The sequence below is a fragment of the Gopherus evgoodei genome, chromosome 2 (genome assembly GCF_007399415.2).
Source record: "Gopherus evgoodei ecotype Sinaloan lineage chromosome 2, rGopEvg1_v1.p, whole genome shotgun sequence".
In the NCBI taxonomy this organism is placed as follows: Eukaryota; Metazoa; Chordata; order Testudines; family Testudinidae; genus Gopherus; species Gopherus evgoodei.
The window spans coordinates 9,128,389-9,272,567 of NC_044323.1; the positions used below are offsets into that span (position 1 = coordinate 9,128,389).

General features: G+C 41.5%; 1 protein-coding gene across 2 annotated transcripts; it reads right to left on the minus strand.

The window, feature by feature from the left end:
* Positions 1-5,387: 5,387 nt before the first annotated feature.
* On the minus strand, positions 5,388-93,143 carry MINDY4 (MINDY lysine 48 deubiquitinase 4). 2 transcript variants are annotated; one of them, XM_030549971.1, is made up of 18 exons: positions 92,953-93,143; positions 89,859-89,978; positions 88,814-89,031; positions 83,175-83,421; positions 81,254-81,714; positions 63,285-63,343; positions 62,711-62,820; positions 60,710-60,826; positions 58,610-58,698; positions 48,208-48,309; positions 47,489-47,552; positions 46,104-46,169; positions 45,763-45,830; positions 31,835-31,898; positions 28,873-29,034; positions 19,272-19,452; positions 15,280-15,352; positions 5,388-8,630 (listed from the first exon to the last, which is right to left on the minus strand). In XM_030549971.1, the coding sequence occupies exons 1-18, from the start codon at positions 93,013-93,015 to the stop codon at positions 8,582-8,584; spliced, it is 2,313 nt and encodes a 770-aa protein (XP_030405831.1). In that variant the 5' UTR covers positions 93,016-93,143; the 3' UTR covers positions 5,388-8,581. The 2 variants fall into 2 exon arrangements, 1 of the variants encoding a protein (XP_030405831.1); XR_003998721.1 differs by having other exon boundaries at positions 8,606-8,630; positions 15,280-15,434.
* Positions 93,144-144,179: the final 51,036 nt, after the last annotated feature.

Here is a 144,179-nt window from a genome sequence, read left to right on the forward strand (position 1 = left end):
CCAAGGAAGGTTGATTATGGGAAATTCTAATAATTAACTGTTGATGTTTTTAACTGCTGTTCCCAGGAGATTTACAATAACCTGTGGTGGTTGTTCTGTAGGATGGTCTTTCTGGAACAGTTGTAGATTACATATACCCTCCTCGTGACTGCTTTTGGATGGACTGGACTTGACTTTGTTTTTGTTTTAAAACAAAGAATGGTATTTTTCCTTTAAACAACAGTCATCTGTTTCCTCCCTTCCCATGTAAAACTTTCTTCTTGCATCGGGCACCTGCAGCAAATTTGCTTCTCAGAGTCCATGGAAAAAATATACTTGCTACCTCACTGTAACCCTGAAGATATATGCTTTGCACAACATAATAAACCAGCAACTAAAGGGTTAAAATTAGTCTTGACATTTAGAACACAAGTGATTTAAAACGGAGATTTCTTGTGTCGCTATTGGCTTTTTTAATTATATAACTCAAATGCATATAATATCAATTTAAAAAAAAACAACCACAAAGGAATATAGCCAATTAACAGAATGTATGAATAGAGACATCTAGGATAAAGATGACAGACAGAGAGACAAACAGACAGATAATCCTTTTATTAGCCAGGAAAAACAAAATTGTGTGAGGTCTTAATCTTCTGAGCTATTTATTTTCACATAGTGGAAACAGGCAGGCCTCAATGGAATTATAGTGGGAATGTATTTGCCTCCATCTGTAGAAATCTCCTCATTTAATTTAGTTAATAGGACAAAGAGAGAAGCAAATGCAGGTGAAAGGCCAGTTGTCACCGATTCAAAAAAGGCGAGTGTTTATCATCGAGTCCATGTTTCACAATGTGCTGTATCTCCAGGATGGAACAATTTGTTCTAGTTTCACTGCCTGATATTTAAGGTGGATTTTTTGTTTTTAAGCCAGGCTTCTTAAAACTCCTTTGCCATTGCATCTTTTTGCTCCCACCTACGGTGATATATTTTTTATGGTATAGCATTTGAACACCCTTCCTTGTCAAAACCCAGATGGATCATGTCAATAACACAGTTCAATCCACTGCTCAGTCACTCTAATTTCCTCATTTGGGTTCACAACTTCTATTTGAAAGTACCTTGTGAAAAACCTAGCCACTCTCGGACAGATCATGCCCCGCACATGTGGAGAGCTGGGACCACACTCCTCCCTAACAATAACCTAAAATGTTCCTTGTTCGCTGCACTATGTCATATCAGTGGGACAAAATCCAGTGTCTGAAGAGCTTGGCTGTTAGTCACAACACTTACCAAACCAAATATATCTTAGTGGAAAATCTGTTTGCCGAATATAACTTTTCAACCTTATTCTCTTTGCGTACTGCACAAGGGAAAGATTGGAGTGGAAAATTTTCTGCTGCACATTCTTTGCTAGTATTTCGTTAACTAATAAATATTTGCTAAATACCAATGTGCTGAATTCCTAGCATATTTTTGCTGATGATTTGGACTTTCATGACAAATGGATTCAAGATAATGATTATGAAATAAACAGAACACACACGTAAAAGAGAACTGCATCTTTGCTATATTAGTGGCCTTTGGGATTTTTACTCAGTTTTAGGGTGTTTATACAACAAAATCTACTCCCTCCGCGTCATCCTCCATGAGACATGCCCCAGGACTCCCTCCACATATCAGCCTTGATAAACCTCCAGTTTCCTGATTTGAGGTATCTAACCTCATCACCAATCCAGTCCCATCACATTTGCAAATCTCCGAACTGTCCAAAGCCTCCTGACTTCTTTTCATAATCCCCCTTGACTAGCTCCTGAACTGACTGGGAGGTTTCTTGGGCTAATAAATGGAAGGTGAATCAGGATATGGAACACAGAGGTGGGAATGGCATCCATACCAGGAGGATTCTACCACTCATCAAAATCCCTATTGATTTCACCAGTTATATGTATCTGTCAACAACTGTACCATTCACATAGTTTCCACAGGTGAGAGCAAAGCTACTGCAGCAGGAAGCTGCTTTAGCAGGTTGCTATATATATAATATCCATTGCAGATGAGTTTTTCAGAAACAACTAATGGTCATGGGTGCCTCCATTTTTGGATGCTCAACCTGAGACACCTTAAAGGCCCTTAATTTTCATAGGTGGGTATTCAGCACTTTCTGAAATTCAAATCCCTTTGAGGTGTCTCAAGTGGGCATCTAAAGCATTGAAAATCGTTGGATGCTCTTGAAAATCTTGGCCTACATGTAACTAGGCTCTGCTACATCAATGAACTAGATAACAATGTGGTGTGTTCATGAGTTACAATGCAATGGAACTGCATGCAAGGTGATGTCCACCCCCGGCTAAAACCTATGTAATGCTTAGGACACAGTGATGCTCTAATTTGAGAGCTTAGGTGGTGTACGGACATTCTGCAGGTCTTCGGCACAGTGCTGAATTCCACCTTTAATAACCAATACTCTGCATATCCTTAATACCCAAGTTTCATGAAGCATTAGGGTTAAGCAAAACATATTTGTTATAATGTTGTGTTATAATTAAAGACCATTGTGTCAAGTAAAATGAGGTTGGGAAATGAATTTTGAAATCTTGGAATAAGGATCACTAAAGAACACTACATGCCATCTCTTCCAGTTCTCTTTTTAATACAACTCTTGTTTCTATGTTCATATAATTCATTTGGCAGCTTTTTGTTAACTTAGAACATCATTAAAATAAGTTGTTTTCTACAATGGCTACAATCCCATTCCATGCTGGTTGAAATGACAAAAGAAAATATTTGAAGAGAAACCTTCTTTTCCCACCTCCCAGATATAAATAAGGTTGCTAGAGAGAAAACAACTTTCTCAGTTCAGAGTGCACAGTTGGGTTTATTATCTTCCAGCCAATGAAAACAAATAAATAAAAAGTACCAATATATAGGAAGTTATTTTAATGGGAGCCTGCTGTGACTAGCTTCCACCATTTACATAGCAAAGCGAACCAGACAGTGGGGCTTATTATTCCCTTGCTGTGGATTGACCTCTTTTGTTGTCAGCCTTTACTAACATAAAACAAAAATAACAGACACCAGTTATAATGATGACTTTGATGCCTACGTCCTACTGAAAGTCAAGTGGGATTTAAGCACCTTAATTGCTTAGGCATTTTTGAAAATTATACGTTTTATTAGTTCAGAAACTAAGGCCAAGAATTTCTAAAGGGACTAGGGATTTTGGATTCTCAATTTCGGGGTTCCCAACCTGAGATATTTTACAGGGTCCTCCTTAATGGCTGCATACTTGCCTCCTGAAAATCAGGCTGCCTTAAAGTGTCTCAGTTTGGTCAATCAAAACCTGAAGCACACTACCTGCTTTTGAAAAATTTGGCCTAAGGCTGTATGATTTTACCAAGGCATATAGCTTCCCACTGCGTTCTTCAGCAACCACCTCATGTCAGCTCAATTCCATTCAGCCTAGTATGTCATTTTAAAAAATAATTAATTTGAATGTCATGTTCAGTGAAGATGCTGGTTTGACAATAAGTTGCCATTTTTTGCACAGGATGGGGGCAGCACAAATAGCGTTAGGACAAGCTTCTCCATAGGTCCTGCCAGTGTACCTCAACCTGTTCCTAGATACTCCTGTCACCTTAGGGGTGGATCTACACTGAAAAAATCAACGTGCACATCACAGCAATAGAAAACAATGATGTAGCTGCACTAGTACTAAGCCACTAGCATAGACAGGGCTTAAGTTATTTTACCAGGTTTTCATGACATGAATCTAACACAAAGCCCCAGAGTCCTAGCAACACGAGCACTTACATTGCTACTGGCTCTAATGCAATAGCTGCACCATTGATGGAAGTTGAAGTCATTTTTCTAGTGTAGAAAGACCTGCCTAGGGGTGAGAGAAAAATTTAGTATCCAGGCTGAAACTGGTATCTTTCGTAGTGTGGACACCTTTCTACTGAGAACAAAATAAAGGCCATCAAACTAATTTCACAGAGGACTCCAAAGAGCTATGAGATGGTAACAACTTTCATGGGTCAGCTACTCCCATGAAATGTTCATTTTCAAATCTCTTGGTTTAATTTCCACTAACAAATTCATTACTCAAAAGGGGTGAGGGATCAAAGATATTACTATTGGTTTGAAAGGTATATTTTCCATAAAGGTGACAGATCATATAAATTTACTCAATTTCTGATCAAATCCTCATCTGAATATGCAATATGTCACTTCTGTTGTCTACTAAGAGGTCTGTTTTAAGAAGAAGGTACATTTATAACACTATAGAAGGAATGAGCATGAAATTAAGATATACTGCAATTTATGAATATTACAGATTTTAAATGCAGTTTTGCAAAGAGTTGCTGCTTTGTTAGTTTCAGGAAGTCACATCTGGAGAACAATGAAAACCAAAAGGGGAAACAATGAAAAGGAAAATGTAGTATAAAAAACAGAGTCAATTTGCTGGAACAAGATGCGATTCTGCATAGAATTGTGTTTCTATATTGCCACTGAGCCCCTAGAGAAAACAAAATCTGGGGGGCCCTTTATACTTGTCCTATCCAAAAAGAGATCTATACATTTGCAATCATCAGTGTTCACTAGTATTTTAAATGAAATAGAATCACGCAAGTGGGTTGATCATCAGGCCTGTGGGTAGTATGAACAGTTATAATGTTGATGCTCTGTAATGTCATGCAGAAGAATTAGATCTGAGTAAGGATCCCAGTACCTTAGTCTCAGGACCAAGATAAGCCCTCATCACCTTTGAGAGAAGGATTACCAAACATCTTTCATCAGTGATTCCTCTTACCCGGAGAGCTATCTCTGAGCTCTGAAGATCGAACCCCTCAGTGCCTTTTAGCCAGGATGGTGGCTGTATTGTGAGCCCTGATGGGGGTGGAAGTATATTAGCAATGTGCAGATCCTCAGGGCCCCAGCCAAGTCATGGAGAACTATGCTGTAGGAGTGGAAGTTAATCAATATACACATACAGTGATTTTGTGGAATTGTACTGAGCACATTTATTTCTGGCTTTCTGATATACAGGATTTGACTGTATCTTCCATCTGGATGAAATGGGACTTGGATTTTATTCAGATAAAAAGATTTCAGGTACACAGGGGACTTTTGAAAGCAAATGGCATGTGTGGGAGGTCATAACAATGACAGGTAACAGGTCTTCTTGGATCAGAGGAAGTTGGATCCATAGGATTCTACTGTGATGAAAAACAACGTTCAGTGACAAAGAATCCTGTGGCACCTTATAGACTAACACATGTATCGGAGCATAAGCTTTCGTGGGTGAATACCCACTTTGTCAGACATATGTGGTGGAAATTTTCACCACATGCGTCTGACAAAGTGGGTATTCACCCACGAAAGCTTATGCTCCGATACTTCTGTCTATAAGGTGCCACAGGACTCTTTGTCGCTTTTTATAGATCTAGACTAACATGCCTACCCCTCTGATACTTAATTTTCAGCGAAAATACTTGCCAGTCACAGAAGAGACTCAAGTCTCTACAGTCTGGTTTGGATAAAGACTCAGACGTTCATATGCATATCTACACTCCCCTTTTCCTTACCTCCACTCCTATAACCTCCCAGGCCTAACCAAAACATTCCCTCTTTCCCTGGTTCTATACTTCCTTTGTCTTAAGTTCCAACTTCCTGTCTCTTACATCTTGAAGATTCCCTGTATCTTCCTGACACTAAACAGCTCCCTAAACCCCAACAGACCCTCTACCTTTGTTGATATTCTATTTGGAAGATGTTCTTGGGATTGGCACTCTTTCTACAAGGGTCCAGCTAGGTGTTCTATTGACATCTCACATGCACCTGGGTTTTTGCAGACTCAAGGGCCCACAAAGATATTTTCTCTCATTATATCTGACCCCAGGAATTCATCACCAACTTCCTTTGCTCTCTTATAGTACCTTCCGATCAGGATTCAAAAAGCACCTTACAAACAGTAATTGATCAAGCCTCGCAACACACCTGTGAGGTAGGTGTTATTATCTCCATCTTGCAGATGAGGAAACCTAAGCACAGAGAGGTTAAGGGACTAGGCAAAGGCCATATAACTGTAGCAGAGCCAGGAATAGAAACCAGATCTTCCAGCTCCTGATGATCTTTACTTTAATGGAAGGTTTTGATCTCACAAGGTTTAAGTACAGTATCTGGCCTAGCTAACCTTACCAGACCAGCAGAGACCCAGATATGTGAAAGTAGAAGGCCTGCCGGGAACTGGAAGCAACAGAGGAAGAGGGTACATATCCAAAGACTTTTTATACTAAAAACAATTTCTGTTTGGTGTCCTGGTTCACATTCAGACAGGCTCATCTATCTATAGCTAGTGATAATTTCCTAGGTGTCCATACGTTTCTGTGTAGTTGAGTACTCTGCTGTAACTTGTCTGAATATATGCGAATGTAAAACTAAGTTTTAATCTGAAAAGTCAGTCTGAAAAATTGTACTATTATTGATAGAAAAGTAGAAACTAAATATTAAATGACGACAAAGTGGATAACTGAAAAAAATAGATATTCCTAGGGTACCATTTTGAACATAAAAAACAGACATTTTATGAGAGCTGCTCCCAAAGGCAAAGGAATAAATGATAGATACACTACTTCTCTGTTGCCTTTCCATTAGTAACTAATATTGTTGCTTTGTTTCAAATTTTTTGTTCCATTGTTCTTTTGATTGATCTGGCCAGGTCTGCACATTTTATTTGCAACATAACCCTCACACAGTTCATTCATGAAGCCCTAGCTCTGGGTTTGGTAGTCTCTGGATTAACTGAAAGAATATGTTTTTACACATGCCTTTTATTCAACTGTTAGGAACAGAACCTGTCACAGATATGTGCATCTTAAATGCAGAACATTATGGCGCCTCTGTTTTTTTACAGTTGCGAAGCAGCAAAACATCTTAGACCTTATCTATACACAAAAGTGGTATGGTTTTAACTATGTCAGAATAGTTCATGTGGTACAACACCCCTAATGTGGCAGCAGTTATACCAGTATAAAAGTGCATATAGTGGCATAGCTTATTCCGGTTACGTCTACACTAGAACCATTTACCTGTACAGGATGCCAGTATACTGCACAAGCAAAGTGATCTGAGGCCTGGGCTACAGTGAAAAGTTATATAGACCTCAGTCTGTCAGGGGGTTGAAAAACCACACCCTGATGGACCTAGCTATGCTGACATAATCCCCAGTGTAGACATAGTTAACTTTGCTCAGGGAGGTGGTGTTCCTACATCAATAGAAAAACTTCTTCTGTCAGAATAGGCTGTGTCTGCATTACATGGCTATGGTGGCATAGGTACGCTGACATAGCTATACCAATTTAGGGCAGGTCTACACTAATGCTGACGGTAGATCTAAGATATGCCATTTGAGTGACATTAGTAGCATAACTCAAGGAGACGTAGTTTAGATCTACTTACCGCGGGGCCCACATTATACTATGTCAATGGGAGACACTCTCCTGCCAACATTGTTTCCGCCTTTCGTTGAAGTGGAGCACAGAAATTGATGGGAGAGCGCTCTCCCATCGATTGAGCATGTCTTCACTAGACCCACTAAATAGATGTTGCTGCATCAATTGCAGCAGCGCTGATTTAGCTCCATAGTGAAGACAAACTCATAGTCTCACTAGTGTAGAGATATCTCTAGTATAGGTGCAGCTGTGCTAGCATAGATGCACTTTGTCCTGATATAGTAAAACCACCCCCCATGCATGAAACAAGCTATATCAGTAAAAGCAAAGTGTTGCCAGTATTGCTGTATTTACTCTAAGAGCTTCTCCTGGCACAGCTATGTTGGGCAGAGATCTCCCTCTTCAAATCTCAGACTGACACAGCTATGGCTGCAGATGTTCATAATATAGATATAGTCGCCTGTACAGGAAGAGGAATAAATTCTACTGGTACAGGGACCCTTATATTGGTATAACAGGATTCCACACTAGGGCTTGTACCAGTATAAAGATATCAGTAAATATGATATCCCCACCTAGTTACACTAGTACAAAAACTGTGTGTAGTCCAGGCCATATTGCAAGTGCCTACAGTGTTAATAACCAGTTCATTGGATAGTGTGAACTACAAAAACTAGTGAAAGAAGATAACTTCTTTCTCTAGCAGTGATTCACATTTGTACCTTGGTTTCCTTGGGTGGCGGCTGTGGTGGGGGAGAAGGAAAAACCAATGTCAAAGAAATCTGGGCACAGCTTCTTTTGTCTTATCTTTGAAGAAACTTGCAAGATGCAGAATGAACCCAGCAATGGAACTCAAGCAGAAGTTGACAGCTTTACTGCTTTGTCTGAAAGATTTTTTTGGCAGTGGAGGTTCTGTCTACTTTCACACATTGTGCATAAAAGGAAGTGACAGAGAATTTACGTAAATGATGTTTACACAATGGATGGAATATCTGAAGCGCAAGGTGAAATTCTTCCCGCCTGCCTGCATGCAGCGTGTCACTCAGCTTCACCGTACATTGCAAAAGCGGCCAGGAGTTTTGCCCTGCTTCCTTAATGGTGAGAATAAGAGCGTGCTGTTCTAGCGGTTTCCTTTTATTTCAGTTCAGTCACAAGATGGGTTCTGTGCCATTCCAGTCAATAACGGCTCCTTTCCACCTAAGGATGAAAGAGATTGTTTTATTCTAATAGGTTATGGTGCCAGTTGGAGTGGTTCTCCTCCAAAAAAAATAGCGCAGGGTGTGTTTAATTGGGGTGGACCCATTAAAGTCAACCACTACCTTTATGTATTCAACAGGAATCCACCTGTCTGGAACCACGGCTTCAACTGGAACCCATTTGCATGCTGGCTGGCACTCTCTGCAGAGGGGGCCCCAAAACTGAATTGGCCTGGAGACTAAAAGGTCTCGTATTAGGTTTCTGCCCTTAATATTCAAGGGTGAGACTTTGAAAGGCATCTGAGGGAGTTAGGTACCCAACTCCCATTAGATTTCAATGGGATTTGGAGCAGCTCCCCACTTAGACTCCTTTTCAAATCCCAGTTTACTGCCTAAATTCCAGGCTTCCTAATGTGTTTTCTGGGGATAATATTACTGGTCTTATTTAAACTTTGTTAAGGCCAAGTATCAGATGAGAAACAAAGGGGGGACACATTTGAAAACTCCTTATCTTCCCCTTCCACTGTAATCAGAGGCACATACTTAAAATCAAATAGTTGTTCCTATTATATACTGTCTTCTGCCTCAACTTCACTCCCCAGCAAAGATTTGACACATCTTTCTTGTGGTCTCTTAGTGATCTCTATAAGGGTTATCCCCTAAGCAACTACTACTGCTCTAAACTCTCAAATGCCACTAGGCAATTTGCACATTCCTAAATAGATGGGCCTCTGAATAGGTGATTTGTATTTGTGACCCTAAGCCCAGGAAAGTACATTCTGCTGCTGCTGCACGTGTTTATTTCTTTCAAAAGCTCAATAGACACAAGTCTACTGGAAAATTCTATATCTTCTCTTATCTGCCACTGCCCTGCCCTAGAAATAATGCAAAGATACATATTTAGGAGAGCATTTTCAAATGGGTCTCTTCATCTGTATACATCAACATATTTATTCAGTAATTTGCAGCAGAACCCAAAGTGTGCTAGGCATTGTCAAACTTAGAGAAAGACACTGGGCTTGATCCAAAGCCCATTGAAGTCAATGGGAGTCTTACTAATGACCTCATTGGGTTGAAGATCAGGCCCATGGAGAGTACAATTGGGTATTTAGAAGAAGCATTACTTGAGCTACACACACAAACAGCTACTTGTACATTTAATATTTGCCAGTGCCTGTTTCGAAGCATCTGAAAATGAATCACCTCCAGTCTAATACATTCCAAACACCAGTTACTTTGATCTGGCTTGAAAGTTTTGTGGACATTTGAATTGGAATCACATTGGAATCACTGCAAAAAGTTCAGAAAGAGATTCATAGATTCCAAGGTCAGACGGGACCATTGTGATCACCTAGTCTGAACTGTATAACACAGGCCATAGAACTTCCCCAAAATAATTCCTAGAGGAGAGCTTTTAGAAAAACATCCAATCTTGATTTAAAAATTGTCAGTGATGAAGAATCTACTATGACCCTTGGTAAATTGTTACCAGTTGTTAATAGTTAATTACTGTTAAAAATTTATTCCTTATTTCCAGTTTGAATTTGTCTAGTTAGAGCTTCCAGCCATTGGATAGTGTTATACTTCTCTCTGCTAGATTGAAGAGCCCATTACTAAATAGTTGTTCCCCATGTAGATACTTCTAGACTGTAATCACGTCACCCTTTAACTTTCTCTTTATTAAGCTAAATAGATTGAACTCTTTGAGTCTATCACTGTAAGGCAGGTTTTCTAATTCTTTAATCATTCTTGTGGCTTTTCTCTGAATCCTCTCCAATTTATCAACATCCTTCCTGATGTGACCAAAAAAGCAGTAATATATGGCTAAGAAATATAATCCCCATCCTCTCCTGGCCTCTTTGACAATGCTACAGAGCTCAGATACATCACTATTCCTTGCACACTCGGCCTACCACATCAGCTTCCATCATCAGGAGCTGGTGGGATGATATGATACAACTGTCTGGATTGGCAAATGAAAACCACATGGTAGAAAAAGCACTCTGGTGAATGTGTGATCAACTAAAGTACTGAAATACCATAGTTATGGCAGACACCACTCTTCCTGCTGCACATTGAGACACGTTAGTCATGTTACACTGACAATGTTTTTCTTTCTAATTAAGTATTCAGCAAAAACAAAAGTAGAAAAAATATTCTGTGGCAAAAGTCAGGACAACTCCCATAACAACACTGATTTTCCTTACTGATTTACAAACCACTTCCCTTGAGCTATTGGTAGGCTGCAAGAAAAAAAAAATCCCTTTGTTGTTCACCTCTTATAAAAGCTTGAGTTGAAGATGCTGGAATGTCAGTATTTTTCTTTTCATGAACTCACATGAAGTGCTGAACTGTCAGGTGCGGGGTAAGTTCTTTCCTTATTGGCAGAATAGGCAGGGCATGGAGAGTGGCAGTTGAAGCTTCCCCCCATGCTACCCTACCTCAACTCTACCCTGCAATTTTTGCTTTTGATTCAATTCTACTTTATCAGATTAACAATAACAAGAAACTCTTACTCCTGCCATTCACTTGAGGCCTCATCCAAAGCCCATTGAGGTTAATAGGAGTGTTGCCATTGACTTCAAAGGAGCCTGAATTAAGCCTTTCCAGAGCATTCAGTCTAGAATAAAGTTCATAAAGCTGGTGCTGTGCTAATTATTTGGCTGTTGCATAATGTGTGAGTAACTTAGGGTGAAATGTACTTGCAGTGCTGCCCTGCATATGGTATTTGGTACATCCCTATTGTCCCAGTGGAGTGTGTAACTTCAAAGGACAACAGCTGTATTCTGCTACTGCATAGCCCAGGAACTGCAGAGGAAGGTAGAGGCTATGGGTTAATAAAATGTATTGCTGAATTTAGATGATAAAGTAAGATCAAAGTTTTGTTCCCTCAGGCAGAGCTGACAGATGTTTTTTCCATTGCTGAAGACAGAAAACAACTGAGGACAGGGACTATGATACAAGCGTGTTCTCCTGAAGTCTGCATGGCATCGCCAGAACAACCCAAGGATGCACATTCTAACTGCTTCCCCAGATGTCTGGAGCTGGGAGGCACAATGGAAGTGCATGTGGTTGCTCTGACTTCTTGGTTGGGAGTTTGCAGTTGGAAGCAACATCAGGAGGCAATGTTCAGACTGTGTTGCCTCCTGCTCCAAAGGCAAACTGCACTTCTCCGACCTTGTCTTCTCAGAGCAACATGGACATTAAAATAAAATTAAAGCACCTTCCCCCTCAAAATGCCCCTCAAAAGAACAAACAAAAACCCTGCACTGCACACCCATTTCTCCTCCTAGGAAGCGGATGAGAGAACAAACCACACGTGACAGATGTTAGTTGAAACTACCTCCTGCACTACTGGAAGGTTCTCAGTTACTACGGTGATGGGCATGATGTAAGAACCTGTATAGAACAGAACAGAATAGCGAGAAAGAAAGGGAAAAATTGAGTTCTCTTGAAAATCCCTATCCAGGATTGGAGTCCTCCACAAAACTTCTTGGTTCTGAGAATCTAGACGGGCAAACAACAAATTTCCCCTAAATCTTGCAGCTATTCTTGCCTCCATAGCGAGAGTTTTATGGCAACAGGGATCAAGTAGGGACTAGGGATTGTTTTTGTTTAATACAAGGGGTTTTTTGAAGTATTTCCTCTGCTCTGCCTATACCATATAAAATATTTTTCCTCTCTCTCTCTCTCTCTCTCTTTTTCTCTTTGCATGTATACTCCAATACCTGCTTTATAATAACCTTTGTTTCCAGAACATACTTAGCATATGGATTTTCTGTTACACATAAGAACACACAATCTTTGTGTTTCATTTTTCCTCCGTGCCTTCTGGTGATTCTGAGAAACACAGTAATCAAATGGGGGCTGGGAAAAGGAGTGTAACATGACCACCCTCTGGACTTGCTACTCATTGATTGGCTGCCTGCTGACAGGCTACAGTACAATGATTAGCAGCTTATCAATAAGAGCACTAGACAGACAGATCAATGAGACAGCCTTTCATGCTTAGAACGGACACAAACCAGATAGGCTGATAGTGGAAGGGTTTCAGAAATGGTAGCCGTGTTAGTCTGTATCAGCAAAAAGAACGAGCAGTACTTGTGGCACCATAGAATCTAAGTGGGTTTTAGCCCACGAAAGCTTATGCCCAAATAAATTTGTTAGTCTTTAAGGTGCCACAAATACTCTTGTTCTTTTTGTTGATAGTGGAATTCATTTTTAATTCCATCCTCTAAAAATTAACATAGGGAAAAGTTTAAAAAACCCACTGTATAGAATTGTGTTGCAATATGGCAATCCCCAAAAGTCAGGAAACAAAGTGATTATAACAACAAATTTAACTTTGTCTGCATTGCCCATCCTGTGTATTCTTTGGGTATAGGTTTCACATCTAAACTGTCATTTGTTAGGTTTCAGAGGAGCAGCTGTGTTAGTCTGTATCCACAAAAAGAACAGGAGTATTTGTGGAACCTTAGAGACTAACACATTTATTTGAGCATAAGCTCATGGGCTTTTGAAGTGATAATCGAGATGACCCATAAAAGATGTGAGGATACTTAACATGGGGAAATCTATGGGTAATCTCAATTATCACTTCAAAAGTTTTTGTTTCTCCAGCTGATGATAGCTCATCTCAATTGATTGGCCTCTTACCATTGGTATGGCTACTCCCACCTTTTCATGTTCTCTGTATTCATAAATATCTTCTTGCTCTATGTTCTAGTCTATGCATCCGATGAAGTTGGCTGTAGCCCACAAAAGCTTATGCTCAAATAAATTTGTTAGTCTCTAAGGTGCCACAAGTACTCCTGTTCTTTTTGTGTCATTTGTTAGGCCGTGTGTTTAGCCAGGTCATGAGAATAGAGGCATCCCATACATGCAATGTAGCTGTGCCAATGTATCTGTTGTAATGTTACGATCTGCCTTTTCTAACTTTCTGTAATGTTGACTATGTAATATCAGCTTTGCATTGCAATGGTGTTTGACAGTTAATGTCCCAATTTGTTTTTTAAAAGAAAAATGGGGGAGGGGAGGTGATAACAATAGGAAATTAAAAAAATTGGAGATGTTTGTGCTGCTACAGTCTTCACCAACAATGTGTGTATGTTTCTTGGTTCAGAGATACCCAGTTACGGGATTTTCCAAGCTCTGCCAGTGGAGAGGATACATTTCTTAGTTTAGCTAGTTATGCACATATTCCCCCTCCCCCTCCACTGACACAATTGGGAATCTTCTCATCCACTTCAATGTGTGAACTGGATTAAGCCCTTAAATATCTGCACAACCATGACCACCACACTTATTTTTAAGTACCAAAATCTGTCCTCTGATATGTGCATGAAATTTCCATTGCAGTGAGAGTTGTGCATATTTGAGGGCAGAATTTGGCCTAAAAGCTTACCTAAGAAAACAAAAACAATTTCTATTGTGCATGGTCAGTCCCATTTCTTCAAACAGTCAGAACATTGTGTAAAAACATGGTATTTTGCAATCTTGAGAAATCACGTACTCCTCATAGATGCCTTTTAAAAAGCCAGGACTGCAATGGGGGGGGGGAGAGGTGTAGTTAGCACAATAAAAGAAAGGGTGGTCAAAAAAATTTTTACTACAGAAATATTTGAGATTTTTTTCACCATCACCAAAGATGGAAAGGATTTTACTCGAACCTTCAATAAGAAAAAATAAATCAACCAATAAAAGCACCATCGGGCTGACCCCAAGCAGGGAATATTTTTGTTAAAAGGTTGAATGTTTCAGAAAGTTGTGAGCATGTGAAAATAGAAAATTATGATAGAAACTGTTTGGCAGCCTTACCTATAACGGCCATCACCAGGATGACATCTATACCATCAGCTGTCTGAGATAATGCTATTATAGCAGCATATCCACTGTATTTATGAGTAACCATACAAATACCCTATTCTGCCCACCTGCTCATGTTTTATTTAAAGCATGCATGTTTATCTTACAGTACTGTTTGCTCTGTTAAGCTCAGAGCATTGTCTGCGGTTTCCCCATTCATGGCTAAATCCCATTCATATTACAGTTGCTCCTGCTTCCCTGTGCTTTGAATCTGGACATTTAAAAGGACAGAAAAAAGGGCTTTTCTTCTCCTTTTCACTCCTTTTGCCAGAAGCTGGGAATGGGCAACAGGGGATGGATCACTTGATGATGACCTCTTCTGTTCATTCCTTCTGGGGCACCTGGCAATGGCCACTGTCAAAAGACAGAACCCTGGGCTAGATGGACCTTTGATCTGACCCAGTATGGCTGTTCTTATGTTCATGCATTTTTTGCTCTTGTAACAAATTGCTTTTGGGGGCCCAAATCTGGTCCTATGGAAGTCAAGGAGAATTACTGCAATGCAGCCAGCTCTTAATGATTTACTGACGGTTTCTTTAAGCACTGAATTGAACATCCCAGCCCATTACTGTGGTCATCAGAACATCATACAGGACTAGAACCTTATTTCTGATGTTTTGTTATCCAGCTCTGGTTCATGGAGGTCCTTTCTTTTTGTTAACCAACAACTCTGTATAACTCAGCCGAACATGCTTATTTTATGGCAAGTCAAAACCTCATTTTGAGAAAAAAAATTGAGAACTGAAACTATCAGTGCCACACAATTTTAGATGAGGGTTACTTACTTCGTCCTTATACAGTGCTCAAGTGGAGGAATAAGGTCATTTTCTTTATCTTCAGTGTAAGGCTGAACTGTATCTGCAGAGACATTTCAGATATTTATCATCACCATCATGCCTGGGAGTCAACATCACGGATCAGAGCCCCACTGTGTTAGGCACTGTACAAACACAGAACAAGAAGATAGTCCCTGCCCCAAAGAGCTTATAATCTACATGCTAAATCCTCTTTCCAAATCACTGCACACAGTTAGTATTAGCATGGGATGGCAGATCAAATATTATCATAAATTTGCCGATTCCGTTCAGGATGAGTCTGGTAATGTACTATGAGCAAAGGTGTAGTTTAAAGAAAAGTATGATAGTCTGAAAATCTCATACGTTTTACTTCTATTATTTAAAAATGGTACCCTGCCATTCAGAACCAATTATGTTTCACCAATCCTTTTCCCACAAAGTCTATAGTAGCACACACATGACCTCTCTTCTTAAATGTGGGACAAGACTCTTATTAACGGGAAGTACAGTAATCAATATATATGCAAATACCCAATAGCCTCATTCAATTACTATCCAATTAAGTCAATCAAACTATTTACTGTAACCTATGGCAGCTGCCTTGGAGTTATGGGTGGTGAACGTGCCTCTGCAGAAAAGGCCACCTTCTAATAACTTCAACTACAGTTATATTTTCCCCAGCAATTAGTAAATGACTGTATTCTCCTGAGAACTCCATTTTAAAGAGTTCTAAGTTCAATGGATGTTTGAATGGGGTAAGATACATAGATGGTCATCAACTGTAATCATTATAAAGATCAGCAACATCTCTCCAGAAGCCCAAAAAAAGTTGTTCTTTTTTGAAAGTTCTGTGTAAAATATATAATAAATAACCTTGAACCCACGGAGATTCCCTGAATAACTGACAAAGGCACATGGGTGAAACATGAGAGTCATGTAACGTTCTCATGGAGTGCATCGTTCGCTCCAAATAAATTAGCCTATTTGCCGCCTATATCTGAGTAGGACTGTCTGTGGGGAAGAAGGCCCTTTTTGCCCTGTAAAGGCAGAGTGAAGTTCTGCGACCATGGATTTGCTCTATTTTTTGGAAAGAGATAACAGGTATTCTTTCTAACTTGCAGCAAATGGGTCCATATGAGTGAGCACCATAGATAAAATCTGCCCCTACGCAAAGGGCTAGCATGACACTGTGCATCAGTAAAGTCCTACATCGATTGTGTTCTGGTCCACTCCAAATGAAGTTACTTCTGCTTGCCACTTCTTGACTCTTTCTCTATTTTTGCAAAAGGCTTTACCAGGCCTTGATCCTGCCTTCTTTGTTAGGCATTACAGCCCTGGGCAAAGGGCATTATTTCAAGGAACGCTACTTTTGCACATCTGGTCAAAGAAAGCACAGCACATACGACCTCAGAAGACTCAGTTCCACTTTTTAGGAGATGTTAAAGAACTCCAACATTTCTCGAGACCAAACAAAGTTTGTACTGAGCAGGATGGCTCTCTTCAAAGACATACAACAGGCTCAGAGGAGTCTTGGAGAGATTTTCTAGCTGGAATGGTGAAACTATTTGGAGTTAATGCCATACCGCAAAATTCCAAAGATAAGAAAAGATTTAGTAGTGTAAACCATTTGAGGGTGTGATGCCTTAAACTTAAAACATACTTCTGAATCCAAGCCTAATTCCAGAGGAGAAATAAATTGGAGTCATAAGAGTTGGTTGCATGGTACAAAGAAATAATGCACAAAATAATAATTAGCAATTTCTCATCCACAGATCTCAAAGTGTGAGCAAGTATTATTATTCCTGTTCTACTGATGGATAAACTAAGAACAACAGAAGTGAAGTGACGTGTCCAAGTATACAGACGTTAGTAGCAGAGGTGTAAACAGAACTTAGGTCTCTATGCTGATAAAAGACGTCCTTGCCACAAACTGAAACTCGCTGCCGTTAGAAACAATTAATAAGTAAGGGTTCTCCTTGACCAGGGACAACTTAATAAGACTGGCTTGAACCAAAAGAGTGTGTTGGTGCTTTTCAATAACACAAAAACTGAAATGTTTTTTCTCAAACTTACAAAAACATTTGAAAAAATCACAGAAAAGGTTAGCCTGAGAGGCACATGTTTCAAAAAAATTGGGGGCATATGAAAAAATAAATGTAGTAGCTGTGTGTAAGGGTAGCAGGAACTATTTATAATAAATGTTCTCTCCTAGTGGCCCTTTGGACGATATATGCTAGTAAGTCTTCTTACTTCTGAAATAGACCACATATGGGTACCTGGAAGTTTGTTTATTTATGGAAATAACCCAGTGGTGAGCTGGAGCCCGTTAGCACCGGTTCACGCGAACCGGTTGTTAAATGTAGAAGCCAATTTAGAACCGGTTGTTAAAAGGATGGGCAAACTCCGGCCCGTGGGACTGTCCTGTCTGGCCCGCCTGAGCTCCTGGCCGGGGAGGCTCCCCTGGCCCTTCCCCTGCCTTCCCCCCTCTCACAGAGCCTCAGCGTGCTGCGCTGCCAGTGCCAGCGCTCTGGATCGATCCTGGGCAGCTCTGCAGCTCCTACTGCTTTGAGCGGCATGGTAAGGGGGTGGGGCTGTGAGCTCCAGCAAGTCGCGCGGCATCCATACATGCTGCCTTGAGCGGCATGGTAAGGGGGCGGGGCCGGGAGGAGGGGTTGGATAAGGGGCAGGGAGCAGTTGGAGGGGGCAGAGGTTCTGGGTGGGCGGTCAGGAGACAGGGAACGGGGGGGTTGGGTAGGTGTGGGAGTTCTAGGGTTCTGTCAAGGTGGTAGTGAATGGGGTCGGGGCAGTTAGGGGACAGGGAGCAGGGCCAGTTGGGTAGGGGGTAGGTTCCTAGGGGGCAGTTAAGGGGGGGGTCTCAGGAGGGGGTGCTCAGGGGACAAGGCGTGGAGGGGTTGATGGGTTGAGGGTTCTGAGGGGGCAGTAGGGGCAGGACGTGGGCGTGGGTCAGATGGGGGGGATAGGCTGTTTTGGGAGGCATGTGGGGCTTGTACTCACCAGGCAGTTCCTTACTGGAAGGGGCTTGTACTCACTGGCAGCACTTCAGCGGCGGGGCCTTCACTCACTTCAGGTCTTTGGCGGCATTGAAGGATCCGCCACCACCATGCCACCAAAGACCTGGAACGAGTGAAGGACTCGCCACCGAAGAACCGGTAGGGAACCAGTTCCTAAGATTTTGGCAGCTCATCACTGAGACAACCTACAACCATCATAATCATCCCAGTAGGGTGGAATCTAGGTGTATTTGAGTAAGAAGATACAAACTGTGGTGCTGCTACACTTTCGCTTACCAAAGACCAAATCTTGCTCCTGAGCACCCACAACTCCACACTACAACTCTGAAGGTTGGGCACATCAGCTCTGTTTAATGAGTGGCCAGATTGTCCATTTACAACTAGCCATGACTAAAGGGCAGTGTATAGGTGTGCTGCCTCACAAGCAATCCAAGGAAGGAATTGGACCTTATTAGCAGCAGATTACTATATTCCCTGCACCAACTCAGCTGTCCCCAAGGAGCATTAAGGTTCGAGCTACGACTGTAACCATTCCCCACCCTCTCTGCCATTTCCCACCCATCCTGCAAGGGCAGGGGGAAATACTGAGCCTGCAGTATCTACTTTGTCCCCTGCGTCTGCAGACATGTGGAGCCTATCCAAACACAACTGGTTTATGGCCCTGTGAGTCTCAGTAGACAAGATCACAATCTAGCCCTTAGAAATCAGCTTTCTTTAAGGGTGTAGGAGATTCTGGGAAATAGTGCATTTAAGGCCCCTTAACCTCAAAATCATCATGATGTGAACCACTATTTATTGTAACTAATAATGGAAAGCTAGTCAATGGGCACCAAACCTCTACTAGTCTGATACCATCAACAGCTGGCTAGATTTGGGTTATATTATCAGGACTGTTCTTTCAGGTGTGACGTCACTGTAGAGGAAATGCAAAGGTTGTCCTATACCTACCAACTGTTAATCGTATTTCCTCTTCCTGGTTGGCCAGGCCATCATAGTAATAGAGATCAAATCTCCTTTCCGTTTTCCAGTCACCTAGTAAGTCCTTTCTCAAGCAAAAGAGCACACTGAAATGGCTTTCACTGCACACGACCCAAATTGGGTACCTAGGGGTCTTCAAATAGCAGCCAACCTGGAAGAAAGAGAGAGAGCATGAAAAATAAAACAGTTAATAGTGTACAATAAAAGAAATAACAATAATTTTCATTTATGTATCACTTTCAACAAACCTTAATTAAGGCTCATAGTACACCACTAAATCTGGTACGGGTTATTTCCCCTATTTTTACAATTAGGTAAACTGAGGCACAATTCGGTCCAGTAATTTGCCCAAGATTACACATAGATACAGTATATTTTTCACTGCAACAAAGGTGTGTTCTTAGCTTTGGTTAATTAATAGGGGTTAAATTAGAAGTGAAGACACTGCAACTTGGCCATTAACTTAGCATAGCAGCTTGAGTGAAAAGCCTACAGAGGAACCTGAGGTTAAACTCAAGTTACTAACCTAAGTTAAAATCCAGTTTACTGTATCTTCACTGCTATTTTAAACTGAGTTAGCTAACCACAGTTAAGAACATCTCTTCTTCACAGAGGGTGAAATCCTGGCCTGACTGAAGTCAGTGGCCGAACTCCCATTGGCTTCAATGGGCCCAGGATTCCATCCCTGGAATTCAGAAGCAAGCAGAATCCAGTTACCTGCAGTAGTTAATAAACCACACTGGAAAGAGTAGAGTAATTCGATGATGATGATTTAGTTATTCCTAGGTGCTGTACAGACATTTTGGAAGACAAAATCCCCGCTCTGAAGAGTTTACAATCGAATACAATCCCCTCATAGAGACACATTTTTCATTGGCATCTTAAATTCAGAGGGTTGGGTTTGGTTTGGTTTTTAATGATTAGAATAAAACAATACAATCTTTTGAGGTTGAACAACCATTTCCATTATTACTAAAACGGAAAGATTCTCAGATGGAGTAAAATCAACGCATAAGTATTGGCTGCCTTTGATAAACTTCAGTTCTTTTTTTTAGCCTTCAATTGCAAGGGCCTTATCATGCTCTCAAGTCACATTTGCAACTCCTGCTGACCTCATATGGAAGTTCTATCCACAGACTAAAGGCAAAATATAGCCCTAAGCATTCTTCATGGAAAAAAAATATCAAGTGTAACTTACTTGAATGGCTATTATTTTTAAATCTCCCAATAGTTTGAAATATAAGTAAATACAGTTGTATTGATGGCTCTTGAATGATAACCTAACTTTATCTATCTATCTATCATAGGGTTTTATCCTGCTGCCCACCACTGTAGAATTTGACCACCTTCCATGTAAAATCGATAGCAATAGCAAAGTCCCCACTGGACTTCATACAGTCTCTGACACAACTTCCTTTTTGGGGTAAAAACTCTTCTTGGGGTGCATGTTTTTATATATGTCTATTTTATATATGTCTATATATATATATTTGTGCAATATACATATATTTCCGGTGTTTACAACATACTGTGTTTTCCGGTGTTTACAACATACTATGTAAATTATTTAGGCCATGCTCCTATATCCACTGAAGTCAATAAGAGATTTATTCTAGATTTTCTTTTCCTGCCTTAATCTGTTCCATGCATCCGACGAAGTGGGTATTCACCCACGAAAGCTCATGCTCCAATACATCTGCTAGTCTATAAGGCACCACAGGACTCTTTGCTGCTTTTACAGATCCAGACTAACACGGCTACCCCTCTGATAAAAGACATTTAGTTATTTGCTATATTCCTGTAATTGAAATATGGCATCTGAACACAAAGCCGCTTTGTTTTCCCCATGGAACTGCTGACTGTTTTATCTTCCAGAAATTGTTTAGGGAAACTAAAGAGAAAAATAAAGCTTCTATGTTAACAGGATAGCTTTTATTATGATTATAATTATTTCTATTGAGATGGTGCCTAGAGACCCCAACTCTATTGTGTTGGGTGCTGTACAAACGTTAACTTTAGAACTACTTAACATTAGAGTGGTATGTCTGATTTTCATAGATCCATTACTCTTCTTTCTTTAATATGATTTTTTCCTTTTTTAATATTGTGAATTTTATCTTGATGACTGCTGCACTGATAACCACAGAAATTGAAGCCTTCCATTTAGCTACACTTTTTATGCCACTTCTATTCTCTGCAAAACTGCTGTCATTGGTCCAAGGTATTGGACAATGACTCTACAAAGAGACGTAAGATCAATTGTCATCCCTGCAACACAGAACTACTTGTTCTGAGGGTCAGTAACTTTCAAAAGAAATTTGGACATTTATATGGATAATGAAAATATCCACAGTTACATTAGGGTGAATAAAAATATATAAAAAGGCACTAAATCCTCATCCACTAACTAAAAAGAAACCTTCCCTTTGGGCTGGTGTTCCATAATAATTGTCCAGTATGCAGCTTCTTGCAACTTTCCCTAAAGCTTCTGGTGTTGGCCACTTCTCAGAGAAAGGATTTTGGACTAGGTGGATTGCTGCTCTAGATCTGGTCTGGTAAGTCCTTTATTCCTGAGTTCCTGGGACTGAACAAAAATGTCAGGAGAGGGTTCGAGCAGGTATATTTGCTACTGTGGACATTATGCTATATATTGCAAATATATTGCTGCTTCCAATTCTCAGCCACATTGCCTATAGACAACAAAGTGAGCTAATCAGAAAAAATACAGCATATGCTGTATAGCCCATTCTATTACAAAAATCTAAACAAAATTCTCAGCATTGTGAATGATGCACTTTTGTTAATAAGATATGTATTTTGCATCTGAAATGTTATATAAACACAAAATCAAGCCTATTCCTGAAGCAGAGTTCCTTGGAACGTTAGGTAACAATTCTCTAGCTCAGTAAGTAACTGTTTCCTGATTTATTACTTTGTTAATGTCTACATAACAAATCCTTTTATTCAATAGTTTGGAGAGGGAGGAGTTGTAAATTCTTAGCTCAAAAGTACAAAAGAAATTTTGCAAAGTTAAAAGCTAAAAAAATAGAACATCATAAAAGGGATAACAATAAGAGAATACTTAGATCCCAGATTTCAAAAGATTTCAAATGAGAGGGAAATTGATTAAAAGATTTCACTTTACAAAGATGCTTATATTAGTATTCATGTAAATCAAAGACAAATGTGAATACTCAGTGACTTCCTTGTAACAATGCTGTCATCGCATAAATGGCTGCTAAAATAACGTCCAAAAGGCTTCAAACCATATGTGTTGATGTGAGATTAAGGAAATAGAAAAAGGTTTCCAACCAAGGTTCCACTTTAGTTCTTACTCATTTGAACAGTCCCACTGAAATCAATAGGGCTGCTCATGTGAGTAAGGCTTGCAGAATCATAGAATCATAGACTTTAAGGTCAGAAGGGACCATAATGATCATCTAGTCTGACCTCCTGCACAACACAGGCCACAGAATCTCACTCAGCCACTCCTGTATCAAACCAGTGTCTGAGCCATTGAAGTCCTCAAATCGTGGTTTAAAGACTTCAAGATGCAGAGAATCTTCCAGCAAGCGACCCGTGCCCCACGCTGCAGCCTCAGATATGTATATTGCACAAAGAACTAAAAGCACATACTGCATTAACATAATAAGTGTTCCACTAGTGTTTAAAACACTGCATGCCAAAACCTCAGCTATTGTAAACAACAGAGCTACACCAATTACACCAGAGGAAGAGTTGGCCTTTACTATATCATAAAACAGTGTTGTTAGTTGGACTGATAATCAAGAGTTTCAATGAAACAAATACTATCAGCTCTCCCCAAGATTTGAGACCAGAGACCAATAACACAGTGAGAAGGGGAATATGCTAGACTAATGGAGCAATGTTCACAAGTGCTCATTTGCTGGCCTAACTTGCTTCCATTGAAGTCAATGGTCAAACTTCAAATTTAGGCCAACACTGAGGGCTTTTGAAAATCCCACCCTAGATACTATTTCTGATGTAGTCACCTTCAAGAAGAAAATAGCAGTCAAATACCCCAAGTTTTCTGCAAGAGGAGATGAATTATGTGCCCCTGCCTCTTGCTGGCCAAAGAAGCCAGTTGTTTGCCTCAGCCTCACCCACTAGCAAGAAGAGCTTGCATATTTTCCTGATGTCTCACACTCGGGAGACTCATTCATCTTTGTCTTCTGAAATCATACTGATGCACATGCAGAATTCAGAGTGTATAAATAAAAACCCAAAGATTCCCTTGTCTCCTCTTGGGCTGCTGAAAATCTTTAGGCAAGGCCTATTTACTCAGGCCATGTTTACATTTACCGGTAGATCAGCACTGCTGTGATCGATGCAGCAATGTCAATTTAGTGGGACTGGTGAAGATCTACTAAGTCAATGGCAGAGCACTCTCCTGTCAAATCTGGTACTTCAGCTCCCTGTGAGGAGTAAGAAGTCAGTGGGAGAGCATCCCCCATGACACAGCGCAGTGTAGACACTGCAGTAAGTCAACCTAAGCTGTGGCAACTTCAGTTACGTAACTGAAGTAGCATAACTTAGGTTCACTTACCATGGTAGTGTAAACCAACCCTAAGAGCTTGCAGAGATCTGGCTCTTGGACCTATTAGTATTTAACAATTGTCATTTTTGTTATAGCCAGCCATACGCTATGTACTTTACAGGGGCCAAGTATAAAGAGAATCCTCTTTTAAGGAGCCTATATTCGTATCGCAAATGAATTAAAAACTCTAATGCATCAGTTTCAAAATATTTCATCAATTTTGAGAGATGCTTACTAATCTATTGCTGGCAAAAAGTGTGGGAGGGATATAGGGAGTTAGATATCTTCTTACACTTCATGTTTACAATCCTACAGAGACTTCCTTTCCCCTTTGCCCCTCCCTTACAAATCCCTTAAGTACTCTCGTAAATTTCACTGAGGCAATTTTCATCTTTGGAAAATGTCAACCTTTCAGAAGGGAGCACCTGCAAAGAAAGACTCATTTCCAACTCTATGGGTGGTCTTTTTACACATCTGACTTAATTTCATACTTGCACAATGGCAAATTTTACTTTCCTTCCCAACACTTACTGTGGCAGAATCATTTCCAATGTATCTGCCAGGGTGAAAGTTCCTGATCTGCACATATTTCACCATTCATATCTTATCTTCTTACAACTGCATTCTTGCTAAGTTTTCTTCAGAAGCAATACATATGATGCAGAGGCTTTTTTTTTCTGTTTGTGATGCTTTAGTAAGTCATACAGATTGAGCTGAAACCAATCAATGTTCTCATCATTCCTTGTAATGTTTATAGTTCAGATGGGAAGAGGATGCACATCAGAAAAAATAAGGTGTCTGAATGGCCATGGGTGATGCGTTTTTAGCTCCATCTTATCTAGCACAGGTTTTAATTTTTATGCTTGCTGTGTTTTATGTTATTGAAACTTGAATTGTATTTATTTATAATATCAACCCTGCCATTTCCTGCCTTATTTTTGTTTGCTTGGGTATGACTATTATATTTACAAGCTCCTCTCCTGCAAAATCTCATCTTGCAAAACTGAGTAGAGCTTGGCAAAAATAAAATAAATAAATAAAATCAGTTCACTGGCAATTCTGAAAAATTTTAAAAATTTGTTTTGGGCCAACTAAAAACGTTCTGGTTTTTTTTTCCAAAATTTCCAGTGAATCGAAAAGTCAAAAAAACTCTGTGTAGGGAAAAAAAGTTTTATTTTGACATTTTCAAAATATTCTGATTTTTTTCAGTTCAGCTGAAACTATTCAGTGAACTCAACATAAATTTGCAAATAGTTTTGGGTCAACAAAACTGCATTTTTCAACAAATATATTATCAAAATTTCACCCAGCGCCACTGTTGAAGTCAATAGGATTCTATGTGGGTGCATAAGCTCGGCCACATAGATCACTGTCTGGGATCAAGGCAATAGTTTGCTAACTCATTAAGGCCCTTTTTAAAAGTTCCCCAATCCTACTGAACTTGCAATTATATTTTGTTCCAGTTCCAGGATGGCATGGAGGGCAGATCAGTTGTGGCCATTAAACTGTAGCAGATTTCAAGCAGATTAAAGAAAACAAAATTCAATTCTGAATGTTTGGGAATATTGATTAATAGAAGAATATGTCTGTGAAAATCTCTAAAATCTAAATTAAAATTTAATTCAAGAAATGCTGCAATCTTGTTTTGTCTTTTGTTAAACAAGTTAGAAACAGATCAATGCTAATATCCCAACAGTAATGACAAACGCTATGAAAACAAATTCATGGATGAGATCAAAGACAAAAAGTTTTTTGTAAGGAAACACATTTCATTTCTAAGCTAGAAAGTGATTTGAATAAACAAGGAGTCAAGAACAATTTTTTTAAACCTTAAGATGGAACACACATTGTTCTCCAAAATGGAGCTCACCAGTAATTTATAGAGATATTACAATGCCTTTGCAGAATCCATACATGAAGCAGAATCTCTACTGCTTGCTCATTACCGAACAATAAAAAGCCAAACTGATGGATAATAAAGCTTGCCCACCAGTTCCCATTTTGCATGTTTTCATCAATTATTTCTTAGCTAAGATGGTTAGATATCGTTTTCCCCTGGATGAGTTGCTTCTAATACATCTATGTGTGAGAGGTGCTTTGTGAAACAGATAAATTTCCTACCTGCAAAAGGTTATGGGAAGGGTTTTGCACAGGGCAGATAAACAGACAAAGTACTAAAAGACAGAGAACGTGCAGTAAATTTGTGAGTTAATATAAAGCAGATCTTGTTAGTGCACAGAGTGTGCTGGTTGCGTCAAAGGGGTTGAAGCTAATATTTCCCATCAGTGGCATTTTAACGAATAAGTTGAGTTAACAGATAACTGTCATTCTCCTCGCTTTTCTAAATCAAGAAATGTAGGTAGAAAAATTTAGTAACATGCCCATTTCCACCACAGCGGGAACCATTGGAAGAGCCAAGATTAGTTCTTGGTTCTGAGTCCTCCTCTCAGGTCATCCACCTAACTCGTTAGGAAAGAGTGGGAAAATGAGGAGCTAAGATGATGAAGTAGATATGAGGAAAGGCAGTGAGGGTTAAAGGCATGATAGAGTCTGGATCACTGCAGCAAGGATAACATTGAGTTTTTAATGGTGCGCACTGTATTCAACTAAAGAGTAGCTCTATTGCTTTAGACTTTTCAAGATAGACTTCAAAAAACACTAGAAAATGGACACAATCCTACACCTGGGAGATTGACTGGATATGACCTCAAAGTACTTTTCCATCCCTAAGTTCTCATTCTGTGATTCACTATAAGTCACATATATAAGCCTCTAACTGTTGAAAAAATTACTGTTCTTTTCCATTTCTGGTTCCAGTTACCATTCTCACTGCCACATTGTAATTTCATGCAGAACCTATTTACTGAAATGCTGCTAAGAAGGAAATAGTCAATTCTAAAGATTTAGAGCCCTATTCTGTTCTCAGTTACACCAAAGTAAATACAGTGCAACTTCACTGACTTTCTTGGTGCTACTCTAGATTCACATTGGTGTAACTGAGAGTAGAATTTGGCCCTTAATTCTGAAACCAGGACAATGAGTTCCAGGCCTGGTGACATAAGTCCACTGGAATCCAATTTTTGTTACATTCCCTCCGGCATGTATTGCAGTGTAGTCTAAGAACTCAAATGTACAGCAGTGACAGATGTTCTGAATAAAATGTAATAAAGTTTGCATCAGATGCCTGAAATTGTGTAGACAAGAAAAATGAAATTATGTCTACTAGGGTTTCTGCAACTGAGTAAAAATAATTGACTTGGAAAATATATTGCTGATCATGATTCTAATTCCTAAGCAACTGCATATTAATAGAAGGTGCCACATTTCTTAAGTGTAGTATCTGGAGAATAAGTTGAAGGTGTTTGGTTTTCAGATGTTTTGGGATTTGGTAACGGAGAATTTTTTGGGGGGAGTGGAAGAGTAGGTGAGTTATAATCTATACGAACTTCACTTAATGTTGTGCTACGTACAACATATCTTTCACTCTGGAGCATGGAAAACATCTGTAAGGCTACGTCTTCACTACTCGCCGTATCGGCGGGTAGCAATCGATTGCTCAGGGATCGATATATCGCGTCTCATCTAGACATGATATATCGGTCCCCAAACGTGCTTATATCGATTCCAGAACTCCACCGACCCCAATGGAGTTGCAGGGTCAACATGGGGAGCCGCGGACATCGATCCCGCGCCGTGAGGATGGTAATTCGATCTTAGATACTTCGACTTCAGCTACGTTATTCACGTAGCTGAAGTTGCGTATCTTTTTGTGGTTCAAGCCAAGGAAGTGATGCACTCCTTATAATAATACTAAGGAAGGACTAGAAGCATGAACCAGATGCAGCAAATGTTTTCCTTGCTTTGTTTTGATCAGTATTCATCAAATTTGGACATTAGTTGGGATATTTTCTTGATTATATTGTTTTAGTCCTGAATACGGTAGTACTCTTTTTCCATTACAAATAGGAAACACTAGAATTTATCAGTGTTAAGAAAATCCCACTAACTTCAGCCATATAGGAAACATTTAAAGTCAGGATTTGTTTTTAGACACATTTATTTGCATTTGATCAGTTAAAACAAATTATTAGCTTATTGCTTGATGGGTATCTTGATGGGTATCTAAACTGAAAAGGCCAGAGGGAATATTGTGATCATCAAGTCTGATCCCCTTATAACACAGGCCATAGAATTTCCAACACTATTCCAGAGTCAAGTCCAATAACTTCTGGCTGTGAGAGAACGTCTTTTAAAAATACACACAGTCATGATTTAATGACTTCAGGTGATGGATAATCCACTACAGCTGTACATATATTGTTCCAACAGTTAATTACACTTACTGTTTTTTTTTAAATTTCCATCTAACTGTGCATTTTCATTCTAAATGTAACTAAAATATTATTTTCAAAATTAAATGTTGAAAAGAAACATGTCCCTTTGTGTTACCAGGTATTATCATTGTCTTTTATTAGTTTAACAAAATGAAGACTGAGAAGAGATTTGATTCATCTCTACAAATACATTAGGGAGGTAAACACAAGGGAGGGAAAGAGCTATTTAAGATCAGCAACAGAGTTGGCACAAAAACAAAGGAGCATAGACTGATCATGAATATATTTGGGCTGAAGATTAGAAGACGGTTTCTAACCATTAATGGAGTGGGGGGTTCTGCAACAGCCTGCCAGCAGGAGAAGTGGGGACAAACAACTTAAGCTTGGCAAGTTCATCTATGTGATTATATGATGGGGCTGCTTGTAATAGCAGGGAACTGGACTCACTGAACCAAGAGATCCCTTCCAGTCCTATGTCCTATGTTTCTGTCATTATTAGTGGAAGTAGCAGAATTGTATGGTGGCATCACCTAGAGGATTCATCCAGTATGGCTCCCAAATGTGCAATCACACAGTAAGTGGAATATAATGTTTTATTGCAAGTGTTCAGTCCATGTCAAGTTTCAGATTTGTAAATTGCTTTCTTTTTAAACTAAACTCAAAAGCAAATGGTACATACCTGGCAAACATCATAGTGCTCAAAAAGAGACAGCAAGCCGATATCACTGCGGTTAATGATTCCTTTCAAAATTGTGATATTTCCATTTCCAGAGTCCAGCTCTATTACATCATTGAACACATTGGACACAGCCTTACCAGTCAGCAGCAAGTTCACAAGTTCCTGTTTACAATATAAAAAAAAGTCTTCAACTATACATCTCGCCAGCTCACTAAGAATCAACACAACACATTATGGTAGGTCAGTATAGTTAAGGCTGTACCACAGCTTTTATTTAAGTGAGGAGTTAACCTTATCTGGAATACAGGCATCAGCTAAGCAGTGGACTTTTCAAAGGATGTGCTTCAGGATTCCAACCCCAAAGTGCAATGAAGAAACATCAACTGGATTTAAAAGGTCAGTCAGATTAGGGCAGGGAAGCCAGTTTACATCCAATACAATCTTACATTCAATACTATTCTCAACCTTTCTTGGTTGGCACCCCCTTATTTTAAGTCAATCATTTCAGTAGCCCTGACATGTACGGTAAAAGTAAGAGGAAAAATGAATCAACATTAATGCTAAGCCTATGTAATTGATGTGCACGTTTTTTGAGAGGCTGACATACTTGAGCTCAAAGAGTAAGCGGGTGCAGGGAGTGGAGGAGCATGATTTTCTTTAGATTGTAATAAAATTTTTGCTGGCTTATGATACTCCCACTCCCAACTGACTTTCATTACCCAGCCCCTCGAGGGGCTGCAACCTACTGGTTGAGAAACATTTCAATACCAGAAGACATTATCAATATATGGTTAATTAGGAGTTGATTAAACAAGTATTTTATAGTATTTTCCTGATATTTCTGCATGTGAGTAGGCATATTTTTTCTCTCTAATCTGATTTGCCAAAAGGTTTACTAACATGAGAACCTGGACTCACTCAGAGATGGATTTACCTTCATGAAGGCAGATAGATGCAGTATCTATCTATATGTCTCATATCACTGCTGCCTTTGAAAGCCTGTGTGAACCCCAGGCCTCTCACTGCAATGGTATTACCATTGAAGATCATGTTGGAGAACACTGCAAGGAGGTAGATCCACTCTGGAAGGACAGCCTTAAAATACAGTAAGGGCCTCAGAAAACTGTGACCGAGGCAGGGACCTGAGCCATTTGGCTTGAGCTGTGCTTTGATTGTTTGGGCTTCTTGGAACCTGAATCCCAAAGCACATCTCAAAGGGCGAAATGCCATGTGTATCTAAACCAAAGAACATGCTCCTCCCATGCCCTGTGAATTGAAACAGCCCACATTCATAAAGCCATTGGGTGGCTATCCCTGGAGAAAATTTAATCAATTCACATTGAAATTCAACTTCAGTCGGGGTAGATGCCTAATATCTTTTCATAAAGAAAGGCCAAGAAATGAATGAAGTGAATGAGATAAGAACAAATGTTGCCTGAACAAAACATCCTTCCATGCTTTAACAATGTATTAAATTCACCCAGTACAACTCCAAAACACCCTTCTCTGCCACTTACTTACAATAATCAGTGGTGGGTTCAGCCAGATGCCACCTGTGCCACCCATTATGGCCTACCCATGACATCTGCCAGTCTGCTCATTCTGTTCCTTCTAATACTACTGTTGGCCAGTCCATGGAGTCAGAGTGGGGTGTGTGTATAAAGCCTGTGGAACTGAATGGGGCACCACACACATCTCACTTTGGATAAGGCCTCCACAAAACACAATCAAAAGCCCACTGACTACATCAGGCTTTGGATTAGGTCCCTGTCATAAACAGATAGCTAAGGGTTAATGTCTCTTTCTCCTATAAAGGGTTAACAAACAGTGACCTGCAAACACCTGACCAGAGGACCAATCAGGAGACAAAATACTTTCAAATCTCATGGAGGGAAGCCTTTATTTGTGGGTTTTGGGTTTGGCTTTGTTCTCTCTGGGTCCTGGACGGGACTAGAGGTGCAACCAGGTTTCTGCCAATCTCCTTGCTACAGTCTCTTATCTATTCAGAATTGTAAGTAAGAAAAGGCGGTCATAGTCTTTTAATTTGTTTTTTTTTTCCATTTGCATATGTGTACTTGCTGGAAGTAGCTTAAATTGTGTTTCTGCTGGAGAAAGTTTCTTTCTATTGTTTATAGTTGAAAGACCCTGTAACTTTTTACCATCTAAAGTGCAGAGATAAACCTTTTACTTTTTTCTTTCTTTTTTATTAAAAGTTTTGCTTTTAAGATCTGTTTGTTTTTTTTTCTCCTAGTTAAGGTTCAAGGGAATTGGTGGGGAGAAGGGAAGGATACATTTTCTCTCTGTGTTAGATTCACGCAGCTTGAATCTGTATGGCCTCTGGGTGACGGGGAAGGTAACACTCCTCTCGGTGTGGTGATTCAAGAAGTTGAATCAGGTGATCTCCTAGTGTTCCCAGGGCGGGAAGGAGCTGGGAGGAAGAAGGGAGGGGGAAGGGAATGGTTTATTTCCCTTTGTTGTGAGACTCAAGGAATTTGGGTCTTGGGACCCCAGGGAAGGTTTTTGGGGGAGACCAGAGTCTATCAGGCGCTCTACTCTAAGTCCTGATTGGTGGCAGCCTATCAGACCTAAGCTGGTAATTAAGCTTAGGGGAATTCATGCTAGTTCCCATATTTTGGACGCTAAGGTCCAGAATTGGAAATTATACTTGACAGTCCCAACTGAGCTTGCAAAAATAAAAAATTAGAAAAACAAAGCAAAATTAGAAAAAAAGCAAATAATAAAAAATTGTGTTTCAGGCAGCTAAGGAGAAGATTCAGAAAGCAAGAGACTCTCAGAACAAAGAAGAGAAAACAAAAGTCTTATAAAAGAAAAAAGGAGGGAAAAGGGAAAAACACATGAGGAATGTGAAACCAACAGTGTTGTTTCTTCACGGAGTATAGTTCATATTACGTTGGCTTTCTGCATTTGTTGTCTTTAACACTCACCCACCTCCCCTACTTACTTGTGTGCAGTATCCGTGGGTGCCAATCAGTCGGTTTGTGGACACATCAAAATCATTGCGCACCCTGAAAAAGGTTTGGGAAGGTTTAATCTTAATTTCACAGGATTTTACATTTCTAAGGTTTGGAAAGTTGCAAACATGGCTCAATTTTTTTATTCTTGAGGGGTACATTTCTCTATGAAAAAATATGCTTGTTTACGTAGTTACCTAAAGCCTGCTGAGGACATAGCAAATATAAGTTGTTTTACAAGAAATTAGCAATTAAGTGGTAAACTGCAGCAGTAAAGAGAAAGGAATGATATTTTCAACAATAGTTAAAGCTACAAAACTCACAGCTACTGAGCGTTTTGCTTAAATGAATTTTGACCAGAAAAAGAGTGTTAGAAGAAGATATGCAAGTATTCTTCATATATATTAATTACTTCCAGGATGATTGTTTTAGGAATATACTTGATTTTGTACCTTATGTAATGTTTCAGATATGAAATATAGATATTACTAACAAAGGTGCATCCACCAGGTTAGTCTGTCTTTGATCTCTAGGGAAATTCTCAGTGTTATCAATGGGATCTGTCCATTAACAGCAGACAATTCTGTATATGCACCATACATAGTAGAATCTACCATACACAACATGAAAGAACAATGTGCAAATTTAAAACCCCATTCTGAGATCCTTTATTCTTAGAAACATCAGAATCATCATAATGCTTCATGCCATTAGTCCAGCTACTCTGATACTCTGTCTCAGATACTGGTCAGCATCAGATGATTCAGAAGAAAATTCAAGAAACATCCTTGTAGACAATTATGGAATACCCTCCCCAAAGAGTCTTGTGGCACCTTATAGACTAACAGACATTTTGGAGCATGAGCTTTCGTGGGTGAATACCCACTTCGTCGGATGCATCCGACGAAGTGGGTATTCACCCACGAAAGCTCATGCTCCAAAATGTCTGTTAGTCTATAAGGTGCCACAAGACTCTTTGCTGCTTTTACAGATCCAGACTAACATGGCTACCCCGATACCTCCCCAAAGAGGAAGTTTTTTTCCTAAATCCCATCAGTTAGTGGTTGGTTTATGCCCTGAGACATGAGGGTTTATATCCCTTATATTTTTTATTCTACCTAATGTAATTGTGAATATTCTTATTATACGTATAAATGTATGAGCCTTTTCCGAACCCAGTCAACCAACCGGACCCTATGACAATTTTATGGCAATAAATTCCACTGATTATGTGCTGCCTTAAAAAGTATTTCTTCTTTCAGTTTTAAATATTCTGATTTCAACTAAATTGGTTCCCCTTATTCTTGTATTATTAAAAAAGAAAAGGGATTATCTGACTGACTTTCTCTATATATTTCATTGTTTTATATACCTGTTGCATGTTCCCTCTTATTTGTCTCCTCTCTAAACTGAACAATCCTAATCTTTTCACTCTTTCCTGGTATGTAAGTCTTTCCATGCATCTAGCAATTTTTGTTGCCTGCCTTTGGACCCCTTAAATTTCAGTTTTAAAAATATATATAGTGGTATAATATGTCTGTGATAATGGAATAGGTTTTATGGTTGATTTGGTGTGATTAACCTGACATTTCATCCAAAACTCAAACTTAACACATATTTTCAGTTCAAAAATTTGGTTCCAAGAATAAAAAAGTTGGGGCATCTCTGCAGTTCCTGGTTACGTCCCAAATATTGCAGAGATATGTTTATTGTGGTATTACTTGTAGTGCCAAAAGCAGGATGTACCTGTAAATCTTCTAAGATTTCCAGCCAGCCTTCAGGACTGAACAGGTTCTTGGAATCACTATATCTGAACTGAACCTGTTGAGGTTCACCCGTGCACTACTTCATGTGTATAACTGAGCAGGGTAATCCAAGAGCCAGTTCCAGTGATGTCTAAGAGCCATACTAGTTAATGTTACTAGTACTGAATCAAAAGGGCTAAGAAGAATCCATGAACACTGTGTATGTGGTGTGGAAAAGTCTTGTATAAAGAGATCAAAATCTTTCAAGGCATGGATGGAATGATAATAATCTTTGGACTTTGGCCACTCATTAGTTTTAGAAGCAGTTGCATCTTGAAAATGCCATAGCCTTGTTCGAAATGAGCGGACTATACAATATACGTCAGTTAGGGGCGATGGGACATACAAGCAGGACAATGGAAGGAAGTTCTAATTGCTTCTGTAGGTGCAAACAATATGGGACTTCAGAAGTGTATCTCAGATTTTCAAGAAGAAACACATCTGCATTTCAAATCATTTCTGCTAGGGAGGAAACAACCACCAAACATATAGCTATAAGATTTACAACGATTATTAATCATACTGTCACTACAATTCCCCATTCCCAAGAAGTTAGCATGCGAGCTAGATGTTTGTTTACAGTACAATAAGAGGTGTACTGTTTAACGGGCCTAGCACACTTTAGGCACTGTATAGACAGCAAATAAATATAGGTACTGACATTGCATTGTATATTTTTGTCAGCTTGCAATGCAGTACGTTGAAGACATGTAGCATGTGAAAGGATCATTAATTTTGATGTTCTGGTAATAAACTGTCTAAAGAACCTTAATAAATAAATTATTGTAATTAATGATACCACTTCAATAGCATTTTCCATCTGTAAGTCCTGGTCCACATTGCTGCCTAACTCGATGTAAGTTACGACACTCAGGAGTGTGAAAAAATCACCACCCTGAGCAGGGGCGGTTCCAGGCCCCAGCACACCAAGAGCGTGCTTGGGGCAGCATGTCACAGGGGGCACTTTGCCGGTTGCTGGAAAGGCAGCAGGCGGCTCTGGTGGACCTCCCGCAGGCATGCCTGCGGAGGGCTCACTGGTCCCGCAGCTCCGGTGGACCTCCCTCAGGCACGCCTGCGGGAGGTCCACCAAAGCCACAGGACCAGCGGATCGTGAGACCAGTGGACCCTCCGCAGGCACGCCTGCAGCAGGTCCACCAGAGCAGCCTGCCACCCTCCCGGCGACCAGCAGAGCGCCCCCCACGGCATGCTGCCGTGCTTGGGGCAGCGAAATGTCTAGAGCTTCCCTGACCCTGAGCACCGTAGTTTATCTTGACCTAACGCAGTGTCTACACCGTGCTATGTTGATGGAAGATGCTCTCCCGCCAATTTAGCTTCCACTTCTTGGGGAGGTGGAGTACTGAAATCAATGGAAGAGCGCTTTCCCATAGACTTATCGCCTCTTCACCAGACCTGCTAAATCAATGCCACTGAATCAATCACAGCAGCGCCAATTTAGCAAGCCAGTGTAGACAAGCCCTATGTCTTAAAGCACTCTACAGTGGTGAATATCATTGCCTAAATTAAAGATGGGGAAGCTGAGGGACTAAGAATTTTGTCCAATGGTACATAGTGCATCAGTGGTTCAGCTGAGTATAAAATCCAAGTCTTCTGGCTCTATTCCCTACGTCAGGTCTCAAGTCAATGAAAATATGCTGCTCAAGTACAAGGCCATTAAAAAGGGGGGATTGCTTCCTTTTATTACCCTATAGGGCTCTTGTGCATCTTTACGGTGTGTCATTATCAGTTTTTCCTCTGTTATGATAGTATGGAAGTATTACAGTAGAGTGGGAGAAAATATTTTGATTGGAGGCTGAAAACATAAAATCAAGTTAGATATGGGGTTTGGATCATAAGCAATAGTTTGTAAAGAAAACGGTCCAGTTAGACACCAAGGTTCTGATTCAGGAAAGCGCTTAAGCACGTGCTTAAAGTTAAATTCATTCTTAAGTGCTGCCCTGAATGGGAACCTATTTGCATAAAGCCATAATGATAGCTTTGGGCTTCCAGATTGTTCTCAAAGGTTGTACAGATGAACTATCATTACTAGATGTATTTTCTATTTTCAGCTTGCACTGTATTTACAGAAACATATTTGCTCCATTTGGAACCCAAACGCTGAGGTTAAAACTCCCCTCCCTATGCCCAATTATTTGTAGCCATCTCTATCATCACATATTATTCTTTTTAAATGTTTTTTTGCGATGGTAAGTTCCCAGTGTAATTCTTTTGCTTTGTACCAGTTAGGGAAATCCCTTCACGACAAAAATACCTCAGTGGAGCCCTTCTATAGTTATAAAATATCCAGTGGCCTGTATGCACTTTTCTGATACTTTCCAACACTGTCTCAGAAGGCTGTTGTTAGAGGCAGGACTGGTTAAAATACACATTACAGAATGATATCATCATTACATATAATTAATCTCATTTTGCCTGGGCTCAACTGTATTATTATATATTAACTTTGAGTCCCGTTGGAATTATAAGCATTACTGTGCCATTAATCTCAAAGAGTTACACAAACTCTATAGGTAAGAGCCTCAGCTGATATAAATTCTCATCGCTCCATTGGCAATGCTCCTTTGAAATCAATGGAGCTAATACAATTTATATCAGCTTACCATCTGCCCTAAAACTCTGTATCCATTCATCTGCTCATATCCATCCCTCCTATTAAACACACCAGTACATTACAGCCACTGCTGATAAGAAAATACAAATGAATCACACAAGAGTTTAGGAAAAGTAAAGAAAAAAAACATATTTAACTGAAACTGTAGTGGGAATGGGGATTTCTAGTGAGATGAATCCAGGTTCTATCCGGTTTTTAAGAATGCACATAAAGAAGTTCAAAAAATGTGAAGAAACAAAAATACTTGAATACTGGACACAAGGGTTTGAAATACTTAATTAGGTGGACATCAGATGGGTTACACTCATGTTAAAAAAACAATGCTCCATAACGGTTTGTGTTCTCAATCTGTTGACTGCAAGAATCTGCAAACTCAAAGGAAAATCCATGCCCTGTTGTTAATGGAAAACAGCTGAAAATCGCACACTAAATCCAAAAACCAGGCATACATTTACTACAGGGGAAAATGCTGACATAGCAAAATAGCATAAAACTGTTCATTATTTATTTTAGATTTTCCTTATGTTTGTTAGCTATAAAAAAAGAAGTGTGTGTTTAAGTTAGGGCTGGTTCCTTAATCCTGTGGTAAAGCTGCAGTAGTAAATTGATGACATCACACCCATTTTCATGGCAACACTGTTACATTAACAAACACACAATTAGGAGTCCACTACAGAAATAGAATTTGGGCTAAGAAGGAGAAAAACTCCTCTTTGAATGTAAAGATCTCAAATAATTATAAAGGAGATATGAGGAATGACAGGACGAATGAATGGCTTTTTGTACTAATGTACTCCAATGCATCATCAGGGATCTACAACCCATCCTGGACAATGATCCCACATTTTCACAGGCCTTGGGTGGCAGGCCAGTCCTTGCCCACAGACAACCTGCCAACCTGAAACATATTCTCACCAGTAACTGCACACCACACCATAGGAACTCTAGCTCAGGAACCAATCCATGCAACAAACCTGGATGCCAACTCTGCCCACATATCTACACCAGCGACACCATCACAGGACCTAACCAGATTAGCCACACCATCTCCGGTTCATTCACCTGCATGTCCACCAATGTAATATACACCATCATATGCCAGCAATGCCCTTCTGCTATGTACATCGGCCAAACTGGACAGTCTCTACGGAAAAGGATAAATGGACACAAATCAGATATTAGGAATGGCAATATACAGAAACCTGTAGGAGAACACTTCAACCTCCTTGGCCACACTATAGCAGACCTTAAGGTGGCCATCCTGCAGCAAAAAAACTTCTGGACCAGACTTCAAAGAGAAACTGCTGAGCTTCAGTTCATCTGCAAATTTGACACCATCAGCTCAGGATTAAACAAAGACTGTGAATGGCTTGCAAACTACAAAACCAGTTTCTCCTCCCTTGGTTTTCACACCTCAACTGCTAGAACAGGGCCTCATCCTCCCTGATTGACCTAACCTCATTATCTCTAGCTTGCTTGCACATATATACCTGCCCCTGGAAATTTCCACTACATGCATCTGACGAAGTAGGTATTCACCTACAAAAGCTCATGCTTCAAAACCTCTGTTAGTCTATAAGGTGCCACAGGATTCTTTGCTGCTTTTACAGATCCAGACTAACGTGGCTACCCCTCTGATATCTGGTAAATTTGAGAGTGTTTTCCATTCTGTTCTGTTTCATAAAAGCCCAAGGTTTAATTTTTAATATATTCTGAGTTAGTTGTTGTTGCTTTGTTCTTTTTTTTTTAATGGAACTTTTTGCTTTTGAAATTGAAAAAAATGGGTTTGAATTTTTCGGATTTGACCGGGGCATGGGGGAATTCCATTTACAGTTACAGGGGAGCAGTAACTAGAATTCTACAGGGGTGGCTGCCTTTCAGTGAGGCCATGCATATGCATTTTGCAAATAGTTTCAAGATCCTGAGGGATGAAAGGTGCCATGGAAATGCAAAGCATCTGCTTTCCATAGCCAAAGAGAAAATGCTCTGAGACTGTCATCATCTAGACACAACAGTTAAAGGCAGCCTCAGCACTTGATTTTAAGTTGTGTTTGCTATACATTTTCTCCCAACATTAGCAGAACTAGAGCAGTAGGTGTGTTAGTTCTATCTTTCTGCTGTGTTTTCTCTTTACAGTACCTTTTAAAGGAGAACAATTCTTCATAGAAGCACATGGAAGATGACCTCACAGAACAATGCGTCATTTTGAAGCTGATTTATGCTATGTAAATATGTATTTTTAGACAATCAAATCCCTCTATCTAGCTACAACGCTCATCAGTGTGGGACCCCTCACAGACTTTAGCTCAGGTTCAGACTATTGTGATGGACATGGAGACGAAGCAGCATTGTGAGGTGTGGGTAGGGAACAAACTTTACCTGCACCAGAGTAGGAATAGCCAAAATGTGACCCTCCCTTTATTTTCTCTAGTGGAAAATCATGACCTTCCCAGTTATTTTCTTGAATGGAATATCAAAATATTTTCTCTAGTTGCTACTTCAGACTTGATCTCTGTCCCCGTCACTGAAGCTGAATTTTAGTTTAAACTTTTACTAATGTCTATTGAGTCACAAATCTATGTGGCACCTCTTGATTGCCCCTAGCTCCATGCTTTCTCATTGGTTTAAAACCACAAAATAGAGCTTAGACTGTGGAACGTGGGTATTTCAAATAGGTCCAAGTTGCTTATTTTTGCACTGGAGGTAAATGACAGCTATTTCCCCCTGCTGCTCCCTCTGTTATGGCCGCCGGAAAATGGGCAGTAGATTACATGATGGCACAAGTTTTTATACAACAAAAATCTCAACTATTGTAAAGAACAAAATTAACAGACACATAGGTGAACATAATTTGCTGGAAAATAGTCAACGTGGTTTTTGTAAAGGGAAATCATGCCTCATCAATCTACTAGAATTCTTTGAAGCGGTCAACAAACATGTGGACAAAGGAGATCCAGTGGATATAGTGTATTTAGATTTTCAGAAAGCCTTTGCCAAGGTCCCTCACCAAAGGCTCTTAAGCAAAATCAGCAGTCATAGGATAAGAGGGAAGGTTCTCTCATGGATTGGTAACTGGTTAAAAGATAGGAAAAGAAGGGTAGGAATAAATGGTCAGTTTTCAGAATGGAGAGAGGTAAATAGTGTCCCTCAGGGATCTGTACTGGGCCCAGTCCTATTTAACATACTCATAAACAATCTGGAAAAAGGGCTAAACAGTGAGGTGGCAAAATTTGCAGATGATACAAAACTACTGAAGATAGTTAAGTCCCAGGCAGACTGTGAAGAGCTACAAAGATCTCACAAAACTGGGTGACTGGGCAACAAAATGGAAGACGAAATTTAATGTTGATAAATGCAAAGTAATGCAGATTGAAAAACATAATCCTAACTATACATATACAATGATGGGGTCTAAATTAGCTGTTACCACTCAAGAAAGAGATCTTGGAGTCATTGTTGATAGTTCTCTGAAAACATCCACTTAATGTTCAGCATCAGTCAAAAAAGCGAACAGAATGCTGGGAATCATCAAGAAAGGGATAGATAATAAGACAGAACATATCATATTGCCTCTCTCTATATCCATGGTATGCCCACACCTTGAATACTGTGTGCAGATGTGGTTGCACCATCTCAAAAAAGATATATCGGAACTGGAAAAGGTTCAGAAAAGGGCAACAAAAATGATTAGGGGTATAGAATGGCTTTTGTATGAAGAAAGATTAATAAGTGTGTGACTTTTCAGCTTGGAAAAGAGGCGACTAAGGGGAGATATGATAGAGGTCTATAAAATCATGAGTGATATAAAGAAAGTAAATAAGGAAGTGTTATTTACTCCTTCTCATAATACAAGAATAAGGGAACACCAAATGAAACTAATAGGTAGCAGGTTTAAAACAAAGTATTTTTTCATGCAATGCACTGTCTACCTCTGGAACTCCTTGCCAGAGGGTATTGTGAAGGTCAATACTATAATGGGGTTCAAAAGGGAGTTAGACAGATTCATGGAAGCAGGGCCGCCTAGAGGATTCAGGGGACCAGGGGTCTTCGGCAGTGGGGGCCGAAGCGGAAGGACCCCCCGCCGCCGAATTGCCGCTGAAGACCCGGAGTGGAAGAAGCTCCGGGAGCCCAAGCCCTGCGAGAGTTTTCTGGGGCCCCCAGAGCAAGTGAAGGACCCGCTTCTGGTGGGATGCAGGACTTTAAAGTAGGCCTCTGAATGGATGGATCAGTGCCAGCAAGGTCCTAATAGAGCAAAAGACTGTGCCTAACATTGCATGGATGAGTAAGATGTTTGAGGAGGAAGTTTGAAGAGATGTAACAGCATCTAAGGTAAGACTGCAATTATTTCTGATTTTTTTCACCACTAGCAGTCAAAATGCAGTTACAATCGTTAGCAACTAGCATTGCTTCTCAAACCAGAGGCAACAACAAATCATGAGGAACTCACTCAGGAATTCTCTCTTGCCTCTTTCCATTTGTTATCAGTTCCACAGCTGAGGGTTATGTGAGCATGCGGTATGATAAAATCATAAGCAAAATATAAAGAGCAGCATGAAAGCACAACCCTTCACCTTTCTTACTTGTGTAGATCTATTAAAAAATGCCCATGATCTTACTGAGTTACAATGACTGCTGGACACAGCTGGTCAAAAATGGGAATTTCTGTCCTGTGGGAAATTCCGTAATTTGTTTTCATCCTGAATTGTGGTGAAAAGTCAAAACTTTCAAATTTTTATTTCTGAGTGAATTTATGAACTGAATTCAAACATTTTATTTCATCTGGTTTGACACTCACCTATGTAACTCTGAGCTGAGCAGAGCCTCGTGGGAGTTGTAGTTCAAATGCCTTGTGCCCCCATTCTCTACCATGGGCTGGGCTCCTGCATCGATTCAACCAGAGGAGAGACTGGAGTCCACTTTCAGAGATCAGTAGTCCAGCCAAGGACTGTAGCCTATAGAGAAGTGTGGAACGAGGCACCCAAGCTACAACTTCCATGAGGCATCGTGATCACTCAGACACACTTTAATATCAAACTGACCTGAAATGAAACATTTGATTCAGTTAGAGGAACCAAAATATTTTGATTTGGGCTGACATATTTTGTTTTGATTTTCTCAATGTAAAATTGAAAAATGTTGGCAAAATTGAAATTTTTGCATGGAAAGTTTTAATTTTGTGGCAATTTCATTTTCTGTGGAAAAAAATATTTTAACAGAAAATTCCCGATCAGCTCTACTCTGAACAAGGCCCCCCTTAAGTATAACCAGAGCCATCCCTTGGGTAAGACAAATCAGGGCAACTGCTCCAGGCAACGTGCTTTGGTGGACCCCACACTTCGAAATCACTGTGCCAGATGGGATGAGGACAGCAGCTGTCTGCCTTGAGCAGTGAGCAGAGCAGGCAGAGGCAGCCAGCAAGCAGGAGGCAGCCTGGTTTGTCTGGCCTTGTCTTCCCCCAGACAGCTGGGCTCCCCTGTGGCACCTGCACACAGATCACGCAGCCCCTGCCTCCTCCCTGGGCTCTTGGGCCCCTGCCGGCCTCGGGGAAGTGCTGGAAGGAGGGTGCTGCGTACGCAGCTCCCCAGCCCCATGCACCCACCCTGGTCTGCTAGTATTCGAATGCTGAGGCCAGGGAGTGTGGAGATCCCAGTCAAAGCTGGGCAGGAGGCAGCACTCTCACCCAGTGGAAGGGCACCCCGGGCACCAGTGGATGCGCTTTGCGCCAGGTAAACTTCCTCGACCTACACCCCATGGAGAAGCTGGAGCCCCATTGCCCCCACCAGCGCGCCTGCTGCTCCATCCAGAGCCCCCATGGGAGACCCAGTGCACCCCCTGCCCCAAGGGGAGCCCATATAAGCTGATTTGTCCTGGGCCCCACACCCCCTAGGGACAGCCCTGAGTATAACAGTTCTCCCTAGCCTTTGAGTTCTCACCCAGAACTATGTCAGTTATGTAAATCACAACCACTCACTACATCTGTGCACCAGCCACTAAATGGCACATATTTCTGAAAGATATGAATAGTGAGGTCATATCTCCTATGATTAGGACATCTCCACTCATCTGTAATTGAAATATACATAAGAAGGTGTAATTTGCTATTTAAAGGCTGTGCAGAGGTTTGAGTCCACATTTCACTGTCTTTAACGTTAAATTCCTGTTTCTTATAAACAAAAGATAGAGTTTGGTACTATTTACTTTCACTACCTCACTCAAGGCCAAGAAAGCAGCACTGTTTCTGAAGGTGGCCCAGTGGGATGGTGCTCGATCTGGCATTTAAGAGAGCTGGAGTTTGTACCAGCACTGCAACTGTAGATCAGATTTATAAAGGTATTTCAACACCTGAAAATGCAGATCAGTGCCAAGTGGGATTTTTCAAAAGTGTCTAGGCACCTAACTCCCACTGAAATCAGTTACAGATAAATTGACGTGGCATAATCCTTCTGTTAGGATTTCAAAAATAACAGGAGAAATGACCTCACTGCTTGTATCATTTAGAAATAGGTACTAGTTAATGGCTGGTTCCTGGACTGAAATCAGTGGGAGTTTAGGCAGCTACGTGCTTATGAAAAACCCACTTGGTATCTAAATATCTTTTAAAATCTCATGCCTGTGTGGCCTAAGAAAAGACAACACATCTTTTTGGGCCTCAGTTCCCCAGTCAATAAAATGAAGATAATGCTACTTATGTTATAAAATACAGATATTATTAGTATTAAACCAACTGTTTGGGGGTCAACTCTGCATAATGGCAATGGAACCGTAGTGGAATGTTAACGTGAAGTCAAATAAAAAAAAACAATGAAAAAAAAAACCGGAAATCCTGGCCCATCATCTCAGGCATTGGCACTCTCACTGAAGGACTGTCTGGATATGTGGACTCTCTACTCAGACCCTATGCCACCAGCACTCCCAGCTATCTCCGTGACAACACTGATTTCCTGAGGAAACTACAATGCATTGGTGACTTTCCAGAAAACACCATCCTAGCCACCATGGATGTAGAGGCTCTCTACACAAACATCCCACACACAGATGGAATACAAGCTGTCAGGAACAGTATCCCTGATGATGCCATAGCACAACTGGCTGCTGAGCTCTGTGCCTTTATCCTCACACACAACTATTTCAAATTTGATGACAATATATATCTCCAGATCAGTGGCACCGCTATGGGCACCTGCATGGCCCCACAATATGCCAATATTTTTATGGCCGACCTGGAACAACGCTTCCTCAGCTCTCGTCCACTCACGCCCCTTCTCTACCTACGCTACATTGATGACATCTTCATCATCTGGACCCATGGGAAGGAGACTCTGGAAAAATTCCACCATGATTTCAACAGCTTCCACCTCACGATCAACCTCAGCCTGGACCAATCTACATGGGAGGTCCACTTCCTAGACACCACGGTGCACATAAGTGATGGGTCACATTACCACCACCCTATACCGAAAACCTACCGACTGCTATGCCTATCTTCATGCCTCCAGCTTCCATCCCAGGCACATCACACGATCCATTGTCTACAGCCAAGCACTGAGGTACAACCGCATCTGCTCTAACCCCTCAGACAGAGACCAACACCTACAAAATCTCCACCAAGCATTCTCAAAATTACAATACCCACACGAGGAAATAAGGAAACAGATCAACAGAGCCAGACGTGTACCCAGAAGCCTCCTACTGCAAGATAAACCCAAGAAAGAAACCAACAGGACTCCACTGGCCATCACATACAGTCCCCAGCTAAAACCTCTCCAACGCATTATCAGGGATCTACAACCCATCCTGGACAATGATCCCACACTTTCACAGGCCTTGGGTGGCAGGCCAGTCCTCACCAACAGGCAACCTGCCAACCTGAAACATATCCTCACCAGTAACTACACACTGCACCATAAGAACTCTAGCTCAGGAACCAATCCATGCAACAAACCTTGATGCCAACTCTGCCCACATATCTATACCAGCGACACCATCACAAGACCTAACCAGATCAGCCACACCATCACCGGTTCATTCGACTGCACATCCACCAATGTAGTATACGCCATCATATGCCAGCAATGCCCCTCTGCTATGTACATCGGCCAAACTGGACAGTCGCTACGGAAAAGGATAAACGGACACAAATCAGATATTAGGAATGGCAATATATAAAACCTGTAGGAGAACACTTCAACCTCCCTGGCCACACTATAGCAGACCTTAAGGTGGCCATCCTGCAGCAAAAAAACTTCTGGACCAGACTTCAAAGAGAAACTGCTGAGCTTCAGTTCATCTGCAAATTTGACACTAACAGCTCAGGATTAAACAAAGACTGTGAATGGCTTGCCAATTACAAAACCAGTTTCTCCTCCCTTGGTTTTCACACCTCAACTGCTAGAACAGGGCCTCATCCTCCCTGATTGAACTACCTCATTATCTCTAGCTTGCCTGCATATATATACCTGCTCCTGGAAATTTCCACTACATGCATCTGACGAAGTGGGTATTCAGCCACGAAAGCTCATGCTCCAAAACATCTGTTAGTCTATAAGGTGCCACAGGATTCTTTGCTGCTCTATTAAGTGCAAATCAACATCTCACCTATTGTCCCACATGCTGGTGACCCTCAATGGAATGTAACACAGGCTATCTTAAAGAATGCTTCTAAATTAGACCCCGAATGTATATTACACTAAACAACTGACTCACATAGTGATCACTGCTTCCTGAGTGACATCTGACCATATAAAATGGAATCACCATCCAAAACTGAAATGAAGTAAAACTGCTCAGGCTATCAGAAAATCTGCTAGAATTGGAGAGCCAGGAACAAAAATGGACTGTAGAGCAGTAATGATGAGCCTGTTATTTTGGTTGTACTTGTTATGTGGCAGACACACTAGAATAGACTAACCCAATTGGCACAGTACACTTCACCTGCTGGCTGGATGTACTGCGTACCTCACTGCAGATGTCACACAAACCAGGCTCCATGTGGTCCAAAGGACTAGGCTGAGTAGGGTGACCAAATGTCCCAATTTTATAGGGACAGTCCTGATTTTTGGGTCTTTTTCTTATATAGGTTCCTATTACCCCCCACCATCTGTCCCGATTTTTCACATTTGCTGTCTAGTCACCCTAGGGCTCAGCATCTTTCTACTAGAACACTTTCCACAGAGGACGCCCTTAAAAACTCACCAGTTATAGATTAGGAGCCTGATCTAAAATTAACAGAAAGCCTCTTACTGATTTATTGAGCTTTTGATAAAGCCAAACATAGGAATCAGTCAATATCAGCAATATTCCCTCTACTTGTAAGAGACAACACCTAGAATACTGTAAATGCTGAATTCATATTATTTAGTGGGCCAACAGACTGTCTGTGGAAACTAGAAAGTTTTGAAGGGTTACCACTCCCTGCCTGTGTTACACCTTTCACATGGCTAAGGCAACTCTGAAGTTTATGAAAGGGGAATATAAAAATACTCACAGATCGATAGATCTTGTAAAGATAACCGACAGGGTAAGAAGAATGCACCCAAATGGACCAGTTTCAAACTGGAAAAAAAAAAGTTCCACTGTATTTACATGTGTTTGTTTATTGAATATGATTTTCAGCCCCAGCATAAGGAGATGCACCTCCAACTGAGGTCAATAAGACTCACTTCCATTTACGTTATGGTCTGAATTTGGTCCTTCATCTTTTTCAAACATAGGACACATCAGCGTCATATCCAAAAAGCTGTTTATACAGTTTTCTACAAAACATTAAATACTGAAAAAATAACAGCTGAACAATGACAAGTTTCATTTTCTCTCCTTGTACCATACCTGATGAATATTCTGCTGAAGAAAAATGGTCAGATCTTCACATTTTGTGACACTATGTAGTATTAGCTGGAAAAAAATGTAAAATAATGCAATTAAAACAGATAACAAGAAGCTGGTATAACTCAAGCCAAAATTATTTAAGAAACCCAATTCTGTATGTTTGGCCAGATTCTCAGCTGGTGTAAATTGGATCGGATCCATTGAAGCCCGTGATGTTCACTACTCTCACTTTTTTTAGCAATGTTACTAAAATGAGAGAGACAACATTGGTGAGGTAATATATGGTGAGGTATTATCTGACCTACCTTGTCTCGCTCATATTCGGGGACCAACACGGCTACAACAACACTTAGCAAAATAATATATTTTAAATCCTATTTTAGCTATAAAAGTCATATATTCTGAGAGCTCTTTTAAAATGCTAGTTCCTGATATGTGAAATTTATTGCATGGAAGTTCATTATTAATTTAAGAATGATCTGTGGGAGAAAGGGCAATTCTTGGAACCAGCTTAGAAATACCAAATCATTGGAGATTTTTAAGAGCAGGTTAGACAAACACCTGTCAGGGATGGTCTAGATAATACTTAGTCCTGCCTTGAGTGCAGGGGACTGGACTAGATGACCTCTCAAGGTCCCTTCCAGTCCTACAATTCTATTATTTCAACAGTGTCTGTTCTTTATCATTGATTTACACCCCTAGATTTTGAGGGGAGTAATAATCTTGAGGCCAAAACATGGGACTCAGGGTTGGGAGAGAAGGTTATAATTCTGACATTGCCATGGATTTCCTGTGTGATTGTGGGAAAGCCATTCTTCCCATTGTCTCAGTTTTTGAGGATAAAAATATTTCCCTAATTCACAGAGGTATTATTTGTACGGCTTAATTCATTATTGCTTTACTGGATTATTAAATCAATTTGAGATCTTCAGCTGGAAAAAATGTATAAGTGGAAAGTATCTGGTTTACAATTAATTATTATTATTTAATCAGAAAAACAAAGGGAAAGGAATATTGTAGGAAGGACAAGAAGGGAAAATCAGGGTTTCTATCTCTAACAGTGTTGTGAGGAGCTATGGAAGGATCCATTTCCAGTAACTAGAGGGGAAACTGCTATTAAATGGGGCCTGGGAGAGAAGAGGGAATGAAAGGAAAGGAAAAAGGAGAATGTCAGAAAGCCCAATTCCCTTTAAAGGGTGTGGCAGTTTGGGAGCCAATTATGTCACTTCCTCTTTGATTCTCTTCTGACACTGGAGTAAATTAGAGTAATTACAGTGGTGTCAGTAGAGTTAAATGTTGGTGAGACAGAGGAGAATCAGGCCCATTGCACTTATATAAGGGAAGTTACAAAATATATTACAGGAAGATTACACATAAAACCTTACTGTTTCGAAGATTCCATCCGCTTTGTATTTTCCTGCTGGAGTGAACTGCTGCCTTCCTGAAGACCTAAAGAGGAGAATTAAATAAACAGCAGTTCAGTTTAGAAGAACCAGCAACACAGCAAAGAGAAATCCGTGGGCTGTAATGAATTGGAAGACTAAACCAAAAAAAAGTAGCATTAAATAAAAGACCTTTGGCTTTTAATATTACTTTATCTGAGCTCTGATAGCCTTTAGATTTGTTTGCAATTGATCAGTTCATGTTTCAGTATCTAGAAAGAAGAAAGGTATAGATTGAAGAACTTACTGAATTTTTTCACTGCAACAAAATATAAGAACAATAATATTATCACAAGAGTGGAACAGACATTCAAAGTCTCTTCTGAGATACCCATTGTAGTTTGAAAAAAATTAAAAATATAATTACAATAGTCAGGGAGCTGCTTTGGGAAAGTTCTACTTCCAGATTAACAGGAAGGAATTCTCATCAAAAACTGTCCCATTGAATTCAGTGGGGCCAGGAATTCACCCTGAGATTTCTCTGACTATTAGGGCAGGTAACTGCTGCGAGCATGTGACCATTAGCAATAAACCCTTTCAGACTATACAGATACATACTGTCCTTCATACACAGTGATAGCTACTTAGATGTATAAACAGAAACAATCATTTTATACACACGAGAATCTTACATGATAATTAAAAATGTTCATCCCACTTACAGTGCAACCACAGCTTTTTCATTGCCCCCTGCACGCCATAAAATATCTGCAATAGCCAGGGTGAGGCATTTGGTCCTGTGAGCGTCTGAAGGTTGCAGACACCTGTTGTTTTTGGATATATGAGAAACAAGCAAAAATTGACACTATTAGTGAGGCAGCCATGTAAAGATGAACTTCTTCTCTTTCAGTGTGCACAGATTCACAGCAGGTTTGGTATGTACAAAGGCCCAGATCCTCAAATGTATTTAGGCACCTAAATCCCATCGAAGTCAATGGGAGTTACGCACTTAAATACCTTTGAGAATGTGAGACTAAATGACTAAAATCAATGAGCAGAGATGCCTCATGTAGGATATTCTCTTTGCACTGTTGGTAGAACATGGCTAGGTGTGATAGGCACTAACAGCTTTAATTCTAGGGGGTTGACTTTAAAGGGCGGTGTCTGTTTTTTCACGATTCACTTACAAGGAAAAATTCACAAAATTAGCATGTGGAGCCTGGTGAAGCAATGACTGGGTAGAGGGATCATGATAAAGGGTGTCACAAACAGATGGTTAAGGGTTAATGTCTCTCTTACCTGTAAAGGCTTAAGAAACTCAGTAAACCTGGCTGACACCTGACCAGAGGACCAATGGGGGGACAAAATACTTTCAAATCTTGGAGGAGGGAAGTCTTTGTTTGTGCTCTTTGTTTTTGTTTGTTGTTTGCTCTTGGGGCTAAGAGGGACCAGACGTGCAACCCAGGTTTCTCCAATCTTTCTGAAACAGTCTCTCATGTTCAAAATAGTAAGTACTAGCTAGAAAAGGCGGATTAGTCTTATGTTTGTTTTCTTAACTTGCAAATGTGTATTTTGCTGGAAGGAGTTTTACCTCTGTTTGCTGTAACTTGGAATATCAGGCTGGGGGGAGGGAGTCCCTCTAGGCTATATAAATCTGACTACCCTGTAAACATTTTCCATCCTAATTTTACAGAGATAATTTTTACTTTTTTCTTTCTTTAATTAAAGCTTTCTTTTTTAAGAACCCGATTGATTTTTTTCCCTTGTTTATGACCCAAGGGGATTGGGTCTGAACTCACCAGGGATTGGTGGCAGAAAAGGAGGGAGGAGAAGGTTGATTCCTCTCTGTTTTAAGATCCAAGGAGTTTGGATCAGTGGAGCCTCTCAGGGTAGCCCAGGGAGGGGAAAGTCTGGGAGGGGGAAAGGAGGGAGGATGGTTAATTCCTCTCTGTTTTAAGATCGAAGGAGTTTGGATCAGTGGAGCCTCTCAGGGTAACCCAGGGAGGGGAAAGTCTGGGAGGGGGAAAGGAGGGGGGATGGTTTATTTCTCCTGGTTTTAAGACCCAAGAGGTCTGGGTCTTGGGTTCCCCAGGGAAGGGTTTTGGGGGAACAGAAAGTGTGCCAAACACTATATTTTGGCTGGTGGCGATGCTATCAGATCTAAGCTAGGTATTAAGCTTAGAAGTGTCCATGCAGGTACCCACTATTGGACGCTAAAGTTCAAACTGGGGGAGAAATATCTTGACAAACGGTGTCAAGCAATGAAGAATTATTTAGCATAATATGAAAGGTTATAACTAGGAGTAAAGTGGTAAAAATCAAGAAAGAGCCAATTAGATAGTGAGATCTACAGTAGTAGGCTATGGATTAAACTTCTAGGGGAAACAGTACAAACTCCATCACTAGGCACATTTAAAATTATATCTGTCAAAATACAAGTAACTGTCCCGAGGGGAATAATCTTGCACTGGTAAGGAGTTTGACCAGGTGACTTAATATATCTTTTCCATCTCTACATTCTATGATATGATTGTTTTATATGCTGAATATGCTTTAAGTCAAAAAAGGCCTTCAAATTTCATTTCAGTCCTAAATCTGAATGGTTTAGCTTTTGTTGGCTTGAAGCTCAATCCTGAAAATCCTTATCTACTAATAGACTTTATCTAAAATGTCATGTGCTGTAAATAGAACACATTGTACTTGTGTGGCACCTTTCACCAAAGGATCTCTAAGCTCTTTACAAAATTTATTTGCTAAGTCTCACCATGCCCCATGAGATAGGTAAGAAATATTATTCCAGTTTTACAGATGAATTGGATGATTGGAAAAAGGCAAATATAGTGCCCAACTTTAAAGGAAGAAGGATAATCCAGGGAGCTACAGACCAATCAGCCTCACCTCAGTCCCTGGAAAAATCATGGAGCAGGTCCTCAAAATGCAGCAAAGAATCCCGTGGCACCTTATAGACAAACAGACGTTTTGGAGCATGAGCTTTCGTGGGTGAATACCCACTTCGTCAGATGCATGTCGCTCATGACATGCATCTGACGAAGTGGGTATTCACCCATGAAAGCTCATGCTCCAAAACATCTGTTAGTCTATAAGGTGCCACAGGATTCTTTGCTGCTTTTAAAGATCCAGACTAACATGGCTACCCCTCTGATACTTGACACCATGCAGGTCCTCAAGGATTCCATTTTGAAGCACTTGGAGGAGATGAAGGTGATCAGGAACAGTCAATATGGATTCACCAAGGGCAAGTCATGCCTGACCAATTTGATTGCATTCTATGATGAGATAACTGGCTCTGTGGATATGGGGAAAGTGGTGGACGTGATATATCTTGACTTTAGCAAAGCTTTTGATAGGTCTCCCACAGTATTCTTGCCAGCAAGTTAAAGTATGGATTGGATGAATGGATTATAAGGTGGATAGAAAGCTGGCTAGATTGTTGGGCTCAACAGGTAGTGATCAACAGCTTGATGTCTAGCTGGCAGCCAGTATCAAGCAGAGTGCCCCAGGGGTCTGTTCTGGGGCCGGTTTGGTTCAACATCTTCATTAATGATCTGAATGATGGGATGGATTGCACCCTCAGCAACTTTGCAGATAACACTGGGGGGAGAGGTAAATATGCTGGAGGGTAGGAATAGAGTCCAGAGTGACCTAGACAAATTGGAGGATTGGACTAAAAGAATCTGATGAGGTTTAACAGGGACAAGTGCAGAATTCTGCACTTAGCATAGAAGAATCCCATGCACTGCTACAGGCTGGGGACCAACCGGCTAAGTGGTAGTTCTACTGAAAAGGACCTGAGGATTACAATGGACAAGAAACTGGATATGAGTCAGCAGTGTGCCCTTGTTGCCAAGAAGACTAACAGTATATTGGGCTGCACTAGTAGGACTACTGCCATCAGATCGAGAAAAGCGATAATTCCCCTCTATTCAGCACTGGTGAGGTTACACCTGGAGTATTGCGTCCAGTTTTGGGTCCCCCACTACAGAAAGGATGTGGACAAATTGGAAAGAGTCCATCAGAGGGCAATGTAAATGATTAGGGGGCTGGGGCACATGACTTATGAGTAGAGGCTGAGGGAACTGGGCTTATTTAGTCTGCAGAAAAGTGAGGGGAGATTTGATAGCAGCCTTCAACTACCTGAAGGGGGATTCCAAAGAGGATGGAGCTAGGCTGTTCTTAGTGGTGGCAGATGACAGAACAAGGAACAATGGTCTCAAGTTGCAGTGTGGGAGATTTAGGTTGGATATTAGGAAACACTATTTCACTAGGAGGGGGATGAAGCACTGGAATGGGTTACCTAGGGAGGTGGTAGAATCTTCTTCCCTAGAGGTTTTTTAAGATCAGGCTTGACAAAGCCCTGGCTGGGATGATTTAGTTGGGGCTGGTCCTGCTTTGAGCAGGGAGTTGAACTAGATGACCTCCTGAGGTCTCTTCCAACCCTAATCTTTTATTATTCTAATTAAACTGAGGCACAGAGAGATTAAGCGATTATAGGACCAAAAGTTGTATAGTGAGAAACTGGCAGACCTGAGAATAGAACCTAGGGGTCCTGACTCCTAGCCCCTTGCTCTAACAACTAAATTATACACCCTTCCACATGGGAAGTTTGGAATCATTCTCCACTGGTTTTAAGGGTAACCTATTTGAGTTTTAGACAATATTAGTATTAGAGCACTGCCAGCCTGAGAGATGAGGTGAAAAAACATGTGCAGCACTTGAATTAAAAGATCTAATAATTCAAAACACTAAACATCAACCAACAAAAATTAAATAACAGATTTCTAAGTTGTATGTCTGCCTGGAATATAATGTTTAGTGAGAAAACTCTTCCTTCTCTGATGGACGTGGGGCATTTGAGCTAACAGAGAGAACTCAGGTTAAAAAAAAAAAGTGCCCATAGCCTTTTCACATCTGTTCTTGTATTCTAGCTGAGTTGTTCAGGTATTTGTGGGCAGTGCCAAAATTATATTCTGTGGATGGAGGAGGTAAAGGAGCAATAAGAAAATCCATTATTTTATTCATGTAGCTGGAAGAAATCTGAAGCCCAATGCTTGATGTGAAGCAGTCAACACCTTGAAAAGGCAGGTACAGTAGAAAAAGATGTTAATTTAAACAGTTCAGCCATGAAGACTCCTGTCCTTTTCTGATCAAGAATCAGCTTCCACTCTAGGGAGACACATCTGAAGAAAAATATGCCTCTCTCATGAATAAAACAACCCATCTCGCTATTCAAGTTTTACATGCCTGAAGGCCTTTTTTGTTTCTTCTCATAAAGATAAAGAGTTTGTCTGTTAACCAGAATTCTTTTGGGAATTTCTGCATACTTCAACAGCCCTTCTCACACACAAGATAGTGGGAAATAAAATCCTTTCAAATGAGGATGAGAAACACGAGGAGAGGAGAGCAATTTCTAGATTAACAGGGCTGGGAGAAGTCACATTAGAGCAAAATATCTATCTTAGGTACTTATATGGCTGCCATCACCTTAATATCTGAGCCCTTCACAACCATCCTGTAAGTTAGGGAAGTGCTATTATTCCCATTTTACAAATGGGGAATTGTGAGACACTGAAACAAAGGACCAGATATTCAAAGGTGTGTAGGTGCCTAAAGATGTGGGTAGATACCCAGTAGGATTTTCAAAAGTGCCTAAGGAGCTTTGGCACCTAACTCAGGCATCTAACCTGCTTAGGCACTTTTGAAAATCCCACTAGGCACCTAAAACTATTGAAAATCTGTCCGTGACTTGCCTAAAGAAGTCTGAGAAGCTGGGAATTCAACCCTGGTCTCTTAAGAACAAGGACAGCATCCTGACCACTGAATCTTTCTTCCTCTCCTTTTTGTAAATTACCAAATATCAGACTCCGCTTCTCCATTAAACATGGGAGCCTGAGCCTCTTAAATGTTCTGGGCCACATTTAGCCCCAGAAAAAGAAGTAAGATTTCCCATTGACCTCCACAATGAAATTAGGTTCCTGGTCCTCACAGTCAGAAAATAATCCTTTACTGACTCCAAAGGAGATTCCTAAGCAACAAACTCTAAAACTGAATTTAAGCCTCATGGTGATGTCAGACATCTACAATACGTTTACATTTGTCTTTATGAGTCAACTGTGTGCTATGAGTCAACAGTGTGCCCTTGTTACCAAGAAGGGTAACGGTATTTTGGTCTGTATAGGTATGGGCATTGCCAGCAGATCGAGGGACGTGATCATTCCTCTCTATTTGGCATTGGTGAAGCCTCATCTGGAGTAGTGTGTCCAGTTTTGGGCCCCACACTACAAGAAGGATGTGGAAAAATTGGAAAGAGTCCAGCGAAGGGCAACAAAAATGATTAGGGGGCTGGAGCACATGACTTATGAGGAGAGGCTGCAGGAACTGGGATTGTTTAGTCTGCAGCAGAGAAGAATGAGGGGGGATTTGATAGCTGCTTTCAACTACCTGAAAGGGGGTTCCAAAGAGGATGTATCTAAGCTGTTCTCAGTGGTGGCTGATGGCAGAATGAGGAGTAATGGTCTCAAGTTGCAGTGGGGAGGTCTAGGTTGGATATTAGGAAAACTTTTTCACTAGGAGGGTGGTGAAGCACTGGAATGGGTTACCTAGGGAGGTGACAGAATCTTCTTCCCTAGAGGATTTTTAAGATCAGGCTTGATTGACAAAGCCCTGGCAGGGATGATTTAGTTGGGGATTGGTCCTGCTTTGAGCAGAGGGTTGGACTAAATGACCTCCTGAGGTCCCTTCCAACCTTGATATTCTATGATTCTATGAATATGGACAAAGGTTAGAAATTGTCTTCAAAAATATACTGTCGTATCTGGAAGAGAATACACTGTTACATATTTCTTAATGCTCCTTTAGCCAGTGTTTGAGCCACCCCTGAGTTGATTTCTTAGTTGATTGATATGTCAGATGTCATCGATTTGCAATGTTTTAATAATTTCCCCCTCTACTGTAGGCAATTTCTTTTCTCACTGAATTGATTGAGAAATGATTTCTATCATATTCCCCTCGTATTCTGTAATATGATGAACCAGAGACAGTCCCTTCTAAAATTCAGGAAATTTCCTGTCTCCTTGTCCAAACTGGAGCATGATATCGCAATGTAAAACATGGTAGATCACTGTGTATTTAAAAAAAAGTCTGTTCTGAATGAGAGGCTAGCTGGTGGAGCTACAGATAGATATGCTCTTCTGGAAGAATTGAGAAAAAATAAAGAAACAAAACAACAAAAATTGTGAAACTAACATGATGTCACACCCTGTTTGTTTGGAACTCTCTCCCAGAAGTGGTTTGCCAGAATAATTCACTGGCTGCCTTGGATGATTCAAATCACACACCCTGCAAGAGACTCATCCCTGAGGGTTTTAGGGCCCCCTCCCCTGTTCTGTTGGTTTCTGCATCTCATGTCTTTCCATCCCCATTCTTTCTGTCCATGAGGAATCAGTCCTTTTCACCTGGTGAGGTGGCTTCCTCATGATTATGGAATTGATTCTTGTGCCAGGGATGTCTGCCTTTGAAAGCAGGGTTATTTTATTTTCGATAGGTTGGGAGAGTTGGTTCTTCATCTGATGTAAATGTTTTACATTCATTTTTTCTATGACACTCAGGGGATGTCTAACTGTAATCAGAGGTGTGAGTGCAATTCGTGCAGGCGTACTCACGCTAAGTTTAATCTAGGTCACATGGCTAAAATAGAGCAGTGAAAATGTAGTGACATGCAACTCAGCACGGGCCTACCTGGTACCCTGGGTATTTGTGTTCCTAGTCTGTACTGTGGTTCATGCTATCTCATCACCACTGCTATTTTAAGCTGCACTCAATAAATCAAAGTGAGGTTGGGTATAGTTAGATGTGCTGTAATCCCTCCACCAACTCCAGCATACACATATTCTTAAAGACATATTAATCAGTATCTCATAAATATTAGAAATATTGTCCACCTCTGACAATACATGTATACATAGAAGAATTTGCTACCCCAGCAATAGCTGTCTCTGACTTAGCATCTCTAGTTAGAATTCCCTTTTTCCTAGTGAAAGCTGATTTTGTCTACCAAATAGCCTATTTCGAAACCACATTTGAGTGGCGCACTCTGCTTTATGAAATCATTTAATGAAAGGATGAACCAGGGAAGCTATGCCAAAGAGCTTGACAATATCCCTCAAGAAGATGAGGCTTACATTTCAAAATCTATTCAACTGAGTTTAAAATAGGCTACAGTGTATAGTCTGTGTGTGTGTGTGTGTGTGTGTGTGTGTGTGTGTGTGTGTGTGTGTGTGTGTGTGTGTGTGTGTGTGTGTGTATATATTCACAGTATATGTTTGCCTAAGTAACCTAGATTAGGGCTTTGAGATAGCCGTCTGATAGTGAAGATAAAGAAAAAGATAAATTTATATATAAACAGAATATCCAGACCTTTATCTAAAGACAAATCAAAATAATATTTTCCATTAAGGTATAATATTTTCCAATGACAAAACAATGAAAATGCCTTAACTCAGGGGTTGGCAACCTTTCAGAAGTGGTGTGCCGAGTTTTCATTTATTCACTCTAATTTAAGGTTTCGCGTGCCAGTAATACATTTTAACGTTTTTAGAAGGTATCTTTCTATAAGTCTATAATAGATAACTAAACTATTGTTGTATGTAAAGTAAATAAGATTTTTCAAATGTTTAAGAAGCTTCATTTAAAATTAAATTAAATTGCAGAGCCCCCCAGCCAGGCCAGGACCTGGGCAGCATGAGTGCCACTGAAAATCAGCTTGCATGCCGCCTTTGGCACGCATGCCATAGGTTGCCTACCCCTGCCTTAACTGATATCATATAATTAGAGCACTAATTTCACACTAGTGTCACAAAGAGATTAGTGAGAAAAGTGATGTTAAACAAAGATTGAGGTTAAAAAGAATGTTTTAAAAGTTTAGCACCAGGCCCACCTCTGTTGATTTCTTTCATCCCACCAGTTTTGAATCTGATGCCTAAATATCATAATGCCGTGTCTAGTGCAAATGTCTACAACAGATAGATTAGCAAGTATGGGGCTTCTGAGGCTGGCAATATTCTAAAGGGTGATGACCTCTCAAGTTCAGGAAATTCCTGTTATGTTACTGGCAGCAGAGGTGTGTTGGCTCTATCTACACAAGAATGATGGGTCTGAACCATTATCTGCTAAGTGCTGATTCCGGTGGAGCTCTTTTTGAGCTGATGCTGTGAAGGTGCGTGCAGTAAAAGAATCTAAATATAATCGGATAGGGATCACAAACGTCATTTGACATTGGGGATGTATCAATGTAATTTTTGCATGTTCAAAATTTTTTTGTTTTGTTGAGAAACAGAGAGAGAGAGAGAATTTGAGATCCATCCAACGGATAAGGTTCAGCCTGTTTTCAAGAAGGTATAAAATACAATGGGATAGCTCCGAAATCCCAACTTTTTTTTTCTTCACAGCTGTGGGAGTGAAGGTGAGGAACTAATAATTGATTTGCAGATTTATACCAGAGTGACAATGGACATAATTTGGCCTCTGGTATTTTCATTTTGGGTCTGTGTTGAGAAAAGTTGGCTAGCGGTGCTGATTTATACCAATCTGTGCTCTAATCAGGGCCGGCTCCAGGCCCCAGCGCGCCAAGCACGTGCTTGGGGTGGCATGCCATGGGGGGGTGCTCTGCCGGTTGCCGGGAGGGCGGCAGACGGCTCTGGTGGACCTCCCGCAGGCGTGCCTGCGGAGGGTCTGCTGGTCCCGCGGGCAGGACACCTGCGGGAGGTCCACCGGAGCCGCTGAACCGGCGAGCGGCAGAGCGCCCCCTGCGGTGTGCCGCTGTGCTTGGGGCAGCGAAATGGCTAGAGCCGGCCCTGGCTCTAATGGTGTCTTTAGGAGAGATGACGAATAAAATGAGATCCAAAAATAGATTTGCAATTGTTGATTAACATAACCCAGATCTCCAGCAATTATAGGCATATGCAATCATTGTTTCACTGTGAGGACATACTCCGTGAGACTTATTTAGGAGTGGAGATCCAAAATTGTTCACAGAACAATTTAAGTGCTAATTCTCTCCCATTTTATGTCAAATCATAATTTTCACCCTTGAAAAACTCAGAATTGTATATTACAACATCAGGAATCACTGCAGAAAATCGTAACCGATATCACATAATTTCCATAAGAATCTGCCCATATTGGTGGAGATTCTCCTTCTCATGTAAAAAGTCCTTTGTCTCTTTACATAATTCTCAAGGAAAGGAAATTTTAAAGTGGAAGTAAATTACACTTGCACTCACTTTAAGACCCATTTACATGGCCAGATTGAAGTCCTAATGGGGCCAGAATTTCTGTCCACAAGTAGAGAAAGAGGCTGAGAGACAGACTTTAATGGTATTTAGGCACTAAAGATTCAGACAGGCACTAAAGCTTTTCCAAAAGTGTGTAGGTGCAGAAATCCCATTGAAATTAATGGGAATTAGGTGTCCATGTTTTTGTAAACCCCACTGTGATAAATTCCCACAGTGAATAAGATTTGTCTCTTTAGCACAGACACAAATGCTGTGTGCTCTGAGTTTATTAGAACGTAGCAAGTAATTTTCCCTTGATGCTATGAATATCCTGTAACTTTTCTGTAAAGTAATTAAAAGATATACAGTTTTTAAATCCCATTAGGGACTTTAGCTGTGTAAAATTAGTAAGGAAAAGAGCTGGTATAACTAACTTTTTGCAAGTTCATTGGGATTTTATATTGCCATGAAAGACCTCATGCATAGTATGGTCTTACAATACATGATTGCATTCTCTTTTAAATCATTGCTTCACCATGGGACTCTGCAGGTTCAGTAACTGATGCTGGCCATAATTCAGGGTTTCTTTTTTTAAAAAGGTTCTTGGTTAATCACAAGAAACTAGTATGTTAATGAAAAGCTAGCCTTTAAATCCACTGTTAAAAGGCAACTTCTATTAGCCTCAAGAAGAACAAGTAAGCAGTTGACACTTTCTCTCTTCTGGACACAAATGCAAGGGCAATAGGGCCAAGCTCAGAAAGGCTTTTTTCTGGACACACTAAGATAAAGTTTAATTTAGAATGGAAAAAATTTCTGGTGTCAGCTGTTGACTCACCGCACATCGCTATTTCTGTGACTGTCTCCAAAGAGAAGTTGTTGCAGGACACAGGCTTGAACTGCGGCCAATACTCCACATGGACCGCCCTAAAATGAATAATACACTGGATGAACAAAACAACTAGCACTGTTTGATGCTGGTGAGAACTTTTCACAACCCATGTGTTTTCATTCAAGTTTAAAGCCATCCTTTGATGTATCTGTTTTGCTTGCTGAATTTGCAGCATTATGCTGCTTTTTGAAGCAACTGAAAAGTCAGCATTACTAATTGAGGTTCTGTTTCCTCTGTGTTCTGTTTGCAAGTGCCTAGAACATACCGTACAGACATCTATGAAGTCAAGGACAGGAGTTTTATCTCCTCCACCATCAACCAAAAATATTGCTCCTAATGCCCCTTGAACATGCACCTTGCCTGAAGATGAAAACAAATGAGGAAGGTCTATATTCCTACCTTTTGAAATTAATCCCTAGGCAGAGCCGCCCGCCCCCACAGTCTGTTCATGAATTCAATCCCATACAAACTCTCAAAATAGGATTTCAGTGGTATATATGTTTGGTGTGGGCCCTCTGCACAGGGAAGAATTTTACCCACAGAGAATAACAGGGAGAGACGGAAGTTGTGTGCTAAATGGGCTTGATTCAGACACTGTCACAGGAAGATGAAAAGCTCCTCTCTCTGCATATGTTACTGTTTTCAAGTCCAGGTTCACACTTAAACATATGAGCCAACCCTTTATATTCTTGTGCATTAATGTGATCTGCCATCTTAGAGCATTATGAAAAACAGGTCAGCCACAATATGGTTTAGAGTATGTAAGAGGCTTCAATCCACTCTTCTGTCAAAGGCCTAGAGAGGCATGGCCCATCACAAGCTCACATTTTAAACTGCATCCAGTTATGCAATTTTTATTTAGTGAGGAACTTCATTTTGTTGCTTATTATAGGTATGTGCAATGCCTTGCACAATGAGGTCCAGGGGTGGCTCTAGCTTTTGTGCTGCCCCAAGCACGGCAGTCAGGCAGCCCTTCGGCGGCTTGTCTGAGGGAGGTCCCTGGTTCTGCAGATTTGGCGGCTTGCCTGCGGGAGGTCCGCTGGTCCCGTGGCTTTGGCGTACCCATCGCTGAATTGCCACCGAATCTGTGGGACTGGGGACCTCCCGCAGGCAAGCCGCTGAAGGCTGCCTGACTGCTGCCCTCACAGGGACCGGCAGGGCACCCCCTGTGGCTTGCTGCCCCAGGAATGCGCTTGGAGTGCTGGTGCCTGGAGCCGCCGCTGATCAGGCCCCAGTCCCTGAAGGAGGCCTCTAGGTGCTACCACAGTATAAATAATAGATAATAAATGCATTTCATCCAGAACAAATATTCAGCAGAGAAACTTAATGTTTTCTTTACTCTCTCAATAAATCATTTAAATAACAAATGAGTGAAACTTTGGAAAACTGACCTGTGGAAAATAGCAGGGTTTATTTCAGTCTGTCAAGGAAAGCTCCTGATATTAAAAGTTTACATGAAACACAGCAACTGTTTAATATCACTCAGAAGTACTACGGTTTAACAACTAGAGTGAAACACAGAAACTAACACTGTAAAGCAGCAGTATACAACCAGTTAAGTGAAGTTAAGCTAGGAAGTGAAGAGAAAAATAAAGTATCCATTTGAAATTTACAAATGTAACCAGAATTCCAGGGTTTACTCCCCTTCTCTTGGTCTCCATACGACCTTTAATGCAAGACAGACATCTTTAATTATCTAAGATGTTCTAGACCTCAAGATGATGGCACCTCTTGCAGCAGAATGTTTCCTAAAGCATTGGTTCAAAATTGACTTAAAGGAATAAATGTCACCTACTGATTCCCCATATTTCCTGGAGCACCTTGAGTTTTCTTCTGAAGTTTTCCATCTAGCCCAACTCTCCTTAAAAGATTTAGCTATTTTGCAGATTTCTGAAGTAAAATTCCATTCATTAACCAGTGATGAAAAAGAAAAAGGAATATCTTTTAAAGAAGGATGGTTTCTTTTATTAAGGTAACACACAACTTCTGGAAATTTTAGGTTAAAGGTAAAGATCATTGAGCTTTTAAGGAAGTCATTTACTGTACCTTTTTTTGAACAATGCCGTATTTTAGCTGTGGTATACTGTTAAATGTAAAGTTCTGTATTTTCCATTCTTCACTGAAGCAACAAAGGCTTGAGCCAAACAAAAGATTTTTTATTTCCTAAAAAAAAAGGGGGGGAAAAAAGCTCTCATTTTAAAAACAAACCCAATAGGTATATTTTCTTTTCATAATTTATAATAAGGAGGCATGTGGCAGGATAATTACTAACTCTATATAACCACCCTTTTAATTTCTGTTTTGTAAATACTGTAAATAGCAGGGCAATTCCACTGAAAAGGAGTCATTTTTTCCTTTTCCTGCAATGTTCCTTCAACACATTATGTTCCTTCAGCACATAATGCTATTCGTTGCTCAGCATTGTGAGCTTTTTTCTGTAGATCATTGGATATACGGTGTTTCTTGAAATGTTCACAGAAGACAGCCTCAAACTTAACTACGAGAGGAATAATATGTACTACTGGTTAAAAAAAAAAAGATTTTGCTATGGTCTTCTCTTGAAGAGTTTTCAATTTCCTACACCCCAGTAAAAGATATCATCCAATGGGGTGAAATATAAGCTGTGAAAGAAGTACCTTAGCTGGCACATTATATAGAATAGACAATCTGTCTCACCTACCAAAAGTGGTGGTATGAGACCCATGTTGTTCAAAGTTTTGAATAACACTTGTGTTGGGACATGTAACAAACTATCACATTCAGATATTAACACCAAGCAAATTTGGACTCAAGTATCAGAGGGGTAGCCGTGTTAGTCTGGATCTGTAAAAGCAGCAGAGTCCTGTGGCACCTTATAGACGTCTGTTAGTCTATAAGGTGCCACAGGACTCTTTGCTGCTTTTACAAATTCGGACTGTTGACCCCAATCAGGAGCAGCTTTATTGAAATCAATGGAGTTATGCTAGTGTAAATGGATGTAAGTAAGAATCAGACTCCTTCAGTGTTTAGATACTTATTCAGACTACTTTGGTAAAGAAATCAGGCTGGGAATCATTCTCAAGAGATTTGTAGTGCTTTTTAGCTCTGGTTGAGTGGGAAGTGCTATAAGAATAGCCCTTCACATGGTTTTTAGAGACTTCTGCGTCTGTCCGAAATAAAAGAGATAAAGATGCATGAGAAAATGGAGGGAGCACTAGGGAATAAAAATAATTCAGATTACTCTAAACCTCATGAAAGTTTTAGTTTGGGGATAGGTAAACATGCAAATTTGTTTCAGTTAGAGAGAGAAAGATGAAGGTACAGAATAACTCTTATTTTAGCCAAACCAGTTTGTCCACAACTAGTGATAACCCGTGTGCTAATGAACAAGTCTACACCTTTCCACTCATAAACATACAATACCAACACACCAAGGGCCTGATTCATCTTGAACTGAAGTCAGTCAATTAGGAGTCTTTCCACTGACTTCAATGACATTGGATTAGGCCCCGAGTAAAATGGGGGAAATAAATTCTTATTTTGTACTTGTTTGTGAGGTTTCGCAGCTCCAAACATATTCTGTGAAATAATAACAATACATTGAACCTGTATAGTACACTTCATCCAAGGATCTTGAAGCACTCTACAAAAAATAACTGATGGATGAAGCCTTACAATATAACTATGAGGAAGGTAAATATAATTATTACTATTTTAAAATGCATAAAATGGATGGAGGAGTGTGAGTTGCCCAAGGTCGCCCAGAAGTCAGTGGAATATCAGTAAGAGATCCTAGTAGTTCTCCTTCCTTATTCTAACCCTCCTGTTAAAATACTGCTTTTGAAATAACTGATTAAAAATCAGAAAAGGTCAAAGATGCACAATTGACTGGAACCATTAACAAAGGAATGTAAAAATGTAATTTTAATGATTATTAGGATTTACTGGATTATGAATCTCAGATGCACTAAATATAAAAAACAAAACCTATTGTAGCTTTGTCTTACTCAATAAAAATAACAGGTTTGAATGCATTATTTTGTGTTTATTATCATACATTTGTCTTACTTTTGCTAGGGAAATATCAATTGCCTTTGATACTATTTCAAGCGTATACAGCGTTGGAAGTTCTGGGATCCTACTAACTTCCCCAATCGTTGCTTCATCATCGAAATCAACTGAAAGAGAAGAAACCTTGTAATATGCAGAATGCTGTCTGGTGATCCAAATTCTGCCCTCCAATACCTCCAGGTAACCCACTGCTAGTGGCTTATCATAATGACCAATGCAACTTTAATACCGCTGATCTTTAAAAAGTTACGATACAAATTATATCATGAGAGCCACTGTTTCTTATGCCCCAATAATTTTGTATTAAATTTGTTCAACAGACAATTAAATGAAAATGGTTTATTTGTTTGTTTAAATTTCCTAAGTGCTATTTGCACTTCCTTGGCCTGGCATCTAAAAGTTAAACCGGGATTGAGCACACAATCTTATCTAGGAAATTAACACACAACTGTATGTACCTTGAATCAGCTAAGACGTGATCAAAACCAGACCATTATGCACATTGCTGTTAAGTTTTATTTGCTGTGAAAAAGATGAGAGATAGACCAAAGCGAAGCATGACATGACATACCTACTTCTAGGACATCTTTCATCTGGTCTCTTTTATAGGATATAGATGATGGAGTCTTTCTAAATTAAAATGAATTAAAGAACAAATTACCAAAGGTTCACATTTAATAAAACAGCACTACAGAAGATTAAGTTAAACAATGTATAAGCAATCAAAACTTATTAGGGCAAAATCACATTTTTCACAGAAGTATATAGCATTCTATATGGGATATAGACAATTACTAAAGCCAGAAGAGCAGTCTGCACATTGCAACATAATGCAATCAATTTGTATCACTAAATGTAACTCCACTATGACTCAGATCCTGCAAGCTCATATGCATGGGCAGGACTCTATACCCTCATGGAGTCTCAACTGACGTCTGTGGCGCTCTGCATGAGTTCAATGTTTGGGTGCCCACAACTCAGTTTGCAGGACAGGGACCCATGGCGTGAAATTCACTCCTGCATGAGGCCTATGGACCACTTAAATCCAACTTAAATCCTTAAAATAAAATTTAAGTGGGATATAAACTGTGCTGGCTCATACACTGACCTTATTTGTAAATTGTGTATCAACAAGTTAAACGTTTATAGAAATAAGTAAATGATGATAAAAGCTAATTTTTTTAAAACTTGGCAATGAAGTTAGACACCTAAATATCGGTTGGATTTTCAGATGTAGCACAGGCTTGTTGCTCCCATTGAATTCACACCAAAGTGAATACAGTCCAAGGAAAAGTTTCCTACTGTCATTGTTAAAGAGGATTTTTTTTTTCAAAATAATAACACTGAATCATTTTTCATCCATCTTTTGTTTGGAAAGCTTTGTTGCAAATGACAGTCCTTTCAGAAACTGTATGGAATAATTTCCTCAGAAACACTCTTTGCATGCACGTTGTTATAAAAGCAACATTTGCTGCCATATCACATACTTCTCATTAACTTAATTTCCTTTTTTCACTGTGTAAAAGGAGATGAATGAAAGCAAAACACACGTACACACCACACTCGGGACTTTTCCAGTCTGAAAACTCTTTGGCACCTTTTTCCCTTACAGGCCTTTCTAGAACATAAAAGTAGGAACTACCATGCTGTTTTTCTCCATAAAAGCATTAAGGGATTTATTCAACTAAATCTGGAGGCATGCACCGAGTCACAAAAAACAGACACTCTACAGTGGGAAATGAATCACCCATATTACTAGTAAGTCAAAGTAAAAGAATTAATGTTCATGGGCTCAGTCCTGAGATCTAAATAGGTGGGTTGAGAGCAAATCTGCATAGCAACATACTAAAAGATCCTGAGCAACAGTGGAAAATAGCAGTACCTTTTACTACAGTGTTTTTTAATATACAATTAGTAGTAGTAGTAGTATTTATTACACATTAGGCGTGATAATCATGGAGCAGAACTCCAGTGTGCTGGGTGCTCTATAGAAACAGATCAAAAATACAGACCTTGCCCCAATGAGATTACAATCAAAGAATAAGACAAGACACCCCAGAGGGATACAGAGGGACAGGGAAGTACAAGGAAACAAGGAAACAGTATTGGTCAGAATGATGGGCAATGGTCTCAGCACACCAGCGGATTAACCATTGTCAGGTAAATTACAGTACATTCTAACAGATCTTACTAATATCGGTTTCCATCTCATACTTACTGGCCAGGTGGAGAGTTCCAGTAAAATCGATGTTTGCACACAGAATATGTTTCAGCTAAATACTGAAGTCACTCATCCACGCTTACAACAGTAACATGCTTTTTTATTTTTATTTCTGAGATTGCAAACTATTCCACCTGGCTTCCTAGCAAGAATGTTTTTCCTTTCAAGGTCAACCCCTTTGGGTCTAGTCTTACACATACAGTGACTCTGAAAGCTGAGATCGCAATATACATAGGGTTTGGATATAAAGGAAAGTTACAAAACGTGCCATTTGGTAGAAGTCATTGTTCCTATCTACATCAGCATTGTTTACACTTAAAAGTGTATGTGTGTGTCACCAAAAAAAGCCACTCGCCTCCATTTACATTACATTGCACTTTACCATGGCCCAGGTCGAAGATTTGATCAGTAATTGAGGCACAAAGGTGATAGGATATATTACAGGGATTACAGACTAGGATTGTCGGAGATGATGACGGCCAAATGCTGCCAATGGCAGTCTGAAATGGAAGGACAGGGTTTATCGATCGTGTTCTTTCCCCCTTTACAAGGAGCCTATCATGCAGCCTTGCATCAACATTTACATCTCTGTCTCTCTCTATATATAGTTTTTATGGGATCCACAACCATAGTATCTGTGCTCACAAACATTAATAAATTTATCCTCTTTAAAGTACTCTAAAGGTATGGAAGTATTATTATCCCTATTTTTATAGATGGGAAACTAAAACACAGAAGAGTTAAATGACTTGCCCAAGGCCACACAAGGTGTGTGTGGCAGAACTAGAAACTGAACTGAACCCAGATCTCCATCCATCGTCTTAACATGCCCAATCACCTTAGTATCTGACTGCCTTTTGAAACAGAAAGGACTGGAAACAGGTTAAGTTAATATTCTGACTCTTTCCTCTCAAAAACTCTTCTTCTCCCAAAAAATCCTCAACCTGAAAGCAATTGCAAATGAATATATAGATCTACCACTGAAAGAACTGAAAGAAAGTCTAAATGGATGATCTCAGAGAACTTCCAGGGTGTATATCACTGGGGAAAGCACCAAAAGCAGAGCTCCACGTAGGATGGTTTCCTGCACAGAAGGGTATTTTTGCAGATGGAGATTATTTGTGAGCTCCCTTCTTAAGTTACTTGAAACTTCATCAGAACTTTAACTGTTATTTCCACTTCAACAGATGGCTACCATTCCAGGAACATTTACTGTGCATATAAAATCATACAATTAAAGAACTTTGCAAGGAGGAAGTCATCTGTCGTCAGAAAAATGGGGCAGGAAGAAAATATGTTTTATTATAAATATACCATACTGTACTTTCTCCAAATATTTGAACATTTCTCTTTCAACTCCATGCATAGAAAATGTTGTTTACATAGGACAACCAAACTCAAAGAAAGTTCTTCCCTCTGCACAATAATGCATGTGTCCTCTATGGTTTCCTATTTATATTAACCTACGCTGGAGGTCAAACAAACAAACGTGCTTCTAAAATAAGCAATGGTCACCAGCTATTTCAGAGTAACTAACTGTGTTGGAAAACTATGGTTTCCTTGTCAATTTAATGCATTCTGCAGCTCTTGCATGGTACTTACATCTTGCCTCTGAAATAATGTAGAGATTCAGAAGAATTGCTATAGGCTCTGAAACAATCCGAGAGTTGTATACTGTTCTGTTGCTGTACACACAGTACAATAGAGGTATACAGCCCTTATTCCATTCTTGTAATACTGAAGCCTGGAGCCCATATGGCTAGCTTGCCTTTATTATATTCACTGCCTTGCCTTCATTATATTTAGCTGTTTTCATTATATTCAGCTGTAACACAAGAAACCTATGGTATCCTGTAAGATATTAGATGAAGCATAAGTTATCATAAGTGTGGTTAAATGGGCCATAACCCATGGCATAAATCAACTGTTACCTTTAGATTTTAAGAACTAGGGAGAACTTGCACAATAGTAGGAGGTGGAATGTGCCACTAAGTGCCACCACAAGGAACATAGGAATAATAACCCAACATCTGCTTAAGCAAGGGCTGATGGGTATAATCACGAGCTGACATGGTAGTACAGGGATCGGCAACCTTTGGCACACGGCCTGGCAGGGAAAGCCGTTGGCGGGCCTGGATAGTTTCTTTACCTGCAGTGTCCGCAGGTTCGGCCAGTCGCAGCTCCCTCTGGCCACGGTTCACCACTCCAGGCCAATAGGGACTGTGGGGAGCGGCGCGGGCTGAGGGATGCGCTGGCCGCTGCTTCCCGCAGCTCCCATTGGCCTGGAGCGGCGAACCAAAGCCAGTGGGAGCTGCAATTAGCCGAACCTGCGGACACTGCAATTAAACAAACCATCCCAGCCCGCCAGTGGCTTTCCCAGCCGCGCCATGTGTCAAAGGTTGCCGATCCCTGCGGTGGTACATGTATCAATATACTAACCTATAAAAGAATGACACCATTCTCATCACATTAGTAGGATGAGAAAATACAAATAATTAAAACTGGAAAACCTGTTACTGAATATGCATTAGATATAGTGGTGTCAATGCAACATATCAGACAAGTCGCATCCCAGCATGATGGGGCAGGAGAGAGAGGTGGCCCTTGGAAGGGACCAGAATTATGGCCACTCATGATGAGGTAGAAGGTGATGATGAGGAAGATAATGGCTAACATTTCAGGTCATCCTTCAAGACATGGTCTGAGTATATGGATGTGCAGAGGTACATTCTATAGTCTCTCTATCTACCTTATTGAGTTAGAGTGTTTGTGATTTTGCTAAAAGTATTAATACAATATTTGGAAACATAGAAAAGTTCCTACAGTGTGAGTGTTGCAACTATGCATATTAGGGTTCCTAACTATATAGTAATTTTATAAAACTGGGTTTGCTCTTGGGACAAGAACCTGTCACCCCTCAAAGGGATAACTGGGAATTCTTAAGTAATCAATATAATTATATAATCAATATTATATTATTATATTGGGCTACAAGATGTTCCAGAGGACTGGGAAAAAACTAATGTATTTTGTGCCAGTATTTTTATAAGGTAAATGTGATGACCCACATATATATCGGCTGTTTAGAGTGACAACGATTCTGGGCAAAATCATGGAAAGACTTATACAGGATGCAATTAGTAAAGAGTTAAAGAGTGGCAGCGTAATTAATGCCAATCAATATGGTTTTATGGAAAACAAATCTGGTCAGATAAACTCAATACAGGTTTTTTTATGAAACTGCAAGTTTTGTTGACAACGGTAACTCTGTTAACATAATATACTTCTGCAAGTCATCTGACTGAGTATAGCATGAAATTCTGATTCAAAATTAGCACTATACAAAATCAACATAGCACACGTTACATTGATTAAAACTGGCTGACTGATAGATCTCAAAAAGTAATTGTAAATGGGGAGTCATCATTAATTGGAGCATTTCTAGTGGTATCCCACAGGGATCTGTTCTTGGTCCTATGTAACACAATATCGTTATCAACGATCTAGAAGAAAATTAAATAACTGTTGGCAAAGTTTGTAGATGACACAAAAATTGGAGAAGTGGTAAATAATGATGACAGGTCAGTTCTATTGAGAAATATGGATTGTACGGTACGCTGGGCTTGCTTGAATAACGTGTCTTAATGCAGATAACTACAATTTGTAACACTAATACAATAAATAACTACAATTATCACTGGATATGGACAAGGAGCTAACATGAAGAAGATGCAGTTTAGTTATAGATTCTACTCTTAATTAAGAATTCCAAATTAAAACTTCCATACTAGAAGTACCTTGCATCCCAACACCACATATAGTAAGTAGCCTGAGCTGAAATGCTCACATTGCTACTTTTAGCAAGCTGATTGAGCCCTGCTAACACAAGCCTGTCTACCTAGGCTGGGAAGCTTGCTTCCAGCTGCAGTGCAGATATACCCTAGGACACTCAAACGATGGCGGTAGCAGCCAGTAGAAGAGCTAAGGGAGGTAGACTGATTTACATTAAATAAAGGCACATTCAAGACACTGTCCATTGTACATGTGGCAATGACAACCCTAAATAATGCAAGACCCACATAAAAATTGGGTTCCCAGCATTTAACAGTCACATGAGTCCTCTCAGTGTGGGTGGTTTAAGAGCTCTCTCTTTTGCTTGTCTAATAAAAAGTAGCCATTTCTTCAGTTTTTGACCTTCATTTGTTTTTAAGAATGTGGAAAGTGTCTGGCCTGACATTTCCTGTGAGAAAACTTAGGAGTTTCAACAATCCCAGACAATCTAACTTAACAGTTTCTAGCCAAATGAATTGTCTTCCTGAAAAGTAATGTCAAACCTGAAATAGGAACATGAAGAGAGCTTACACTGAACACTGGAGAAGCTCTCTTATCTCTATTTGTTATGATCAAAACCAGACAAACATGATAGCTGATTGGTGAGAACAGATACTGTAGAGATAGCCTTTACCTCCTGTTAAAGTAATCAGAAGGGGTATAAAGCTTTGGGAGAACACACTCTGAGCTACTGCCATACACGTAATTGTTCTTGTGGGACAGTGATTTCTTGCGCTAATTCTTCTGCTTAATGTGATACACCAGATGTTCCCAAGCAGACATACTGAAAAGGAAACGTGTAAAGCCCTAAGTGCATAAATTAATGTGTACTGCCTTCTTGCTTTACATACAGTATGCTCTAGAGATACTATATGTTTCCAGTGCTCTGATTAAACAAGTTGCCTTGTTGACCGACTGCATTTTAGGCCATGCGGCTGTCCTCTTCCAGTTTGATGTGCTTTCCAAAAATAAAATATAATGAAGAAGCAATTAACCATTTCCAGTAATTGCACACAGCCTCTTCCTATTAAATTTTGGGAAAATATTGAAAGGGCAGATGGCAACATGCACAGATGTTGTGTTGACATATCTGGTGCCATGAATCCACTGGCACCAAGCAAAAGGCCACAACAGATTACTAATCTTTCTTTTAGCTTTTCTTACCCGTCCAGACTTCGCATTATGAAAGGTGCTATGCAATTTGAGATAGCTGAAGGTTTCCTCCCCTCATTTATTTACCTTTTTATATGGGATATTTAAATGCATAACTCCTAAATTGACCTGAACTTGTTTGACAGCAGTTCACTGCACTGCCAGTTAAGAGAGTCAAGTGGAGACCTATTCCCAGGCTCAAGGCTGAGTGTACTGTAGCGGTGATGTGTTTAGTCTTTGCGGGGAGGTGCTGACTGCCCTATTCTTACAGTGCTTCCTGTCTGCAGAGTCACACAGCAGTATTGACGTCAGCTGCGGATCAAGCCACACGCCTACTCTCATGGCAAAGGGTACAGCATGGGGAGACACACACAAGCTAGGTTGGGAATTCAGAGAGGATGGAAAGGAAGCATGTACAGGTAACTACGTTAATTGCATTGCTTTAATGTTGAACGCCGAACCCAGACTAAACTGATCTTTTCTACAAACGCTACCATTGTAAAGCTCATCCTCTCCTGCCTATTATGGGAACAATTAAACATATTTTTGAAACATCAAACAAACCTACCACATACGAGTGTGGACCTAGGGCCTGATCCAATGCTCAGTGAAGCCAATTGGATTTCCGTGGGATCTGCATTGGACCCCACTACACAGACATCCAAATCAGGCCACACCCTCTCAGAGCATAGTTTGAGCCCTATCAGTCATTGCTCAGCAGTTTGTAGGATAATGGCAGTAATGCTTGCCTAATTAACAGGTTTAATTATTTTAGATAAAACAGTCTGAGCTGATAAATTAAGTTACATATTTAACAAGAGAGCGTCACAGCCCATTGGGTAAACAGCGCATTTAAAAATATTTATTATACTTAGAAAAACTACTTATCCACAGAGTTGCCTGACAGAAAGGATTGGAGCCAATCATAACTCTTGGGTAAACGATATGCATTATATAACCTTCCTGGAAAGCTTTCTATTGTTTTTAACAAGGAAATTAAATTAAATTTTAAAAATGTACCATTCAATCCGGAATATTGATCAATGAAATTTAGGAAATTAAAAGTTAAAGATGAAACCTCACTCTTCACTGAAGCCAGTATGATTTCCCGCCTCCCACCCTTAAAGACAACATATGTTAAAGAAGGAGCAGCCATTTTAACTCTGAGGGCCTGATTCACATAGCTTTTATACCAGTTGTACTATGATGCATCTGTGCTGATTTCCATGAAGCTACAAGCATTAAATGGAGTTAACAAAGTGATGAATCAAGCTCTGAATCTACTAGGATTTGTCAATATCACAAATCTTTGTAAAATCATGACTTTCTCAATCCTGGAATATTTTTTGTCTCTTCCTTGCTGTTACTAATTACATATAATTCCAAGAAACATCCTCATGCGGCAACCCAAGTTCTAATGGACCCCTTCACAAAAGGCTCCTCTTGAAGCACAAATTGGAAAATATATGGGCAGAAAAGTTGGGTAGAAAAGTTATTTTAAATAGATAATAAACAGTTGAATCCAGCTGCAGGTCTTTGTGACATTTAACTTGTTTTATAAATATTGTTAGTAGATGTCAGCTTAACAATAACATCATGGATGCAAAACTAAAATAGGAAAACTCCACAAGAGTTCAGTAATATTAGGAATAAAGCAGAGTCTAACACCTTCCTCCCTGCCCTGCTCACCCTTACACTGCCTCAAAAGTAATTAATGATGTCTTAATAACATCACATCAGCACTGATTTTTTCCATCCCCTGGGCCAAATCCTGTAGTCCTCCACCAGACAAAATTCTCATTGAAGTTAATGGGAGTTTTGCCTGGTGAAGGATGACAGGGTCTGGCTCTATGCTGAAAGTGGATGTCTGCAGATGTTTACTTTATTCTATCTGGAGGAACTTCTTTGGCTCAGATGCTCCACTTTACTATTCTGATAAAAGTTTATGAAGACTAAAAACCAAGTTAAAATGCTGATAAGCACTTTTCCTTTGCAGTCAGCCATTACATTTTTCTCAAGCTGCTGAAACGTCATTTCAGTGTGATATGTCAAGTATTGTCTGCAAGCCATCCACATTCGTTACTCCAAGTGGAATAGCTCTGTTCTGGATTTGACAATTCTCTCTCTTACTTAACAAAAATGAGCTGTGAAAAATAAGAAGACATTTATCTGAAAAACCAAGAAGGATTTTCTTTTTGATATTACTGTCACTCAGATTAGGGAGAGTATTACAAAGATTTTGGGTAAATGGCTTGATTCTGATTTCACCTACACCAGTGGAAGAAGATAATGGAGTTACACCATTGTAAACCTGGGAGAAGAGAGGATCAGGCCCAGAGTATATCATATGAATGCATCTTAGAACAAGAATTTCTTACTTCATTTAAGTTCTGAAATAAAGTGCTTTGTGTGTTAGTTATTATTTTCCATTTAGACAAGGAGATAATGCAGTTAAAATTCAAGCGCAATATTGACTGTATCCAGATGTACACGTTCACTGAAATCAATATTTACGATGTTAGATCAACACAATTATTTTGACACCAGCTTTAAACTGGGAGGAATCCCCAGAAATGGAAGGATTCCCTCTTTTCCCAAGAGCAAAAAGGCTTGGCCATTTCCAGCAAAGCTGAAAATAAATGGAAGGAAGTTAGGAACATCAAGATTCTTAATGAGTTAGTCTAGTGGAATGTACAGTACACTTTCATTGGAATGCTCTCCATTGGAGCCCAGCCCTTAACTGCCCACTCAAACCAAGGATACAACTATTCCACCTCCACATAACAGACTTCCTCCAGGTTCATTTCTCATTTAGTGCAAGGGAAAAATTCTGTGTGTGTGTGTGTGTGTGTGTGTGTGTGTGTGTGTGTGTGTGTTCTGTGCTTATATTTTAACGTATGCCAGCACAGATGGCTTGTGGGTGGGAAGCATGCAACGGTTTACTAGGAGAAAAAATTAATCCTGAGCTCTAAGGCAATTCTAAAACTAATTAAGCATAGAGAATTGACAAGCGTAGGTTTGAGTCCTCCTATAGGCAAGTAAGCTGTTTTACTCTAGTTTTAAAACTCAGTCATTTAAAGAAAGAACGCTGATTATTTAAAGGGCCAAGTCACTGCTTTTGTTTATATATATATATTAAAGGGCCAAGTCACTGTTTTTGTTTATATATATATATATATATATATATATATATATATATATATATATATATATATATATATATATATATATATATATATTTGCTGGTTTCAGATAACTGGAGAAATACTAAGAAATAATATTTGTATTTTAAAATTGGTCATCTTGATTTTTCTACTGAGTTTCTTAGGGGGAAAGAGGTATTTGCTTTTAGTGGTCTTCTATCTAGAGCTGGTCAACAATTTTTGGACAATTTTTTTTAAAGCTGATTTGTTGCTATTGAAACAGTGAGCGAAACATTGTCAGAGTCAACAAATCTCCTGACTCAAAAAAATGTTCAGAAAAAATGTTTCACATTTGTCAAAATATTTAATTGCGACATTTTCAAAATGAAAAATTCCAGTTTCCCAATCCAAAGTTTCAAAATGTAAGGTAATTTGACTAAAAAAGGGTAAAAAAATCCCCCATTGAAATTGAAAGAAAACATTTCAGAATTATAGAAATGAAATGTTTTGACTGACCTGAAATGAAGAGGAAAAAAAAAAAAGCTTTTCCGGTTCATGAATAATTCAGAGATTTTGACATTTTGTCTAGATTAAAGATGGGAAAATATTTCAAACTCTGAATATATTTGTGGGACAGCAAAGCCCTTTCCTACCCAGTTCTACTTCTATTCCCCAAAATGTGTCTTCAGGTTGTTGGGGTTTTTCCTATCCTTTTTACTGAAATGTATATGTAGGGAAAATCCTCTCGTAGCCAAGAATTTTTCATCATCTCTAAGTAAGAACTGTCAGTAGCATAATACAAATGTCCACCTTCATTAACCTCAGTTAAAGTAAGAGTGAGAAAGTGGGTGATGAATCAGAAGACAAAACAAAGTGATTCAGACTCACAGCTGACAGTCACATGTAGAAATGCTGTATTGCAAAGCATAGAGAAAGCGCCTGTACACACCAAGGCATAGGAATGCAGAACTACTGCACCACAACAGATTCATCTAAGCCAGTATCCTACATCTAGCACTGGCTCATAAAGAGTGGTTCAGAGGAAGACACTCAGGAAAAGATTATGTTTACATCACTGTCCAGAACTGAAACTAATAAGACATGAGTTGCAATGCAATGTAGTGGCAAGAAACACCGATGTGATTTTTCAACACATACTAAGAAGTATAACATCAACAGAAAGATTTTTAATCTCTATGTAGCACTGGTGAGACACGCCTAGGATACTGTACCATTATGGGAGCCCTGAGTACTAGAAAGAAATAGGAAGGAAATTAAAGAAGAGCAGCAAAAGACAAAAATTCAGAGGTTGGAGGGACAGAATTATGAACAAATATTAAAATCATTATATATAAATTTTAGTCAAATGATGACTAACGGAATAAGATAACTGTCCACAGGTACTTAAAAGGGGTAAACAAAAAGCAGAGAGAGGAATGACCAGGGTGGTAAAAGCAGCTACAACTACAAATAATGGGATAGAATTAAGCAAAAGAAAATTTAGGCTGAATATAAGGGGGGAAATCCTAAAACTAAAATTTATTAGACTTTGGAATAGATCCCCAAGGGAAATGGTAGGGGAGTACTGTGGCTTGAGCCATTTAAAGACTGAACTGGACAAAACCCTGGAAAATGTGCTGCAGCAAATATATATATAGTACTGAATATTATACTGTAGAGCAAAGTGACCTAAAAAGGTCTTTTCCATCTCTAATTTCAATGATTCTATGAAATATGACTAATGTTCCAATGAAGGCATTAGTATCTATGGCAATTCACTACATTTGGCCTGCTTGTGTTTGGATGCACAGCACAGCTCGGAAAGAATTCATGACAAATAATGAGTCTTTGCTGTGATATTTTTGGAACAATTAAAAAGTTCCCATCTGGGGAATTTTGGTTGAAAGGCAATGCACTGCCATGAAAGAAAAGAAATTCTGGCAGTGGACTCATTTGGCACTTACTCCACAGCTAGTGGAGATGGAGCACATCACAGAGATGCTAAGGTTTTGGTTGGAAGAAGATGGCTGATGCCAAGCCACAGGCTCATAAAACAGCCCCTATTCTTCAAATTACCTAGCTACATTGGCAGAGTCTTGAAAGGAAATCACTAGCTCACATTCCATTTCTAGCCAAGACTGCAAGCAGTAAAGAGGACAGTATAGAAGGAGTAATTAGACGTACAGAAGAGGTAGGAATGACTAGTGTTCACAATGGAAGTATGAGTAAAAACTCAATTAAGTGCCTCATTCCTAATCCTGTATTAAAAATCCCTTCCTTTGGACAATGGGATCTTCTGAGATATTATAGGAACACAGGAACAGAAGGGACCTACTGAGTCACCGACTTCAGTCCTCTGTTATCACAGGCAACCCATATCCTTTTGTTTAATTATGGAAGAAGGAAACTATTCTAGTGTAAAACAGTTTTGCCTGTTTTTGTGGCGCTGTCTGCCCTTCCCTTTTTAGCTTGTACAGTACAGGCAAGATATTCTTTAACTGATCTCATTGTCTGGTCTTCTGGTTCTCCATGTAATTCCACAGGTATAGTCATGCTTCCTTTGCTGTTGAGATTTTAGCATCTAGTGTGTTTTCCTGGGGAATTAATTTTTTTTCCGCTCCATATGTCATGGCAGGCTGAACACAGATGTCAAAACTCCCAGAATGTGATACCTTTTGATGAACCAGATCTTCTCACCCAGCTAGGGGTAGACACAGGTCCTGAAAACATCAGAACTGTTGCAGTTACACAGAGGGCCTACCCTCAGAGATTGCACATCACTAACTATGTTTTCAAGTACCATAAATTCAGATGAAAGGATAATGAGGTTAGAAAGGGATAGCTGAAGAATGATGAGCATTACTGGTGATGAACATAGAAAGGGTAAGAAAAAAAAAGCTTGATTTTGAGATTTTACATTGACTGGCATTGGAAGTTTGAAAAATCATTTTTGACTTGTTAAATTGAGCAATGTTGATATGAAGTCATGTGAAGGTGTCATATTTACAGCCTTTTTTTCACAGTGTAAAAGAGTATATACTCTGTGTGTGTGTGTGTGTGTATATATATATAAATATATATATATATAATCTCACAAGGACTATAAAATATACCTATTACTTAGATATAGACCCTCACAAGGACTACGCCAATGCCAGACTCCATCTTGTGTCGCCCATTTCCAGCTTCTGGCAAACAGAGGCAAGGGACACATATCCTATATGGTTTAATACATAGCTAGAAGAGGATGACTTAGGGAATTAGATTTGTTGTCAATTATTTATTACTCAGGATTCATGCAGATTTGCTGCCACCTACCTATGATTTCTCCTCTTTTGTAGAGTTATATTAAAAAGTGAGGGACAGAATTTCGAAGTAAAGGCATGCATTTTGTGCATGAAATTACCACAAGTGAATGCACAAATTGTATAAAGCACTTGAAAGCATGTAACTCTATTTTTGGAACAAATCTGTAGTGGCGTGGAAGAGACCATATGACTGACAAGATCTAACTCTTGAGGAACACAGAGAAAATAACACCTTTGTTCTTCTCATTTGGACTCCTTAATTTTATGTAGAAGCACTAAGACACCACAGTGATAGGCACTATGTAAGTTAGATATTTTTCCATTTCTAACTTCTGTGACTAAAGGGATGTTTTAAAAGTTATTACATGGCAGTAGACACAATACATCTACAAGGGGATGCATGGTAAGTGTATTGAAAAATAGAGAGGCCTCCATTAAGAAATCAACATTTTACCACAATTACCCCTGATAGTGTAGTAAATGTAGTTAAATGTTGACTTTTTAATGGTGGATGTTTGGAATCTTTGTCAGACCTAGAAAATGGAGAACATCTGTTAAGGTAAATAAATCAGATATTAATCCAGAGATCCCTAATGGTGTCCTTTAAATAAACCGATAAATGCCACAAGCTACATCCATATTTTTTGTTTCGAACTGATTTTCGTAAATTCAGTCAGCTATTTTATGAAAAACTACTTAATAAGAAACAACAGCAACTAAGTTTGCTTTTTAAAGTATATTTGGAGAATAATTGTATTACTACAGCTGATCATTTCTGGAAAGATTCCATTCAGTCAGTTCATCATTCCTCTTATATGTATTTCCAAAAAGGCTGAGCATTTCATTTTGTTTGTAAGAGAAATCCAAATGTCTTCTCAGTTTGTCCACCTGGCTAAAATATGCCTATAAAAGATTATAATCCTGCAGTTCTTATTCAGGACAACTCCCAACAAAGCTAATGCAATGTTGGCCTCAGTACAGACCGTTAAATATAGATGACTAGTTTTGAGTTTATCTTTTTAATATTGTAAAATATATATATATTATATATATTAGTCTAAACTAGTCAATAGAGCACTAGACTGAGATTTAGGATATGTGGATTCCATTACCAGCAGTGGCGGATTTAGCCACTGAGCAACTGGGCCTGTGCCTAAGGGCCCTGGCCAATTTGGAGGCCTCTGGAAAAATGGGCACCCCGGTGCCCCAACCTGTTCTGCTCGTTTGGCACTCCTACCAGGGAGCAGGGGAAGTCCCCATGACCTAACCGGCAGGTGGGGTAGGGCAAGCCCCCGTGCCCTGACCCTGCTCCCTGGCAGCAGCGCCAGGTGGGCAGGGGAAGCCCCTGTGCCCTGACCAACCTCCCCAGCAGGAGTGCCGGAAAGTGAGATGGGGTGGGGCAAACTCTCCTGCCCTGACCTCATTTCCCCAGCAGGTGCACCAGGCAGAGATGGGGGGGACTGCACGTGAAAGGGGTGGGGAGGGGCCACCATTTGCTCTAGCCCTGGGCCCCACAAACCCCTAATCCACCTCTGATTCCCAGTTCTGCCACAGGCCTGCTTGGTGACCTTGGGAAAGTCACATCACCTCTTTGTGCATCAGTTTCTCCATCTGAAAGGGGAAAATGATATTTATCTCCTTTGTAACTGCTTTGAAATCTCCTGTTAAAAAGTGTAAGAGATCAGAATTATCAAGATCATTATTAAACTGAAGTTAGTTAACAGATACCCTCCTGTGCCCCCCAATTCTTGCCTTGTCTAAGACTAATCAATGATATAATGACTCACAGCACAGTGTTTGTCTTCCCCTTTTACCTAAGTGTGGGAGCCCAAATATTGACGAATCCATATGTCTCCAGTAGATTTTTATAAACAGTTATTTTTCTCTGCTGTCAGCAGCCGTTATTCATTGATATTCAGATAGTCCTTAAATGCAGTGCTGTGGTTTTGACTTCTTTTTTTTGCCAAGTGCATATATAGACAAAAGGTGCCTGGGGTGGTGAATAATAAGAACCTTTGAAAATGGCAAGCCAGAAAAAGAAAAAGAAAACAGGAATGAAAAATAAGACTGGAATGTCTTCACTTTGCTAAGGGAAAAAAGAGAAAGATTATAAAACCCTGCGGGTGAACCAGTTGCAATCAGTCCTAAACTAAATTTCAAATATTAGTCGAGAAGGGTCAAATTCTGTCCTCCAGTCCACTGAAGTCAATGGAACTGCATGGGAGTTACAGAGAGTGGACTTTGGTTCCAAATAAATAGTGACTGTTCTAGTTTCTCAGACACATCCTGCAAAGTTATTATTTATTATTTGTACTATTCTAGCACCTGGGAGCCCTGCTTCTGCACCAGGACCCAGTCATGCCAGGCATTGAAGAAACACAGAACAAAAAAACAATCCCTACCTAAGAGAGTCTACAGCTGAAGTGCTAAACTCTCTGCCCAAATGCTGCAAAGCACTTAAGCTTGTGGTTAATTTTAAGCACAGGAGCAGTCCCCCTGACTTCAAAGACAATACTCAGGTGCTCAAAGTACTGAAGTACTTTGTGGTTTGGCCAGAGTTCTCAGCACCCGTGCAAGAGCCTGCGAGCCCTATATCAGCAAGGTCTTAAAGATACTAATACCAATGCAATGATTAAACAGACTGTTTATGAAACAGCTCCCTCTACTGTTCTTTCTGAAACCCGCTCATTCCATCAGAGGATCAAAGCTGTTGTAACTCACAGGGACACACATACATTCTGCAGGATTGTGCATGGGGTGTCGGTTCCTTTCAGCACAGCTACTGCTTTTCATCTCTGTCCCACAGGTGCTGATTTAGCATGGTAGATGCCACAAGGCCCAGCAGCAGCTGCACGGAGGTATTACAACTGCTTTGTTGTTTGAACAAAACCTCCTACTCGGTTTTAGCCAGCCCTTTGCTACAGTGCAGGGCAGTGATAAATAATCTATTATATTCCTATTATTTCATCAATATTGGGAACACACTCACTCTTATCACCTTGTATTCCCTAAAGCAATTCTTTCTGCTAGTGTAGAACACTTATTTATTCTTACTCGTGACATAAAGCCTTTTTTTTTTTTGACCATCTACTGTAAATCTCTTGAGATGCTGGGACCTTGAAGACAGTGTTCTGACAGGTTATTCAGCAATCCATATCACTCAGATGAAGTCTGCTAACATGAACAAATATCTGTGTCATGCAGGTGAAGGAAGAGGAAAGGGGAGGAAAGGCAGCAGCCTCTGCAAATGTTTTTTGGCTCCTAGGAAGAGGAAAGTGCCACGCTGGTCTCCATGCAGCTTCAATGAGTCCCTTGCTCATGCTTCCTCCAGTCCATGGAAAAGAAAGTTGGAGGGACCTAACATACTAACATGGATGTCAACAGTGTCCCGTGCTCATTAGGTCGCAGAATTTAAGTCTAGAAACCCAATAAACCAAAAGAAAGAATTTAAGTTTGCAGTTTGGAGTAGCGATCAGGTCATCCTCAGTGTTTTGTTTTTAAATCAATCTACTCTTATAATAACCAGTAGTATTACATTCAGTCTAAGATTTTCAAACCAGGTGCCTAATGCTACTCTTCTATACCCACAATAATACACCTACCCAAGTCTCCTAATTTTAAGAGGTGTTGACCACACAATTTCTATTGACTGAAACACCTTTGCAATTCAGGCCACTTATTTATGCAATTAATTATAGATTGCTATAAGCAATAGGCCAATGAAGCCCATTAGAAATTAGAAACTTTTAGCCAAGTACCGATAACTTCATTCTAACTTCAGGCAAGATAACTCTTAAATACCACCTGTCCTAGCATCACTTGAAAGGGAAGAAAACAACACCGTCTCCAGCATTTTCCTCTTCTTCTGTTCAGATATAGAGCATCCTATGTTCACAAATCAGACTGCTTAAACCTGATGCACTATAGCCCTGCATTATTTCAAGGCCTAATCAAGACCACAGCCCCATTCAGACAATGTGCATTTATTTCACATTAGCGCCCTGAAGCATGGATCAGCATCGAGTTCCAAATGTGCTAGGAGCTGTACAAAGCTCCTATATATAAAATACCTCAGATCCTGCACTGAAGAGTTTACAATCCATGTGAAGATAGTGACATATAAGGGTGGAAGGAGAGGGAAAGCCATCAATATGTTTTAGGGCTCCTAGGGTTAAGGAAGCTCTCTCTCCCTCTTAGAGACTTGAGGATCACCTTCTATATTTCCTCATTTTACATGAGCACCCAGAAGCCATATTCTCATACTTCTCAGATGCAACAGAACTCAGTTCATAAAAACACAAGAACAGCCATACTGAGTCAGACCAATGGTCCATTTAGCCCAGTATCCTGTCTTCTGATGGTGGCCAGTGCCAGATGCTTCAAAGGGAATGAACAGAACAGGGCAATTATCAAGTGATCCGTCCCCTGTTGTCCAGTCCAGCCTCGGGCAAACAGAGGCTAACAGCCATTGATCGAGCTGTCCTCCATGAACATATCTTATTCTTTTTTTAACCCAGTTACTTATGGTCTTCACCACATCCCATGGCAATGAGTTCCACAGGTTGACTGTGCATTATGTGAAGAAATACTTCCTTTTGTTTGTTTTAAACCTGCTGTCTATTAATTTTATTGAGTGAGCCCTGGTTCTTAGGTTATGTGAAGGGATAAATTATACTTCCTTATTCACCTTCTTCATGCAATCCGAAGCTCATCAGCACTAGTTCTTAATGCATAAGAGGGCTCTTTGTTGAGCACCTCCTTTTGTGCCTCTGAGCTAAATGGAAATCATATCTAGGCTTCCTGCACAAATCAATATTAGTTACTTCCCGAATTCTTCAGTACAGTAGTTTTACAGATATTCTTGAAAGATACCCAACAATCTTACCTGCGACCTGATAACCGATTCTCATTGTTTTTGGGAGATCTTTCTCTCTTTTCTCTTCCAGCTTCTGAATGTCTGTGAAGAACACTTAATTTGAGGGTTTTTTCACTGGTGTCTATATCAAAGCTTGCCACTGATTTCCTTTCTTCAACTTTGGTTCTTTCTCTTTCTGATACGAGTTTGGCAAGTGGATCAGCTGTATCTTTGGGCGTATGTCTTAGCTTCTCACTGACTAAAGTTGTGTATGAGTTTGATGAAATCTTTGATGAAAATTCCGTATCTACTTTCAGACCACTGGCATTATGTGATGAAAGGTAATTCATGGACTCTGTGGAAATTCCTTTAATCTCTTGAAAATCACTAGTTGGCACCTCTGAAGAATTTTTCTGATGATCTTCCTCTTTGAATTGCATTGTGCTATTTATGCCAGAGGATCCTTTCAGAAGCCTCCTTTTTACTGAATCCTAGGATAAGTTGTCAATAAAGAACAAACCAGATTAAATGTTCAGCCTTTTAAAACAAACACACAAGAAAGCAAAAGGCCATATTAGTCTAACTACTGGGATATGCAATTTATTCTGTTATTAGGGATGGGGTTTGGATAATAATAGTAAGAACTGACTTGCATCTTCACCCAAAATTTGGACAGTATCAGGCCAGATATATATGGTAAGTCACTGGGTTTGGGCCCATGAATAGGGCTCCTTGGTGCTACAACATAAAAATAAATAAATAAACACATAAATATTATTATTAATAATAATAAAGACCAACTTTTTGGTCTCTTAATTGTTGTGCATTTTCAGGCACTCCTTTTCATCCAGGATCAGAAATGAAATAGCTCATGAAACCTCGTTGTTGAGGTTTAAGCCAGTTCAGATGAAATCAGGAAGTACAGGAAAGTACCCAGTCCTATTTCCAGACCAAAGTGGTTTAGACAAATTCAGATACACACACAAACTTTTATGTGCATCTCATAAATTATTCAAACTGGTCATGAGAGATTTTTCCATTGCTAATGATCATAGGTCCAACTTTGCACTCTTTACTCAGGCAAAACTTCCGTTGACATAAAAAAAAACAGAATAGGGAGAAAAACCAAAAACATGAATCCTGGTGTTGGTTTTCCAGAATACTCACTGAAAGAGTATAGTACAAAACACATGAGAATGTTAGTTGAAGTTTAATTGCTGGAACCCAGAACTGTTGTTGATTTAGGCTGGGATTTCTAAAGAAATTTTTTTGGATTTGTGTGCCTAACTCTCTTAGGTACCTTTGAAAATTTTAGTCTTAAAGAAAGAAAAGGTAATGAGAATGGAAAATAAACAATAACTATACATAGGAGGAGGGAGAAAACTTGTTCTCCTTAGCCTCCAATGATAGAACAAGAAGCAATGGGCTTAAACTGCAGCAAGGGAGATTTAGGTTGGACATTAGGAAAAAGTTCCTAACTGTCAGGGTAGTTAAACGCTGGAATAGATTGCCTAGGGAAGTTGTGGAATCTCCATCGCTGGAGATATTTAAGAGTAGGTTAGATAAATGTCTATCAGGGCTGGTCTAGACAGTATTTGGTCCTGCCATGAGGGCAGGGGACTGGACTCGATGACCTCTCGAGGTCCCTTCCAGTCCTAGAGTCTATGAGTCTATGAGTCTATAGTGCAATCAAAGATCAGAGAGTTGCATAGGTTAGTTATTACACAATGTGATGATCGCTGATGGTTCTAAAATCATAGAAAAGATTTTCTTAAATTACTAACTACAATTTCTTCCTTAAATTATTCCTCTACTACAAACTCTAAATATAGCAATTTAATATACAAAAACAATCTGCATGTTATATTCAGATGTCTTTACTAGCAAATATAATGTAGAAATCTATAACTCTAACCCTTTATTTAATCTCTCTAGAAATACAGGAAAGCACCTCTTGTGAACTTGCAGTGGGTCCAGCCATCATTCCTCTGACAATGAGTCCAGACCTGGACCTTTGCTTCTCTCTCATTGTGGTCTTCATCTCCTCAGAAGTTTCTGTTATTTTCAAATCATCTCTGCTATTTTTTGACTTTTTATCTCCTTCAGAGGATGAGCCACTATTGGGTACTACCACAGTCTTGGATTTCTCACTTTTATGTTGATGTCTGTCTTTATATAGTGGAACATCAATGTCATATCTATCAGGGAAGAAACATATTTAAAATGAAATTATACACAAACACTATCAATAAAAAATTACAATAATAATGTGGTGGAGTTACTTGTGAATTATCTAGCAATTATATATGGCTATGACAGCTCATCACTTAAAATGTCTACATACAGCTCTTCAGTTTTTAATCCTGCATTTTTTCTGGAATGAATTATAAATTAAATAAATCATTATTTTAATCTTATGATCTCTTAATGTGCTACAAACCATCTCCTAATGGAGAAAGTACGTATAAAATCCTAAATAGCTTCAATGAGAACTAATTTATTATCATTTCTTATTTGTAATTAGGGCTGTCAATTAATCAAAGTTAATTTGCACAATTAATTAAAAATTAATCGTGATTTAAAAAATTAATCATGATTAATCACAGTTTTAATCACACTGTTAAACAGTAGAATGCCAGTTGAAATGTATTAAATATTTTTGGATGTTTTTCTACATTTTTAAATATATTGATTTCAATTACAACACAGGATACAAAGTGTACAGTGCTCAGTTTCTATTATTATTTTTATCACAAATATTGCACTTTTAAAATGATAAACAAAAGAAATAGTATTTTTCAATTCGTCTCACATAAGTAATGTAGCGCAATCTCTTTCTCGTGAAAGTGCAACTTACAAATGTAGGTATTTTTTGTTACATAACTGCACTCAAAAACAAAACAATGTAAAACTTTAGAGCCTACAAGTCTACTCAGTCCTACTCCTTGTTCAGATAATCACTAAGACAAGCTTGCCAAAAGTCTCTCATTTGGAATGAGAATCACTGATTTTGGATTAAAGTTAAGGATGTTTTTAAAATATTTCATTCTTATGATTTACGTTTTGTAATGTGTTTCTGTGAGGCTTAGATTTTTGTGTCTTGCTAATGTTACATTGCCAAAAGTTCTCTGGCTCCTTATTTAAATATAGGATGTGCAAGAATACCATATGGCTCCCATCCCGCAATGACTTATGCAGGTGCTTATCTTTATGTATGAGTAGCCACATGGAAGTCAATAGGGATTGAACTCAAATTGTAAAGTCACATAAATTTTTGCAGGATTAGGCCCTAGTCTAGTATCTGGTCGATGGGTGAAATTCTGGCAAAACTCCTTTTGACTTCACTGGGGCCAGGATTTCACCCTCTGACTTTAGCCAGTTCCAGATGATTCACAGGAAGGTATAAAACCCCATAAAACATCTATAGCAGAGGTTCTCAAACTTCATTGCACTGTGACTCCCTTCCAACAACAAAAATTACTGCATGATCCCAGGAGCAGGGACCAAAGCTGAGCCTGCCTGAGCACCACTGCTCCAGGTCAGTGGTCAAAGCCCAAGGGCCTGTAACCTGAGCTCTGCCACCCATGGCCAAAGCCGAAGCCTGAGTCATACCACCCAGGGCTTGAAGCCCTTGGGCTTCAGCTTTAATCCCAAACCCCAGGAAATCTAACCGTAGCCCTGGCAACCCCATTAAGACAGGGTCGTGACCCACTTTGGGGTCCTGACTCACAGTTTGGGAACCTCTGTTCTATTGTATTAGTATATATAGTATCTATAATATAGTACTGGGGTAGGCAACCTGTGGCAGACCTTCTAAAATGTTAAAATATATTACTGGCACACGAAATCTTAAATTAGGGTGAATAAATGAAGACTTGGCACACCACCTCTGAAAGGTTGCCGACCCCTGATATAGTATAGAGTAACTGGTATATCATGGGGGGATTGTACTTCCTGACTATAGGTGGTGAGCAATTTATGCCCTGATGCATGAGTATTAGTACCAATATAATTTGCATCCCAGCTAATGTAACCGCAGAGGCTAAAACATTAAGTGATTAACATGTTCATTCAAATATCTTACCATTTAACCTTTTTTTCTAATTAACTATTTTCATCATTAGGATCCTTCAGCAGCAAGTTCCATGAAGTTAAAAAATGTTGTGTTATAAAATATTCCTTTTAATTAAATAGTTAAACAGCTGCTTTTTAGAAGCAACCAAAATACTGTACAAGAGGGAAGGGCACAGTATACAGAAGGGATACATGGAAGTTCTAGAGATGCCAGGGACTATGACTTGTGACTTAGGGCCATGCAACTCTCGGCTGGCAAAGGACACAGTGGGCCAGATTTTAAAGGTATTTAGGCACCTAATAATGCATATAAGTACCTACTGGGATTCTCAAAAGTGCCAAGGCACCTAAGCCCCATGGGCACATATGTGCTTTTGAAAATCCCATTAGGCATCTATCTGCAACTTTAGGTGCCTAAATAGCTCTAAAAATCTGGCCCAGTGTGTAAATACTGGGGCTGGTTTTAGAGTTGTGAAGCCTCTCTAAAGGATGTGAAGAGGTAAACTTATCTGTAAGAGATGGTTATTAGATCATGGCTCAAAGAATCAGCTCTTGGCACAGAAAATCCAATTCTCATTCTGTGCTGTTTCACTTTTTTTTTAAATGATCAGGAAGACTGAAGAAAGGACTCATCTCAGGCACTGGCTTTTTACACTGTAATTGCCACATTTCTCCTCTGACTGCTTGGGGCTGACTTGGTTATGGGGGTCACTGGAGATAGCATGCTCCAGCAACACGCCTTCCCGCCCTGACATTCTGGAAGGACTTAGCATTGCCAGATGGACAGTTCCGCATGCCATTCCTTATTACGGCAGCTTTGCAGCTACTTTGTGTTGCCAGAGCATGGGCCAAAACGTGTCCCACTGTCCCCCACTGACAGAGATCTGCCGCCCCCTGGATATAAAGATGGAAAGGAGAAATCCCCACCTTTCCTCACATCCTTCCAAGGCCACTCAAAGGTAGGAATGAGATCAACATACAAATGGGCAGAATCTCAGCGGGTGTAAAACAGCACAGCTCCATTCCAGTCAATGGAGCCACACTGATGCATACCAGCTGAGAACAAACCCACAACAGTATGCCTCTATTGCACAGCCACTCAGTTTACTTTTTTGCATCCCTACATGCATCCACGCTCAGCATCGCCAACCCCAAGTATACAAGAATCATGCGTCAGGCCATCCAAAAAACCCACAAGCCTGGCAGAAAAAAGAATCATCATTTTTTGTAAGTGAATACATTTTATGTTATTTTATCTTTGTTTTCTGGTTTCAGAGCTTTCAGAATACACTGACTGGGGTCATGCCATCAAGCTTATCTCTGCACCCACAGCGGATAGACGCGTACTCTTTCTTTAAAGAAAATTAAGTGTCTCAGGTAATCACTTGATTCCTGGAGCTGGGGCTTTAAAAAAAAGCACCTCCTACTGTGAGAGTTGGCAACTCACCTTTCTCAAGCTACCTTTGGAGCAACAGAGCAGGGAGGCGAGACCAGGCATGCCAGTGGGATCACCCCTCCCCTGGCTGCACCCTGAAACCCCAACACGGGGAGACGAAAGATGAACGTGTGTGTGTCTCTTTAAAAACAGCTGGGCACTCCTCCCTGCCCTCCCTCTCCGGCCTCCGCCAGGAAACCACTGCGCAAGCCCGGACACTAGAGCTGTCGGGCTTTGGAGGGTGAGGATCATAGAGTCCCACCGAGGCACAAGAAAGAGAGTAAACCTTCGCGATCGGGGCCGCCCTGCGTCGGGAGCGGAGAGCTCGCTGGTCAATCATTCCCGCCTCCCGCGCGCGGGGGGGGCGGGAGGTGGGGGGAGGGAAAGAACGGGCGCACGCTTCATGGCGCATGCGCGACGGAGGGGTATAAGTAGAGCGGAGGCGGCGAGCGCGGGGAGGGGTCTGGAGCGGGTTGTTGCCGTGATGGCGGGGATAGGCGCTGTGATTCATTGCGGCCTGACTCTCACATGCTGAGGGACTCTTCCCTCTGCTGTTACCAGGGGCTGATACAGGGGACTGGGGCAGCTTGTTGAAGGAGAAGTGTCCTCAGGGCGGGGGCAGGAGAGTTCGTTTAGGCCGGTTTCAAACCGTCTCACTCGCGGTAGGGAGATTTGGTGGAAGTTTATGAAAAGCCTTTTGTTCCCAAAGCTCTTTCTGGCACTGCTGCAAAGGTGTCATGTCTGTAGGGCTCCTCCTTCATTTGGGGTTAGGCTTGATCACTGCCTGAAAGACAAGCTGGGTCTTTTTGGGTTTTTTTAACACACTTAAAAATCCAGTTTGGTCAGCCTGCCTGTTCATTGACCCTGCTAAAGGAAGGAAGAGTAAAGTGCTGGCAGCTACAGATTACTTGAAAGCCATTAACGTGAGGCATTAGGCGTATTTTAAATCTCCTGAGGCTCTGGGATGTCAATTGAGCTAGCCCGGCTGTAGGCAACCTATGGTGCATGTGCCGAAGCTGGCACATGAGCTGATTTTCAGGAGCACTCGCATGGCCTGGGTCCTGGCCACTGGTCCAGAGGGGCTCTGCATTTTAATTTAATTTCAAATGAAACTTCTTAAACATTTGAAAAACCTTATTTACTTTACATACAACAATAGTTTAGTTATAGAAAGAAACCTAAAAATGTTAAAATTATTTCTGGCATGTGAAAAAGAGTGAATAAATGAAGACTTGGCACACCACTTCTGAAAGGTTGCTGACCCCTGATCTAGTCAATAGAAGAACCTGCATCTAAAAGTATTCAGTTGAAGCATAGTATTTAGCATGAACTAAACATAAACATCTTAACAACAAGGGATATTAATATTCAAAAGTAAGTCACAGAAAGGATTTGTACAAGTTCCACCCTGCAGGATATATGCTTTGGTAGAACGGGGTTCAAAATACTTGAGGTTGTTAAGTTTGTAGGGATGAAACAAATACGATCATGCCTTTTTTATGCTTCTGATTCCATGCATTCTATTTCTATTTACATATAAGAGAATTTGTTCCCTAGATATTTATCACTACTTAAAGCAGTGATGGGCAACCTGCTGCCCATCAGGGTAATCTCATTGTGGCTGGGAGTTGCAGGGAGACATTCCTGCAGACAGTCAACATCAGCAAAATGTCTTGTGGCCTGCAATCACATTACCTTGATTGGCTGGCTGCAGTTTTCTTGCCGCTGACTTAAAGGCGTGCATTCATATCTGAACTTTCTGAAACATCTAGTATAATAACTCAGAGCCCCTTGTACAGCACAATGAAGATGTAGGATAGAGAGATTGTCAAACACTGAATATGATAGCAGAGGGTACACTAAGACAAATCTCAAGGAGTACATAATTAAAAGAATTGTCTCAATTTAGAATATATTTACTTACATACATCATAGTACCCTTTTAATAGTGTGCCAAGCTAAAGGCAACTAGGAAAAGATGACAAAACTGAATGTAAAAACTGAAACCTCTTCATACTTGTAATTCTGAATGTAGGGATTAGACTGCATACATACTTATGTAAAGTAAAATGGGACTATACCTGTAAACCTCAGTTTTACTTGCATCAGACACTGTTCTGCCATGCATGTCTTCATCTGAGTAGTCATTAACTGGTGATGTTTCTATATATCTAGACTGTGAGCTCTTAGCTTGTAGAACTGAACCTGCAGGACTTCTGATGCATCTGGTGGTCCCAAAATGTTCAAGAAAATAGTTGGTGATAACTTCAAGAATTGTTTTCAGTGGATTCTCCTTTGCCTAGGGAGGAGGGAATACATTGCTTTACAACTATTGAAAATTTCCAGTTAACTTCAGTTAAAACAGAAGATTGAGAAACATTTTAGTTTTACAGTGCAGCCGTTTAAACTGACTCATGGTCTTTTAGGATGCACTGAGGAGTTTTGCAGATACAAGGTCATGTTAGTTCATAAATGGTATGATTCAGGAAAATGTTAAGGAATGTTGAGTACTCAGAGATCCAGTTTATTTTACACCTTAAAGATTCTTAAGAGTCAGAAGCTTAAAGCAGAATAGGCAGACAGGGAAACAAAACATTCTTTCCCCAGTCCTCCTTTCTTGGCTTCATATTTAAAAATATTTCTTAATACAATATCCAAACAAATGACTAAAGTGATATGTTTATTCCAGTAATAAACTACTGCTTGCGAAACAGACCATAATGGATTGAATGAACTAGAATATTATACATGCAATAATAACTCAAACTTCTGATTTCTGTTCCATTTTTCTTGCAAAAAAATCTTAAGTTCTGCAGCTAGCATTAGCTATCCAATTAGATATAAGTAAATACAATCATGCATGTTGAACTATATTTTTTTCAAATGTTGGTTTAAAAAAAAGTCAGAAATATTGGGTGTCAACCACTTGTGTAAATGTAACAAGGAAAAGATATTGAACAAAACATAAGTCCTTCGAAACCAGTAAAAATTACACTGTTTTAATGCTCAGCTTTGTGCAGTTAAAGCAATGATGATTCTTGTCTGACCAGTTTTTTAAGTTTGCTTTTAACATGTAATAACATACAACTCTTGGTCATTTAAGTACAAAACTGAAAATTTCCTTACCTTGTTTTGTTTGTACAAAGATTGTAGATGCAAAACATTTCGCAGTTCATTTCTATTGTTGATGCTAAGGGCAGTACGAGGAAATTCTCTGTCCATAATGGCACTTGTCTTTTTTAAACCCTCAACAGAAGAAATGTCAATTTTATAAATACTGCAGGAAACACAGTACAACTTTAAAGTTTACAACATCTTTATTCAATAGGTCATACCTAATTTGAAGCTTGCTATAAATGCTACAGCACATACAGCAGTAGTGCTTAGACTTCCTATTATTAGCTTAGATAATTTAACTATTGCTGTATTATCTAAACTTCTTTTATAATTAATCAAGGGAAGCCTGCAAATCCAATGGTTACATTTTCCAAGGTGATGCTTAAAGCATGGCTACAGTGCTTTTACATCAGGAATAAAATCTATACGCTCACAATATATACAAAATCAGTAAAGCTTGGTTATGAAATATGTACACCAGTGGCTTGACTTATTCATAGGTGCTAAACTTAAGAATCTTATTAATATCTGATGGGGCTGCCGATAATACTAGTGAAAAGTAGGCCTGTTGTGAATATAAATTCCCAGAATATTTAGGCAGCAGATGAAAATCTTTAAGAGGATGCTGAGAGTTCATAAAATGTATCTGAAACAGTAGCTTATGTTTTTATAGTTTAAATACTTCCACTGATCAGGTCTCATTATATGTGTAGAAAACAAGCTGTATTGTATGTTCAAAGGTCAATCAGGCATGTATGACATCTGATAACGGCTGTCTAGAAGTCCTCATATTCTTCCTGCATTGCACAAGCTGTTGAGTATTTTCAGAAAGTATTTGACCATTAGTAAATAATACATTACGAAGCAGATTCAAGTTATTACCTTTTGTCAAACAGAAAATGTTGGAATTGATCTGAAGAGACCTTAACAATGTATTTCAAAACATGGGTATCTACTTTAAAGCAGGCTAAAAACCAATCCAAAACTTCAAAATGTATCCTTCCACAGAACTCTTGTGGTTTTCTCCAGTTATGAGAAGCAAAGCACCACTTTTTAGTTACATGAAGTCTCTTTCTGAACTACTTAGTGAACTTATGAATCAGGTTGAGTTGAAAGGTTACACAAAAATGATTAACAGCAGTGCCAAGACAAGATTCAAATATTAGCTCTATACCTGAATCTTATAAAATCTCTACTTAAGAAAGACTCCATACAAAATGGCACTGAAATGTTAGCTTTGGAGAAGAATCCCAGTGTTAGTGTAAACAATGGGAAGGTTGAAGCTAAAATCCGGCAAAAGAAATTATTTTGCTCTTATGAGACATAAGATTTCTACTTGATAGTTATGCTGAGAGACAGCTTCAAGGAGTTAAGGTAGCTGGCTTCAGTCACAAAGATGTGTAGCGAAACTGCTAGTGATTCTCTGCTGCAGACACCATGCTTCTGAGCTATGAAATAGCTCCAAAAAGAGTCACATAAACACACAAAAAGCACTATGGCAGAAGTGAAATAAAAGCAGCCTCTTTTCAATTGTAATATGTCCCTTGCTTAATGGAAGAAGAGATGAATCTTGAAGGGAGATGAATCTGGCACAGGTTCTAGGTTTTAGATGTGAAAGATCTTGAAGCAAGTCTTGTATTTGCCCATTCTGCCACCATCCCGCTGCTCAGTTTAAACTGATAATTTTAATAGTGGCTTGCTAAGTGTTATATGTACACATCTAATCTAAAAAGCAATGCACTATTTTTACCTGAACATCTTGATAAAATGTCATCCTGGCAGATGACTTCTATTGTGCTTTGAAACAAAGAGTTGATAGCATACGGCAAACAGAGAATTAAAACTTGTTTTAAACTAATTCCCATGGATGGGAACAGCATCTGGATCCTGGAATCCTAACTATCTCAACCCATATACCAAAATTATAGCTCTAATAAGCATCAGTGCAGATGGAGAATATTATGAGGTGAGGAGTGGATAGTACAGAGATGTATGAAGGTAGTGCTTTCTATAATCCCTACCAACTAGGCCCTTAACTTAGAAGTCTGAGAGGAGCTATAACAGTTTTCAAGTACTTAAAAGGTTGTTACAAGGAGGAGGGAGAAAAAAAATGTTCTTCTTAACCACTGAGGATAGGACAAGAAGCAATGGGCTTAAATTGCCACAATGGAAGTTTAGGTTGGACATTAGGAAAAATGTCCTAACTGTCAGAGTGGTTAAGCACTGGAATAAATTTCCTAGGGAGGTTGTGGAATCTCCATCATTGGGTATTTTTAAGAGCAGATTGGACAAACACCTGTCAGGGATGGTCTAGATAATAGTTGTGCCATGAATGCAAGGGAGTGGACTAGATGACCTCTCGAGGTCCCTTTCAGTCCTATCATTCTATGATTCTGAAAATAGGATTTTTGATTTCTGATCCTAAGTTTGGTATGAGCACCAAGAACATTATTTACAGTGCTCCATAATGCCTTACACGGAGTAGCATTTTTAAATGGGGCTTCCAGAAAACTAGTTTTTCAATAAATCCTTATCAGGATTTCACTTTTCCCTTTAGCTCCAGAGGGAGCTGCATGAATGTTTGAAAACTAAATGAATTTAGAATGGGATTTTTTACATTCACAAAATCAGTTCTCTATGCGTAAGTCATGATTGTGCTGTTTCTTTATATTCCCCTGCTCCCTACGTGCATTCTGACTGCTTGATCTCTTTTAGGTTTGGGACACCTAATATTTGGACAGCATCAGAATGGACACTTCCCAGTAGCCCCCAGAAATATTCCATATCCTTTTTTAAGTGTTTATGGGGGCATTTTCAACAAAACAGATTTTTATATGCAAAGTCATGTTTTTTAAGCTAGATAAAACCCGGCTTCCGTATTCAGAAGTGTTACTATTAAAGAAATGCCTTATGGGAAATGTAGTCTACTGTTTTTATTCTAGTAGCTTGTTACAGTTTAGATACAACTGCCCCAAAACTGGAAAAATTATTTCCTCTCCCCTAGCACCCCTTAATCTCTTTCAGATGACTTGGGGGCTGTTCATGTGTTGTTTTGCTAGGGTCTCTCACATGCATTGACTGGAGCAAAATGAGACAAAATTACCTTTCTGCTGAGAAATTCTCTAACCAAAGATGCAGCCACTTCTTCCACAAAAGAGCTATCCATTTTATTCCAAAACGTACAGGGGTGTTCTTTACTTGATCAAAATTGGTCATTTAAATTTGCTGACTTCCTAGCTCTTCTGTACAGCCATTAACCACTGCATTCCTGAAGCAGACAGCTCAAATTGCAGCCTGCAGTACCCTCCTCTGTTGCGTTGTCATAGATTTGTTGCCATGGAGACTATGTGTCATCAGAGATGGCCAGAGAACTCCTCCCCTCTGTGAGAAAGTAGATTTTTCATGCAGCTGGAAACAGCTCTTGTGTTAACACTCAGTATGCAACCAGTGAACATAATATTTCAGTTAAAGTTCAATATATTGTAAACATGAGATTCCAAGAAAACCATTCTCAACTTTGGATCATAATACTCAAATCTCAATTTACTCAAGATTTTCTAAATTATTTACTAACATAATTAGTGAAAATGTGCCTATTCATTTTAGTGAGTACTTTTCTAGGTCCACATTAAACTCTGTCAGTGTTGACATTTAAGAGGCAGGCTTACTACATATGACAACATGAAGCTATTAACATTCTTGGAGGCATCTTAAAGGAACAATTTCATAGATACCAAGACCAGGAGGCATAACTTTATAATTTTATATAAAATAGGCCATAGAACTTCCCCAAAATAATTCTTAGAGTATATATTTTAGAAAAAAACCCATTCAGTCTTGATTTAATAATTGTCAGTGATGGGTAATCACCCATGGTCCCTGGTAAATTGTTCCAGTGGTTAATTACCATTACTGGCAAAAATCTATGCCTTACTTGCAGGATGAATGTATCTAGCTTCATTTCCAGCCATTAGAATAACTCTGCTTGACTGAAGAGCCCATTATCAAATATTTGTTCCCCATGTAGATACTAAGACTGTAATCAAATTACTCCCTTAACTTCTCTTTTTAAACTAAATAGATGGATATCTGAGTCTATTATATAGCATATTTTCTAATCTCTTGATCATTCTCACACCTCTTCTCTGAACCCTCTCCAATTTCTCAACATCCTTCTTGAATTGTGGGCATCAGAACTACTCACGGTAGTGTGGCTGTAGTCCCACCAGTGTGAAATAGAGTAAAGAGATTGTTTGTTTGTTTGTTTGTTTGCAATCATATTGTAGCAGCAAATGATTCACTTTTCAAACACCAGAAACTAGTAAGGTAACACGGAAGCTGAATTTTTCTACCTTGGCAGCTTCTGTAGAGGTGGGACCATTCAGCAGTGGAAATTACTCTTGTAAGATCTTAGTAAAACATGAACACTGTATGTAGGCTGTTATGCATTTTCTATTACAAATTCTGAGGTGAGTTGAAGGGAGTCAAATACAACAATTTTTCATAGTTCATTGTAGAGAAAATGCATAATAAAACATGAAATTCATCTTAATGCAGAGTATCACAATGAAATCAAGGTTGGCATGCCACATTTTGCAGTCTTACACAAACCAAAAATTAACTTCCATTTCACTTTTCTGTTGATGTGCCTTCACTTGGTGTGTTGTACGTTATAATTGACTATGTACAGAGGGCCCCTTCCCTAAACAGATTGATACTCTAGATCAGTGGTTCTCCACCAGAGGTACACATACCTCTGGGGGTATGCAGAGGTCTTCAAAGGGGTACATCAACTTTTCTAGATATTAGCCTAGTTTTACAACAAGCTACATAAAAAAAATTAGTGACGTTGGTACAAACTAAAATTTCATACAGACCGACTTTATACTGCTCTAACTACAATATCTGTATACACTAAAAACTATATTAAAAACAACAACGAAGAATTAGAGTCCAAAAACCACAGGGAAGACTTGCCAAAGCAAGAGGGATCCTAAGAACATAAGAATGGCCATACTGGGTCAGACCAAAGGTCCATCTAGCCCAGTTATCCTGTCTTCCGACAGTGGCCAATGCCAGATGCCCCAGAGGGAATGAACAGAACAGATAATCATTAAGTGATACATCCTCTGTCGCCCATTCCCAGCTTCTGGCAAACAGGCTAGGGACACCATTCCTGTCCATCCTGGCTAATAGCCATTGATGGACCAATCCTTCATGAACTTACCTAGTTCTGTTTTGAACCCTGTTATAATCTTGGCCTTCACATCATCCTCTAGGAGTTCCACAGGTTGACTCTGCGTTGTATGAAAAAAATACTGTACTTCCTGTTTTTTTTAAAGCTGATGCCTATTAATTTAATTTGGTGACCCCCTAGATCTTGTGTAATGAGGAGTAAATAACACTTCCTTATTTACTTTTCCCACGCCAGTCATGATTTTATAGACGTCTATCATATTCCCCTTTAGTCGTCTCTTTTCCAAGCTGAAAAGTACCAGTCTTATTAATCGCTCCTCATATGGTAGCCATTCCATTTTTGTAGCCCTTTTCTGAACCTTTTTCAGTTCCAACCTTTTCCAGCAACCATCATGGGCAGTAAGAAGAAACTGAGAGGGTCCATGGCTGGTGGTGCCCCTTATACTAGTGCATGAGGGCGGCTCTAGAGGGCACTATTGCCAGCCCAGCAGATACCACTGAGGGAAAAATCTCTGGCAACGGTGCATGTGGTACGCACACCTAACATGGAGTGAATGAGTAAGCACTCCAAGAAGAATCATTCTTACCTTGTTCTGGTGTATCTTTCTTACTGCCATACGGACCAATGAAAAAGCATGTAACAAAACTCTTCCCCAGTGCAGAAAGAAAGGGTTTGATAGAGATACTGGCACTGCCTGCTCTGGAACAGAAGAGGCAATGCTTCTAGTTGGTCCTCATTGTAAACAAGTCCACAATTGGTGGACCCCAGCTGCAGAAGTTGGTCTGAACCAGCTTGTCCTTTAGGGACCATTTATGCATCTGAGTGCTGTTTCTGCTGAGGTGATCTGCAAGTACATTGTTTTTCTCCTGCCAAATCAAATGTAGGACCACAAGCTAAACATCATGACAGATACAGCAGTCTGAGAGATTAGTGCGTCTGCATACAGGAGAGCATAGTGAGCCACCCGCCTGCTTGCTGATGGAATTGTCTATCACTACCTGACTCCATGCTGCCTTTGAAGTAGGTCTTATTATCCTGAACATGGGCATTTTCAAAGCTGATATGCTGGGGAGGAGGAGCCTGCAGAAACAAGAGGAGAAGATGGGAGTGGACCTTGTCCTCCAGGAATCTGTCTAGTAGCCATTGCCTTCTCCCTTGTCCCCCGTCTTCCCCATCTCCTGATTGAGAGAGTGGTGGACTTCTGCTTTGTTAGCTTTCTTGATGTTTCTTTCCTGGAGCTCAGTGGAAGAAAAAGCTCTATTTCTATTATAACCAGGAGGTTATAGCTCTTTTTGCTTCTCTAAGTGGACCTGATGCAGAACTGAAACACAAATAGCTTGAGGCTGTTTAAAAGAGTTGGTCAATAGCTAGCGCCCTCAGGATTTAGAACCAGCCCTATAATCTGCATGGGGTGAGTGGGGTAGATCCATCGGGCATGATGTTTTGTTACAATTTTTAGCTGCCAACTTCTCAGAGGCAGAACGTCATTACCTCCAAATTTTCTACCCCATCACGAAAAAGCTCCCAAACCGGATCAGTGTTTCTGTGGCTACCTTCCTCCAGAGAGATGCCATATGGTGTTGGGGTCTGAGCCAGAGGAGCTGCCACTAGTTATGAGAGGCTGAGGCAATAGTTCTCAACCTATTTACTAATGAGACCACGTACGCAGCTCTGTGTTATATGGGCCGCATCCACACAATATATATACTACCTGTACATCTGTTTTTTTTAAAATGAGGTTTTATTTAAATCAATATGGCACCTTTCATTTCAACACTGGCAAATGTCTGCCAAGGTCATTTTAAATTAGCAAAATAAGTCAAAACATTAATTGTTAACAGTAATTTACTATAAGGATGGCATAGCATGGTGTATTGCCACTTTGACTTCTGTGTAGCTACTGACAGCGTGGCTGGACTGAGCACTCAGAGCGTGGCTGCGGAGTCTGCCTGCAAAGGTGAGGAGCCCTGCCTGATGTGGGCCCCCCTCACATGCATCCAACGCTCTATCCAGGGAATAGTCCCCATCACTCAACCCTCCTGGGATGGTCCCCCCAGTATCCAGACCTCCGCAACACTGGGCTGGGTGCTCCCCAGGCAGTACAGCTCGGAGCTGTGTCCCTGACGCACTCTTGCCTCTGCCCAAAGTTGCTCAATGGACACTTCCTGAAGTTGAACCCCTGCCTGTGGAGCCTGGCTGCTGTGAGATGCTTCCTGAGGCACTCCCTGCAGTACTGATCCCCCTTGGGCACCTGCCTCTCAGCAGCCCAGTCACACTGTGCTCGCCACTTGGAAACCTGCCTTTGCAGCCAGGTCAGTCTCCCACGTTCCTGAGTGTAGAGTGGAACCACCTCCCTTTGGCTCCCTTTGGTTGCTCTGTCCCAGCCCCATGATTGCTGGGCTCGCAGTCACACTCTCAGAGCTCAGCCCCCACTTCTGCTGGGGCAGTTGACTGCTGCTGGCAAGGTGGACTCGCTCCCGCCAGCTCCATAACCTGAGGCTGTAAAAATGGAGTGACGCCCCCTGGGACACCAGGACTGCAGAGGGTAGGATGGTGGTGGACTGGGTTGGCAGGGGCCATATCTGACTCACACTTCAGCAATTGGCAGTACTTAGTGCCCTGCTTGCCTGTTGCTGTGGTCCTAGCCATGTGAGGAGAGCCTGCCCCAGCCAAAGTCACTGGGTCCGATCCTACAGGGAGGGGTATTATCCCAAAAAAATGGATTGCAGAACCCTTAGAATAACCTCATTGTCCCCTTAATCTATCCCTCCCGAGGTATGGGTTTCCAGGACAGTTAAATAAACACCAAAGGACACAGATATAAACGTCTGATAAAATGATTGCTACAGGCAGTATTCTTTTCCACAACAAAGTATCTTTTTATTAATATAACTAAATAATCTGTACTACACTATAATCTAAAAGTAAATATCAGACACAATTCCTTAATGTAAGTCTGAGCATCTGAACTGCAGTGATGTACAGTTCAAGTGACACTACATGGATACGATCCGCAGTAGGTGGCCAGTCTGTAACGGGTCTCAGACAACAGTTCTTACTTTGTACTTTGCAGTTTTCCTATATGAACCTTAATGAATAAACTTTAATTCACACACACACATTTTTATACATACTATTACTACTTCTAAACTATGCTACACTATATATTGTAATCTAATAGCGAGCTTACTTCCTCTGCTGGTTGTATTGCTGCCGTAGACGTATGGGTGCAGCTGATGTTAAGGCACTGTGGCTGCTAGAGTTGTTGGTGATGGGGTTGCTGTGGTGGATGCTCTCTTCAGCAGTGTTTTCAGGGTTCTAAACTGTCAGTCTCTCCTCAGAACCCCTAAGGGTCATCTCTCACTTCTCGATCCTTCCAGCAGCTATTCTGTCTGCTCTGTCAGCTTTCCAATCTCTCTTCTCATTTGACTACCTGATATACTATTCTATCAGCACTGAGACCTTTACTGAGCATGCTCCAGATCTCACCCTTTAGTCTCACATTTTATCTTTACCCTATTTTTGCTCTGTGTTTGCCCAGCAGTTTGAACAACCCCCAGTAACCTTTAGCTTCTATTCTGTAGCCTTTAGTGACCCATATCTTCGGCTGTGGGACCCTAAGTAACCTTTAGGCCTATAGCTATCTTTAGTTGTTTCCATTTTAACTTTCTACTGGGCATGCTAAGCATAGAGATATTTCGTGGATGTCTTCATCCTACTTGTAGCAATCATCTGCTCCACAACTTCCAATTAGTATACAGCCTGCAATTTTTCAATGATGAAGTGACACTTATTTTAAAAAGGAAGCTAGGGACCTAAGATGGAGTTCATGGAATTTTTCCAGTATTGGGAGGTGGGGAGCATGCTGAGCACTCTGGCTGATGCTGCTGGGTCAAATCCTGCAGGTGGGCTGAACATCCTCTCTTCAACTGATGCTGCCCTCAGTTTTGTGCCCTGTGTGCCTGTCCTGCTCGCCCTCCCCTAGTTACAGCCCTGTCAGGTCTTGTTGCTGGGTGAGAAGATCATGTGGTTTAATGTGAATTGATTAGGTTCCTCGGGGCGTGGAGGAGATGAAACCTCTGGGGATGATGATCTTACCCATTCCATGGTAGATGTTCTGTGCAGGGATTAGCAAGATACAGGGTTCACAAAACCTTGTGTGCTAAATATATATGGTACTGTACATGTATGTCCAGAATGAGCTGGTCCCTTAGTCACGAATGGTATGTTTTGGCAATGTTTTATATGTGAAGCCTCAATGTCCTTGACTTATAGTAGTAGTATAAGGGCCCTGCCATCAAGCAAACCCTAACCCTGCCTGTTGGCCCCTTAAGCCCCACCCCTTGACCCCCTAGTCCCTCCCACCTGTCACTGGAAGTCCTATACCATGGAGATAATACTTCCGGGGTCAAGCGGCAACATGACTGTAAGCAAGGTGTGTCATGTTACCCCTCTAAGAACTCCATCCACCATCCTCTACCAATCAGGATGGGTTTCGTCCTGAAAAGACTGCCCCAAGGGGAGATTTGACCAATCAGGGCGACTTCTGGGGTGGGTGTGACCCATCCGGAAGTGAGTCCTGTGACCCCTCTAAGAACTTTTCCCACTGTCCTCTACCAGTTAGGAAGGGTTTTGTCCTGAAAACGCTGCTCAAAACATAGCTAAAGACGTGGAAGGTCTTGTCTCCCATGCTGTTCTGGAGAAGGTGGGGAATATAGCTTCACAGGAAGGATCGGGGCTGATGTACATTAAAAGGAGGAAGAGAACTATGTCATATTTGTGATGCACAGGTCCCCCAAAACCTTTTAAAAGAAGGGCTTTGACACAGAGCCATCCATAAGTGAAAGTCCAAGAGGAAGCCTGAGTGAAAGAGGAGACATGCTCTGTCTGGTAAGAGACATATTTTAATCAATATGGCTTTTGTTCACTGCGGGTCTGAAGAGTGCACCAAATCCGAACTATGCTTGTTCCCAATAGCCCGTATGCAGACCAGCATTGAGAAAAGCATCTACATTGAGGTGCTGCCTCTATCGACTGTTACGGAGTCTGCCACTATTGACCTTTTTATAGCAGGGAATGGCATAGATTATATGGATGTAACAACACACTGCGGTACCTGTGTTGCAAGATTGTAAAAGGAGATGGAACTGAACTCGCCGTGAACGCTAAAGTGGGTCTGGTAAATTACCCCGTGGCCTCTGTTTTCAGTCAGTTGGATGTTACATTGGGAGACTGCCTCATAAGCCAAAAACAATAACTGTAACCCTTACAGGGCCTTTATAGAATCGGTGCTCAATTACAGCAATGACATCTTCGCCACACAATTTTCCACTGGCTAGTTTACAAAGACACTGTCGGACAGCACGAAGAAACAGAGTTGGATGGAGGGAACCTAAGTTTGTGAGGTTTGCAAAGCTGACAGCCAAGTGCAGAACAATAGAGCTGCTGGGCCATCTACACAGCAACCTGTTTTTTCAAGAAAAACTTTTGTTGAACTGAGTGGATGTGAAAATTAGACTGACTTCCGGTAAAGACGCTTTCTGTTTAATGGGCAGTGCGGTTGAAGGCTTTAAACTGCGCATTATATCAGCGTCCCTTTTGTGAAGAAAATACAGGTAGCCCTGAGTGTCTGTCTCGGGCACGTGGAAGCCCTGCTTACTGCTAATGCTAAATACCCCATGGGCCATGTGGGAATGAAAGTATTTAGCATCCCCTGCGGGCAGCAGGGTCAGTAACCAGGGAACCTGTTCTTGGGACAGTTGCCCAAAATGCTTGTCCTAGGGTTTGTGAATAATGATCCTTTTAGCAGAAGTTACGCTAAAAATCCCTTTCATTTTAAACATTACGATATTAATTTTGTGGCATTGTATGTGGATGGTGAACAGATACTGACCAAGCCTCTGCAACCGGACTTCGAGGCAGGACGCTGCGTGAGAGAATACATGAATTTGGTACAGACGTGAAAGATAGTTCTCTGTTAATTGACTGTGAGGAGTTTGCACAGGGTTACACCTTGTTTGCCTTTGACCTGTCTCCCAACCAGGAATGCGCTGATCACTATTCCCTGATTAAAACCGGGAACCTGAGAGCAGAAATGTTTTGGGAAGGCTTTAATGGTCACTGTCACTATGATTGTGTATGAGGTTTTTGACAATGTCATAGAGATAATCAGAGGAGAAATGTTCTGTTTGACTACATATGAACATGGACACCGTGCAGCTTTCATGTATCTTGTCAACGGACCCTTACACAAAAAAGAATTTCTTAGACGCGTTCCCTTGCGATTGGCTCCTCGGAGGAAAGCTGTCTCAGGGACGCCTAGGTCTGGTGGTGAACATGCATCCACATAACCAACTGGGTGAACACTGGCTCGCTTTGTATCTGGCGGAGCATACCCGTGGAGAGCTTTTTGATTCATATGGGCATACCTCAAACAGTGTGGTGTTTCCTAAAAGCATTATGAAATTTTTAAACAAAAATGCCACAGACATTGTGTTTCACAATAGACAATTACAAGACCCGCACTCTGTCGCCTGCGGCTATCACTGCCTGTTTTTCTTACATCATTGTAGCAAAGGTTTATCTTTTGACTGGATTTTAAAATTATATTCAAATGACTTAGTGAAAAATGACCAGATGGTGATGAATTTTGTAAAAAATACATTTAAATTCTTGGCCATGCCTCACCTTACTCAAAACATGTTTCAGCAAGCCCAGACATGTGTATCTTGCAATGATTTGCATAGCCATGCTACCCAATAAAGCACCCTAGGTGAGGGGTTTAAAGACACTTGATGTTTGGTGTGTTTTTTTGCTTTTTTTTTAAAAACAATGACCAGTTGAGAAAAAGTACACAGATTATTATTTTTTTAAAAAAAGTATAGAAATGTTTTAGGGAAAGCAAAACGTTACCAGTTCTAAACATTTTAGAATGTAAAAAACATTACACACTGAGCCATTCGGCTCTTTTAGCCAATTTTCGTTTTTTAATTGCCCCAAATGGCGGCTGGGAACCAGGTACATTTTTTCTGCATACTCTATAATCGATTAGTTAAAAGCCCCGTTACCAGAGGGATGGCAAAACTTAACAGAGATCCGAAAAACCCCGTAGACTGCTTTATTAGATGCTTCTTTCTTTTAAGTGAAACCCTTTTTTTATAAGTGTGCGTCTCTTTTTCAGCACACGCACTTGATTATGTGTCAAAGGTACGTTTCCTTTTAAGGTACTGAGCACTGTCTGGCCGCTACTAGATTGTCAGAGGCCGAACACAGTGTAGCCCTCGTTTGCTGTGGGGATGATTTGCTAAGTAATTTTAAAAGGCCCAGGTTTCTCTTCATGCAGCTAGACATGTTTTCGGTCAGCAGCCCCGGCTGTTAAAAAGAGGCCTGCCAATAATTCATCTCTTTTTATACCCGGCTGTTCTTTTCAAAGTATAAACCACCAATAGGTCTGGAGGGAAAAGACCAGTTCTTAGTCTATAAGCTTCTGATGTGGAAGCATTTAAATCCACCACCAGGTAGCCATAAGGTCTTTTGGTAATATCCTCAAAAACTTCTAGAAAGAATTGAGCTTTGCCAGGGTACATTTGCCAAGCGAGCGTAGCGATTTGTAATTTATCCCTGGGAGTTTTTGAACAGAACCATGTACTCTGTGTTTTGGTTAATCGTGTGACTCTTTTTTCCCTGACAAAATACATTTTGAACTATATACCCAATGCTCAGGTTTCTGTGATGCAAGCAGAGTTTACAAGCAGAGTTCATCAGATCGTCTATGATATAATCATATTTACTTTATTAGTAGGAAACAAATGGTCATCGTCAAAAGCATCAGGCAGCCTCTCCACAAAATTGATAAAGGCATATTCACAGAGTAGTTCCTTATACAGAGGTTGCCAACAACTGTAACACCACAAAATATTCTCAGGCATAATAGACAGTGTTTGTTTGGCATTATCCAACACGTTTTTTATAAAGTAACTTTTCCTACAGTTGCTAGGCCCCGCAACAATTGCAGAAAAGGGGTGTTTTTACCTCATATCCATTTTTCAATAGCCGTAGGGCAGGGTTTTAAACCTTTCTCCTAGGACCCTGTTGTTGTAAACGACTTCCTGTATTTTTTTAAGGGTTTTTCTCTCTATTTGCCACTGATTTTTATTTCTTACAGTAGAGGGCTGCTGCACCTCTTTTTGAGGTGTTTTCTCACAGACCCGTGAAATAGTCCAGGACTAGATCTTTCAAACTGTCACAGCTGATCTTTTCACAGTTTGCTACATTTAGGGTAATACCTTTTGACTTTCCTACAGGTCTTTCCTCCCGACAGCTTATATCCATACATTTTCAGGCCTGCCAACACAAACTCGATGATGTGTTGATCTGGTGGGATCTCGCTCCTGAGGTCTCCTAAATAATCCCCCAGAGGGGGGATTCCAGTCACCCACCCTTTTCACAAATATCACTGAGTCACTGTCGTGGTACAGATACCGCTCTTGCAACCCATCTAGGAGGCTGTATAGTTCTAGGTGGGCATAAGCAGTGGTGAAACAGGCTATGAAAACATTGGTATTGTCAGAGACAGAGTACCATTCTTTTCCATCCTTCCAAGACAAACATGCTGTTTCATCATCGATAAACTTGCAGGATGAAACCTCGTAATTGGGGGAAAACAGGTACTGAAAGTGTTCGTCAGGGTCTGTCACAATGCTGATGTTGGGTAGGTTGGTTCTTTGGCTGAATTTACCCCACAAAGAATTTAAAAACAGTTTAGCGATTTGGCGTTTAAGCAGGGTTTGATCTGATCTCATGTTGGCGTAAACGCATGCCTTCTTTCTGGTAGAAATCGCTAATGTACTTATTTTTGTTTTTCTTCATCTGTGTACCAGCCAGGATACCCTGAAGCCTCTTGTTTCTGGCAGAAGTGTAATTTTATGTACTCTGAAAAGGGTTCATCAGATTTTTCATTAAAATGCCAGATTTCATAGATTTTAGCCGCTGCGTACCCCTTCACTATGGCTGCGTTTAATTCCACCGTGCACCAAGTCCCTAGGTGGCCCTTTCTTCGTCATTATGGGTGCATGTTTCCTGCTGCTGGGTTTCTGCACAGGTTCGGCGTAGTGGGAACATAAGCTTGCCATCCACTCTGACAGGTAACTGGGGGAAAGAGGCCTAGCCGGGGGTACATTTTAACTTTTTTGCAATTCCAAAATAATTTGCAAGAGGTCCAAATTTTTCATACCCTATCATACACATCGATATAGTTTATACTTTGCTTTGGTTTATGAAAGGGTACAGGCTGGGAAAATCATAACAGTGGGTTTCTTCCCCGGGGTTAGGCTTGTAATATAGGCAGATAGCATTTGTCCTCCCCCAAAAAGGAGCATCCCTAGGCATGAGAGGCTGGGGTAACTGGGCTCGGTTTAAAAAGTCTGCAAGCTCCCTGTCTCTTTCATCACCTCCCACTTACGCTCCCAAGGAGTCCTCACTACAAAACCAAGTCATTTTAGACAGTCAGTCTTGAGCTGCGTCTTGTAACAAAGAAACCCAAAAGATATCCCCATCATAGGGTTTTGTGCTTTTTCACAAGGACAGGTGACAAAACCGTGGAAAAAACACCTGTTAAACTCAAAGGCTGTGCGTGCCCCATCAACATGTGCATAACCATCTAAAAAGTAGGGGCCTCACCCTTTAAAGCATGCTGTATTTGTATATTTTCTTTGTGAGAGATATACAACAGCCACTGAATAGATGGGACTGAAAATCTCTTTTTCTGCATGTGATAGTTGTCTGGAGGGAGAAGAGCTTCTGTGTTAGGCTCCAAAAACATAAACCTGTACATAGCCATGCAGACAGATGCTAGTGTTATGTACCGGAATGGATCTATACACAGTTTTATCTTGGTGAATTGACCAGGTTCTTTCTCCACTATCTCTCTCTTCTCCGTCATTTTCATAATCTCTTTTCTGTATAAGATAGAAGCCAGTCTCAAAATTTTGACATCCTGCTGACAGTAATACGCGAGCTCTTTCTGCAAGTCAAACGCCTCAGAGCTGTGGCCCCGATACCAGTCGAGAAACTGCTTTTTCCCTGCGCATCATGCTTTCTGCACCATAGTGCTCCACACTGGGCATAGGCCCCACGTAATTTTGGTTTTCTAAAGTGTTAAAAAAATGTGGAAAATAACCTTTGCACCCTTCAGACCCCATCGCCTGAGGTAGCTTGCTAAGCTTCATGGGCAAGAAGTTTAAAGAGTCTATAAAACGAATCCCCAGGGCCTTAACTTCCACACACATTAGTTTACTACCCTGAGTGATCAGTTCTAGGCACATCTTTTCCTTCAGTAACTGCCTAACGATAAAGTAAGCATTGTAACCTTTGGAATTGTGTGCTAGGAACCTGTAGTCCCGAAACTTTTGCTAATAAAGGTCTTAACAAACATAGCACACACTTATCACTCTTAAATTCCCAGGATTTTTCTGGCTTTAGGGACATAGCAAAAATGTAATTGGGAGTATGCAACCCAGTCTCCTGCATGCATTCAAAATCATAAAAAATATACTTTTCTAGGGATTCAGGCTTTCTAAGGTTGTCCATAAAACAGAGGTGGCTGTCTACATCACCAACGATCAAACCCTGACACTGCTTACACCGCCTCCCTTTACCCCTGTGCCGCTTGTCCACATAAGACTGACACTTATCACACACAGTTTTAGACAGGCATTCAACTTGGTTTTTTGATGCACAGTCGATATGTTTGTCCAAACATTCTTTGGACCGACAATACAGTCTACAGCTAGGACACCGCAGCTGCATGCCCACGCTATCTGAGCACGTTAGGCTCAAGCAGAGGCGGCAATAATGCCTGCAAGAGTGGTCGTGGCTGTACACTGTGTGGCAAAACTCACAATAATTTTTTGCTCCGAACAACTTTTTCACGTCCAGAACCCATAGTAATGCTCATTGTGCAACAGGATGAAATAAGTCTTGGGGTACACTGTGTGCCTCGTTTTATAAAAGCCCCAGCCGCCTTTCGCTATATACAGCACCACCTGTATGTTAACTCCTAAACGCTGTACAAACTTTGCTATGTCACTGAGCAGAACCATTTTTTTTATCTGACCACCTCTGTTTCTCATGCAACTTTCTCGTCTCCACTAACAATTCCTTGTCCGTAGGTTTACGATCGGACATGACGGCCAAGAGCCCACCCGCAAAACACTGATTGGTACCAGTGTAAACTAGGTCTACTAAACTTTGTCTCTTTTTATGAATAATTTGACTACTAAGGATAGAATTTAAAACTCTACAAGCACCCCCCCTGTTTTTTATAACTATCATGAGGTGCAATGTCCCATTGACATGCGACTCTGTTGCTCTCTAGCAGCTTTGAGGTCTGATTTTAAGAAATCCTCAGCAGACAGCCCATCCCTAGTTCTTCTAACTGAAAACAAAGGGTTAGTTAAATTACGGCTCTCCAAACATAACTGAACATAGTCATCAGAGCCTACTCTACCGTTAATGTCACTGAGCACTAACTGTATCCCCTGGTGTGGGGCTTCAACAACCTGCCGAGCTGAATTTATTTGCTCAAGATTGAGAAAGCGAAATTACTCACAATACACCGAACCCCCAAATCTAGGTAATTCACGTTGCGAACTTCTCACTGTCTCCATAGACACCCCTGCATTTTCAGGGTTTCTTGGGGGTTCCTCTACTGGACCATTAGCAGCATCTTCTATGTCAGAGGCGTCTCCGTGATGGTCATTGGGAGTAATGGGGACCCCTCTGGAAAGCCCTCTGGGGAATTTTCTAAACCAGAGTCTGATTCCGCCTCCCCATTTTCAGACAAGCCAGTTTGAAAGCCTCCAGTAGGGGGCATCTTTTTTTTTCTCATTACCTCTTTAGCCCTTTTTAAAAATTTTACACATACCCTGGCTTGAAACTTTTTGGCAGCCATTTGTTTATCCCCCAAGCGCTGTCCCCACTGTGTTTACACATCAGCTGATGTGTACCCTAGAGGGTGCCCCTTTTACCCAGGCCCCTTTCCACGACTAGTCACACCTGCTCAGAGCCACCCTTTCCAGCCCTCCTGTCTTTTAGACCCCCTGAGGATACAGAGTTCAGCAGTGTTCTGAACAAAACGTCTGTTTTTCCCAAATCTTTTTAGAATGTCTTTCTTTGAGACTCTCTGAGGATACAGCATCCATCAGTTTTCTGAATGAAGCATCAGACTCTCCCCAAATACTAGAATATGGGGAGGCTGTGACGAGCTTATGGTTTTGGGAGAATGGTTTGTCAGTCCTTGTTTATTTTTTATTCACAACACTAAAGCGCATGAATATGTGCATTTTCGCTCACAGTTTCCTCAGGGCTTGGTGTGGTGATGGCCACTGAGGAACTGGAGTTGTTTGCTTGGTTGTTTTTTACCAGAGTTTTTTGTCTTGTCATTGGGTTTGACGTATGTGAAGTTTGGACCACCCTGATGCTTCATCTGCACTCTTGTGCTGTTGTGCATTGTTAAAGGTCTCAAATCAGATTCCTGGTTCTTTGGCGGTTCTGGACGAGGTGTCCTTGTAGCTCTGTCTACAGCACTGTCAGAAAAGTTGCCCATGCCTATGGGGGAGATGGGATTACAAAACTGAACTTTACTAGCTTTCTCGCCCACACCTATGTATTTACTTAAAATAGAAAACCTCATAAAACAACCAAACCAATAAGCAAAATATATTTACTGGGCTTCATCCATCCATCAGTCACTGATGCTGGTGAATTTTCTTTTTCACCTGTCTGTTTCCTTTTTCTTTTGAGCTTGTTTTCCATCTGCTCTAAGGATCTCTCATGTTTTGACTGTACTGTGGAGCAAACAACATTATTATAAAACACATGAAACCATCTTGTAAACTTAAAAAAATTAAGTGTTCTTTAGGGTGTTTTTCTATTTAAAAAGTCAAAGCTTTAAAACAAAATAATCCATTTCAGGCTGTACAACAAACACAGGTTTTGAGTTTATTTCTACCACTTAAAAAATAAACAGCCCCCTCCACAAACATTTTTAAAATACATCTCATTTTGCAGAATAAAAAAAGAACTGCTTTTAAAATCCATTTTAAAACACATTTTGCACAGTAAAAATCTCTGTTGGTTTGCAACAAACCAAATACTTTACCCAATGCATTTAATAGGGCCATGCTTTTTCTGTCCCCCTGCCATGTGTGCTTGAGCCTTGGGTTAGTAAGTATTATTCCCCCCAATTGCCTCAAACCCGCATCACATTATTCACAGTAAAAAAAATCCTGTTAGTTTGAAACAAGCCGAGTACTTTAAGAAATCTACACCTACGCCTTGCACAGACCCTCTCACACACAAAACAACAGTTTTATAAACACACCAAACCAAGTTACCAGCCATATACATTTCAATAAACCCCCATTGCATTTAAAAGGAAATTGCAAAAACGTTACCTTTCACTATGGGATAAAGTGTTGCAGGCAGATGCTTGTTCTGTTCCCTACCATCTGTGTTTGGGCCTTCAGGTTAAAGAACAAGCAAAAATGTTAGTTAGTATTACCACCAAATCCCTGTATAACCTGTGTAACACCTATTTAAAAAAAATAACAGTATTAAGCACAACTATAGTTAAAATGGTTTTTACCTTGGTCACGTGGTGAAATGCAGTTTAAAGTTACTGGTTCCATGCTAAACAGATCACACTGCAATAAACATAGGCACCATTATTGACTTAGACAGCATGGGCAAAGAGTGGCTTTATATAATAAATAGTTTCAGAGTTAAAGACAGCAAGTCTTACCTCTTTTTGCAGTCCAGCAGCCCTTCAAGAAAGTTTCTGTTGAAAAGGACAGTTGCTAACATACCTGAGGTTTTTATACCATTTTTGCCCACTGTTTCAAACAGACTTCAAAATAGTAACTAGCAAGTTAATTTGATCACCACCGCTCTGAAATAATGCATCTGTAAGGACTTTGGGGCAACCTCCCATAGCATTCCGTTTTGTGATCTGGGGTGGGGGAATCAAGTTGTCTACACAAGTGGGCTTTTTTTTAATATACATTAAGTTAAAATACATTTGTGGCTTTCTTCCATTATTAAACAGTACCCATTTCCAAGTGTGGGGGTTCTTTGCAGATATCAATTAATGTCTTGGGGCTTGTTTAATTTTGTGTTGTTTTTTTTTTTAAACATGTTTCTTTCATGCTTAAAGTTTGGGAATGGGGGTGTTTTCTATCACTGCCTGTTTTTCTTAAATCATCGTAGCAAAGGTCTATCTTTTGACCGGATTTTAAAATTATATTCAAATGACTTAGTGAAGAATGACCAGATGGTGATGAATTTTGTGTAAAATACATTTAAATTCTTGGCCATGCCTCACCTTACTTAAAACATGTTTCAACAAGCCCAGACATGTGTATCTTGCAATGATTTGCCTAGCCATGTTACCCAATAAAGCACCCCAGGTGAGGGGTTTAAAGACACGATGTTTGGTGGTGGCTTTTTTTTTTTTTAAACAACAATGACCAATTGAGAAAAAGTACACAGATTATTATTTTTTTTAAAAAGTATAGAAATGTTTTATTAAAGCAAAACGTTAGCAGTTTTAAAAATTTTAGAATGTAAAAAATATTACACACTGAACCATTCGGGTCTTTTAGCCAATTTTCGTTTTTTAATTTCCCCGACTGGCGGCTGGGCACTAGGTACATTTTTTCTGCCTACTCCATTATCGATTAGTTAAAAGCCTCATTATCAGAGGGATAGCAAAACTTAACAGAGATCCGATAAACCCCCTTGACTCCTTTATCAGATGCTACTTTCTTTTAAGTGAAACCCTTTTATTACATAAAGTTTGTATAAGTGTGCGTCTCTTTTTCAGTACGCGCACTTGATTCTGTGTAAAAGGTACATTTCCTTTTATGGTATTGAGCGCTATTTCTGAGGTGGCCGCTACTAGATTGTCAGAGACCGAACACGGTATAGCCCTCATTTGCTGTGGTGATGATTTGCTAAGTAATTTTAAGAGGCCCATGTTTCTCTTCACGCAGCTAGACATGTTTTCGGTCAGCAGCCCCGGCTGTTAAAAAGAGGCCTGCCAATAATTCATCTCTTCTTATACCCGGCTGTTGTTCTTTTCCCTCCAGACCGATTGGCGGTTTATACTTTGAAAAGAGCAGTTCTTAGTCTATAAGCTTCTGATGTGGAAGCATTTAAATCCACCACCAGGTAGCCATAAAGTCTTTTGGTAATATCCTCAAAGGTTCTAGAAAGAATTGAGCTTTGCCAAGGTACATTTGCCAAGCGAGCGTAGCGATTTGTAATTTATCCCTGGGAGTTTTTGAACAGAACCATGTACTCTGTGTTTTGGTTAATCGTGCGACTCTTTTTTTCCCTGACAAAATACATTTTGAACTATATACCCAATGCTCAGGTTTCTGTGATGCACATACTTGGTAAAGGCTTTCTCGATTTCATCGCTTTTACAAGCAGAGTTCATCAGATCGTCTATGATATAATCATATTTACTTTATTAGTAGGAAACAAATGGTCATCGTCAAAAGCATCAGGCAGCCACTCCATAAAATTGATAAAGGCATATTCACAGAGCAGTTCTTCATACAGAGGTTGCCAACAACTGTAACACCATAAAATATTCTCAGGCACAACAGACAGTGTTTGGCATTATCCAACACGTTTTTAATAAAGTAACTTTTCCTGCGGTTGCTAGGCCCTGCAAGAATTGCAGAAAAGGGGTGTTTTTACCTCATAACCATTTTTCAAAAGCCGTAGGGCAGGGTTTTAAACCTTTCTCCTAGGACCCTCTTGTTGTAATGTTGTAAATGACTTTCTGTATTTTTTTAAGGATTTTCTCTTTATTTGCCACTGATTTTTATTTCTTACAATAGAGGGCTACTGCACCTCTTTTTTGAGGTGTTTTCTCACAGACCCGTGAATTAGTCCAGGACTAGATCTTTCAAACTGTCAAAGCTGATCTTTTCACAATTTGCTACGTTTAGGGTAGGAACTTTGACTTTCCTACAGGTCTTTCCTCCCGACAGCTTATATCAATAAGTTTTCGGGCCTGCCAACACAAACTCGATGATGTGTTGATCTGGTGGGATCTCGCTCCTGAAGTTTCCTAAATAATCTCCCAGAGGGGGGATTCCAGTCACCCACCCTTTTCTCAAATATCACTGAGTCACTGTCGTGGTACAGATACCGCTCTTGCAACCCATCTAGGAGGCTGTATAGTTCTAAGCGGGCATAAGCAGTGGTGAAACAGGCTATGAAAACATTGGTATTGTCAGAGACAGAGTACCGGTCTTTTGCGTGCTTCCAAGACACATATGCTGTTTCATATTCGATAAACTTGCAGGATGAAACCTCGTAATTGGGGGAAAACAGGTACTGAAAGACTTCGTCAGGCTCTGTCACAATGCTGATGTTGGCTAGGTTGGTTCTTTGGCCGAATTTACCCCACAAAGAATTTAAAAACAGTTTAGCGATTTGGCGTTTTAGCAGGGTTTGATCTGATCTCATGTTGGCATAAACGCATGCCTTCTTTTTGGTAGATATCGCTAATGTACTTATTTTTGTTTTTCTTCATCTGTGTACCAGCCAGAATACCATGAAGCCTCTTGTTTCTGGTGGAGGTGTAATTTTATGTACTCTGAAAAGGGTTCATCAGATTTTTCATTAAAATGCCAGATTTCATAGATTTTAGCCGCTGCGTACCCCTTCACTATGGCTGCGTTTAATTCCACCGTGCACCAAGTCCCCAGGATGGCCGTTTCTTCGTCATTATGGGTACATGTTTCCCGCTGCTGGGTTTCTCCACAGGTTCGGCATAGCGGGAACATAAGCTTGCCATCCACTCTGACAGGTAACAGTGGGGGAAAGAGGCCTCACAGGGGGTACATTTTAACTTTTGCAATTCCAAAATAATTTGCAAGGGGTCCAAATTTTTCATACAGTATCGGACACCCCGATATAGTTGATACTTTGCTTTTGTTTATGAAAGGGTACAGGCTGGGAAAATCATAATAGTGGGTTTCTTCACCGCGTTAGGCTTGTAATATAGGCAGATAGGATTTGTCCTCCCCCCAAAAGGAGCATCCCTAGGCACGAGAGGCTGGGGTAACTGGGCTCAGTTAAAAAGTCTGCAAGCTCCCTGTCTGTTTCTTTCATCACTTCCCACTTATGCTCCCAAAGAGTCCTCACTACAAAACCAAGTCATTTTAGATAGTCAGTCTTGAGCTGCGTCTTGTAATAAAGAAAACCAAAAGATATCCCCATCATAGGGTTTTGTGCTTTTTCACAAGGACAGGTGACGCAGCCATGGAAAAAACACACATTAAACTCTAAGGCTGTCCGTGCCCCATCAGCATTGGCATAACCATCTAAAAAGTAGGGGCCTGCCTGTAGTTCCTCACTCTGTAAAGCGTGTCGTATTTGTATATTTTCTTTGAGAGATATACAACAGCCACCGAATAGATGTGGTCGACAATTTCTTTTTCTGCCTATGATAGTTGTCTGGAGGGAGAAGAGCTTCTGTGTTAGGCTCCAAAAACATAAACCTGTACATAGCCATGCAGACAGATGCTAGTGTTATGTACCGGAATGGATCTATACACAGTTTTATCTTGGTGAATTGACCAGGTTCTTTCTCCACTATCTCTCTCTTCTCCGTCATTTTCATAATCTCTTTTCTGTATAGGATAGAAGCTAGTCTCAAAAATTTGACATCCTGCTGACAGTAATACGCGTGCTCTTTCTGCAAGTCAAACACCTCAGAGCTGTGGCCCCGATACCAGTCAAGAAAGTGCTTTTTCCCTGGTCATCATGCTTTCTGCACCATAGTGCTCCACACTGGGCATAGGCCCCACGTAATTTTGGCTTTCTAAAGTGTTAAAAAAATGTGGAAAATAACCTTTGCACCCTTCAAACCCCATCGCCTGCGGTAGCTTGCTAAGCTTCATGGGCAAGAAGTTTAAAGAGTCTATAAAACAAATCCCCAGGGCCTTAACTTCCACACACATTAGTTTACTACCCTGAGTGATCAGTTCTAGGCACATATTTTCTTTCAGTAACTGCCTAATGATAGAGTAAGTATTGTAACCTTTGGAATTGTGTGCTTGGAACGTGTAGTCCCGAAACTTTGCCAATAAAGGTCTTAACAAACATAGAAGACACTTATCGCCCTTAGATTCCCAGGATTTTTCTGGCTTTAGGGACATAGCAAAAATGTAATTGGGAGTATGCAACCCAGTCTCCTGCGTGCATTCAAAATCATAAAATATATACTTTTCTAGGGATTCGGGCTTTCTAAGGTTGTCCATAAAACAGAGGTAGCTGTCTACATCACCAACGATCAAACCCTGACACTGCTTACATCGCCTCCCTGTGCCGCTTGTCCACATAAAACTGACACTTATCACACACAGTTTTAGACAGGCATTCAACTTGGTGTTTTGATGCACAGTCAATAAGTCTGTCCAAAATAATGCTCATCGTGGAACAGGATGAAATAAATAAGTCTTGGGGTACACTGTGCCCCCTGTTTTAAAAAAGCCCCAGCTGCCTTTCGCCGTATACAGCACCACCTGAATATTAACTCCTAAATGCTGTGGAAACTTTGCTACATCGCTGAGCATAACCCTTTTTTATCTGACCACCCCAGTTTCTCATGCAACTTTCTCGTCTCCACTAACAATTCCTTGTCCGTAGGTTTACGATCGGACATGACGGCCAAGAGTCCACCCGCAAAACACTGATTGGTACCAGTGTAAACTAGGTCTACTAAACTTTGTCTCTTTTTATGAATAATTTGACTACTAAGGATAGAATTTAAAACTCTACAAGCACCCCCCCTGTTTTTTATAACTATCATGAGGTGCAATGTCCCATTGACATGCGACTCTGTTGCTCTCTAGCAGCTTTGAGGTCTGATATTAAGAAATCCTCAGCAGACAGCCCATCCCTAGTTCTTCTAACTGAAAACAAAGGGTTAGTTAAATTACGGCTCTCCAAACATAACTGAACATAGTCATCAGAGCCTACTCTACCGTTAATGTCACTGAGCACTAACTGTATCCCCTGGTGTGGGGCTTCAACAACGTGCCGAGCTGAATTTATTTGCTCAAGATTGAGAAAGCGAAATTACTCACAATACACCGAACCCCCAAATCTAGGTAATTCACGTTGCGAACTTCTCACTGTCTCCATAGACACCCCTGCATTTTCAGGGTTTCTTGGGGGTTCCTCTACTGGACCATTAGCAGCATCTTCTATGTCAGAGGCGTCTCCGTGATGGTCATTGGGAGTAATGGGGACCCCTCTAGAAAGCCCTCTGGGGAATTTTCTAAACCAGAGTCTGATTCCGCCTCCCCATTTTCAGACAAGCCAGTTTGAAAGCCTCCAGTAGGGGGCATCTTTTTTTTTCTCATTACCTCTTTAGCCCTTTTTAAAAATTTTACACATACCCTGGCTTGAAACTTTTTGGCAGCCATTTGTTTATCCCCGAAGCGCTGTCCCCACTGTGTTTACACATCAGCTGATGTGTACCCTAGAGGGTGCCCCTTTTACGCAGGCCCCTTTCCACGACTAGTCACACCTGCTCAGAGCCACCCTTTCCAGCCCTCCTGTCTTTTAGACCCCCTGAGGATACAGAGTTCAGCAGTGTTCTGAACAAAACGTCTGTTTTTCCCAAATCTTTTTTGGAATGCCTTTCTTTGAGACTCTCTGAGGATACAGCATCCATCAGTTTTCTGAATGAAGCATCAGACTCTCCCCAAATACTAGAATATGGGGAGGCTGTGACGAGCTTATGGTTTTGGGAGAATGGTTTGTCAGTCCTTGTTTGTTTGTTTTTTATTCACAACACTAAAGCGCATGAATATGTGCATTTTCGCTCACAGTTTCCTCAGGGCTTGGTGTGGTGATGGCCACTGAGGAACTGGAGTTGTTTGCTTGGTTGTTTTTTACCAGAGTTTTTTATCTTGTCATTGGGTTTGACGTATGTGAAGTTTGGACCACCCTGATGCTTCATCTGCACTCTTGTGCTGTTGTGTATTGTTAAAGGTCTCAAATCAGATTCCTGGTTCTTTGGCGGTTCTGGACGAGGTGTCCTTGTAGCTCTGTCTACAGCACTGTCAGAAAAGTTGCCCATGCCTATGGGGGAGATGGGATTACAAAACTGAACTTTACTAGCTTTCTCGCCCACACCTATGTATTTACTTAAAATAGAAAACCTCATAAAACAACCAAACCAATAAGCAAAATATATTTACTGGGCTTCATCCATCCATCAGTCACTGATGCTGGTGAATTTTCTTTTTCACCTGTCTGTTTCCTTTTTCTTTTGAGCTTGTTTTCCATCTAGTCTAAGGATCTCTCATGTTTCGACTGTACTGTGGAGCAAACAACATTATTATAAAACACATGAAACCATCTTGTAAACTTAAAAAAAAATAATGTTCTTTAGGGTGTTTTTCTATTTAAAAAGTCAAAGCTTTAAAACAAAATAATCCATTTCAGGCTGTACAACAAACACAGGTTTTGAGTTTATTTCTACCACTTAAAAAATAATCAACCCCCTCCACAAACATTTTTAAAATATATCTCATTTTGCAGAATAAAAAACCAAACTGCTTTTAAAATCTATTTTAAAACACATTTTGCACAGTAAAAAACTCTGTTGGTTTGCAACAAACCAAATACTTTACCCAATGCATTTAATAGGGCCATGCTTTTTCTGTCCCCCTGCCATGTGTACTTGGGCCTTTGGGTTAGTTAGTATTATTCCACACAATTGCCTTAATCCCATTTTTAAAACACATCACATTATGCACAGTAAAAAAAAACCTGTTAGTTTGAAACAAGCCAAGTACTTTAAGAAATCTACATCTACGCCTTGCACAGACCCTCTCACACACAAAACAACAGTTTTATAAACACACCAAACCAAGTTACCAGCCATATACATTTCAATAAACCCCCATTGCATTTAAAAGGAAATTGCAAAAACGTTACCTTTCACTATGGGATAAAGTGTTGCAGGCAGATGCTTGTTCTGTTCCCTACCATCTGTGTTTGGGCCTTCAGGTTAAAGAACAAGCAAAAATGTTAGTTAGTATTACCACCAAATCCCTGTATAACCTGTGTAACACCTATTTAAAAAAAAAATAACAGTATTAAGCACAACTATAGTTAAAATGGTTTTTACCTTGGTCACGTGGTGAAATGCAGTTTAAAGTTACTGGTTCCATGCTAAACAGATCACACTGCAATAAACATAGGCACCATTATTGACTTAGACAGCATGGGCAAAGAGTGGCTTTATATAATAAATAGTTTCAGAGTTAAAGACAGCAAGTCTTACCTCTTTTTGCAGTCCCGCAGCCCTTCAAGAAAGTTTCTGTTGAAAAGGACAGTTGCTAACATACCTGAGGTTTTTATACCATTTTTGCCCATTGTTTCAAACAGACTTCAAAATAGTAACTAACAAGTTAATTTAATCACCACCGCTCTGAAATAATACATCTGTAAGGACTTTGGGGCAACCTCCCATAGCATTCCGTTTTGTGATCTGGGGTGGGGGAATCAAGTTGTCTACACAACTTGGCTTTTTTTAAAATATATTTTAAGTTAAAATACATTTGTGGCTTTCTTACATTATTAAACAGTACCCCTTTCCAAGTGTGGGTGTATCCTTTGCAGATATCAATTATTGTCTTGGGGCTTGTTTAGTTTTTTTTTTTTTTAAACATGTTTCTTTCATGCTTAAAGTTTGGGAATGGGGGGTTTTTCTAGAAAGAATAACCCATAACATTCAACCAACTCCTGGGCCATATTTAAACTGTCCAGTAGCATTCCACCAACATCAGGGGTTATATTTAAACTGCCCAATAGTGCTCTACCAACTGCAGAGCTTATATTTAATTTGTCCAATAGCATCTGTGAATTCCTGAGGTTTCATTTCATTTCATATTGATCAGAACACACCATCCATCCCCCTTACTATGGGTGCACCCCCATGAAATTTAACTATGGCAACAAGAGTAAGTAATCACAGCTACCAGTGAGAGGTGTGTGTATAAGGGCCCTATCATCAATCAAACCCTAACCCTGCCTGTTGGCCCCTTAAGCCCCACCCCTTGACCCCCTAGTCCCTCCCACCTGTCACTGGAAGTCCTGTCCCATGGGGATATTACTTCCGGGATCAAAACGGCCACACAACCGGAAGCAAGGTGTGTCATGTGACCCCTCTAAGAACTCCACCCACCATACTCTACCAATCAGGGTGGGTTTCATCCTGAAAAGACTGCCCCAAGAGGAGATTTGACCAGTCAGGGTGACTTCTGGGGTGGGTGTGACCCATCCAGAAGTGGATCGTGTGACCCCTCTAAGAACTCGTCCCGCTGTCCTCTACCAATTAGGATGGGTTTCGTCCTGAAAACGCTGCTCAAAACATAGCTAAAGATGTGATAGGTCTTGTTTCCCATGCTGTTCTGGAGAAGGTGGGGAATATAGCTTCACAGGAGGGATCGGTGCTGATGTACATTAAAAGGAGGAAGAGAGATAGAAATATGTCATACTTGCGATGCACAGGTCCCCCAAAACCCTTTAAAAGAAGGGCTTTGACACAGGGCCATCCATAAGCTAACATCCAAGAGGAAGCCTGGGCGAAAGAGTAGACACGCTCTGTCTGGTAAAAGAGACATATTTTAATCAATATTGCTTTTGTTTACTGCGGGTCTGAAGAGTGCACCAAATCTGAACTATGCTTGTTCCAAATAGCGCCTATGCAGACCAGCACTGAGAAAAGCATCTACATTGTGCTGCCTCTATTGACTGTTATGAAGTCTGCCCACATTGACCTTTTTATAGCAGAGAATGGCATAGATTATATGGATTTAAACAACATACTGCGGTACCTGTGTTGCAAGATTGTAAAAGGAGACGGAACTGAACTTGCCGTGAACACTGAGGTGGGTCTGTTAAATTACCCCATGGCCTTTGTTTTCAGTCAGTTCGATGTTACACGGGGAGACTGCCTCATAAGCCAAGAGCAACAACTTTAACCCTTACAGGGCCTTTATAGAATCGGTGCTCAATTACAGCAATGACATCTTCGCCACACAATTTTCCACTGGCCTGTTTACAAAGACACTGTCAGACAGCACGAAGAAACGGAGTTGGATGGAGGGAATCTAAGGTTTGTGAGGTTTGCAAAGCTGACAGCCAAGTGCAGAATGATAGAGCTGCTGGGCCATCTACACAGCAACCTGTTTTTTCAAGAAAAACTTTTGTTGAACTGAGTGGATGTGAAAATTAAACTGACTTGCAGTAACGACGCTTTCTGTTTAATGGGTAGTGCGGTTGAAGGCTTTAAACTGCGCATTATATCAGCGTCCCTTTTGTGAAGAAAATACGGGTGGCCCAGAGTGTCCGTCTCAGGCACGTGGAGGTCCTGCTTACTGCTAATGCTAAATACCCCATGGGCCGTGTGGGAATGAAAGTGTTTATCATCCCCACGGGCAGCAGGATCAGTAACCAGGAGAACATGTTCTTGGGACAGTTGCCCAAAATGCTTGTCTTAGAGTTTGTGGATAATGATGCCTTTAGCAGAAGTTACGCTAAAAATCCCTTTCATTTTAAACATTACGATATTAATTTTGTGGCCTTGTATATGGATGGTGAACAGATACCGACCAAGCCTCTGCAACCGGACTTCGAGGCAGGACGCTGCGTGAGAGAATACATGAATTTGGTACAGAAGGCTCGTAAACACATGAAAGAGAGTTCTCTGTTAATTGACTGTGAGCAGTTTGCACAGGGTTACACCTTGTTTGCCGAGGACCTGTCGCCCGACCAGGAATGCGCTGATCACTATTCCCTGATTAAAACCGGGAATCTGAGAGCAGAAATATGTTTTGGGAAGGCTTTAACGGTCACCGTCAATATGATTGTGTATGAGGTTTTTGACAATGTCATAGAGATAATCGGAGGAGAAATGTTCTGTTTGACTACATATGAACCTGGACACCGTGCAGCTTTCATGTATCTTGTCAACGGACTCTTACATGCAAAAGAATTTCTTAGACACGTTCCCTTGCTACTGGCTCCTTGGAAGAAAACTGTCTCAGGGATGCCTAGGTATGGTGGTGAACACGCATCCACACAACCAACCGGATGAACACTAGCTCGCTTTGTATCTGGCGGAGCATACCCGTGGAGAGCTTTTTGATTCATATGGGCATACCTCAAACAGTGTGGTGTTTCCTAAAAGCATTATGAACTTTTTAAACAAAAATGCCACAGACATTGTGTTTCACAATAGACAATTGCGCGACCCCCACTCTGTCGCCTGCGGCTATCACTGCCTGTTTTTCTTACATCATCGTAGCAAAGGTCTATCTTCTGACTGGATTTTAATATTATATTCAAATGACTTACTGAGAAATGACTAGATGGTGATGAATTTTGTAAAAAATACATATAAATTCTTGGGCATGCCTATCCTTACTCAAAAAATGTTTCAGCAAGCCCAGACGTGTATCTTGCAATGATTTGCATAGCCATGTTATCCAGTAAAGCATTCCAGGTGAGGGGTTTAAAGACACTTGATGTTTGGTGGTGTTTTTTTTTTTTTTTAAACAACAATGACCAATTGAGAAAAAGTACACAGATTATACTTTTTTTAAAAAATAATAGAAATGTTTTATTAAAGCAAAACGTTAGCAGTTTTAAAAATTTTAGAATGTAAAATACATTACACACTGAGCCATTCAGCTCTTTTAGCTAATTTTCTTTTTTTCATTGCCTCAACTGGCGGCAGAGCCCCAGGTACATTTTTTCTGCATACTCCATTATCGATTAGTTATAAGCCCCGTTATCAGAGGGATAGCAAAACTTAACAGAGATCCGATAAACCCCCTTGACTGCTGTATCAGATGCTACTTTCTTTTAAGTGAAACCCTTTTATTACATAAAGTTTGTTTAAGTGTGCGTCTCTTTTTCAGCATGCGCACTTGATTCTGTGTCAAAGGTACGTTTCCTTTTAAGGTATTGAGCGCTATTTCTGAGGTGGCCGCTACTAGATTGTCAGAGGCCGAACACAGTATAGCCCTCGTTTGCTGTGGGGATGATTTGCTAAGTAATTTTAAAAGGCCCAGGTTTCTCTTCACGCAGCTAAACATGTTTTCGGTCAGCAGCCCCGGCTGTTAAAAAGAGGCCTACCAATAATTCATCTCTTTTTATACCCGGCTGTTGTTCTTTTCAAAGTATAAACCGCCAGCCAGTGTGGAGGGAAAAGACCAGTTCTTAATCTATAAGCTTCTGATGTGGAAGCATTTAAATCCACCACCAGGCAGCCATAAGGTCTTTTGGTAATATCCTCAAAAGCTTCTAGAAAGAATTGAGCTTTGCCAGGGTACATTTGCCAAGCGAGCGTAGCGATTTGTAATTTATCCCTGGGAGTTTTTGAACAGAACCATGTATTTTTGTGCTTTGGTTAATCGTGCGACTCTTTTTTTCCTGACAAAATACATTTTGAACTATATACCCAATGCTCAGGTTTCTGTGATGCACATACTTGCTTAAGGCTTTCTCGATTTCATCGCTTTTACAAGCAGAGTTCATCAGATCGTCTATGATATAATCATATTTACTTTATTAGTAGGAAACAAATGGTCATCGTCAAAAGCATCAGGCAGCCTCTCCACAAAATTGATAAAGGCATATTCACAGAGCAGTTCTTCATACAGAGGTTACCAACAACTGTAACACCACAAAATATTCTCAGGCACAACAGACAGTGTTTGGCATTATCCAACACGTTTTTAATAAAGTAACTTTTCCTGCGGTTGCTAGGCCCTGCAAGAATTGCAGAAAAGGGGTGTTTTTACCTCATAACCATTTTTCAAAAGCCGTAGGGCAGGGTTTTAAACCTTTCTCCTAGGACCCTCTTGTTGTAAATGACTTTCTGTATTTTTTAAGGGTTTTTCTCTCTATTTGCCACTGATTTTTATTTCTTACAATAGAGGGCTGCTGCACCTCTTTTTTGAGGTGTTTTCTCACAGACCCGTGAAATAGTCCAGGACGAGATCTTTCAAACTGTCAAAGCTGATCTTTTCACAATTTGCTACGTTTAGGGTAGGAACTTTGACTTTCCTACAGGTCTTTCCTCCCGACAGCTTATATCCATACGTTTTCAGGCCTGCCAACACAAACTCGATGATGTGTTGATCTGGTGGGATCTCGCTCCTGAGGTCTCCTAAATAATCCCCCAGAGGGGGGATTCCAGTCACCCACCCTTTTCTCAAATATCACTGAGTCACTGTCGTGGTACAGATACCGCTCTTGCAACCCATCTAGGAGGCTGTATAGTTCTAGGTGGGCATAAGCAGTGGTGAAACAGGCTATGAAAACATTGGTATTGTCAGAGACAGAGTACCGTTCTTTTGCGTGCTTCCAAGACACACATGCTGTTTCATATTCGATAAACTTGCAGGATGAAACCTCGTAATTGGGGGAAAACAGGTACTGAAAGACTTCGTCAGGGTCTGTCACGTGGTGATGTTGGGTAGGTTGGTTCTTTGGCCGAATTTATCCCACAAAGAATTTAAAAACAGTTTAGCGATTTGGCGTTTAAGCAGGGTTTGATCTGATCTCATGTTGGCATAAACGCATGCCTTCTTTCTGGTAGATATCGCTAATGTACTTATTTTTATTTTTCTTCATCTGTGTACCAGCCAGGATACCCTGAAGCCTCTTGTTTCTGGCGGAGGTGTAATTTTATGTACTCTGAAAAGAGTTCATCAGATTTTTCATTAAAATGCCAGATTTCATAGATTTTAGCCGCTGCGTGCCCCTTCACTATGACAGCGTTTAATTCCACCGTGCACCAAGTCCCCAGGATGGCCGTTTCTTCGTCATTATGGGTACATGTTTCCCGCTGCTGGGTTTCTCCACAGGTTCGGCGTAGCGGGAACATAAGCTTGCCATCCACTCTGACAGGTAACAGTGGGGGAAAGAGGCCTCGCAGGGGGTACATTTTAACTTTTGCATTTCCAAAATAATTTGCAAGGGGTCCAAATTTGTCATACCGTATCGGACACCCCGATATAGTTTATACTTTGCTTTTGTTTATGAAAGGGTACAGGCTGGGAAAATCATAACAGTGGGTTTCTTCCCCGAGGTTAGGCTTGTAATATAGGCAGATAGCATTTGTCCTCCCCCAAAAAGGAGCATCCCTAGGCACGAGAGGCTGGGGTAACTGGGCTCAGTTTAAAAAGTCTGCAAGCTCCCTGTCTGTTTCTTTCATCACCTCCCACTTATGCTCCCAAAGAGTCCTCACTAAAAACCAAGTCATTTTAGATAGTCAGTCTTGAGCTGCGTCTTGTAATAAAGAAACCCAAAAGAGATCCCCATCATAGTGTTTTGTGCTTTTTCACAAGGACAGGTGACGCAGCCATGGAAAAAACACCCATTAAACTCTAAGGCTGTCCGTGCCCCCTTAGCATTGGCATAACCATCTAAAAAGTAGGGGCCTGCCTGTAGTTCCTCACTCTGTAAAGCGTGTCGTGTTTGTATATTTTCTTTGAGAGAGATACAACAGCCACCGAATAGATGGGGTCGAAAATTTCTTTTTCTGCATATGATAGTTGTCTGGAGGGAGAAGAGCTTCTGTGTTAGGCTCCAAAAACATAAACCTGTACATAGCCATGCAGACAGATGCTAGTGTTATGTACCGGAATGGATCTATACACAGTTTTATCTTGGTGAATTGACCAGGTTCTTTCTCCACTATCTCTCTCTTCTCCGTCATTTTCCTAATCTCTTTTCTGTATAGGATAGAAGCCAATCTCAAAAATTTGACATCCTACTGACAGTAATGCGCTAGCTCTTTCTGCAAGTCAAACACCTCAGAGCTGTGGCCCCGATACCAGTCGAGAAATTGCTTTTTCCCTGGTCATCATGCTTTCTGCATCATAGTGGTCCACACTGGGCATAGGCCCCACGTAATTTTGGTTTTCTAAAGTGTTAAAAAATGTGGAAAATAACCTTTGCACCCTGCAAATCCCATCGGCTGCGGTAGCTTGCTAAACGTCATGGGCAAGAAGTTTAAAGAGTCTATAAAACAAATCCCCAGGGCCTTAACTTCCACACACATTAATTTACTACCCTGAGTGATCAGTTCTAGGCACATCTTTACCTTCAGTAACTGCCTAATGATAGAGTAAGTATTGTAACCTATGGAATTGTGTGCTAGGAACGTGTAGTCCCGAAACTTTGCCAATAAAGGTCTTAACAAACATAGAAGACACTTATCGCCCTTAGATTCCCAGGATTTTTCTGGCTTTAGGGACATAGCAAAAATGTAATTGGGAGTGTGCAACCCAGTCTTCTACGTGCATTCAAAATCATAAAAAATATACTTTTCTAGGGATTCAGGCTTTCTAAGGTTGTCCATAAAACAGAAGTGGCTGTCTACATCACCAACGATCAAACCCTGACACGGCTTACATCGCCTCCCTTTACCCCTGTGCCGCTTGTCCACATAAGGCTGACACTTATCACACACAGTTTTAGACAGGCATTCAGCTTGGTGTTTTGATGCACAGTCAATAAGTCTGTCCAAAATAATGCTCATCGTGGAACAGGATGAAATAAATAAGTCCTGGGGTACGCTGTGCCCCCTACTTTAAAAAGGCCCCAGCTGCCTTTCGCCGTATACAGCACCACCTGTATGTTAACTCCTAAATACTGTGGAAACTTTGCTACATCGCTGAGCATAACCCTTTTTTATCTGACCACCCCAGTTTCTCATGCAACTTTCTCGCCTTCGCTAACAATTCCATGTCCATAGATTTATGATTGGACATGATGGCCAAGAGTCCACCCGCAAAACACAGATTGGTACCAGTGTAAACTAGGTCTGCTAAAGATTGTCTCTTTTTATGAATAATTTGACTACGAAGGATAGAATTTAAAACTCTACAAGCGCGCCGCCCCCCTTTTTTTTATAACTGTCACGAGGTGCAATGTCCCATTGACATGCAACTCTATTGCTCTGTAGCAGCTTTGAGGTCTGATTTCAGAAATCCTCAGCAGACAGCCCATCCCTAGTTCTTCTGACTGAAAACAAAGGGTTAGTTAAATTACGGCTCTCCAAACATAACTGAACATAGTCATCAGGGCCTACTACAGTCACTGAGCACTAACTGTATCCCCCGGTGTGGGGCTTCAACAACCTGCCGAGTTGAATTTATTTACTCAAGATTGAGAAAGCGAGATTACTCACAATACACCGACCCCCCAAATCTAGATAATTCACGTTGCCAACTTCTCACTGTCTCCCTATACACCCCTGCATTTTCAGGGTTTCTTGGGGGTTCCTCTACCGGACCATTAGCAGCATCTTCTACATCAAAGGAGTCTCCGTGATGGCTATTGGGAGTAAAGGGGACCCATCTAGAAAGCCCTCTGGGGAATTTTCTAAACCAGAGTCTGATTCCGCCTCCCCATTTTCAGACAAGGCAGTTTGAGAGCCTCCAGTAGGGGGCATCTTTTTTTTTTTTCTCACTACCTTTTTAGCTCTATTTAAAAATTTTACATCTACCCTGGCTTGAAACTTTTTGGCAGCCATTTGTTTATTCCCCAAGCACTGTCCCCCCTGTGTAATCTAGAGGGTGCCCCTTTTACCCAGGTCCCTTTCCACGACTAGTCACACCTGGTCAGAGCCACCTTTTCCAGCTCTCCTGTCTTTTAGACCCCCTGAGGATACAGAGTTCAGCAGTGTTCTGAACAAAACGTCTGTTTTTCCCAAATCTTTTTAGAATGTCTTTCTTTGAGACTCTCTGAGGATACAGCATCCATCAGTTTTCTGAATGAAGCATCAGACTCTTCCCAAATACTAGAATATGGGGAAGCTGTGACGAGCTTATGGTTTTGGGAGAATGGTTTGTCAGTCCTTGTTTTGTTTTTTTTTATTCACAACACTAAAGCGCATGAATGTGTGCATTTTCGCTCACAGTTTCCTCTGGGCTTGGTGTGGTGGTGGTGGCCGCTGCGGAAATGGAGTTGTTTGCTTGGTTGTTTTTTAACAGAGTCTTTTGTCTTGTCCTTGGGTTTGACGTATGTGAAGTTTGGACCACCCTGATGCTTCATCTGCACTCTTGTGCTGTTGTGCATTGTTAAAGGTCTCAAATCAGATTCCTGGTTCTTTGGCGGTTCTGGACGAGGTGTCCTTGTAGCTCTGTCTACAGGACTGTCAGAAAAGTTGCCCATGCCTATGGGGGAGATGGGATTACAAAACTGAACTTTACTAGCTTTCTCGCCCACACCTATGTATTTACTTAAAATAGAAAACCTCATAAAACAACCAAACCAATGAGCAAAATATATTTACTGGGTTTCATCCATCCATCCGTCACTGATGCTGGTGAATTTTCTTTTTCACCTGTCTGTTTCCTTTTTCTTTTGAGCTTGTTTTCCATCTGGTCTAAGGATCTCTCATGTTTCGACTGTACTGTGGAGCAAACAACATTATTATGAAACCATCTTGTAAACTTAAAAAAAAATAAAATGTTCTTTAGGGTGTTTTTCTATTTAAAAAGTCAAAGCTTTAAAACAAAATAATCCATTTCAGGCTGTACAACAAACACAGGTTTGGAGTTTATTTCTACCACTTAAAAAATGATCAACCCCCTCCACAAACATTTTTAAAATATATCTCATTTTGCAGAATAAAAAACCAAACTGCTTTTAAAATCTATTTTAAAACACATTTTGCACAGTAAAAAACTCTGTTGGTTTGCAACAAACCAAATACTTTACCCAATGCATTTAATAGGGCCATGCTTTTTCTGTCCCCCTGCCATGTGTACTTGGGCCTTTGGGTTAGTCAGTATTATTCCACACAATTGCCTCAATCCCATTTTTAAAACAGATCACATTATGCACAGTAAAAAAAAAAACCTGTTAGTTTGAAACAAGCCAAGTACTTTAAGAAATCTACACCTACGCCTTGCACAGACCCTCTCACACACAAAACAACAGTTTTATAAACACACAAAACCAAGTTACTAGCCATATACATTTCAATAAACCCCCATGCATTTAAAAGGAAATTGCAAAAAAGTTACCTTTCACTATGGGATAAAGTGTTGCAGGCAGATGCTTGTTCTGTTCCCTACCATCTGTGTTTGGGCCTTCAGGTTAAAGAACAAGCAAAAATGTTAGTTAGTATTACCACCAAATCCCTGTATAACCTGTGTAACACCTATTTAAAAAAAAATAACAGTATTAAGCACAACTATAGTTAAAATAGTTTTTACCTTAGTCACGTGGTGAAATGCAGTTTAAAGTTACTGGTTCCATGCTAAACAGATCACACTGCAATAAACATAGGCACCATTATTGACTTAGACAGCATGGGCAAAGAGTGGCTTTATATAATAAATAGTTTCAGAGTTAAAGACAGCAAGTTTTACCTCTTTTTGCAGTCCAGCAGCCCTTCAAGAAAGTTTCTGTTGAAAAGGACAGTTGCTAACATACCTGAGGTTTTTATGCCATTTTTGCCCATTGTTTCAAACAGACTTGAAAATAGTAACTAACAAGTTAATTTAGTCACCACCGCTCTGAAATAATACATCTGTAAGGACTTTGGGGCAACCTCCCATAACATTCCGTTTTGTGATCTGGGGTGGGGGAATCAAGTTGTCTACACAACTTGGCTTTTTTTTTTTAATATATTTTAAGTTAAAATACATTTGTGGCTTTCTTACATTATTAAACAGTACCCCTTTCCAAGTGTGGGTGTGTCCTTTGCAGATATCAATTAATGTCTTGGGGCTTGTTTAGTTTTTTTTTTTTTTTTTTAACATGTTTCTTTCATGCTTAAAGTTTGGGAATGGGGGTTTTTTCTAGAAAGAATAACCCATAACATTCAACCAACTCCTGGGCCATATTTAAACTGTCCAGTAGCATTCCACCAACATCAGGGGTTATATTTAAACTGCCCAATAGTGCTCTACCAACTGCAGAGCTTATATTTAATTTGTCCAATAGCATCTGTGAATTCCTGAGGTTTTATTTCATTTCATATTGATCAGAACACACCATCCATCCCCCTTACTATGGGTGCACCCCCGTCAAATTTAACTATGGCAACAAGAGTAAGTAATCACAGCTACCAGTGAGAGGTGTGTGTATAAGGGCCCTATCATCAATCAAACCCTAACCCTGCCTGTTGGCCCCTTAAGCCCCACCCCTTGACCCCCTAGTCCCTCCCACCTGTCACTGGAAGTCCTGTCCCATGGGGATATTACTTCCGGGATCAAAACGGCCACACAACCGGAAGCAAGGTGTGTCATGTGACCCCTCTAAGAACTCCACCCACCATACTCTACCAATCAGGGTGGGTTTCATCCTGAAAAGACTGCCCCAAGAGGAGATTTGACCAATCAGGGTGACTTCTGGGGTGGGTGTGACCCATCCAGAAGTGGATCGTGTGACCCCTCTAAGAACTCGTCCCGCTGTCCTCTACCAATTAGGATGGGTTTCGTCCTGAAAACGCTGCTCAAAACATAGCTAAAGATGTGATAGGTCTTGTCTCCCATGCTGTTCTGGAGAAGGTGGGGAATATAGCTTCACAGGAGGGATCGGTGCTGATGTACATTAAAAGGAGGAAGAGAGATAGAAATATGTCATACTTGCGATGCACAGGTCCCCCAAAACCCTTTAAAAGAAGGGCTTTGACACAGGGCCATCCATAAGCTAACGTCCAAGAGGAAGCCTGGGCGAAAGAGTAGACACGCTCTGTCTGGTAAAAGAGACATATTTTAATCAATATTGCTTTTGTTTACTGCGGGTCTGAAGAGTGCACCAAATCTGAACTATGCTTGTTCCAAATAGCGCCTATGCAGACCAGCACTGAGAAAAGCATCTACATTGTGCTGCCTCTATTGACTGTTATGAAGTCTGCCCACATTGACCTTTTTATAGCAGAGAATGGCATAGATTATATGGATTTAAACAACATACTGCGGTACCTGTGTTGCAAGATTGTAAAAGGAGACGGAACTGAACTTGCCGTGAACACTGAGGTGGGTCTGTTAAATTACCCCGTGGCCTTTGCTTTCAGTCAGTTCGATGTTACATGGGGAGACTGCCTCATAAGCCAAGAGCAACAACTTTAACCCTTACAGGGCCTTTATAGAATCGGTGCTCAATTACAGCAATGACATCTTCGCCACACAATTTTCCACTGGCCTGTTTACAAAGACACTGTCAGACAGCACGAAGAAACGGAGTTGGATGGAGGGAATCTAAGGTTTGTGAGGTTTGCAAAGCTGACAGCCAAGTGCAGAATGATAGAGCTGCTGGGCCATCTACACAGCAACCTGTTTTTTCAAGAAAAACTTTTGTTGAACTGAGTGGATGTGAAAATTAAACTGACTTGCAGTAACGACGCTTTCTGTTTAATGGGTAGTGCGGTTGAAGGCTTTAAACTGCGCATTATATCAGCGTCCCTTTTGTGAAGAAAATACGGGTGGCCCAGAGTGTCCGTCTCAGGCACGTGGAGGCTCTGCTTACTGCTAATGCTAAATACCCCATGGGCCGTGTGGGAATGAAAGTGTTTATCATCCCCACGGGCAGCAGGATCAGTAACCAGGAAAACATGTTCTTGGGACAGTTGCCCAAAATGCTTGTCTTAGAGTTTGTGAATAATGATGCTTTTAGCAGAAGTTACGCTAAAAATCCCTTTCATTTTAAACATTGCAATATTAGTTTCGTGGCCTTGTATGTGGATGGTGAACAGATACCGACCAAGCCTCTGCAACCGGACTTCGAGGCAGGACGCTGCGTGAGAGAATACATGAATTTGGTACAGAAGGCTGGTAAACACATGAAAGAGAGTTCTCTGTTAATTGACTGTGAGCAGTTTGCACAGGGTTACACCTTGTTTGCCGTGGACCTGTCGCCCGACCAGGAATGCGCTGATCACTATTCCCTGATTAAAACCGGGAACCTGAGAGCAGAAATATGTTTTGGGAAGGCTTTAATGGTCACCGTCAATATGATTGTGTATGAGGTTTTTGACAATGTCATAGAGATAATCAGAGGAGAAATGTTCTGTTTGACTACATATGAACCTGGACACCGTGCAGCTTTCATGTATCTTGTCAACGGACTCTTACATGCAAAAGAATTTCTTAGACACGTTCCCTTGTGATTGGCTCCTTGGAGGAAAGCTTTCTCAGGGACGCCTAGGTCTGGTGGTGAACATGCATCCACACAACCAACCGGGTGAACACTGGCTCGCTTTGTATCTGGCGGAGCATACCCGTGGAGAGCTTTTTGATTCATATGGGCATACCTCAAACAGTGTGGTGTTTCTTAAAAGCATTATGAAATTTTTAAACAAAAATGCCACAGACATTGTGTTTCAGAATAGACAATTACAAGATCCCCACTCTGTCGCCTGCGGCTATCACTGCCTGTTTTTCTTACATCATCGTAGCAAAGGTCTATCTTCTGACTGGATTTTAAAATTATATTCAAATGACTTACTGAAAAATGACCAGATGGTGATGAATTTTGTAAAAAATACATTTAAATTCTTGGCCATGCCTCACCTTACTCAAAACATGTTTCAGCAAGCCCAGACGTGTATCTTGCAATGATTTGCATAGCCATGTTACCCAGTAAAGCACCCCAGGTGAGGGGTTTAAAGACACTTGATGTTTGGTGGTGGTTTTTTTTTTTTTTAAACAACAATGACCAATTGAGAAAAAGTACACAGATTATTATTTTTTAAAAAAAGTATAGAAATATTTTATTAAAGCAAAATGTTAGCAGTTTTAAAAATTTTAGAATGTAAAAAACATTACACACTTAGCCATTCGGGTCTTTTAGCCAATTTTCGTTTTTTCATTGCCCCAACTGGCGGCTGGGCACCAGGTACATTTTTTCTGCATACTCCATTATCGATTAGTTAAAAGCCTCGTTATCAGAGGGATAGCAAAACTTAACAGAGATCCAATAAACCCCCTTGACTGCTTTATCAGATGCTACTTTCTTTTAAGTGAAACCCTTTTATTACATAAAGTTTGTTTAAGTGTGCATCTCTTTTTCAGCACGCGCACTTGATTCTATGTCAAAGGTATGTTTCCTTTTAAGGTATTGAGCGCTATTTCTGAGGTGGCCGCTACTAGATTGTCAGAGGCCCAACACAGTATAGCCCTCGTTTGCTGTGGGGATGATTTGCTAAGTAATTTTAAAAGGCCCAGGTGTCTCTTCACGCAGCTAGACATGTTTTCGGTCAGCAGCCCCGCTGTTAAAAAGAGGCCTGCCAATAATTCATCTTTTTCTATACCTGGCTGTTGTTCTTTTCAAAGTATAAACTGCCGACTGGTCTGGAGGGAAAAGACCAGTTCTTAGTCTATAAGCTTCTGATGTGGAAGCGTTTAAATCCACCACCAGGTAGCCATAAGGTCTTTTGGTAATATCCTCAAAGCTTCTAGAAAGAATTGAGCTTTGCCAGGGTACATTTGCCAAGCGAGCGTAGTGATTTGTAATTTATCCCTGGGAGTTTTTGAACAGAACCATGTACTTTGTGTTTTGGTTAATTGTGCGACTCTTTTTTCCCTGACAAAATACATTTTGAACTATATACCCAATGCTCAGGTTTCTGTGATGCACATACTTGGTAAAGGCTTTCTCGATTTCATCGCTTTTACAAGCAGAGTTCATCAGATCGTCTATGATATAATCATATTTACTTTATTAGTAGGAAACAAATGGTCATCGTCAAAAGCATCAGGCAGCCTCTCCACAAAATTGATAAAGGCATATTCACAGAGCAGTTCTTCATACAGAGGTTACCAACAACTGTAACACCACAAAATATTCTCAGGCACAACAGACAGTGTTTGGCATTATCCAACACGTTTTTAATAAAGTAACTTTTCCTGCGGTTGCTAGGCCCTGCAAGAATTGCAGAAAAGGGGTGTTTTTACCTCATAACCATTTTTCAAAAGCCGTAAGGCAGGGTTTTAAACCTTTCTCCTAGGACCCTCATGTTGTAAATGACTTTCTGTATTTTTTAAGGGTTTTTCTCTCTATTTGCCACTGATTTTTATTTCTTACAATAGAGGGCTGCTGCACCTCTTTTTTGAGGTGTTTTCTCACAGACCCGTGAAATAGTCCAGGACTAGATCTTTCAAACTGTCAAAGCTGATCTTTTCACAATTTGCTACGTTTAGGGTAGTACCTTTGACTTTCCTACAGGTCTTTCCTCCCGACAGCTGATATCCATACGTTTTCGGGCCTGCCAACACAAACTCGATGATGTGTTGATCTGGTGGGATCTCGCTCCTGAGGTCTCCTAAATAATCCCCCAAAGGGGGGATTCCAGTCACCCACCCTTTTATCAAGTATCACTGAGTTACTGTCGTGGTACAGATACCGCTCTTGCAACCCATCTAGGAGGCTGTATAGTTCTAAGTGGGCATAAGCAGTGGTGAAACAGGCTATGAAAACATTGGTATTGTCAGAGACAGAGTACCGTTCTTTTGCGTGCTTCCAAGACACACATGCTGTTTCATATTCGATAAACTTGCAGGATGAAACCTCGTAATTGGGGGAAAACAGGTACTGAAAGACTTCGTCAGGGTCTGTCACGTGCTGATGTTGGGTAGGTTGGTTCTTTGGCCGAATTTACCCCACAAAGAATTTAAAAACAGTTTAGCGATTTGGCGTTTAAGCAGGGTTTGATCTGATCTCATGTTGGCATAAACGCATGCCTTCTTTCTGGTAGATATCGCTAATGTACTTATTTTTATTTTTCTTCATCTGTGTACCAGCCAGGATACCCTGAAGCCTCTTGTTTCTGGCGGAGGTGTAATTTTATGTACTCTGAAAAGAGTTCATCAGATTTTTCATTAAATGCCAGATTTCATAGATTTTAGCCGCTGCGTGCCCCTTCACTATGACAGCGTTTAATTCCACCGTGCACCAAGTCCCCAGGATGGCCGTTTCTTCGTCATTATGGGTACATGTTTCCCGCTGCTGGGTTTCTCCACAGGTTCGGCGTAGCGGGAACATAAGCTTGCCATCCACTCTGACAGGTAACAGTGGGGGAAAGAGGCCTCGCAGGGGGTACATTTTAACTTTTGCATTTCCAAAATAATTTGCAAGGGGTCCAAATTTGTCATACCGTATCGGACAGCCCGATATAGTTTATACTTTGCTTTTGTTTATGAAAGGGTACAGGCTGGGAAAATCATAATAGTGGGTTTCTTCCCCGAGGTTAGGCTTGTAATATAGGCAGATAGGATTTGTCCTCCCCCAAAAAGGAGCATCCCTAGGCACGAGAGGCTGGGGTAACTGGGCTCAGTTTAAAAAGTCTGCAAGCTCCCTGTCTGTTTCTTTCATCACCTCCCACTTATGCTCCCAAAGAGTCCTCACTAAAAACCAAGTCATTTTAGATAGTCAGTCTTGAGCTGCGTCTTGTAATAAAGAAACCCAAAAGAGATCCCCATCATAGTGTTTTGTGCTTTTTCACAAGGACAGGTGACACAGCCATGGAAAAAACACCCATTAAACTCTAAGGCTGTCTGTGCCCCCTTAGCATTGGCATAACCATCTAAAAAGTAGGGGCCTGCCTGTAGTTCCTCACTCTGTAAAGCGTGTCGTGTTTGTATATTTTCTTTGAGAGAGATACAACAGCCACCGAATAGATGGGGTCGAAAATTTCTTTTTCTGCATATGATAGTTGTCTGGAGGGAGAAGAGCTTCTGTGTTAGGCTCCAAAAACATAAACCTGTACATAGCCATGCAGACAGATCCAATGTTATGTACCGGAATGGATCTATACACAGTTTTAACTTGGTGAATTGACCAGGTTCTTTCTCCACTATCTCTCTCTTCTCCGTCATTTTCCTAATCTCTTTTCTGTATAGGATAGAAGCCAATCTCAAAAATTTGACATCCTACTGACAGTAATGCGCGAGCTCTTTCTGCAAGTCAAACACCTCAGAGCTGTGGCCCCGATACCAGTCGAGAAATTGCTTTTTCCCTGGTCATCATGCTTTCTGCATCATAGTGGTCCACACTGGGCATAGGCCCCACGTAATTTTGGTTTTCTAAAGTGTTAAAAAATGTGGAAAATAACCTTTGCACCCTGCAAATCCCATCGGCTGCGGTAGCTTGCTAAACGTCATGGGCAAGAAGTTTAAAGAGTCTATAAAACAAATCCCCAGGGCCTTAACTTCCACACACATTAATTTACTACCCTGAGTGATCAGTTCTAGGCACATCTTTACCTTCAGTAACTGCCTAATGATAGAGTAAGTATTGTAACCTATGGAATTGTGTGCTAGGAACGTGTAGTCCCGAAACTTTGCCAATAAAGGTCTTAACAAACATAGAAGACACTTATCGCCCTTAGATTCCCAGGATTTTTCTGGCTTTAGGGACATAGCAAAAATGTAATTGGGAGTGTGCAACCCAGTCTTCTACGTGCATTCAAAATCATAAAAAATATACTTTTCTAGGGATTCAGGCTTTCTAAGGTTGTCCATAAAACAGAAGTGGCTGTCTACATCACCAACGATCAAACCCTGACACGGCTTACATCGCCTCCCTTTACCCCTGTGCCGCTTGTCCACATAAGGCTGACACTTATCACACACAGTTTTAGACAGGCATTCAGCTTGGTGTTTTGATGCACAGTCAATAAGTCTGTCCAAAATAATGCTCATCGTGGAACAGGATGAAATAAATAAGTCCTGGGGTACGCTGTGCCCCCTACTTTAAAAAGGCCCCAGCTGCCTTTCGCCGTATACAGCACCACCTGTATGTTAACTCCTAAATACTGTGGAAACTTTGCTACATCGCTGAGCATAACCCTTTTTTATCTGACCACCCCAGTTTCTCATGCAACTTTCTCGCCTCCGCTAACAATTCCGTGTCCATAGATTTATGATTGGACATGATGGCCAAGAGTCCACCCGCAAAACACAGATTGGTACCAGTGTAAACTAGGTCTGCTAAAGATTGTCTCTTTTTATGAATAATTTGACTACGAAGGATAGAATTTAAAACTCTACAAGCGCGCCGCCCCCTTTTTTTTATAACTGTCACGAGGTGCAATGTCCCATTGACATGCAACTCTATTGCTCTGTAGCAGCTTTGAGGTCTGATTTCAGAAATCCTCAGCAGACAGCCCATCCCTAGTTCTTCTGACTGAAAACAAAGGGTTAGTTAAATTACGGCTCTCCAAACATAACTGAACATAGTCATCAGGGCCTACTACAGTCACTGAGCACTAACTGTATCCCCCGGTGTGGGGCTTCAACAACCTGCCGAGTTGAATTTATTTACTCAAGATTGAGAAAGCGAGATTACTCACAATACACCGACCCCCCAAATCTAGATAATTCACGTTGCCAACTTCTCACTGTCTCCCTATACACCCCTGCATTTTCAGGGTTTCTTGGGGGTTCCTCTACCGGACCATTAGCAGCATCTTCTACATCAAAGGAGTCTCCGTGATGGCTATTGGGAGTAAAGGGGACCCATCTAGAAAGCCCTCTGGGGAATTTTCTAAACCAGAGTCTGATTCCGCCTCCCCATTTTCAGACAAGGCAGTTTGAGAGCCTCCAGTAGGGGGCATCTTTTTTTTTCTCACTACCTTTTTAGCTCTATTTAAAAATTTTACATCTACCCTGGCTTGAAACTTTTTGGCAGCCATTTGTTTATCCCCCAAGCACTGTCCCCCCTGTGTAATCTAGAGGGTGCCCCTTTTACCCAGGTCCCTTTCCACGACTAGTCACACCTGGTCAGAGCCACCTTTTCCAGCTCTCCTGTCTTTTAGACCCCCTGAGGATACAGAGTTCAGCAGTGTTCTGAACAAAACGTCTGTTTTTCCCAAATCTTTTTAGAATGTCTTTCTTTGAGACTCTCTGAGGATACAGCATCCATCAGTTTTCTGAATGAAGCATCATACTCTTCCCAAATACTAGAATATGGGGAAGCTGTGACGAGCTTATGGTTTTGGGAGAATGGGTTTGTCAGTCCTTGTTTTGTTTTTTTTTATTCACAACACTAAAGCGCATGAATGTGTGCATTTTCGCTCACAGTTTCCTCTGGGCTTGGTGTGGTGGTGGTGGCCGCTGCGGAAATGGAGTTGTTTGCTTGGTTGTTTTTTAACAGAGTCTTTTGTCTTGTCCTTGGGTTTGACGTATGTGAAGTTTGGACCACCCTGATGCTTCATCTGCACTCTTGTGCTGTTGTGCATTGTTAAAGGTCTCAAATCAGATTCCTGGTTCTTTGGCGGTTCTGGACGAGGTGTCCTTGTAGCTCTGTCTACAGCACTGTCAGAAAAGTTGCCCATGCCTATGGGGGAGATGGGATTACAAAACTGAACTTTACTAGCTTTCTCGCCCACACCTATGTATTTACTTAAAATAGAAAACCTCATAAAACAACCAAACCAATGAGCAAAATATATTTACTGGGTTTCATCCATCCATCCGTCACTGATGCTGGTGAATTTTCTTTTTCACCTGTCTGTTTCCTTTTTCTTTTGAGCTTTTTTCCATCTGGTCTAAGGATCTCTGATGTTTTAACTGTACTGTGGAGCAAACAACATTATTATAAAACATATGAAACCATCTTGTAAACTTAAAAAAATAAAATATTCATTAGGGTGTTTTTCTATATAAAAAGTCTTAGCTTTAAAACAAAATAATCCATTTCAGACTGTATAACAAACACAGGTTTTGAGTTTATTTCTACCACTTAAAAAAACCACAACCCTCCCACAATCATTTTTTAAATATATCTCATTTTGCAGAATAAAAAAACGAATTGCTTTTAAAATCCATTTAAAAAAAAATTTTGCACAGTAAAAAACCCTGTTGGTTTGCAATAAACCAAATACTATACCACATGTATTTAATAGGGCCATGCTTGTTTTGTCTCCCTGCCATGTGTGCTTGGGTCTTTTGGGTTAGTTAGTATTATTCTCCACAATTGCCTCAAACTGATTTTTAAAACATCACATTATGCACAGTTAAAAAAAAACACCTTGCTAGTTTGAAACAAACCAAGTACTTTAAGAAAACTACACTTATGCCACAGACCCCCCCACTCCCCCACAAAACAGCAGCTTTATAAATACACCAAAAAAAGTTTGCAACCATATACTTTTCAAAAAAACACATGCATTTAAAAGACTCATGCTTTTTCTGTCCCCTAGCCATGTGTGCTTGAGCCTTTGGGTTAGTAAAAGACGGTTACTCACCTTTGTAACTGTTGTTCTTCGAGATGTGTTGCTCACATCCATGTGCGTGCCGCGCGTCGGAAACTTTTTACCCTAGCAACTCCAGTGGGCCGGCAGGTCGCCCCCTGGAGTGGCGCCGCCATGGCGCCCAATATATATCCCTGCCGGCCCGCCCGCTCCTCAGTTCCTTCTTGCCGGCTACTCCGACAGTGGGGAAGGAGGGCGGGTGTGGAATGGATGTGAGCAACACATCTCGAAGAACAACAGTTACAAAGGTTAGTAACCGTCTTTTCTTCTTCGAGTGATTGCTCACATCCATTCCAGTTAGGTGACTCCCAAGCCATACCTAGGCGGTGGGGTCGGAGTGAGAAGTTGCGGCACGGAGCACTGCAGTTCCGAAGGCCGCATCCTCCCTTGACTGCTGGACCAGGGCGTAGTGGGAAGCAAAGGTGTGGACCGATGACCCGGTCGCTGCCCGACAGATTTCCTGGATGGGCATACGGGCGAGGAAAGCCAGCGACGACGCCTGCGCCCTGGTAGAATGCGCAGTCACACGGCCCGTAGGGACATGGGCCAAGTCATAACAGGTCCTGATACAGGACGTGACCCAAGAGGATACCCTCTGGGAGGAGATAGGAAGCCCTTTCATACGGTCCGCTACCGCCACGAAAAGCTGGGGGGATTTTCGGAAGGGTTTGGTCCTCTCTATGTAGAACGCGAGAGCCCTACGGACATCCAGCGAGTGGAGCTGCTGCTCCCTGCCTGAGGAGTGAGATTTTGGGAAAAAAACCGGGAGGAAAATCTCTTGGTTGACGTGGAAGGCTGAGACCACCTTGGGCAGAAATGCAGGGTGTGGTCTCAGCTGCACCTTGTCTTTGTGGAAGACCGTATATGGGGGGTCTACCACAAGAGCTCGGAGTTCCGACACCCGTCTAGCTGAGGTGATAGCTACTAGAAAGGCAGTCTTCCAAGAGAGGTAGAGCAGGGAGCAAGTAGCTAACGGCTCAAAGGGGGGCCCCATGAGCCGGGACAACACCAGGTTAAGATCCCAGGTCGGAGCAGGGGGACGGACGTTAGGGAATAAACGTTCCAGCCCTTTAAGGAATCTCGACACCGTCGGGTGAGAAAAAACGGAGCGACCGTCCGCACCCGGGTGAAAGGTGGAGATAGCTGCTAGGTGGACTCGCAACGACGATAAGGCCAGACCTTGCCCTTTGAGGGACCAAACATAGTCTAAGATTTCGGTCACCGAAACTTCCATAGGGCGGAGATTTCTCTCTACGCACCAACAGGAGAAGCGTTTCTATTTCGCTGAATATGTGGCTCTTGTGGACGGTTTCCTGCTGCTCAAGAGCACCTCCCTCACAGGCGTGGAGCAGCGCAGCTCGGAACCAGTCAGCCACGCAGGAGCCACGCCGCCAGGTGCAGCGACTGCAGGTCTGGGTGACAGAGGGTCCCGTGGTCCTGGGTAATCAGGTCCGGATGAAGGGGCAGGGGAACTGGGTCGGCTACGGCCAAGTCCAGCAGCATGGTGTACCAGTGCTGCCTGGGCCATGCCGGGGCCACCATGATCACGAGAGCCCTGTCCCTGCGCACCTTCAGGAGGACCTTGTGGACCAGAGGGAACGGGGGGAAACGCATAGTACAGGTGGGTCGACCACTGGATGAGGAAGGCATCCGCTATCGACCCCGGCTCCCTGCCCTGAAAGGAGCAGAACGCTTGGCACTTCCTGTTCCCCTTGGACGCGAAGAGGTCCACCCGGGGATAACCCCACCTCCGGAAAATGGAGAGAGCGACGTCCGGGCGAAGGGACCACTCGTGTGACAGGAAGGATCTGCTCAATCGATCCGCCAGCGTGTTCCGTACTCCAGGGAGGAAAGAAGCCCTGAGGTGAATGGAGTGGGCTACGCAAAAGTCCCAGAGTCGTATCGCCTCGTGGCACAGGGAGGAGGACCTGGTGCCGCCCTGCTTGTTGATATAGTACATGGTCGTCGTGTTGTCCGTGAACACGGCGACACAACGACCCTGAAGCTGATGACAGAACGCTTGACAAGCAAGGCGGACCGCTCTCAACTCCCGCATGTTGATGTGTAGCCCCACCTCCTCCTGAGACCACAGGCCCTGTGTCCGCAGGGTCCCTAGGTGGGCCCCCCAGCCTAGATCTGAGGCATCCGTCGTCAGGGATACCGAGGGCTGAGAGGGGTGGAAGGGAAGACCCGCACATAATACGGACTGGTCTAGCCACCAGCCGAGAGAATCTAAGACCTTCTGGGGGATTGTGACTAACATGTCTAACGGTTGCCTTGCCGGCCTGTAATGACTGATAAGCCACAGCTGGAGAGGCCTCATGCGGAGCCGAGCGTAATCGGTCACAAAGGTGCAAGCCGCCATGTGGCCTAACAGGGTTAGACATGTCCTCACTGACGTCAATGGGGCTGACCGCAAACGTTGAACGATCGCCGCCATGGTCTGGAACCGTTGCAGAGGCAGCGAGGCCCTGCCCACAGTGGCGTCCAGGACGGCCCCGATAAATTCCACCTTCTGAGTGGGCCTCAGGGTGGACTTGTCTGTGTTTATCAAGAGGCCCAGACTTGCAAACATGCCGGTGATCACACGGACATGGCTGTTGACTTGTTGTTCCGACGTGCCCCGAATCAACCAATCGTCCAGATAAGGGAACACGTGGACACGGTTGCGTCGAAGATGCGCCACGACAACTGCCATGCATTTTGTAAACACCCTCGGGGCCGTGGACAGGCCAAATGGGAGGACTGCAAATTGATAATGAAGAGCCCCCACCACGAAGCGGAGGAAGCGTCTGTGGCGCGGCCAAATGGCAATGTGGAAATACGCATCCTGCATGTCGAGGGCGGCGTACCAGTCTCCCGGATCCAGGGATGGAATAATGGTCCCCAGGGATACCATGCGGAACTTCAACTTCACCAGGTATTTGTTGAGCTCTCGCAGGTCGAGGATAGGCCTGAGGCCTCCCTTGGCCTTGGGGATCAGAAAGTAGCGGGAATAAAACCCCTTGCCTTTCTCGCTTTCCGGAACCGCCTCTATAGCTCCTTTGCTGAGGAGCGTCTGCACCTCCTGCCGAAGGAATTGCTCGTGAGAGGGGTCCCTGAAGAGGGACGAGGAAGGAGGGCGGGAAGGAGGAAATGAAACAAACTGCAGGCGGTATCCCGTCTACACCGTGCTTAAGACCCAGCGGTCCGATGTTATTTGGGACCACGCCGGGAGGAAAAACGAAAGGCAGTTGGAAAACGGGGGGGAAGGATCCATAGGGGAAACTGTTACTGCGCCCTCGGGCGCACCTTCAAAATGAAGGCTTAGGTCCAGGCGGGGGTTTTGAGGAGCCTTGGTTCTGCCCCTCTTGGTTCCCCGAATGCCTGCGCCTTCCGTTCCTGCCGCGGCGCCTGTTAAGGTCCTGCCGCTGGCGGAACTGGGAAAACGGCCTGCGCTGTTGTTGTTGCTGCGACCTGAAGGGTCTACGCTGCGTCACGGGGGTGTGCATCCCGAGGGACCGCATAATGACCCGGTTGTCTTTCAGACTCTTGAGTCTGGGGTCTGTCTTGTCAGAGAACAAGCCCTGGCCTTCGAAAGGAAGGTCCTGTATAGTATGCTGGAGCTCCGGCGGAAGGCCGGAAACCTGCAGCCAGAAGATGCGACGCATCGTAACTCCTGACGCGAGGGTACGGGCAGCCGAGTCCGCAGCGTCCAAGGAGGCTTGCAAGGACGTGCGTGCGACCTTCTTGCCTTCGTCCAAGATGGCCGCAAGCTCTTGGCGAGCATCTTGTGGCAGCAGCTCCTTAAATTTGTCCACTGCCACCCAGGAATTAAAGGCATATCTGCTCAGCAGGGCTTGCTGGTTGGAGACCCTGAGCTGCAGCGCCCCAGCCGAGTACACCTTACGGCCAAGGAGGTCCATCCGCCTGGCTTCTCTGGATTTGGGGGCTGGAGCCTCCTGGCCATGACGCTCCCTATCGTTCACTGATTGCACCACCAGTGAACACGGAGTCGGGTGTACATGGAGATATTCGTATCCCCTAGAAGGGGCCATGTACTTCCTCTCGACGCCTTTCGCTGTCGGAGGGATGGAGGCCGGAGACTGCCAGATGGTGTTGGCGTTGGCCTGGATGGTCCGTATGAAGGGCAGGGCGACCCTGGTGGGAGCATCAGAAGAGAGGATGGTTACAATTGGATCCTCTATCTCCGAGACCTCCTCTGCCTGCAGACTCAGATTTTGAGCCAATCGCCTGAGGAGGTCTTGGTGCGCCCTGAGATCCAGCGGGGGGGGACTGTTGGAGGAGGTACCCGCCACCGCCTCATCCGGGGAGGAGGATGAGGAGACCCCAGGCACGAGAGTGTCTAACTGAGGGTCTTCCTCAGCCCTCGCCTCTGCCTCAGGAGCCACAGCGGAGTCTTGCTGCTTGGACCCTTCCTCCCCTTCCGGGGAGGGAGGGGGGCGAGACAACGAGGCTTCAGGAGCCCTACGCTCCGCAGTCGCCGGCCTAGCAGGGAGCTGCTGGGGGCCCTGGGCCTGATGGTATGCCCAGGGTGTCCAGAATCCCCACTGTTGTGGGCCTTGGTCCTGCAGCGGCGGATCACCGAACAGCGCCGCCTGCCGGTCGGTGCCCAGCGCATACCCGCTGTCCGTTTGGGAGGATACGGACGGCTGTCTCGAGGGCCATGGTGGGGCCGACCCTGGATGGTAAGGATCTGCGCGGGTCGGCACGGAGGATCGTCTCGGTGCCGGGGACCGGTGCCGGGAGTCATACCGGTGCCGGGATCGGGATCGGGACCGGGATCTGTCACGGTGCCGGGATCCTGATCGGTACCGGGCGCCGCTTCGGTGCCGGGACCTGCCACCGGCTCGGTGCCGGGAGGTCAACCGGGACCTACCACCAGCTCGGTGCCGGGAGGTCGACCGAGACCGGGACCTGCCACCAGCTCGGTGCCGGGAGGTCGACCGGTGCGGCGAGTAGCGTCGGGACCTGCTCCTGGAATCGCGGTGCCGGTCTCTGCGACTGGAACCTGACCGCGATCGTCTCGATGTCGACCGGTGCCGCGAGTGCGACCGGTACCGCTGAGGGGAGCGGTGCCGGGACTGCAAGCGGCGGCGGGACCTGGAGCGCCCAAGACGTCGGGACCTGGATCGTGAACGAGAGTTTCTGGGCGGTGCCGACATCATGGGCTTGCCTCTGGACACAACCCGCACCGGAGGTACCGGGGGTGGCAGCCGAGTGGGCTCAGTCAGGGCTATGAGGTCCCGAGCCGAGGCGAAGGTCTCCGGTGTGGATGGGACCATTATCTCAACCCCAGATCTCATGGGGGAGCTCGGCGGTACCGGACTCGACGGACCCGCCGGGCCCGGAGTCGATGGTGCCAGCGGCGCCGCGGCCGATGTCGAGGCCGGGCGCTCTAGCCGGGTCTGCCTGGCCGGAGTATTGGACTTCGACGGCCTTGGTTCTGACTCCGGTGCCGGAGAGGGTCGGTGCCGGGGAGTCTTCTCTGTGCCGGTGCGATCCGGTGCCGGCGCCAAGATCACGGCCTGCGAAGCCGTCGGGTCAAGTGCCGCCTCCATGAGGAGAGTCCGGAGCCTTTGATCCCTCTCCTTCTTTGTCCTTGGCTTAAAAGCCTTACAGATGCGGCACTTGTCGGATCTGTGCGATTCCCCGAGGCACTTCAGGCACGCTTCGTGGGGATCGCTGGTAGGCATGGGCTTCTTGCAGGCCGCACACTGCTTGAAGCCCGGCGAAACAGGCATGAGCCTGGCGCCGGGTGCCGGGAAGGGCTAAGCCCCTGGCGAAGAACTACTTAACAACTGTTTAACTTAACTATCTACTTAACCAACTAATTAACAACTATAATGGACTAGAGATGACCGATAGATAAACGATAGATAACTAGGAGAGCTAGGGACGTGGAGGACAGCTATGCCGCGCTCCACAGTTCCAACGACCGACACGGCGGTAAGAAGGAACTGAGGAGCGGGCGGGCCGGCAGGGATATATATTGGGCGCCATGGCGGCGCCACTCCAGGGGGCGACCTGCCGGCCCACTGGAGTTGCTAGGGTAAAAAGTTTCCGACGAACGTGCGCGCGCGGCGCGCACACCTAACTGGAATGGATGTGAGCAATCACTCGAAGAAGAAGTATTATTCCCCCCAATTGCCTCAAACTCACATCACATTATTAACAGTAAAAAAAAAACAAAAAACCCTGTTAGCCCACGTCCAGACTACAGTCTAAAATCGATATGCTTAAAATCGATTTTATAAAGCAGGGTTTATAAAATCGATTTAGTGCATCCACACTAGAGGTACTTACATCGATGTTGAGCGTCCATTTTCCCTGGCATCCATCTTTTGCTTGAGCGTTGCACTCTGGGTACCTATCCCACAGTTCCTGCACGGGTCCCTGCCCTTTGGAATTATGGGTTACTAGCCCAGTGCATGATGGGATCAAAGTCCCCGTCGTGGGTGGTTCTGGGTACAGCCTCACCCCCCCCTCTTCCTGTTAGCGGCACACAGTCAGTTCGCGCGGTTTTTACTGGCTGCAGTGAGGAAAACGCCATTTTGCAGCAAGCATGGATCCAGGTCTGCTCTTGTCCTTGATCGCGAATACTGTAAATACTTCACGCATTCTCATTTTATCAATGCTGACCCATGATGCAGAAATGCAAGAGAGAATGCTTGAATGCGGGGACGACAGCAATGACGAACTGGAGAACGAGTTTTCCGACACCCCGGGCCCCTGCACGTTGGAGCTCCTGATGGTTATGGGGGAGGTTCTACCCATTCTGCGCCACTTTTGGGCACGGGAAACAAGCACTGACTGGTGGGACCGCATAGTCCTGCAGGTGTGGGACGATTCGCAGTGGCTGCGGAACTTTCGCATGCGTAAGACCACTTTCTTTGAACTTTGTGACTCGCTTTCTCCTGTCCTGAAGCGGCATAATACCAGGATGAGACCAGCCGTCACAGTGGAAAGCGAGTGGCAATAGCCATATGGAAGCTTGCAATGCCAGACAGCTACCGGTCAGTCGGTAATCAATTTGGAGTGGGCAAATCTACTGTGGGGGCTGCTGTGCTGGAAGTATCCAAAGCAATCATTAAGCTGCTGCTTCGAAAGGTTGTGACTCTGGGAAACGTGCAGGCCATTGTGGATGGCTTTGCTGCAATGGGATTCCCTAACTGTGGGGGGGCCATAGATGGAACCTATATCCCTATTTTGGCACCGGAACACCAGGGTGCCCAGTACATAAACCGGAAGGGGTACTTTTCGATGGTTCTGCAAGCACTGGTGAATCACAAGGGACGTTTCACCAACATCCACGTGGGATGGCCAGGAAGGGTTCACGACGCACGTGTCTTCAGGAGCACTACACTGTTTAAACGGCTGCAACAAGGGACCTACTTCCCTGACCAGAGAATAACAGTTGGAGATGTCCAAATGCCTATAGTTATCCTTGGGGACCCAGCCTACCCCTTGATGCCTTGGCTAATGAAGCCATACACAGGCAGCCTTGACAATGCTCAGGAGTTGTTTAATTACAGGCTGAGCAAGTGCAGAATGGTGGTAGAATGTGCATTTGGCAGGCTTAAGGCGAGATGGCGAACGCTTCTTACTCGCTCAGATCTTAGCCAAACCAATATCCCCTTTGTCATTGCTGCTTGCTGTGTGCTCCACAATCTCTGTGAGAGCAAGGGGGAGGCCTTTATAGCAGGGTGGGAGACTGAGGTAAACCACCTGGCCGCTGATTATGCGCAGCCAGACACCAGGGCAATTAGAAGATCACACCAGGATGCTGTGCGCATCAGAGAAGCAC

What these genes read in the sequence shown, in the direction of transcription:
- MINDY4 (XM_030549971.1), bottom strand. Translation starts at nt 93,015, where the DNA reads ATGGATAGCTCTTTTGTGGAAGAAGTGGCTGCATCTTTGGTTAGAGAA. An exon ending in CACAGAAATAGCGATGTGCG is followed by an intron (nt 48,310 to 58,609) that starts GTGAGTCAACAG and finishes CAAAAACAACAG; the next exon opens with GTGTCTGCAACCTTCAGACG. An exon ending in GAAAAAGCTGTGGTTGCACT is followed by an intron (nt 47,553 to 48,207) that starts GTAAGTGGGATG and finishes TCTCCTCTTTAG; the next exon opens with GTCTTCAGGAAGGCAGCAGT.